General features: G+C 40.6%; 6 protein-coding genes across 10 annotated transcripts; 4 read left to right on the plus strand and 2 right to left on the minus strand.

Annotated features, from left to right (window-relative positions):
- Positions 1-4,664: 4,664 nt before the first annotated feature.
- kcnj12a (potassium inwardly rectifying channel subfamily J member 12a) lies at positions 4,665-14,575 on the plus strand. Its single transcript, XM_034214842.1, has 2 exons — positions 4,665-5,180; positions 10,139-14,575. Exon 2 carries the CDS (start codon positions 10,258-10,260, stop codon positions 11,557-11,559), a length of 1,302 nt encoding a protein of 433 aa, XP_034070733.1. The 5' UTR covers positions 4,665-5,180; positions 10,139-10,257; the 3' UTR covers positions 11,560-14,575.
- Positions 14,576-23,256: 8,681 nt separating this feature from the next.
- On the plus strand, positions 23,257-38,315 carry med24 (mediator complex subunit 24). 2 transcript variants are annotated; one of them, XM_034214836.1, is made up of 26 exons: positions 23,257-23,385; positions 23,666-23,796; positions 23,900-23,982; positions 24,082-24,120; positions 24,202-24,275; positions 24,733-24,956; positions 25,197-25,308; positions 25,418-25,568; positions 26,231-26,344; positions 26,467-26,520; positions 26,606-26,688; positions 26,810-26,896; positions 27,086-27,185; positions 27,546-27,688; positions 27,870-27,910; positions 28,008-28,090; positions 28,319-28,497; positions 29,826-29,925; positions 30,292-30,467; positions 31,081-31,345; positions 31,934-32,115; positions 32,210-32,303; positions 32,897-32,996; positions 34,562-34,642; positions 35,363-35,511; positions 37,940-38,315. In XM_034214836.1, the coding sequence occupies exons 2-26, from the start codon at positions 23,667-23,669 to the stop codon at positions 38,054-38,056; spliced, it is 2,961 nt and encodes a 986-aa protein (XP_034070727.1). In that variant the 5' UTR covers positions 23,257-23,385; position 23,666; the 3' UTR covers positions 38,057-38,315. The 2 variants fall into 2 exon arrangements, with proteins under 2 accessions (XP_034070727.1, XP_034070728.1); XM_034214837.1 differs by lacking the exon at positions 23,257-23,385 and having other exon boundaries at positions 23,667-23,796; positions 27,873-27,910; positions 37,940-38,056.
- A 1,199-nt stretch (positions 38,316-39,514) lies between these two features.
- On the minus strand, positions 39,515-44,233 carry csf3a (colony stimulating factor 3 (granulocyte) a). 3 transcript variants are annotated; one of them, XM_034214689.1, is made up of 5 exons: positions 43,864-44,233; positions 42,233-42,408; positions 41,047-41,154; positions 40,816-40,956; positions 39,515-40,166 (listed from the first exon to the last, which is right to left on the minus strand). In XM_034214689.1, exons 2-5 carry the CDS (start codon positions 42,386-42,388, stop codon positions 39,975-39,977), a joined length of 597 nt encoding a protein of 198 aa, XP_034070580.1. In that variant the 5' UTR covers positions 42,389-42,408; positions 43,864-44,233; the 3' UTR covers positions 39,515-39,974. The 3 variants fall into 3 exon arrangements, with proteins under 3 accessions (XP_034070580.1, XP_034070581.1, XP_034070579.1); XM_034214690.1 differs by lacking the exon at positions 43,864-44,233 and adding an exon at positions 42,704-43,123; XM_034214688.1 differs by lacking the exon at positions 43,864-44,233 and having other exon boundaries at positions 42,233-43,122.
- A 7,414-nt stretch (positions 44,234-51,647) lies between these two features.
- On the minus strand, positions 51,648-56,397 carry lrrc3ca (leucine rich repeat containing 3Ca). The gene is made up of 2 exons (XM_034214318.1): positions 55,900-56,397; positions 51,648-53,005 (listed from the first exon to the last, which is right to left on the minus strand). Exon 2 carries the CDS (start codon positions 52,920-52,922, stop codon positions 52,128-52,130), a length of 795 nt encoding a protein of 264 aa, XP_034070209.1. The 5' UTR covers positions 52,923-53,005; positions 55,900-56,397; the 3' UTR covers positions 51,648-52,127.
- Positions 56,398-65,088: 8,691 nt separating this feature from the next.
- top2a (DNA topoisomerase II alpha) lies at positions 65,089-91,806 on the plus strand. 2 transcript variants are annotated; one of them, XM_034214460.1, is made up of 35 exons: positions 65,089-65,271; positions 68,042-68,188; positions 68,436-68,526; positions 68,623-68,686; positions 68,811-68,956; positions 69,510-69,607; positions 69,695-69,907; positions 70,059-70,232; positions 70,925-71,026; positions 71,119-71,256; positions 71,351-71,489; positions 72,115-72,272; positions 73,035-73,160; positions 73,288-73,398; positions 73,710-73,815; positions 73,944-74,053; positions 74,611-74,703; positions 74,792-74,906; positions 74,996-75,117; positions 75,724-75,872; positions 76,136-76,367; positions 76,501-76,635; positions 77,443-77,643; positions 80,231-80,426; positions 80,556-80,647; positions 81,713-81,862; positions 81,952-82,035; positions 83,331-83,528; positions 84,659-84,788; positions 89,089-89,328; positions 89,506-89,680; positions 89,770-89,825; positions 89,911-90,024; positions 90,521-90,792; positions 91,325-91,806. In XM_034214460.1, the coding sequence occupies exons 1-35, from the start codon at positions 65,254-65,256 to the stop codon at positions 91,475-91,477; spliced, it is 4,848 nt and encodes a 1,615-aa protein (XP_034070351.1). In that variant the 5' UTR covers positions 65,089-65,253; the 3' UTR covers positions 91,478-91,806. The 2 variants fall into 2 exon arrangements, with proteins under 2 accessions (XP_034070351.1, XP_034070352.1); XM_034214461.1 differs by having other exon boundaries at positions 84,659-84,779.
- Positions 91,807-93,461: 1,655 nt separating this feature from the next.
- Positions 93,462-95,300, plus strand: LOC117544949 (gap junction delta-3 protein-like). The gene is made up of 2 exons (XM_034214493.1): positions 93,462-93,680; positions 93,989-95,300. Exon 2 carries the CDS (start codon positions 94,207-94,209, stop codon positions 95,014-95,016), a length of 810 nt encoding a protein of 269 aa, XP_034070384.1. The 5' UTR covers positions 93,462-93,680; positions 93,989-94,206; the 3' UTR covers positions 95,017-95,300.
- Positions 95,301-131,723: the final 36,423 nt, after the last annotated feature.

Below are 131,723 nucleotides of genomic sequence, written 5' to 3' on the forward strand. Positions count from 1 at the left end.
TCAAAAAGGAAATGGTCAAAAGGTTTCTATAAATGACTTTTAATTGATCGGTCAAAGCTTCCTCAGATTAGCATTAGCGCTAAGAAGCAATAACGTGGATATTAGCTAAGTGCTGGTGTCGCACCATGTATGGTCACGTAAACAAAGAACCACATACAGTGAGTTTGAAAAGGTAAATACATTATTCAAATGTGTTACATTTAGCTTTGGCATGCATTTGTTCCACAAGATATATAATATTAAGACTACAAATAGCATTGCAGCTTTTCAAGGTTGAAGGCCAGACATTTCAAAAATACAAGAGAGAATAATAAATATTAAGTAAAGCAATATTAATTTGGAAAACAATGACAATGTGTGATTTTGGCATATAATAATATAACGAAGCACTGCATACTTACCAACTATTTAGTCATTATAATATCATTTTACTTGCCAAACACCCACATTTACACCACCTTTTATAATCATTCCAGCATCAAAATTAAAAACCAAATGCACATTGAAGATTTTAATAAATAGCATCATAAGTAGGCGCGAAAAGAAATGATTGAAGTGTACTCTTCAGGACACCTTGAGTGCATTATCACACATGCGCACTTGCCAGGGAAAAAAGACAAGCTTTGTTAGAATTCATTAGTCCAAAAGTACTGCTATTTATCCTGCAGTGAACAGAAATTGAGATCTGTTGTTCAACTGTTTGCTGTTGTTTGAAGCTGTCTGATATTGCCTGATATTCGTTGGTTTTCTTATTGGATTATACAAGACTTAAGTGTAGGCAGTGGCAGGTGTAAGACAAAAGAGATGTTATTAAGGGCATAGTAATGGCAATCAGATCAAACCTCCACCATTGTCCTGGACTCAGAGTAGCTCCAGAGTGAGGTGGAGAGTAAGAGGGCTGTTAAGTGCCTCTGTAGGAGTCATTATATAAACGCATTAACGTTCTCTGTGCTCACATGTACTTGTGGCTCCTGTGATCAGAGTTGTGGAACATCTTACTATGGTGATGTTTTCTCCAACAAATCACTCTTAACAGAATAAAACCTGGATGGTAGTCAACTGTGGCTCTGGCAGACAAACTTGATTATTTTTCTGAGTGGCAGCTAGCGTTGCAGTTAGTGTGTTTTGTCCACATGCTGTCGATGGTGGGTTTCTTTGTAACCGTGTACTGGTGTAATATGTAGGAAGTCATATTGTTTTGTTAGTTTTTGGGCATTTCTTACTGATCTTAGAGCCACAAACTCCTTTATACTCCTGTTTCCCCCTTTAAATAACCAAAAACAATTTGATGTTGTACTCAGATTCTTCCACATTGCATTGAAATAAACTGCTACTGCTTTGCACACTTATAATATATATGGTATCCAATGTCGTTTTATATTTGTAGCTTGGTCTATCATAGTGCATTTTAACTGACTTTGTATCATTTATAATGCCTATTTTATAGATACTCTTTAGATATGTGTATTTCTACTATTGATATGGTATTTGTACAGTGTATTTGTTCATATGTTTAACTTGTGCAAAGGTTGCTGTTACAAAACAATGTTCCAATAAAGTATTTATAAAATATATTCCAATCAGTCCTGAGTGTATGATCATGCTGAGCAGTGAATGAAACTATAATTACAGACCATTATCCTGCATTTTTTTTTATTAAAACAAACACTAATTCTACATGATTACCTTTCAAAATGAGTCTTAAAGTCTTTCTGATGAATGCGTAATGTTTCTTTGTTAGCACAACACTGAAACTAGTTAATCACAACCAGTATGATTTTCTATTCATAACCCACTTTACACGACACTGCAGTCTTGATGTAAAAACAAAAAAGAACATTTTACAACACTAAATGAATCAGGAAAGTTTGTGTTAGATGTTATTATTTCCCTGCTCACTCCACCATGGCTGTGCTAAAAAAAACAGCCAGCTGGGCCCAAGAACAAGAAGGCCTTTTCACAACTCTTCCAGCCAGTGAGAGTACAGTAATATCACATTCCTAATCCCCGCTGACAAGAAATGAAGTCTCAAAAGAAATGAAATGAACAGGAATGGCTCAAAGCCTTAAATAGCTCCATCAGACAGGTTTCTCAGAGAGTGATGTAGCCGAAAGTTCAGAGCTCATCCTCAAAATATAAAGAAGCATTAGAGAGGGACTAAATGACTTTTCAAAATGAGGAGACTCATCTAACAGGATGTCATTTTCAAGAAAATGACAGAGGGTAGTTTCCCTGTATTCAATATTTCGATATAAGGTGTAATGAATGAGTGTGTACATTTTAAAGCCATCTACTAATCTCTCACTTTTAAAAGCCTCCCAATTCATCTTTACCTACATGTTGGAAAATATTCTTAACTCCAAGTATCACACATTACTAACACAGGACATATTTCATGTGATATGTGTTGATTATGATGGAGAGAGAGAGAGAGAGAGCTGTCAGCAGCAATAAGTCAATAGAGCTCCTGTGCAGTGTCAGCCTGAGGCGAGCGTCATTGTAAAAGATGAAATGCCACAATCACTATCAGCAGAAGGATTGTGAAAGGTTTATTCTTAGGACCCTTCTGATTAATGCAAATTACACCTTGCTGCAAGAGTCTGGCAGAAGCCGTGAGATTTCACTATCTTCAAATCCTGCTTTTATTCACTCGCTGCCATTTAAAACCTCAGCGTGACACTTCTTTCTCTCATTGTCACATCATGTCTATTCAAAAGTGTCTTCTTTGTCATTTTCATTCAGTTAAAAAAAGAATGTATAATTTATTTGTCACGTTTTTGCAAATAAATACATATTGTTCCTTGAATTGTATGGTTAATATTTCTAAAAGTCTTTCCTCATAGGCAATAAAAGGTCACAGTATTGGAGTTCTAATGCTCTAATAAGGACAGAATAGACAGAAAAAATGTGCCCACTTGAGCAAACTAGATTTTAAGATATTTTTTTGTATTCCTATTTCATCTCTTAAACTGCTTATCATCTCCATTCTTTATTTTCTCAAAATGTCTCTGATGAGTCATGTCAACAAAGTCTAGTATTGATATAATTTGTACTTGACCAGCAGCCTCCATTTGTCTTCTCCTTGTCCATCTGTCTTTGTTTCATTTCTACCGGTTCTTATTGGTCTGAAAATAGTGAAAACATGTTCTACCTGTAGCCATGGAAGCGGCAGCAAACTCCACTTAGCCATCTCCCTGGGAGGCAGAACTCTCTCATTTAGACACACGCATGCAGAGGGTCTGTGAGCTGCCACCTGTGATTATGGTGCAGTTACATAACGAGGTTTACAGTCTGGATGTGTGAACCTTGTGATCTGCTGTTCCCCGGGCTTGCAGCATCACGCCGTCAAAGCGTTACATTATGCAGGGACGGGTACAGTACCTGTTGCCGACACAGAGAGAGAGGCGCTTTCAAAAGGACGCTTTGAGCTCCATTAGTTGACGTCCTCGGGCCAAACACAATAGCCTGGTGATGATCACACACGGGCTATTGCAAATCACCGTCAGAAGTCTGAAATCAGAGGCTGCCAGGGAGAAAGAATAGGAGCGCAGAGAGAGAAAAAGAGAGAGGGTTCCTGCACTGATGAGTTATCAGTGATTAAGCTGGGGCCGAGCCAGTGTGGCTGTATTTAGAAACGTCACACTCTTTCACCCCACACTCATGTTCATCTCTTTTAGCGTTTGACTGATGACTGGCTCTCTGAAAAGACGTGAGAAAAGGGGGAAGCAAGCACTCTGAGGATCATGTCACACCTGGAAGCTGTCAAGGGTAACGGTAATGTACTCAAGAGTGGTGGCGATGAAGACAAATCTGCAGCTTCCTCCCAACAACAACAAGAAGGCAACAGGCAGGGACACTGAGCGACACATCAAGACAATAGCGCTGTGTACCTTTGCAGTTTTCCCCAAAGATTTCAAATGTAGACCAGTGTTACGAATTACCTTTAATTAGAGGGCTGACTAATAGTGATTGGCATACTTCAGCTTCAATTCCTCTGACGCAGGACTCCTGGTGTGGCGAGGCGGCCATATTGTCAAACACTGAAGCACGAGAGCACCATATTCCTCCTCGGGTCAAATGTTATTGATAAGTCTTTGATGACAAGGGTGAAAAGCATCACTCTGCACCGGGACACAGCACCCAGCAGCATTATATATTCATACACACTGCACTGACGATAACAAGGTAAATAGATACATGACGATACGCCCCACTCATATCATAAACATTCTCACCTGTTGCTGTATGTTGCTTTTTTTCTAACGTATTTATTGAGCTGTAATCTTTGAAGTTAAATGTTGGGATAACAGAATTCATCTTAGAGTAAAAGTAGAGCAGAAGGGCTTGAAAGAGAGGTTTAAATTGTATGTGGGAAGCCATTGTAAAAGCCTTTTCTTGTTCGTCATGCTGCTTCCATTTACTTCTGATTAACATCTGATCAAATACAATGGTGGATTGTCTGCTTGTGTTTTCTGAATGATACGTCTGAGCATCAAGTGGCTGTCAACTGGTAGTGCCATGATGTGGGAGGGAGGGAGAGAGACAGCGAGAGAGAGAGAAAGAGAAAAAGAGAGGGAGGGAGGGAGGCTGCAAATGGCAGCGTCTGTGACACCGCTGGAGGGAGGGAGGGAGCGAAGAAATAGTCCGAGGGAGAAAGAGAGAGAGGGAGAGAGCAGTCCAACTAGATCAGATTGCAAAAGATTGATAGAGAGCTGTTCAGTTCATAACCAGTGAGAGAGTATTGTACAGTTTTATGGCAAATGTGAAGGACAGGACTTGATGTTGAAGGATGAGCAGAAGACTAGCTGAAGAAACTGCCTCAGAAGATGGAGATACAAAAACCTGTCATCATTTCAGTGGGATAATCCTCGCCTAACGCTTCCTACCTGTTTCCAGAAGAGGTGTCTCGGCCCGAGGTTCTGGTGAGATTCAGCCTGCGACACCACCTGGAAAGAGGAGAGGGACAAGAGATCAGGCAAGGATGAAGAAATTCAAAGGGGGTCTGTGTCTGGTGCTGAAGATGATGGAGTGGTTTTCTCCAGCGTTAGAGTAGCGCTCAGAGAAGCAGCAGCTGCGGCGGCAGGTGCAAAGAATGCCTCAGTTTGGTTAACAGGGACAACCGGGAGAGAAGAGAGCACCTTTAATCCTGCAGCCCGAGGAGGACAGGTGGAGATAAAAAGGTAAGAGAAGGACAGAAAACTTCACTACAAGTTGCAGCCTGATGGTGACGTCATTATTGCCTGATATCATAGATGTCGTTTTTAAAAGTAGCACTGGATGGCATTATACACTCAAACATTCACTTTTCCATTCCTTTTGAAATTAGACATCTAATTATATGGATTCATAAATGCATATATTTTGTAATTGTATCAGAAATAGCGTATACAATAAAAATTAAGGATTTACAATCAAATGTAAGTTATGTTATTCCCTAGAATTGAAAGCAAATGTATGAACTGCTAGGGTTATGTATTTATTTTGAATGTAAACATCACAAATGAAAGCTGAAAGTCTTTGCTGTATAGTGTTCATTTAATATCCACTGTGATGTAATACAGAAATAAAACAGTAAAAAATGTTACTTACTTATACATAAATATATTCACTACAGTATGGAGCTTTTAATGTATACGTGAATGAACACACTATTTTAAAAATATGCAGATCTGCCCAGATTTATAAACAGGATTAATCACCTTTCCATAATTCTAAATTATGCAGATTTATCCAGAGTCTAAAGCCAGATTAATCATCTTTAAATCCTATTCTTAGATTTTGAGATGGCCAATAATCTCTCAAAGGGTAAAAAAAACAAGTGAGCCAAGAACCAGAATACGTACAAGAAAGCAGACACAACAAAACTGAAAAGCCATCAGTCAAAACAAAGATGTCAACATTAAAATTTTGAGTCGAACACAAATCTAATATATGTCGTCACCAACAACTCTAAATCGTCTTGATCCATATCAGAGCTCGACAGCTTATAAATGCAATTGTTTCTTTCTATTGTAAACTAAATAATTGGTTTATTGAGAAGTTGCAGACACAATAAGCTTTTTTAGGATACCAATTTCAAATGTAGTCATTAGATTTGATAGACTTATTTATAGTGGAAATTAAATAAAAGAATCATTGGTTTTAGTCCTGGATGATGGTGAAACACGTCAAATAACAAACAAAGTCAAGGTAAACACTCTTTTCTGGATCTTCCCAATTCAAGTTCAACAAACACTCTCTGAATAAATGAACTGGTTACATTTAGAGCACTTTTTATTTGAGAGTGTTATATCATAGCATGTCATTTAGCATAATATAACAGAGGGCAGACATGAGCAGGTAGTAATGGATCAATGTGTTGCTTCAGGTACTGCTCTATTCTATCAGTGCATAAAGAAATCACTGATGTGTGAGGACAAAAGAGACAGAGGATGAAGAGAAAAATATTATGCAACAATGACCTCATCCTGTTTTTCATCTGAGTACAGTTTTGATTCACTTGTATTATCAAAAAGGGATATTTAGCACGCAGTGGGACACACTCAAAACATCAAATACAAACACACTGACAAAAAGGGTTCATTATAATATCAAAAACATGGACTATGCATCTTCTTGTAATACTGGTTAAGTAACATCTATCCTTTTTAAAAATAAATATATCCAAGTTAGTGAGTGTTAACCAACAGGTGTTGCTTTAAATTGGAAATCATAGAGTTCAGGTGTGATATGGCTGAGTCAGCTTTTGTGAATGGGTGCAAATAATAAAAAAAACGGATGAAAAAGCTCCCATGTGGGAATGATCAATGAATGGAAACCAGGTGTTTGAAGGGTGCAAAAGCTTCAGGTGCAGCAAAAAAGTGACAGATTTGGATCTCTATGCATATGGCAGCTGAGGGTGAATCAGTCCTTTATGAACACCTCTCTCTACCACTTCTCTCAACAACCACCTGAGATGGCCAACATAATCGAGTCTAACAGCCTCCAGGTCTGCGTCTTACTTATATGTCTCTTCGTTAGCAGTGAAACCACCAAAAGACAATTATTGCATAACATTTCAACACTGGGTGCTAGTTTGTAGAAGATACAGTCAATTAGACAATATCTTTGCATGGTGCGGTGGTGTTACTTTTTATAGGAAAATACCTGAAGGTCACTTGAGACGAGACGAGTTCCGTGTGGTGAGCTATAGGAAAATACAATGACACCTGAGCCGCAGCTCTTCCTTTACAATGGCCTTGGGAGGTGGGCCGGGATGCTAGCGGTTGAGCTCAGTTTCCTGCTTGCTTGTCTTGAGATGAAGTGCCCCCCTCCCACTACACCTCATTGTTCCTCCAAATTCCCTCCATTCTTTTTAACATCCAATTATTCATTCTATTCACCGTAATCAGCTGCGAGCTTATCGTCTCCCTTAGTAGCTCCTCTATAAACTCCACGAGAACACACACAGCAGACAAGGTCACTAAAGGTTATTCATGAAATGATTGGCTGGGGTGGAAGTCACTGACCTTGTCCTGCCTTATTAATCAAAGATGCATATGTATCCTAAACAGGATTGGAATCTGCTAACCCTTTCACAAGCATTAACATGCCTCTCAATACAAAGACTATATCTGCACACATGTGACAACAGCAGTTGTCTAGTTGTTTTTGCATTAAATTAAGAGGTGCATTTAAATTGATAAAAACACCACTAAAGCAGCTGTATATGTTCCAGAAATGTTTAACTTGACTACCAGCTTCTCAATGACATATGAGCCCGACCTGTTATTACTGTTATATGGCTAAAGAAATACCAATTGCCCTTTTAACTTCTAATTCATTTAAATGAAGGTAATTCAGATTCATAGCCATTCGGCTGTCACTAGCAGTTGCTTAATCTAGTGTCGAGCGTTTTGGCACAGTTAAGACTAATGTCAAATCAAAGTCAAAGGGTTAGTGAGAAAGATTAATCTTTAAGTACCATGTCCACTCAATCCTTACATGTACAACCTCTCAATCTGATATAAGAGCTTCTCGTGTAGCTACAGCGAAGGCTTGCTTCATGTGGTGAAACTCTAAGGCACTTGTCTGATGGCTCCAAAGACGTAGGGAGGGTTTTCACTTTCATTTGACCAACTCACTGGACACCTGACACTGACGACTGCAGTAAGATATGGAGAGGCCGATCAGATCATGTGTGTACTGTAGAGAGCACGATGTATAATGTGAAATGCTAAGCCGATGATCAGGCAAAAGATTTTTCTGTAACATAGTGGGTGTGATTATGCCGTCATAGAGCAAAGACCACCTGCCGCTACACAGGTGAGCCAATGAGGAGCAAACACCTCATTAAAGTGTCTGTATAAAAGTCAGATGCTATATAGAACTCAAAAGATGAGACCATCCAGCTTGGTTAACAGATTTACACGTGTGAGATGAGTGGAAGGATTACTATTTTTAGCTGTAACAGCTGTGCTCTTTAGGGAATGCAGTGTAAAAAGGCAAAAAAAGAGCCTTTGGAAGTATAACAAAAGGATATAACATTTAGCTACAGGATGTAGTTTTGATACAGGTGTTTGTACCCCAAAGGGACAATTTTAGGATTGTGCATGATGAGGTAATCTAGTAATCGGGAGAACATTCGCGTGAAAGAGTGTGAGTAGAGGAAGGGGATAGGTGAGTGTGTGGCAGACAGCAGGGCACCCGGGATTTGGGAACGTACATGAGTGAACTGTAAATTCTTCAGGGCCCGAATCAGGCAAGCAGTCACAGAATGGATGTGGCCAGGCGATAAAAGCTGCCTGCACCCAGAGGGGCCTCAGTGCAGCCCCCAGGGGCAAAACTCCTTGACCCTGAGGCTGGATATCTAGCGCAGTGGCCAGGTTATCAGCTGTACAACCGAGACAATTATTTAACAGCATTTTGCATATTTAATATCTTCCAAACTCACAATTAAAAACATTATCTAGTATGCCGTTAGTGTAATCTTCAAAATGTATTCTATTCTTGTAAGATCAAAATCCAGTATGTAATTCCTAAAAATGTTATACAGGGCATTGCACAGGGGAGATATCTACTTGTATGGAGCACCCTGGGGAGATGCGATAAATTTACTGCATCCTCACAACATGATTAATAACACTGAACATTTTACAGAATGGGGTCAGATAAATAGTCCTTTGCTCTCCAACCCTGATCACAGCATCTGCAACTGCATGTACAGTGGCACACATACAAGTCCCAGAGGAGCGTATTGAAATACACAAACACATCCCCATCTACTTCCCTAACAAGGGTTTTTTAAAGAAAGCACAGAGTCCAGGTTGATGGATGTGTGATGATGACAAGTAGTGACTTACCTGAAGGTCAATTTTTTCATTACCTAATAATAAACATCTGTTGTAGATGACTTAGTTTGTCTCCTCTGCTAACCTTCTCCATCATTTGAGAGAGCAAAGCCCAGGAAATGCCATGTGGCAGAAGTGGATCTGCTATGAGGCCAGCTCTTCACTTATACAGCCGACATCAAAAGACACGAGGACCCTTCAGAGAGGGCCAATTGGATTTTGAGTCGTGATGTTTAAAGAGAGCAAGATGGCGAGGAGAAAGACTGTGAATGAACTGAAGTAACCACCATTATGGATAATAAACTACAACCCTGGGATAAGGGAACAAAATAATTCCCATAACAATATTGACAATACTGATGACTTTACTGTTACTGCTATCATCAACACCCTATTGTTTTTTATTATAATTTATTATGTAAGGATTAACTCATCAGAGGCTAAGCTACGTTTCAGTAATAAACAATAAATTGTAACGTTAAATAAATGGTCAAATAGTCAATCAAATCTAAATCAACTTAATTTAATGCAGATCTTTCAAGAATATCCTACATGAAAATAAAATGTTTTATTCAAATAAGTAGAAAATGTAAACAACTGTAGGTGATGATGGTGACTTGGTCATTTGGGCTCTTAAAGAGTTATTGATTGAAAAGATGAATTATATTATGTATGTTTTACAATGTTTTGCCACTCAAGCTTCAATGGTCGGTTCTTTTGTGATGTTTCATATAGAGGAATGGTTTTATTTGTCCGTTATGTCACAGGTAGACACTCACATTGTTTTGCTCTTCTGCCTTTCTCTACAGGGATTGGATCCCACCCAGCTCCCTTTCTTTGACTTACTAAAATGCAGCTCAGCCAGTAAACAATCTGCAAGGGGCCGCCTTTCTGCACGGACCCTGCATCTGGAGGCGTTGCCGATAGCATGAGTGTTGGACGGATAAACGGCTACAGCATTGTGTCATCCGAGGAAGAGGGCCTCCGCCTCTCTACCATGCATGGCATGAACGGCTTTGGCAATGGCAAGATCCACACACGGCGCAAGTGCCGCAACCGTTTTGTCAAAAAGAATGGCCAGTGCAATGTGCAGTTTGCCAATATGGAAGATAAGTCGCAGCGCTACATGGCTGACATCTTCACCACATGTGTCGATATTCGCTGGCGATGGATGCTGGTCGTCTTCACTCTTGTGTTTGTTCTCTCCTGGCTTGCCTTTGGTTTAGCCTTTTGGGTCATTGCTCTGCTACATGGAGATCTTGACAACCCCGCTGGAGATGATAACTTCACTCCATGTGTCCTACAGGTCAATGGATTTGTGGCAGCCTTTCTGTTCTCCATTGAAACACAGTCTACCATAGGGTATGGCTATCGCTGTGTCACTGAAGAGTGCCCGATGGCCGTCTTCATGGTGGTCTTCCAGTCCATAATGGGCTGCATCATTGACTGCTTCATGATTGGTGCAATCATGGCCAAGATGGCCAGGCCTAAGAAGCGAGCACAGACACTGTTGTTTAGCCACAATGCTCTCATTGCCATGCGGGATGGAAAGCTGTGCCTCATGTGGAGGGTAGGAAACCTCCGCAAAAGTCACATTGTAGAGGCCCATGTCAGGGCACAGCTGATCAAACCTCGGATCACTGATGAGGGGGAATACATTCCTCTGGACCAGATAGACATTAATGTGGGATTTGATAAAGGCCTGGATAGGATTTTCTTGGTTTCACCCATCACTATTCTCCATGAGATAGATGAGGAGAGCCCCCTATTTGGAATCAGCAAACAGGACTTGGAGACAGCGGACTTTGAAATTGTCGTCATCTTGGAGGGGATGGTTGAAGCGACGGCGATGACCACGCAAGCTCGAAGCTCCTACTTGGCCTCGGAAGTTCTTTGGGGTCACCGTTTTGAGCCTGTCTTGTTTGAGGAGAAGAACGTGTACAAGGTGGATTACTCTCACTTTCACAAAACCTACGAGGTACCGTCCACCCCCCGCTGCAGTGCCAAGGAAATGGTGGAGAACAAGTTCTTAGTCCCCAGCACAAACTCGTTCTGCTATGAAAACGAGCTTGCCTTCCTAAGCCGCGATGATGAGGAAGAGGAAGTAGGTGGTAGTAGCAGGCCGCTGGCAAACCTCAGTCCAGACAGAAACAGCCGACATGAGTTTGAACGCTTACAGGCCACCAGGGCGCTGGATCAAAGGTCATATCGAAGAGAGTCGGAAATATGACCCATACCCATTGACCTTGGCTCAACTTTAACCACGGGTAAAAATGCAGAACAATGCAAAGTGCCATAGGAAAAGCTGAATGCTGGAAAAGAAATATGGCGACACTAAAAGGTACTTAACTGGAAGAAATGGGGGAAATCAGAAGCACGCAGATAAGACAATTGTGGTAAGGAATGTCTACAATCAAGGAAAAGGCTAGGAGAAGACCTTCTTCCTGAATGGAAACTTGAATCTTTTTTCACATGGTCCCTTTGAGTTGAGCATGTTCAATGATCAAAAACTATTACGACAGAACCTAATAATCAAACCTTAGGTGTAAATAAATCGCTTAGGTAAGTTATGTTTTGTGTGCAGTATCATTGGTTCTATAAACACCTCTCAAAAGTACAAGTCATTATTTGAACTTCTTCTTGGGCATGAATAAAGGTGTAACAAGGTTTCTTTAAAGCTCTCCTCACATTGCTGTAGTTTGCTTGATGTGTGTTCAATGACACAAATAAGTGCATTGCAGCTTTTAGATGCAATGAGCCGTGATAGAAAAAACAGCGCCACTGAGAAAAACATAATTAAACACTTCATTAGTATCAGTGCGGTTCCAAAAATCGACCTATGTAGGGAGAGTGGGGCTTTATTGATTGCACTATGAAGAACATAAGAGTATGTTGGACAGAACTGACATTGTATAGAGATCAACTCTATAAATAACCTGTCAAAGCCTCATATCTTAAAAACAACAAGCCACCAACACCATGAGCGGCTGCACTGGTTTGCACAAACGCTGTCATGTACAATCATTAGTAATCAGGTCAAACTAAAGCACAAATGGTAGGACAGTCGTCTTAAATACACATTTTGTAGATCACAAAATATGTTTTTGCAAGGAAAGATTGCAAATCCAAGTTTCTGAAATGAAAAACATAATGGCGGCAATTTGTAACCCAACGAAGCAATACGCCATCAAAGGTCATTTTACTATTAAAATATGAAAATGTTGGTAGTTATTTCCAGTTTTCTTTCATTACATATGGAAATCAGACCGTAACAAACTGGCATAGATCGATTACAATGAATGGTTTTGTCCTCCTTAAAAAGGAATCTATGCATATAGTTAACAGTATCAGGGGCCAGAAATCCTTTAGGGTTTAGTGTGGAATTAAATTAAGTTATTACATTAAATCCATTTATTATGTTTATCCTGAAATTAAAAGAAGTATAAACTCTATTTCTAAGAATAGCTGTTGTGTTTATCAAAATCTATTTAAAGTCCAAACGTGTTAGCCAGCATTAGTTTGCCCTTCATTTCTATTCACTTTAAATCATCAGTGGTTGAATTTAAATGCTCTTTATATTGTTTCTATACCTGGGTTATAGATGATTGACAAAATATTATTGAAATATAATATAACAAATATATCGTATAAGGAATTAAATGAATGTGAGCGAGACTACGTTTGGCTAAAAACCTGTTATCACTGTCATTGCTTTCAAATTAGATTAACTTTAGCAACAGTTAAACACAAATATGTTACTCCTTATATTATTAATGTAATTTGGCGAGACGTTGCCAAGACGTTAATGCGATGACACTGGACCAAGGTCTGAATGGAAGCAATAACACTAAGCACAACTGTCTGAATTCATTTCATTTATTGTAATTCACTGAACATGAATGTGCATATTTCTGATTCTCAGATAACAATTTTAAGGCATGGCGTTAGGAGAATGATCCTGCATTCTTTCGTTTTTATTGTACTTGTATGCATATGATTTCTCAGATATGATACCAAAGTAAAGAGTGTAGCTTAGACTTACGTTTTGAAATGATTGTTCCCAAGGTTTTCTTCCAAAAACTGTTCAGACTGATCTTGAAAAATGGATAGTTATATATTCCAAAAAGCTCTTTGAGTGTCTATTTTAAAGCTGTTAGGAAATTCTGAAAAATATGGCATTAGTTCAAGCAAATCCCGGTTTAATTTAAAGTCAAAACCGGATCAATTAAACATTTAAGTTGTAGATATATATTCAATCATCAGCTATAACTATGTAGTTTAAGAGAAACAACTATAATGCATGACAACTTTTTTTCTTGGCATTTAAAATTGATCCCTTATTCTATATGCCAAGTCAGAAGTGTATCATTGAAACGGACAGGTTTATTAGTTTCTGTTTATCAAGTCCAGTTTATCTAATACCTCATGCCCCTGTGGAACACTTTCATTTAACTGACAAGAGATTACTAATGAGTAAAGAAGGGAATCTATAGGAAATGGTGAAAAACACAGAGGAGAACCAAACAATGGTTGTTATGTTGGTCACAATGACTAATATTTTCTTTATAGTAATTTAACCCGGTATTCTTGACTCTATGTTATATGTTGCTTTTTTTAGAAGATTGTGGGATGTAGTAAAATATATAAAGAGCATTTTTTGGCTAATAAGTGAGTGTTCTTTACCCATCCTTAAACATGTATTGTGCTCATTGCCTTCTGAGAAGGTAAGAAACACTGATGTGTGAAGACTGCACCTCCTCAGTGGTAAAAACAAAAAGCATTTTAACTGAATAATTCTTTCCAAGATTGTTTTTGCTTTGATGTTGCCCACCTGAGCCCTTAAATAAAAGAAACACACACATGTTTTAGCTAAATATAAAGGTTTATAGTGTAAAAAGCGTAGTCAAAATATAAAATGTATTAGGGAGCAGCCAGGCTGAACAAACCTGATTATTTTTATACAAAATTCTTTTTGATAGAGTACAGCAATCAATATGTATCTGTGTTTATCAGAGTACTACAATGAAATCTCTACTGAGAGACAAAAATATGATTCTTCTCTCACTTTTCAATAATTTAATTTCTGTAATGATTAAACAGGTAGGCTATTTCTCTTAAAGGGATGATTGGAACAACCTTTGACCTCTGTAGAAGTCTTCCTATGTCCAGCAAAATGTCTACTGGGCTTTTGATTTGAATTCAAAGTCATTTAAATTATTCAATTAAAAACTAACTGTGAAAAAAAAGCTGTTTTATCTTTTTTTGTTGTTGAGAGTGGTCCATCAGACATGTATCGGGCTGTATTGAAATGATTGAGCTGATGAATGAAGTGGTAATACATCACCATGGGGAGTGGGTTAAGAGAACAGATCAAGAATGAAGTCACTACAGTCGGAGGACTTCCTGGTCTTGGGCCAATTATTCAAGAAGGCTCATCAATTAATCACTGTGACTGTGACACACAAACAACAAGCGGCCAGAGGCCTTTTGGCCCCTCTGAACTGGGCAAGAGGCCAACGGTGTTTCAGGGCCGGTTCGGAGCTGGAGCTTGAAAAGCACCGGGTTTTCCTGTTCACACCGCAGCGGAGCAGCCTCTTAGCTCCGGAATCCGGTTCATTTAGAGCACCAACAAATTGTCCAGCAAAAGCACCGCATACGTCACGCTTACGTCGAGGCAGGGGCAGGGTCGGGATCAACTCCTGAACAACAACAAAAAGCCGGCGTTTTATCCAGTTTGTACACAACGATGGAGAAACTTAACAAGCAGCAGTGGACCACTGAAGAGACCAGCTACCTACTGGGAATCTGGTCTTCCGAAGAGGTGCAGAGGAAGCTGGAGCACAATCGGCCATTGTTGTTGTTGTCGGTGTGAGCTGTGAGGGGTTTCCGCGCGGTTTGGCTTCATGAAGCAGGCACGCAAACGGTTACGTCATGACGCGAACGATGACGCAATGACGCAGCACCAGTCGGACTCTGGGCAGTGTGAAAAGAGCCGGTGCTAAACCGAAGAACCGGTTCTGAACCTGAAAAGCTCTAGCACGGAGCTTGAACCGGAGTTGCGTTGGTGTGAATGAGGTATTTGTCAGATCAATGAAGTAACACAACACCTGGGAGATCATTATTATTCTACTACCTCAAAACAGAGGAAACCTTAATGTCTTTAAGTATTCTGTTTCGCTGTGGGCTTTCTCTCTGATCTTTCTCATGTTAAAGAAGGAGAACACAGGCGTAAATAATCAAATTAACGATGGCATTCAGTTTCAGGGTTACTTAATCTTAACCGCCTACTTGAATATTATTGTGTCTTAATGTTAATAGTAAAACATATGGTAAGTAAACGTGTCTTGTGTCTGTAAAAAGACCCTATTGCACATTATGGTTTTAAGTAAAAAAGACTTACACTTATTTCAATTCGGGATACGTTAGACTGAAACCAGGGACGATATTTTGACGGAAAAAAATCTAAAACAAAGATTTTTGCTCTGTAAGCATATATTTGGCTTTTCTGTACTGTTATTTTCCTGTTACCTGTAGTCCAACAAAACCTAAGCCCATATCATGGTCATTATCACTATTGATACAGTGATTTGGTCTTTAAAGGTGGGGTAGGTAAGTTTGAGAAACCGGCTCGAGATACACTTTTTGTTATATTCCATGGAATGCTCTTAACATCCCGATAGCAATGAATATCTTAAGTGCTTTGACAAAAAATCCATACAAAATGTCATCTGTGGAAGCCGTAGTACTGTAAAAAGCATGACCAATCATTTGAGCCGGCCCGGCTAAAATGATTGGATGGCCTACCTGCCTGTCAGCCTTCCATCTGTGCACATGCTGTGCACAAACTTATCTCGTGCCCTCATTGGTCATGTGCGCGTTCGTGTGTGTTGGAGGAGGGGCTCTGTAAGGAAGTAGCAGATTTCTTCCGCCTGTGTATTTTCAAATTCTAGCGCACTCGAGCTGGTTTCTCCAAAATTACCTACCCCACCTTTAAGTATAACATGTTATTAGATTTAAACATAGAAAATATCCTTAAAATACTTTTGAATGAAACATGTAGAATAGATTAAATGTACTTTTATACGAATTATCTATGATCAAATGTGTGGCATTTCTGCAACAGAGTACCTGAGCTAGCTACTACAATGGTGTCATTAGCAGCACCACAGAACAAAGGCTGACTGGTGATAAATAATCTCTTTGCACGAGACCCGTGGCCATCAGTTCTTTCTAAATAATTTAGGTTGGGGTGATTAAATCACCCACAGTGAGCGACAGATGGATTAACATGCTGGCCACTGGTATCTCAGCACACTGGGATCACAGAGGCCATGCTGGAAGATTGTTCAAGTTTGATTATCTAAGAAGGCCTGGGCAGTGTTTGTTAGGCGTTATGTGGCTTGGTGTGACAGAAATAAAGTAAGGGTGAAGATTTAAGGATTAGTGGTGGACAAATAAATGAATTTAATTGTCTCCGAATGCTGTCTAGGTCAAACTGTAGAAATGTCATAGTATAAGACGCGAATAAGTCCTAGGTAATTAAGGGCATGTCTTGAAAACTGCCCTGTAAATAGGATGGTTTCTATGGGATCGCAAAGACATGCCATTGAGATAGGATAGGTAGCCTATTAGGATATGTAGAGTCTGACTTCAGACACCTAATTATTTCTCAACAAGTGAAACCACAGATGAACCACAGGGCTGTAGATGTAAAGCTGTTTTAGGTGCTATTCGTTGCTTGATTTTGCCAATGGATCGACGGACCATCAGGTGAACTCCTCATATGTCGTCATGATATTTTGTTGAAATTACGCTACAGCAAGTTCACACCCAGGATCCGTCGGGAATTACCCCCCTGTGACTCCCTGGGAACAGTTAACTAAGCCAGCTGAGGCCTGGATTCACACATGTTCTCACATTATTGAAAATAAAAGTGATAAAGATCAGAAGAAAGAAGACTTCTGAAGCCAGTAAAAGAATGCAAAAGGATTCAATAAATGTTCCTAACTAGGCTCTTGCCAGCCAGCCAGCCAGCCCATATAGACCAGTTATAATTAACGCTGAAGAAATCCCTGTAGCCTGGACTCTTGATGACAGTAAAATGAGAGGAAATCGTGTTGAAGGGGCTATATAAAGCTCTTCAGTGTCAAGCCGCATGTGGCTCTGTGGCTAACACTTTCACCAGTAAAAGTATTCCCTGTGATAGTATCACTTAAGATGGAGCTCTGAGGTCTATGTTATCTAACTACGCATTTTTTCTGCTTAGATGATGTTAGCTTCTACAAAGCAATTAAGCCCATCGTGTTACAGAAGGGCAACATAGTACAAATATAATGGCACTCTTTCTGACACACTGTTAGTGCAAATTAAAATGTATTTTATAGGTCATTACGACATAGTCAAAGTAATCAGGTGAACTCCATTTTAATATGCATAATATATTTGTGTATTACTATAGAAGGTTTTGAAATAAGTCAAGACGAGTGCGAAAGTGTCAAGTATGAGCATTGATGTAATCTTAAACGAATGCATCACGTGAGTTAAACATAGTTGTACTTTAGAAGAACAATAATGTTACACATAAAGGGATATTAATAGAATTAAGATATACAAACTACGTGTTTTTCTAAACACTTCACAAGTGTGATGGGAATGTATCCAGTGTCTTAGACATCTTTTTTTAGTTGTTGCCAAAATGGAAGAGACACAACCAGGCCCGTACCCAGGATTTTGTAAATACAGAGGTCCAAAACATGCTAGGGGAGCTCGGGGCAGGCCCCCCTAAAAACTTGTGTGCACATAAAAGCATTTTACTCAGCAGGTGAAAAACTAAAGAGGGGCTTCCACATGTCGCAGACCAGGCGTTGGTACTGCCGGATTTGGCACCACCACTATAACTTTGTCCTAGATAGTCGTACTGTCACCAAAATCACACTGGTGTTTGCTGTTCACCTGTAGTTTGTGCACACAAAAGCATTTGACTCTGGGCTCAGAATATATACATATATTATTTTTTTTATTATTCTTTGCCTTTCAAAAAGCATTACATCATTATTTACACAACACGAAAATAACTTAATGTAAAGTATTTATTTCACCTTCCCTTATTATACATCCATGGGTACAAGTCTGGAGTGCGGCTGTTTGTTGATAAATTGATGTTGTCTTCTTCTGTTTGCTTTAATGTAGGCTACTCAGTTGTGCAGCGCCCCCACCGCCAGTAAATGGAAGTACTACAAAGAACCCTGTTAATTATGTGCAGATATTTGACAAGTTTTATTATATACACCTCGAAAGAATTACCGAGGTCCGGACCTTGGTGCCCTCAATGGTGGGTACGGCCATGGACACAACAGCCTCGTTCTAGTACCCACGCTTGTCATCTTGTGCAATAACCAAGAGCCAACTGGTGTTGTCCATTATCTGTCAAGGGTGCAAGTACACACCAAAAGACTTCAAATGGACACTGTGGCCGTTTCTCAATCTCGAGGATTCTGGCTTCCAAGCCAATATTTCAAGGATGCTACGTCATCGAGTGCCGCCGAAGGACTGTTCCAATCTCCAGCATACTTGGAATTCCACCGAGGCCGCGTCCTTGGTTTGGGGGAAATTTCGAGGCTACACATGGGTAGACTTTGCGTCCTTAAAATCCCCACAATGCTTTGCGCATGGACCAATTTAAAAAACCCTTGCGGAGAATGGCTGAACCGACGCAGCACACATTTCAATGTAAGTAGCCTATGGCCCCGTCTTAAGTCGGTTAAATGAAATCCTTGCTTCCCTCACTTGCGTCGTTTCCCTGCGTTTAGTCCCTCCCACCAGGGAAGCATGGAGGGATGCAAGGAAACCACGAGAGGCAGGGAAATGAGTTTTAAGAGCAATGGGACGTCCTTTCCTCCGGAGCATCACGTGAAGCGACGTCCGTTTGTGATGACGCCGCACAGCTGTTCGTCTGACACCAGCTCTGTCCCCGTTATTTTCACAAACACCCCCGCCACACATTTACTGACACAAACATTTGTATCGTCTGTTGTAGACCCCAATAAATAAAAATAAAATAAGAACTCATTCTCAAAAAAGATAAACGCCATTCTTAAAATGTATAAACGAACAATAGTTTGATTAATATTGATTAAAGTGCACAATAGAAATAAAATAATTGAGAGAAGAAAAAGAGATATCTTATCTATCAAAACCCAGTTAGATTAACATTCATGGGATTGCACACTTTGTTTGTTTGTGTGGATATGTAGCAAATTCACAATTTAAATAGCACTTAATGACTGACTGAATGGAAATGACGATAAATGAAAATGTAAAACGAAAAAAGCGATCATGAAAATGTTTCCAATAAATGAATAAAATGATTTTTGACCACTTTGTTGTTCAGATATATCACATATTTGTAACTAAATGATACATGAATTGAAACAAAACACAGTATAAACTGAGGAGTGACTCTCGTGAGTTTCATGTCTTTTCTTCACTCCGCTGGGAAACTGCTCTCATGTCAAGAAGCATCAGATCGGTGCATGCGCTGCATCGTCCAATCAGTGAGCGATACACAGTAAGGGGGCGGGGCGAGTGTCTGAGGATTTCATCGGAGGATGGTCTGGTGGTTCCTCGGTTATCGCTCCTCCATTATCGCTCCTCGATCCTCGATCCTCGGTCCTCCGGCAGAAATAAGAGCCATGGGACGGTACTCAAGATGGCGCAGACAAATCAACTTCCGGTGAGACCGAGGAGCGAGGAGCGAGGAAATGAAAATAGTCGACCTGAGACCTGTAACAAAGTAACATATTTACCAACACATTTTCTACGCCGCTACTACATACACTATGTAGTGGCGTAGAAAATGTGTTGGTAAATATGTTACTTTGTTACATTTGTTTGTTATCACCAAAAATGTGTTCCGTGAAAGTAAAGCAAGTTCATAATTAGATAGACATCGTGAGGTATTTATTTTCGGTACAGTTTATGTTGAAATGAAACCGTTAGTGAGAGTGGCACACTTGTTAGCCTGTTCCATTATTCTTCGTTTTCCGAAGCCGTGGCTTGGAAGTATACTTGCTTCGTTTCTGAAGGAAGTGACTTGGAAGTACGCGACTACCAAGCCAGCATCCTCGCGATTGAGAAACACCCAGTGCTTTTAAACACAGGTTGCTGACATCCTCCTATCAATCATTAAGTTCAGCACATCCGCCTTTTTTATAGAAGACATATGAGATGACAAAGAAGGAAAAGCACAGTAAATAATGACAGTGCTCAAACGACACATCAGAGGTGCAGACGACAATGTTAGCCAAATAACTAGCACCCACCCAGGCTATCTAACAAAAATACTACATATAAGCTGTCAAGCACGTCCACACAGGTGTTTTCACTTGACTAATTAGACCTCTGTACACATGATGTCACAGGGAAGTGAGAAAGATGTCAATCAAGCACAGCTGAACTTGCTAACACTGTCCTGGGAAGGGATCTAATTAGGCAAACAATTGAAAACACCTGTGTGGGTGAAAAAGTGACAGAATCTGTGCATTCCAATACCCATAATACCATTTTATTTTGTATGCCAAAAAAGATTTAGTACAACCTAACACACTGAAAAAAACACCCAGATGACTTACTGCATTCGGATGCATTTTACATTATGCTAGCCTGCATGCTTTTCTGGCTATTATGACCCACAATCCTTTTGTGCAGAAGATGTATGAGCAAGAGGATCAAACTTGAAGGTGCAATACTATGACATAGCATGTCCCAACTGTATATACACTGAATGCAACAGACATACTTTGCAAAGCCAGGTTCAGTACTTTGTTCTACTTAGGTCTACTGAAAGTAAAGAGAAAAATGATGTAATTTGGAAAACAGCCATTATGTAAGTCACACTTGTAACGTACAGTATGACAACGTCCTCGCTTGACAGTACAATTTAGAGCACTTACATAAAAAAGCATTAACATGGCAACACATGATGTACCTTGTCTTCTCTGTTACAGTAGGTGCCTCATATATCCTAATTCATGAAGCAACATGAATGGACAACCTGAGGGGAAACACAGGCTCTATCATTTCCTGGCTCCCCACCATTGGTAATTACCTGTGTTTGCCCAGAGGCCCCTCAGCGTGTTTTCGAGGAAGAGAGAAGGAAAGAGCAAGATTGAAAGAGTAGAATAGGCCTACTGTAATGTGTGTACACTTCTACAACAGCGTATAGAGGCACACGCCATGAAATATTATTTACTTCTGTTATTTCATAATGATTATCTTCTTTTGCCATGTAAATATTTTTTAATAAGATTTTAATAAGCACGCTATCAATTTCCCCTGGTGGATATATTTCATATAAACGCAATAAATACAATCCACATAGTGTGAGTGTTATAGTGCTGAGGTTCAAACATATAGAATGTGAAGTTATTGGAGCTAAGAGTTATTCTGTGGCACGCAAAGCACCTATAAAATTACATTTGAGATATTGAGGAACATCTAATCCAATATAATACTTCTATAAATCAACGTAGCAGGTTGTAAACTGCATCAACAGATGAAAGTATTCACTCTAAGGAGGTTTAGAAGGGCTTTGAGTACCACAAACTAAACTCTAGTGAACCCCATTTATTTGGTTTAAGCTACAACCAATAGTTTCAAACTTAAGCAAACCATGCACTAACTGAGAAGAAAAATAGAAGTCAGCAAAACTGAGTTTCTCTCAGCAGTGAAGTCATGAGAACAGACACAGAGCTGCGACTAAAAGTCTCTCTGGTCTCCCCAGGGGTAGAGTCAAATCTGTCAGCACCCTTGTCTAATGCAGTTCTCAATGGAAGGCAACAGGGAAAAGATACTTCTCCCCAAATACAACTTCACATACACATACACACGCACACCTCACACCCTCCATCCCCAGCCTACCTTATGCCAGGCTGCATGGATCCTCTCTTGTTGGCTGGCATCGCTCAGTCCCAGGACACAGACCTCGCTCTAGCCAGGACGACGTCTCCAGTGTCAGGCAGAATGAGGGTCTTTGTTGCCGCAGACTCAATACAGGACCTTTATCTCACAGAAGTAGTTGGGGAGGTTTGATATGGAGAACAGTATCCCTTTTAACATGATGACTGCAAAAGTGGAAAGGAGAGACTTAGAAAAGCTCTGCAGGCTGTGTTTGGGTAGATGCATTCACATTAAAAATACTTTATTTTCAATAACACGTGGCTTGTGTAGTTTCTACAGTTATGTGTGTTTTTAATCTCTCAATAATAGCACCAATATTCAAAAACGTTGAATTGGACTTGGCCTCACACATTAAAATATGTATCTGCTGTCTCTTATGTCTAAGGTCTTGAATGTTTTCTATAAATGTTTTGCTTTTCTTTCCATCTCTAAAGGTGTGACCTAACAAACAAAATAACCTGTTGAAAGGCAGTGAACTGACATAGAAAACAGATAACACTTCAGTTAACCACACAAATGAATGAAAGGGTGGTTATATAAGACAACAAAGCGTTTCACTGTACGCCATTGAATAGATACTTGTTCAAAAAGGAGTAATTTGCAATATGAAAAAGCTCACGTAATTCAACTTAACTGACAGTAAAATATACTTCTTGTCTTGCCTGAAGTCAGCTAGCTAAATAGCTGTGTTTACCTAGCTTAAATGCAAATGCTAGTTAGCTAAATTACAGTTGGGTTACACAATTGAGAGCTAGACACGTGCCAGGCCTAGCAAATACGTAATTATTTTCAATTTGGTTAGGGTTCAGTCAGTGCATGATAAACTTTTCCTTAACTTTAGTACCTCTGACTTTGTACAGGGCTTTAACTCCTAACTTTGTAAAGTGCGACCTCTTGTGAAATTGTTAAATCACTACTCTGCTGCCGTTGAGCGTTGAGCGCTCTCCAACCAATCAGCGCAAAGAACACTTGAACGTCCAAAGATCAACCAATGAACGCTCATGTCTTTTACAGCAAATATGGCGTTCTTTGTATTGTGAAGCGGAGGAGCTACAGAAAAACAAATACATTTTATGTTTTGAACAACTAAAAAAGTCAGGTAAGCATCACATTTATAAATAATTTGACTTAGTTTGGTCTCATTAACCGTGGCATACGTGGATTTTTGCACCCAGCAAAACAACTTTCTCTAAATGTATTAGTCAATGAATGGCATCGACAGCTAACAGCTAACGTCACTTAGCCAATATATGAATAACGAAGCTAAAGTAAGCTACACTGAGTGGTATGGCAAACAGAGGTTTGAAGCCAAATAGCTTTAATGGCACTCGTATTCAAAATGTTGAGTAATTTTACAATTGTTTGCTCGTTTATACCAGGATGAAAGTGGTCAATCTGAAGCAAGCCATTCTGCAGGCATGGAAGGAGCGATGGAGTGACTACCAGTGGGCCATAAACATCAAGAAAAACTTTCCAAAGGGAGCAACATGGGACTACCTAAACCTTGCAGGTAAGAGGAGAGATTCCCTAGCCCTAATGCTAATTATTTAGCTTTACACCGGTTACTTTTTGTGAGTTATATAGTGGCGTTACATGCTGTTTGTGTGTTGCAGAGGCCCTGATGGAGCAGGCGATGATTGGTCCATCTCCCAACCCCCTTATTTTGTCTTACCTTAAATATGCCATCAGTTCCCAGGTGAGCAAAAAGCAGTGTTTTTCTTATGGTGTAACTGAGCTGTGTGCAAAACCGTGTATGTTAATCGTCAAATTGTTAACATACCTTCTCTCTACTTAGATGGTGTCTTATTCCAGTGTGCTTACAGCCCTTAGCAAGGTAATTTATACTAGATGAAAATGACAGCGTTCATTTGACTATATATGAAAGGTTTTCATTAATATGTCTTTGTTTTGATAGTTTGATGACTTTTCTCGGGAGCTGTGTGTCAAATCCCTGTTGGAGATAATGGACATGTTCTGCCATCGTCTCAGGTATGTGAAATTATCCATGGCACTGTGTCTATCTCTACCATTATTTAAGATCTCCCATCCTTAATAATAAATAGGTTTGGTTTTTTTTAATGAAAGAATTATGTTTTTTTTATGTAAACATGATTAGATTACGTTTATTTATATCTTGCGTAGACATTTGTTGTTTCTATTTTTCAAAAGTATGTCAGATAACTTGCCACAACGCATTCAGAAAACGACTGAATGTGAAATGAAGTTATTGTTTCACAAGTTAACCTTTTTATTAAATTGTACTTATATATAATAACTCATAGTGAGCAGCCCAGGAAGCTTGAGCTTGCAATATGTTTTATTTAAGCCTTATGTTTACATTTTTACTGTGTGCCTACATGTTTGCTTTTTAAAAGCAATAGTACAGTTTTGAAAAGTCTTCTCATTTAAAATAACTCTGATTCAATCTCATCTCTCGACTGTAAAGCTGTCACGGCAAAGCAGAGGAATGCATTGGGCTGTGTCGGGCTCTGCTGGGCGTGGTGGTGTGGCTGCTGCAGGGCTGTGCCTGGTACTGTGAGAAGCTGAGAGAACTGGGTCCATCAGCCAGCACAGAGGCCAGTCTGAGAGCCTGCCAGGAGAGGCTGCACACCCTGATGAACAGCTCCAAGAACAGAGCACTGGTTCACATTGCTCGGCTGGAGGATCAAGGTGAGACGATTGTGTGTGTGTGCATAGAACTGAGCAAAATGCAAATGATGAAACTACATATAGTTGTCCCTAAGAGATAGATTACTCTTAGCTAAGACCTTTGGTTACCAGTGATTGTCTGGAAACATTAAGGTTGATATATTTGTGTAAGATGTCCTCAGATTTAATCCTTTAAAAACAATCTGTTTTAGTCCAATCTTATTGTTATGAGTTGGGAATCTAATATATATTTGTCCCCAGGTTCCTGGAGCAACGTGGAGCAATCAGTGCTGAGAGTAACGGAGGGCCTCAGCAGTGTAACTAACCAGACACTGAGGAATAAATTAGAGGAAAGCTTGTCACTAGTAAAAGGGTAAATATTTCCACTTTATTCCTACATTTTAAGCACACATTTCTATTGAACTCTGTTTTGATGCTACTCAGCCTGTACCTTGACAAATAACTCTTCTCTCTGTCCTCAGAATTCCCATGATGCTGTCTGAGCAGAGTGAGCCTACGTTTCATCCCTCCTTCCCATCGGTCCACGCCTTCATCATGCTGGAAGGGACCATGAATCTGACGGGGGAGACACAGCCGCTGGTGGAGCAGCTGATGATGATCAAGAGAATGCAGGTAAACATGTAATAGCATTCAAATGTAATGTTAACCCTTTCTTAAAATACTTAGTGGATTACAATAAAGGGGAAAGGAAATCTCTTCATTCTTGGAAATTCATTTAGAATCATTCCAGTAAACACTTCCCAGTGTCAGGAATTTTAAAAGGGAAGAGAGTAAGTAAGTACTTTGAAATAAGCGTTTATTTTTGCCTTTGCCTGGAAATGTTGCTGTTTTCTTCTTGCAAGAATTCAGGCATAATTCAAAGAAAATCGAGCCCTTGCCGTAACTTGGAAGAGACACACTTTTTATTTAGCTGAAAGTTCCCTAATACACGAGCTAGATATAATGTGGTATGTCATTATTCGTGTATTTTCTTTTTTACATTGCATTTAGCTGACGCTTTTATCCAAAGCGATTTACAATAAGTGCATTCGACCAAGAAGATACAACCTTGAAGAAAACAGAATCACATAAGTACATCAGGCTTCATAGAGCCAAAACATTTCAAGTGCTACTCAACTGGCTTTAGGTAAGCCATTCCTTTATTAGTATATAAGTGCTTTGTGAGTAATTATATCGCTCAAAGTGGAGTCGAAAGAGATGAGTTTTCAGTCTGCGCCGGAAGATGTGCGCTTTTCTTTTATTAAAAGTCTTCTCAAATGATCTGTCCTCCACAGCGAGTCCCTACTCCCCTTTTTGTCCTGGAGATCTGGAAGGCGTGCTTCACCGGCCTCATCGAGTCACCAGAGGGCACAGAGGAGCTCAAATGGACTGCTTTCACATTCCTCAAGGTAATCTACACTGTATATAGAGTGAGATCAGGTAAAAAGCAGTTATGAGCAAGTTACACAAGTGTTGGTGAACCTGTCGACATGCACCTTAATGAGAATACTTTCTTTTTTCTTTTTACTAGATCCCACAAGTTCTGCTCCGACTAAAGAAGTATCCTCCGAGTGACAAAGGACAGGTAAAAGAATAATTTCCCTCATGTCATGTTTTAAAAAAGCAAATCACTGATCACTTTTTTAAAAACATATTCATGTATCTTCCAGGACTTCATGGATGACGTGAATATAGCGTTTCAGTATTTACTCCAGCTCACACCATTACTGGACAAAGCTGATCAGAGATGCAAGTAAGTACCCTAAAATCTCAGAAATCTGATTTTAAAAGACATTTTAGATAAGAAAGCCAGCTTAATGCCTGGTAAGCCAGCACCATGATGCTTATCACTTTCCCCGTGCTTCTTCCCATAGTTGCGACTGCCTCGGCATGCTGCTGCAGGAGTGCAACAAGCTCGGTCTGCTGTCGGATTCAAACACAACCTGCCTCACGTCAAAACGGTACGAGGTCCCATCTCATGATGAACATGGTGTCTAGAAATAAAAGTGTTCTCTCTCAGAGGCAGTGTTGTTCACCATATTCACACAATCCACCCTATCCCCCATCCCCTCCATCCTGTCTCTGTCTCTCCTCCACTCCTCCCTTTCTTTCCATCCCCCCTTGCACATTTGATTCAGGGCCGTGGGCAGGGAGTTTTCCCCGAGGTTAAAAACGGCAGAAAATGCTAACATCCAGCCCAACCCCGGTCTCATCCTGCGAGCTGAGCCCACTGTCACCAATATTCTCAAGGTAGAGCACCATAATGTGATCTAAACTGTATTGTATAAAATGAGTTGCGTGCTGATAAAAATGTGTCGATGTATACAAGTGGCTTTCAAAAATCACATAATTAAATTGCACCCTTTGAAATTAATCACGTATACTTTTTTTTAAAGTAATTTTTCAGATACATTTTTTGTGTATTTATATTTATTTTAACAATAGTTTTAAAAATGTTTAACTGCTAATTTATTTTACTAATTCCCAACTAAATTCCTCTTACTGTGTTAATGTATACACCAAAGCATGTGTAAACCTACTTGGCAATTAACCTGATTCTGATTGTTAAAAATAACAAATTGACATAATGTATTCCTTTTCATTCCTCAGACAGTAGATGCAGACCACTCTAAGTCGCCTGAGGGTCTTCTGGGGGTCTTGGGTCACATGTTGTCTGGAAAGAGCCTAGATCTGCTCCTGGCAGCAGCAGCAGCCACTGGGAAACTCAAATCCTTCGCCCGGAAGTTCATTAAGTGAGTATAAGCGAAACAGACAAAATCCCCCTTTTAGTCAACGGAATCATGACTCAAACAAATGTGACCAGGATAATAATTCATAACTTCATGAAAGGGTGGATACGCAAGTTGACGTAAGAAGTGGGTTTTAAACGAGATGTTTCATAATGTGTGTTCTTTTTTTTTTTCCTCTTTGTTGTAGGCTTAATGAGTTTCCCAAGCACATCAGCGGCGAAGGATGTGAGTTTAAAAAAGATTGACGTGTTCCAATTTGGGAAATTCTGAGATATTTCTTATTAAATGACACACTAACATTGAGGAGTTTTCCCTCCTTCAGCCAAATCGGCGTCAGTGCGGGCCCTGCTCTTCGACATCTCCTTCCTCATGCTCTGCCATGTGGTGCAGACATACGGTTCTGAGGTTAGTTAAATAATAGCAATTCAAGCTTGTCAGAAGAAGTATTTTGTGTACCTCTTTACAGACAATCAGCCTGCCCTTTCAGTGTTTAACCACAAGATGTCCAGAGAGGGCTGTGCAGCATCACTGAACTGAGTTGTATAGATTAATCTGAACCATGACGTCTGTCCTCTTTGAACGGTTAGGCCTCAATTCAAACGGCTCATGGTTGTCCTATGCATCTTGTTTCAGGTGATCCTGTCAGACCCCAGCCCTTCAGGCGAGACCCCCTTCTTTGAAACGTGGCTGCAGACGTGTATGCCTGAAGAGGGAAAGACCCTGAACCCAGACCACCCCTGCTTCAGACCCGAGCCCGGCAAAGTGGAGAGTCTGGTCACCCTGCTGAACAACTCCTCAGAGATGAAACTAGTGTAAGAGATGTTAACCCTGTGAATGCTTTATCTGCTTTACTGTCTGTCAATTCACATACTTTATCTCATTAATGACTATTTTCATACTACAAATCTTTCTGGGTTACGTGGGGATTCATTTTTGAGGGACCTCTGAAGAACATCTTACACTGTTAGTTACAATATGACGACAAATGGCAGCCATATTTTCATTTTCATCAACGAAAAGAGACTTATTTAAATAACAACCCGGACCCATTTCTACTTTTGGGGAAATGAAGGGGAACATAATTTAGACTAAATAGACCACCTAGAACACATTTCTGACAAGAAACCCCCCCCCCTAGTTTCAAATATCTGAAATTTGACATTTATGTCACATTGGGCTTTAATGGTAAAATAACTCTTATTTTTAACTTCATTAATGAGGATGATTTTTTTGGTTTAAATTAGTTTGAACATTCTTTGAATTTAAGAATAAAGAATATATTAACTCAATATAATTGAATCAGCTAAATTAACTGAGTAGATCATAATCATATTTCTAATTGTGCATATATGTCACTCCGGGTTTACTGTGAAAGTTTAGGGTTAAAGTCCCGATGTGACACCAGTGTCACAGCGATATTTATCTCATTTGTTTCATATCAATTTAATCAAGAAATGTTTCCACAACAGGTTAAATGTAATGAAGGACATGTTATGTAAGCATTTCAATTCTTAAATGGTTTGGACATCTTGGACATGTTATGGGAACACAAAATCACATGACCTGGCCCATGACCCACCAGACTGTTCAGTGTGTGTCACTTAGGGACTTCATGAGATACAATAAAGGCTTAAGCTGTATAAGGAACTTTCCAGAACATTTAAAGTTCATGTGACACCTGTGTCACGGTGGGTCCTTATGGGTTAAAATAAATAGTTGAACCATAAACATAAATCTCACTTCTAATGGTAGCACTGTTTGCCTTTTTTCTGTATGTCACAGTTGTAGGAGCTTCTGATGTAACCTTTATGCAACAGACAGGCATTACCATGCATCCTTAATGACGGTGATAGAAATAGAGGAGCACATGACTTACACAATAGTGACACATTATATTTCTGGTTTTATTTCAGACCTCAGTGATGCTTTTGATACATTTAGGTTTGAAGTTTTACATTAATTGTGCACTGATAATTGAATCATTGAAACTATCAAAGTTTATTCTGAAAAATCATGCGCGCTAGTGACTTGCACGGTACGTTGGTGTTTCTTCGTATTACTTTCATATTCCTTGAAGTTGTTTTTAAGGAAACAATGCTCTGCATATGGAACTTCCTTTGACGTTTGTGTGTTGTGACAGTCAGGTGAAATGGCATGAAATCTGCCTCAGCACTCCAGCAGCTATCCTGGAAGTTCTGAATGCGTGGGAGAATGGAGTTCTCTCCGTGGAGGCAGTGCAGGTCTGTTCAACTTCAATCTTTATGTTGTCTTGTTATAAATAGACGTGGGCGTTTCTCACTCAGTGCTCAGTACAGGTCATTTCCACATATCAATATCTAATGTTGCAGTTCAATTCATTACTCAAGGTTTTTATGATATATTCATTGGAAACTGATGAGTAACATTTTGTTAGAACTTGCAACAGCAGTGACGTCCTGTAGATGACGATACTTCCCTTTTTTTTTCTTTACTATTCCATTCAAGTTTTTCTATCATGCAATGTAGAAGGATGCCGTTTTAGTCAGAAGCCTGTTCCCTTTGACCCTGCATTTCTCTAACCGCATCCTTCCTCTTTCCTTGCTGCTGTCCTCTGTTTGTAAGTGTAGAAAATCACTGACAACATCAAGGGGAAGGTTTGCAGCATGGCGATCTGTGCGGTGGCCTGGCTGGTGGCCCACGTCAGGATGCTGGGGAGGGACGAGAGGGAGAAGCCCCAGACGATGATCCGGCAGCTCGTGACACCGCTGTATGCGGAAAACACTCTGCAGTTTTATAATGAACGGTACAAACAACGTGAAACACACACTTAAACTTCACCACCACCGCACATTACTGGGCTGTACTGACTAGCTTTAAGTTATAAAGCTGCATTCTGTTTAAAACTGGTATTCGCACAGTTGCAAATACAAAATAGGCTACACCAAAATTATTAGTATTTTAATATTTGTAGAATTAGATTTCTGTGCCTGCTGTGTAGGATTGGTCCCATCCGTATGATCCAAAGATGTCCATTATCATCAGAGCTTTGTAAGATATTAAATCAATGTTTATGGAACAAAAGATATATGTAATTATTTCTAAAACCCAAATTTACAAAATATTCAACTTTAATCCATGTTTGTCGATACTACCACTGCAGTTCTCCCACTTTTTGCACACAAAGGAGTCACACACTGACTGGTTAAATTCATTAGAGTAGATTGAACAAAAAAAACATTTTATTATATTAAGGGTTTATTTTATATTTAGGGTTGATGACGACCTTAAATAAGACAACAGACATTGATTAAGGCTTAAAATGTCAGAAAGACAGACATTCAGTAAATCCTTATAGCTTATCCAGATCTCCAGACCATTACTTCACAGATTAACACTGGTGTCCTCTCTCTCCCCAGCGTGATCATTATGAGTTCCATCATGGAGCACATGTGTGCCGACGTCTTCCAACAGACGGCCGCCACCCTGCGCCCCCCCATGGAGGGCCAGGAGCCGATCCCCTACCGCAACCTGCTGCCGGCCAAAGACCCGATCCACATGGCCCTCAGCAAGCAGTTCCAGACGGTGCTGCGCAAAGGCTGGGTGGACAGCCGCGCCCTGCATCTGTTTGAGAGCCTACTCAACATGGGAGGGGTCTTCTGGTTCACCAACAACTTGGTCAAGGTAAGAGGAAAATAAAGTATCTTGATGATAGTTAGGAAGTGGTTTTTAATCATGTTTCAAATGTTTTTTATTTGTAGTGTCGTTTGAATCCAATGTCTGTATTGTCTAAGTTTCTATCAAATGTTTGGCATATATGTAATTATTCATTTATTCTCAAATAAGTCAAGTTTATTTATATAGCACCTTTCAACACAAGGCAATTCAAAGTGCTTTACAAAAATGACAGACATTAAGATCATTAAGAAACCTATTGTAAAATGGCATTTAAAAACACTCATTTAAAAGCAAAGCTGATAAAACATGAATAACAAAGGTACATGAATAAAAGTGACAGTGCAGTGTGAGATACACACATCTGAAATGTTTAATAAGATGTCATTTCCTTTTGCTTACTTCCTTAGATGAATCCACCCATTGAAAATGTTCCTTAATGACACTATTAGTAATCATAAACTCTTCATGATACCTTTTTTTTAGGATGATTTAGAAGGCAATCTTGTGCTGTCATAGGTCCTTGCAAAGAGAACTTGACTATATATTAACCAGATAACTTAATGTGTGTAATCGGATCTCTGTGTTGTACTTCAGGAGCTGCTGAAGGAGACTCGTCAGGAGTGGGCTGACCGGGTGGTGGAGCTGCTCTACAGCATCTTCTGCCTGGACACCCAGCAGATCACGCTCACCCTGCTGGGCACCATCCTGCCTGACCTGCTCACTGACTCCGCCCACTGGGCCAGCCTGGCAGACCCCCCGGGGAAAGCACTGGCCAAGTAAGAGAAACCTAACACTTAGATGTGATGGAGAAGTGTGTTTTATGGCGATTTGGGATCTGGTGTTAACTTGAATCTCTTGAATCCTCCTCAGGTTGTCTGTGTGGTGCGCACTCAGCTCTTTCTCCTCTCACCACAAAGGCTCGTTCTCAGCGCGCCAACGCAAAAGGCAGCGAGAAGATATCGAGGTACAAACAGACACACAAAATCATGTATCAACCATAAGACCTGCGTAATATAGATATATATATATAACCACCACGGCCCCTGGTAGACCCCCACACACACACAACAACACAGACTATAACACTCCTTGTTGTTAAATACCAATTATGTGCTATATATATATATATGCCGTTAATGACTACAATATATACCTGGCTGCTAAATCCTCAGAACTGTTACATGATGTGTTTTTTATTTTTATTATAATTTCTTGTTCTCTTTAATATTTTTGTATGCATGCTTCTACGTAACATTAAGCTGTCTTTGGCTCTTTTCTGCCGTAACAATGTACATTTCCCCTCTGCGGGACTAATAAAGGTATCCTGATTCTGATACTAATCTTCAGCGTGAGAAACAGAGATGTTGAAATGTGCAATTACTATTATCTTATCCCTCATTGTTTAAATATGTGTCTTAAACAATGTAGTCTAACTGCGTACTACAGATATGAGCTAATAGCTGTATCTGGCATGAAACACCTCTTTTTGAGATGAATGTACTTCAATGCATGGTCCTTGTTTAATGAAGACATGATACTATATTTGATTGCCCGCAGGACTACAACAGCCTCTTTCCCTTGGATGACACTCAGCCCTCTAAACTTATGCGCCTGCTCAGCAGCAATGAGGACGAGCCGGCTGCCCTTTCCAGTCCAGGTCAGTCTATTAATGTCTGGGTTTTAATACACTTCAATTATGAAGCCGGTGGCCTCTCAGTCGTTTGGCTTTTTAAGAACCTGTTACCAGCGAGTTGCTTCTTGTGAGTGCTTTTAGCTAAATCAGAAAAGCATAAATAAGCTCAGGCTGTCATTAAGCATCTGTTTTAACCGTCAGCAGGTTCAAACTTGAGCTCTGCAGTTTAATGTGGGGTGTTTTGCTTTGAATCATTCAGTACTATACAGGAGGGAGATTGCTTTTGAGAACAATAGAAGAATTGTGCTTTCAAATTGTGCTTAAACTAATTACTATTTTCTATTCGTTTCGCAATTATTTAATACGTTTTCAGGTCTTTTTAAATGTCAGTAGTGATGAAAAATGCCATGATAAAATATCTTCTTTTGGTCACAGCTGTAACATATTCTGTTAACTGTCAAAGGAGAGCAGGGAAAATACAAAGTATTCATATTCAAGAAGCTCAAAACTCAGACTTAAAGGTGGGGTAGGTCATTTTGGAGAAACCAGCTCGAGTGAGCTAGAATTTGAAAATACACAACCGGAAAAAATCTGCCACTTCCTTACAGAGCCCCTCCTCCAACACACACGAACGCGCACATGACCAATGAGGGCATGAGATAAGTTAGTGCACAGATGGAAGGCTGACAGGCAGGTAGGCCATCCAGTTACTTTAGCCAGCTCAGATGATTGGTCGTGCTTTTTACAGCGCCACGGCTTCCACTGATGACATTTTTTTATGTATTTATTGTCAAAGCATTTCATGCATTCATTGCTATCGGGATGTTAAGAGCATTCCATGGAATATAACAAAAAGTGTTTCTGAAATGAATTACATACCCCACCTTTTAGTTTCTTTTCTTTGTTAAAAAATGACTAAAATTCAACTTTTTTAAAGCTTGTTGGTGATTTATGTAATAGTTGACTTCTTATCTCCAAATCTTTAGCTCTTTCTCCAAACTGCTCTTATCAGCCTGACTGATGTAATCATCATTCAGCTTATGGAAGTTTCACTTTTTCAGTGTTTGTCACAGCTACATCAAAATAATTCTGAAAATGTTGTTAAGGATCGGTGTGTTGCATGACATAGGAAGGAATGCATGAGCTATTTTTATAAATAAGTCTGAAAACTGGGGGAGTTGTAGTGGTTTGTTTTAATCCAAAGTCTAATGAGATCATCGATTCACCTAAAAATCGAGTCATTTTAAGGCTGATCCTCCCATGAAGGAGAGTTTGATACGTTTACTTCTAAAGATAATTAAAAAGATTTTGGCATATTGTACTTTTGGTTTTGAAATGTGAAGGTTATTTAAGGAACAAACATAGATAGATTGTGAAAGAGAGTCCTGGAGGGAATCCTTTTCGACTTTCACAACCCCTAGTCCAGACATTTTGTCACTCCCGACAGAAAACTTGTGGATAATCACAACTTCACTGTTGATTTTCTGTTGTTTTGCGTTTGTTTTTTCCCCATGTGATGTGACAGAGTCAAATGGAAAGAAAACTAGGGATTTCTTCTGCTGTTTCTCACATCATGTGTTTCCTCACAGGAGACCGGTCTATGAGCAGCTCGCTGTCTGCCTCGCAGCTGCACACCGTCAACATGAGGGACCCTCTCAACAGAGTCCTGGGTGAGAACTCTCTCTGTGCTAAACATCCACACGCTTATAATTAGCCCAACATGCCCTCCTTTTACAATGGATGCCCATGCCAACGTTCAAGTTATATCACTTTCAACATCATAATAATCATTCCATAAATGTTGCTTTAAAAATATCTGTATTTTGTACATTTTAATTGAACTTTGAATGTCGAACTCATTTTATTATTTTTGTGTTTGGCTTTAAGGAGCCCTATTATTATATTCTATTGGTCTGTGTGCATGTAAATGGTCTGCAAAGGATAAAATCCAACATAGTGACTTCACTAACACTTGGGCTTCTATTTGCTATGAACCTGAAAAATAGCATAATAGGGCCCTTTAAGGATGGTTGAAAGGATGATATCTTTGTCTAAATAACTTAAATGTTAATTACATAAGATGATCTGTTGGGTTTTTTATGTTGGTTTTTGTTTATGTGGCAATGTGTGTTTGTGTGTGGACCCAGCCTTTTAAAGGGACCCAAGGCCGCTTTACATGGTGAACAGGGGCAAATAATAAAGTACAAAATTAAATAAGTAGGAGTGGAAGCAGGGGGACTGTGATGGGTTAGGGGTCAAAGGCCATGGTGAACAGGTGAGTTTTTAAGGATGACTTGAAGATGTCAGGAAAGAACAGTCAATGCTCATTCTAATGCTAATGCTAACAAAGACAGGACAATCATTCGAACCACCTTCTCTCTTCTCCTCAGCCAACCTGTTCCTCCTCATTTCCTCCATCCTGGGCTCCAAGATGGCCGGACCTCACACCCAGTTTGTGCAGAGTTTTATGGAGGAGTGTGTTGAGTGCCTGGAGCAGGGGAGCCGGGGGAGCATCCTGCAGTTCATGCCCTTCACAATGGTGAGTTACCGTCCAGCTGGGAGGGAAGAGAAACCGCGGTGGGAGCTGGAGACAGATAGAGATAAGGAGGGGAAGGTCACATCACACATTACTGGAAAGGGTTTGGTATTTCTTCATAAAAGGTGTGTTTCCAAGGGCCATGCTCCGAATTTGATAAATGTGTGTGTTTGGAACAAGTCGAACGGACACGTCACTGCTAATGTCAATATACATATTGTCTCTCCTCTCTTATTTGCATTTCTGTTTTAGTGTGAGTTGCAGACTGTTGAGATGTCGGCCGTAGAGATGTTTATTGTACTGTAAATTACCTTTGGCTTGTGGTGATGAGTGCCTGTCTTTCCAAATCATAACCAGTTACTTAAGATATTCCACAGGTCTTGTTGTGAGCAGTTTCACGTGGGAACTATTTTCCTTCTAACAACCACAAACCATATTTCCCTGCAGTAGAAAAAGCGTGTGTTTACTTACGGACAAGAGGCTGGTGCTCTTTCTTTGGTATGCGTGGGTAGAAATAAATGAGTTCCTGCTTGAAACTGCTTACAACAATGTATTTGGATCATCTTGAGTCACCGGGTCATGATTTCTAGAAAGAGAAATTGCTGACGAGTTTTTCAAATACATTTTTGTATCTCTTATCACCATGTGAATGTCATCTAGTTTTGTTTTATGCAAGAGACAGCTGATGTCACTTAACAGTATGAAACGTTCTCACTCCCCCGCAATAGAGGAATGGGTAGATGAGATATTCTTAACGGAAAAAAAACTTCTTCTCCTCGCCTGTAAATGAATAGATTTCTCAGTTAAAGAGTTATATATAGATTTATAGAGTTGACAAACGTCTAATCATCAGCTGACACCCAGTTACACTGACAACAGAAAAGGTTGCTTGGATTCCTAACCAAAATATTATAATCATTTTGTTTGAAAACTTGCTGGAATATCCATAACTATGTTAATGTACTCCATTGTTGCTTTACATACCTCTGTTAATGTATAGATGAGAGTAACACATGCGTCACTTCCGGGCAAAAAGTACGGCTCCGCCCACTTTTGAGGGAAAACAAAGCTGTCATTTGAACGGCGGTCAATACAAATTCTGAAGTTTTTGCCAATCCGATCAGTAATGTAAGAAAACAGTGGATTTTTGGATCTTCAAAGAACCCGATCACGATGGCCAGACAGGCAAACAATTATATTAAATCATTGGAAATCGAAGATCGGACTCGATATATGGTTAAATATAGCACTGGGTGATCGATGTCCATAGATGAGAGTAACATCTACGTCACTTTACGGCCCCGCCCACTTTTGGGGGAAACCAATGCTGTCATTTGAATGGCGATCAAGCCTGAAGCCACAGAGCTCTTCTGTTACTGTCCTTTTTTCTTAGAGGAAGTACAGAAACACTGAACTCTGGATTTGTTTCAATGTTTGAGGTGCAATAAACGACACAGCAGCTTGTTGGCATGATAAAACTATTATTTTCCACCTCGCTCATGAGAGTAACAGCCGGCGAAAATTACAGCCTTGCCTACTGATTTTAATTTAAGCATATATCGAGCCCGATTGTCGATTTCAAATGATTGAATGTAATTGTTTGGCCATCGTAATCGGGCTCTTTGAAGATCCAAAAATGTTCTTACATTTCTGATCGGATTGGCAAAAACTTCAGAATTTGTATTGACCGCCATTTAAATGACAGCGTTGTTTTCCCAAAAGAGTGGGCGGGGCTGTAATTTTCGCCCGGAAGTGATGTAGGTGTTACTCTCATCTAGATCATGGACATATTTTAAGATGCATATCCAAAAGATAAGAGGATAATGAGAAGGGAAGGTATTCAATTTGTTCTGCTCCTTTATTGCAGATCCCATAACTCCCAGTAACTTCTTTACTGTGTCATTGTTACTGTAGAGATGTTCTTGGCGATCTTTTAGATAAACTCTACAGAATCTAGATCAGTGTTTCTCAAACTTGTTCATACCAAGGACCACTTAACCAATAAAAAAACACTCGCGGACCACCTAACTCCACAAATATCAAAAAACACAGTTTTTCTAGAACAGATTACAAATCGCCTGAAAATGGTACAAACATGTGGCAACATGTGTGATGAAGGTGTTGCGCTGGGCTATATCATGCAATCGAAAGTTAAACTTAACCTCGCTCCATTGCGGAGATATTCCCGCGAGAGTGCGGAAAACTGAAATGTATTTATTCATTTAAAATGTGAAATGTTACCAATGTCTGCGAACCACACTTTGAGAAGCACTGATCTAGATGGATAAATAAAGCTACGCATTTAGTAAGATGGAAAATGTGTATTTTTAGGTGGTCAAAACTTGCCTTGTGCAACATTAGAGCCAGTGAAATCTTACTTCAGACACACTATAGCTTGATCAAATCTGTATATGTCTTTCTGTGCATCCAGGTTTCGGAGCTGGTGAAGCTGCAAGCTCTGGCCAAACCTAGAGTCGTGCTGGCCATCACCGACCTGACCCTGCCGCTGGGGAGGAGAGTCGCTGCCAAAGCCATCTCTGCCCTGTAAACTGTGGGTTTAAACGAACCTCAGTACCAAATCAAAGCATTGGCCTTGTAGGTGAAGTACAACCAACGGTAAAAAAACAAAAAAGACTATTTAATATTTCATCTTTTGATGCGAGTAGCTCTGGATCCTCCATTTTGAGGGATTTTTGTTGGAAAATACCTTGTTTATGTTTCTGTAAACCCCTGTCTTGCTGTTCTTTTTCACACTTAAAGAAATATGTAAATATATTTTAAAATTAAAAAAAACACTGAATATCGTCTTTCTGCTTGCCATACTCCTTTTTACATCGTTAAAGGTCACCTAATATGCAAAATCCACTTTTTCATGTCTCTTCTACATCAACATGTGTCCCCTCTGTGTAAAGAGATTCAGAAAGTTTCAAGAAAAAATATTTGGTCACTTTTTGTCCTGATCCATTTCTATAAAAACCTGTCTGAAAATGAGCTGATCAGATTTTGGCCACTTTATGATGTCATAACGATTTTTTGTCTTGTGTAACCATTAGCCAATCAGCAACCAAGGTACCCCCCCACCTTATCACCTGAATCTCCTCCTAGAGCACCATTGTGTTCTTTGTAACCAAATGTCTCTCAGAGGGGCGTGGGGAGGGGCTCCTTATTTTCATCTAAAGTAACAGACAGAGAATCAGCACTTTGGAAACAGGGCTGAAACAGAGGGGATTATGGGTAATGCTGCAATGATCTGTTTGGTGTTTGGAGCCAAACACTTCAGAGACATGTTTTGTATATATCTGAGACCTGTAATATATTGATGAAAAACAGTATAATAGGGGACCTTTAAGATCTTATTTTGTTTGTCAGATTTGGTATTAAAATACCATGAGGTGGTGTGGATGATGGTCACATGTTGGCAGAGGCTTTGACCACATGACACTACGTACAAAGGTCTGCACCACCCTCCTGAGCTCATGGTCACCAGGCAGCCATCCGCCTGTTGCAACACTTCCTCAACACGTTGGCAGAAAAAATGACCCAGAAGCCTCTATTTAACTTTTAGTTGCATTTCTCTATTACTGTCATTGGATTACATCAATGACAAAGCATGTGTCATAATGCTTGTCATTGATAAAAAGGAACAATAACAGTTTAAGGAAATGTATTTTTATTTATCAGAAATACAAACATTCAGAACCATTCTTTAAAAAAAATAAGATTTGTAAAAAAAATAGTTTTATTCAAACATATTACATGTCTCAAATCAAAGTTTTATTTATATAGCACATTTTTAAACGATTTTTGGTCGAGCCAAAGTGCTGTACATATAATAAAAATACCCTACAGTAAAGACACTTTACAGCAAATACAACAGCACAGTTTGTGCAGAATATCAGTATGACAAAACGACACCCTCTATCCTTAGACCCTCACATCGTACAAGGGGAAACATGGGAGAAACCTCAGGGAGAGCAACAGAGGAGGGATCCCTCTCCCAGGACGGACAGACGTGCAATAGATGCCGTGTGTAAGTCGAAGAGATAATACATTTTACAGCGTAGGTAGACCGAATGTTTGGAAATGCATGTGTCTATAATAAGAAGATGAATGTCTCTGCTGAGAGAAAGTAGTTATTACAAAGTAAAAAGCTGTCTGTAAATGTTCTGTTCTGCTTTATTATCATTGAACCTCGCTTTATAGTATAGTATTTGAACCATTTAAATTATTTTCAGACTAAATTAAAGAAGATTTAATTTACAGTCAATGCTACGTAATAAAACAGGACACACTTATCATAAATTAATTCCCTAAATAAATATTCCACATTCATAAATATATATAAATAGATTACAAAAATAAATATATAATCATTTAACATAAATAAATATTAACCGTGGTAAAAAATGACAGATAAAAGGTATGATTTGGACAAAAACCAAATGCAATTAGAGTAAAAATGTTAGTCAGCTCTGCATTTCCTCGTCATTGCTCCGGTCCAGACCTCTGAGGCAGCGCGTCGTGTCCTGCCCGAAGGCCTGCAGCTGGACCAGGGTCAGGTGAGCCGCCACCTGGACCTCATATTCCCCCGGGAGACGCAAGGCCACGGGGGTCGGAGAGGGCTGCACCACAGCCTCGGCGTGGGTCATTTTCAGCATCTGCAAGGCACAATAAGGAACATCATGAAAGGGGCTAAGGTAAGGGTCATTTCTAAAGAGTTATGTAGATGATAGATAGATATATATTTTATTTATCCAAAGTTGGGAAATTGTACAAGAACAAAACATATCCATCTAGTACAGTGACAGAAACATTAACACAGTGTACTATACACATTGTAAAATTGTGCACAGCAGCTTTAAATAAATAAAAAAGTAAAATATATCCTGTGACCAATACTCTGTGTATCCCTTATTGTTCTCCCCTGTCTTAATTGTTTTGTTTTTAGTTACTTACTATTCTACTCAATGTGATTTTTTTCTATTCCTGTTACCTGTGACTTTGTGATGTGAGTTATTTATTTTATTGTATTTATTATTGTATTATTATTGTTTTTTCTGTGACCATGACCTACAGTAATGGGGTAGGGGATGGGTATGTTTTCTTTAACAGACAAATTGTCCTGTGATTTATATAATGTGCTGAAAGTGCCATGTCTGCAAAAAAAAAAAAAAACAGATATATATATCCTGTGAGGTAGTGTAAGTAAACTACAATGTGTAAGTACAGTATGTGAAAATTGTTCATGATTACAGAAAGGGAGAACCTAAACAAACCATAGGGACAGTGAAATAAAAATATGACTACCTTATTGATCTGAACCACGAGGTCTCTGATGTCAGCCTGTAGCCCGATCACTCTGTCTTTCTGTTCTAGCCGAGGAGAGACGGAGCGCAGTAAGGCCCGGTGCAGCTGAAGACCCTCTGACATGCGTCTCAAACCGGTCTCCTAAAGAGAAAAAATAACAACAATCAGGTCACATTTTCTGTTTATCTAAAACATGTTATTCATTGAATTTTTCCTCTGATAGATGCTTACCAAAGAGAAGTTTTCTGACACCACTTTGAGAACAGGAGCAGCCGGGATGCCGATGGTGGATGCCATTGTCACAAAATTGGCATTTTCTGAAGAATTTAGTTTTAGTGTCTGTAAGGAGAGATATCATGGAGATGTTAGAGATAAATCCCAGCTTGGCATGCAACAGGAAGCAAGCACTACCTTGATATGCATTTGTAGATCTATTTACTTCAAGAGAAATACCCAGTAGCGACAGAAGTTCTCAGACAATTAAAAGTAGTAATACGTCAATGTAAAAATGAACCATAACAAATGTCCAAAGCACCCGTTATGTAATATGGCCCCTGTCAATGTCATGACCATTAAATACTGTATGTTGACAAATATTGGAAACTTCTAGTATTGTATTCACCTTTGAGTATTTCACATGATGTATAATAATAATTTATAAGAGCATTATAACCTTTTATGTAGTGTCAGACTTCGTTTCTAAATGTCCTTACATTTCCTATTATTTATATGATTGTTAATATTTTATTAGTATTCGTGTATCTGAATGTCAAATAAATTTAATGTTTAAGTGGCATAAAATGTTAATACTGAAGTAAAGGAATGAGGTAAATTGTGACTGCAATGTGAAAGTTTTGGCAGGCTTCGCTGAAGAAAATAGGTCCTCAGAATTAAGAGGATAATGCTAAGCCAATAATTAATCATCAAATATTTATTATTTTTATATCTTTTGAATTTAAAGCACAGTTATTACTGCATAGCAACACCTGAACTTTTGAAACAACATCCATAACATTAATCTGGCTGCAATTTAGAAATTATGTATGTAATATATCATATTCCAATCACTTAGTCTATATAGACTCTTATTACACTATTTCACTATTTTTCTTTTTGTATTTACTTGTACTATTTTTTCATTTTTTCTGTTGTATTGTGTTTCACTGTTGGTGGAGCCTGTGACCTAAGATTTTCATCTTCATAACTACACTGTAGCTATGTTCGTATGATGACCAATAAAAGCCTTGAACCATATAAACTCAATAAACAGCCTGTCAGACTAGCAGCAGGGCACAGAGCACACCTTCAAAGGCCCTTTTACAGAACGAACAGCACTGATTATTCACCAGCAGCCGAGATATCTCACTGACAATATTCAAATGAAAGCGAAACAATGGAAAACCAGTACGTATCTCACCTCGATGTGAATGCATTCTTTGTGTGTGTCGGGAATGGAGAGCAGGATCTTTTCTATCAAGCTGCGGCTCCTCAGCACGATCTCCTGGAACTGCGTTCCCTCAACAAGTGCGCCCATCTCCGGCTGCAGAGGCGCGCTGCGGGCGAGAGTGGCCATGGAGCAGTGAAGGACGAAAACTGAGAGGGGAGAAGAATCAAGAACCGTAGAGGCATCAAAAACAATCCCTTCTTACATCCACCAGCACAGTGTGTGTGCGAGTGTGTGTGGTAGAGAGAGAACAAAGCGTGTGTCTCTCCTCAGCAGCTCCTCTGTGCTACAGCACTGGGCATGCCTCCCCTCAGGCTAAATAACTGCATGAGTTCAGAATAGTCCATGTAATGTGAAACCTAAGCCAGAAGTGACTACAGCAGTTCAACATACCACAGTTAGCAGTTTGAGCAGAAGTAAAGTTATAATAAATATAATATTTACTTCTTAAAAAAGGTCCAGATGAGTTAAAATGAACTATGCAGTGCTATCAGTTAAGAGTCTCTGTGCTGTTTCTGGAGTTGATCAGCAGAGGAAGAGAAAGCAGCATTTACAAGTATTTCCTCATCACTACTCACCAATCAGGATGTTCATGGCCTCTGTTGAGGAATGTCTTTAAGTATTGACCTCAAGTGAACACTATTCATGATTAATACATTTATAGTCTTATATAGGCTGCAGGCCCAAATAGAGGGATTTCCCATAATTTGGTCATCCTATTACCATATGAGAGATTCATGAATTGCACATTTTCATTCAAAGCCATTTGATTTATTGTGTTAAATAAAGCTTACTTACCTGGGTCAAAATGGTTATTGAAAATAAGGACATTTAATTTAAGCACATTATTAGGATTTGTCTAGCAATTTTGGTCTCAACATTATAGTGAATTTGATTTGTTATAACATTTTTCTTCAACCGACTTCACATAATATACAAAAATAGGAATAAAACGAGAACTATTATACATTATATATATATATATATATATATATATATATATATATATATATATATATATATATATGAAGGATAAAATAACCGAAATTGAATTGAAATTAAGAGGGTGAAAGTATTGATGACTCTAAATGTTTGTTTTCTATTATGCAATTACATGTTCTACAAAAGCCTCCAGAGTAACACAATTCAAGAGATTTTGGGAATTCCTCCATTTCTGATATTTGACATTGATGTAACCCAGCCTATAGTTAAAGTATGAGTCCAGACTATTTCAGAGTCATACTTAAAGAGCTCTTGAGGAAACAGGCTTTTCCACTAACAGCTGTGAAGAGGGAAATGGAAATCGAAAGTGTTGAAATGCTCAAATCAAAGTGTTTATGAAATCTAGGACTTTTTGAAAGGAAACCGGCAGTGTTTTTTGGTCATTGTCATTCCTTTGTGGCTTGCATCTTGCTATTAATAGATTGGACATTTCCAACTGCTTTACATTTACGCTAAGTAGCCTACTGACACAACTGTATTTTCCTGTTTGTAAAGAACAGCCCACCACAAACAAAACGCCAAAAGAGAAATATGACATTTACAAGTGTATTTCAATTGTGGCACCTGTTGCACCAATTTCAAGGCTCTGAGATTTGACTTACCTGAAAATACTCTTGATCCACACAGGAGCCCACTGGTTCAGGCCAGGGGAAGTGAGCCCACCAGGCGTTGTGTACAGTTATAGTAAATAGGAGGTGAGGAAATAAACACACTGGCTTGACAGAGACAAGAGTGCCATCTGGTGGAATCATGAGTTTTATAAATGATACCTCAGCTGTGATGTTACACTCTGTTAAAAGCATTTCAATTAGAAATCTCTCAAAGGTCAAAGTACAGGGAAAAGCATTATTCATTCATCAAAATCGCCATCTTGTGACAAATTGTTCTTTGATACAAATATGCTTTTAGTTGATCCTTGCCTTAAGATTGGTTTGACATTTTTCCAAAAGTTAGATGGCAAAATTAATACCACTCTTGTGTCTGTAGGCCTATGCTTAATATGAAGCTACCATCAGGAGAGGATACCTTAGCTTAGCACCTGGTTAGCTCAATAGGCTTAGCATACATACTGTAGACTGGGGGGGAAAGCTAGCTTAGATGTCACTGCCACCAGCCAACACTCACTGTTTTAAAGTAAGACTGTTTATGGATTTAACAAACAACATACACATGGTAAGTGATGTAGAGAGCAATGGTTGACTGGCTTTTACATTTAGACATAGCTAGGCTAGCTGTTTCCCCCTGTTTCCAGTCGTTATGCTAAGCTAGGCTACCAAGATGCTGGCTCCAACCTACATTAGCACAGAGACATAAAAGCAGTAGGCTATAATTGTTTCATCTAACTATCTAACTAACAGTGGATAAGTGTATTTTGGAAATTTTTAAATCACTTTTTAATTTAACACATGAAATTATTAATTAAATCCTACAAAAATTGTAGAATCAAGTTATGCCATTGCGTTTGGAGGTATGTAATCACCTCATAGGTCAATGCTGTGCCTCTATTGTAACAGATCGGTTTTCTTCATGCTCTGACACGAGGCCCGTTGATCAGTCAGTGTAGATATGTTACATCTGGCTATGCTTGATAGGCTGTGAAGTGAAGATGTCAAATCTGATCCCTGAAATCCACACTGGTCCGATCTCCAATCAATCCTGCACATGAAAGAAGGGCATTATTCACTACTGAGGCCTCGCTCTGTGGCCCCTTCAATGACCCAGTTGGAAACACTATTTGGTTTTAGAGGTGCTATCTCACCTTAGGTTAGACATGGTGGAGAAGCTGCACAATCATTTTAACACTTGAAAGCACACACCCTTATGCTTCATTTAATAGGAATTTTAAAACAAGTTTCTGCAGGAATGAGCATTTTTGAAGATGGCCCTACATGCCAATCTGAAGGGATTGGGTCGGCAACAGGCGGCCCATTGTTGGCCCGCCAGCAATAATATTTGGCCCGTAATTTTGAGAATCAAAAATAAAAATAATTTTTTTTTTTTTTTTTTTTTAACAACATAGGACCGAGAGTCTTACATTAGGGTTTCCGTTAGCCGGTAATCACCGGTTTTTATCTGGTCAAATTAATTAAAACCCGGTAAATTCAAAACCTGCTGGTCAAAATGTCTGGTAATAATTAGGGATGCCCCGATCGATCGGCCGCCGGTCATTATCGGCCGATATTCACTCTTAATAGTTTGATCGGTGCTCTCTATAAAGGCCGATCAGCAGAGCTGGATCTGATCGATATGGACATAAACGCGAGTGAAGTATAACCGGACCCGAGAGAGAGATCAGATCAGCTGCTGCATAATCACCTGAAGCCCCGCCCACTGTTTAGCGCGCTGCATGAGAAACTGACCGGCTGTCGGGAGAGAGAGAGAGGGAGAGGGGAAAAGAGAGGATCCGTTTCTCCCGTGTTATTATCCAAAGTTAATGAAAACTTTTGAATAATGTACTTCATCTACTAGGCTACAAGTAGTTTGTTTGAATGTAATAATTATGTTTGTTGTTTGTGGAATCATTTATTGAAAAATGAATCTGAACTTTTCGATCTGTAACGATTATAAACTAAAGCAATATAAAAATGACTCCCATTAACTGAGTTTTAAACATCAGCATATCCTGTCATAGTCCGGTGATTACCTGCTAACGGAAACTTTGCTACACCATTCTTATTATTATTATTGAAACATGACCGGTAAGTTTCAAATGTGTCCGGTAAAATAAATTCTGTCCCGACATATCCGCTTACATTCATAATGTCAGCGGAGGGAGGGAAGAGCAGAGTGGCGAGGGAGAGCTGTCATCTTCCCTTTACAAGCTTCATCAAACATGTATTTATCGTGTGATTTTGGAAATAAAAGTTCCATATTCTGAAAGCCAAGACTTTGTTTATTTAAAATCAAACAAAACACCCGAACCCTGAAAACTAGTTTTTTACGCAAATCCACGTTTATTTTGAAATGAACCGTTGCGACTTCCGACTGATTTCGATAGAGTGGGTCACATATGGCAAATGTGTGGTTGTGGGGAACCAGGTCAATTAAAGTATTTATTTAACTATTAAATACATTGAGTTTGAGTAAAATACTTGGTTACTGATTAATTTAGGTTATAATATATTAAATTGCAAAGCAAAACATGCTGTAATTGATTTATTTTGTCCTTTGATATTTTTTAAAGGTTTTCAACCTGAAAGAATCCTAATGTGTCCTTGAAAAGTTGAAATAAAGAAAAGGAAAAATGATTCCAGTTGTCCATGCGTTGCCCCTCAAGCCTCTCAAATGTGGGCAAACACTCAAATAAATGCCAAAAACCCAGAGAACTTGACAATACTTATCAGAATAAAAGTATGTTAAATAACACTGCTACCGAGTTAATAACTCTACTTTACTCAGTGGAGGCTCGTCCATTGAGGAAAGGGAGGACCATCCCCCCTAACATTTCAGAGAAAAATTTACTTTGAAGAGAACAATAAATACATCTCAATTTAAAAGATACGTCTGTTAAAATACAGATAATAGCCCTGGCTTTGGGACTGAAATGGGGCTAGAGAGGACGAGCCTCCCTTTGGGCGGGTCTAGCCAGAGGCTCTGGATTGGGCGCCTATATCATCAGTGAACCAATCAGCGGATCTGACTGCGCATCAGAGTGTTGATGGGGAGGGTTATCAGCAATATCAGAGTTTTTTCTGAACCGGGGAATAGGGGCGCTGCGCCCTCTTACCAAAATCAATTCCTTGAATTAGGCTTTGATTATGTTCTGGCCCGCCATCTTGTGGCTGAGCAAAAAATTGGCCCATGGCCAAATTTACTTGCCTACCACTGAGTTCAAGAGGGGTTGTAATGGCAGGCAAGCAGATTAGCCGAAATGAAAGCAGAAAGGGCTTTTTTCATTGAGCCCCCAACATCTTTAATTTTTATGATAGCCTACAGATTTGTGTTCCTGCAGGAGGCCTTTGAAAGGACCTGGTTTTCTAGAGAGCACAAAGATGGCTGTAAAATTACTCGGTCTAAGAGGTTTAGAGATCATCTGGGTCCTGGGACCACTTCTAATTTTCACATAAATGTGCCAATATCACATTTCTTCTGGTTTAAGAGATACCTTGTGTTAATTTACTACGATATTTTAGCACTTAAGTCAATAACTTCTTTAAAAAATGGTATTGGCCTGAACAGAACAGAAAGATAGTTCCCTTGATGTTCAAATACCATGTATTCCCACCAATTTCTGAATGCTACAGTACAGATTATTTTCCACTCAATGGTTGATGTTGTTTTCCCCGTTTTTGCCAAATCAAATAACCTGGACTGTTTTTACATCAGATCTCAAGACAACAATGATGTGTTGATATGCTCAGACTGCCAGCAAAGATTGTGTCCAGATTCCATTTATTTGAAACCAGCTCTTGTCCAATTGTGTCGAGTGAGTAATGCTTTCCCATGAAAAAGGAGGGAGCCATGGAATTGCTAAATGTGTTTTTACAAGGAATTAAGGCAGAATTAGGTGGTTATGCTTTGTGATGACCAAAGTATGCTAGCACTCCTGTCTTCCTCAGAGTAAAGCAGTTTAAACAGGATTTCTCAGAAAATGATCTCACAACAAACATGACAATGACATGATTTATGACGCAATATAAATCGCATACAAGACACCTTTCAAACAAGCCAGTTACATATGGGCACATATTCAGATTGTGATCTATGAAACTATTAATGAGAAATTAATCATGCATTCCTTATATTAACGGTTTGCTTTTGCAGAATTCCCAAAAGATGATAAATCCCTGAGGGTATATCCAAAATAACAATCTTGACCTATATTATATAGTAAGTAGGTCACACCTCTGAATCTAGATTTATGATCCATAGAGCGATGTTCAACATACATATCCAAGTTCTGTGCCATTGTGTAATGTTAAAACCGGTCAATATTTCAGCCTTTTCATTTGTGCTTTAGCTATGTATAGTATAAGAATAATCACTCCTGAATATGTATTTAGTGCAATTGCAATATTAATTTAATGTGTAAAAGCTTTATAAGTTTTCACTTGTACATTGGGGTCAGGCACTTCCTTATAGCAGGAGATCCTGCACTTCAGCTCATTCTTTACACTGAAAGTGAAGTGAATATTGATTGAACAAGATAATGGCAGGATATAATGACACTAGTGGCTCTTAATTTAGTTCCCTGCAAGTAATGCTTCCAATATGCAATTCTGCATGCAACCTCCTTTTACAATAAAAGACATATAGATTGCATTACTTCCCTGTCAAAAGAGCATTTCACCAAGAGGTAACCCAACAAAATAGCTAGCTGTTCCCAAGTAGCAGAACAACCAGATTAATTTTAACTGTGGATACTCTAGCCAGCAAAAGAGCCCCTAACTTTATTTTAAGCATTGAGATCAGGGATTATAGTTATTTGATATAGTTGTTTATTGTTTTGGACAGTAGCGATCAACAGTACAATATAACGTTTGGAAACGCAATAGGGGGGAGAATGAAAAAGGTTTGTTTCCATTTTCACAATCTTGAGTTTAATCAAATCAAACTAATCTACAGCAACATGGAGGCTCCGTGAGGGTCAGCTGATGTCCTTTGGGCCCACCAATGGCTTAATACCATTATTGAGAAACATTAATGTTTACGGTTGTTTAAGTGAGGTCTGTAGGATGAGGGAATGTGCTGTGTGTTGTTTTTTAGGAGAAATTTATTTATTTTCTTCACATTCACAAACTCCACAACAGGGGGAGCTATGTTGCACTAACTGAAGTCAGGACCTTTTCTTCATTCATTTGGACTTGGTTTCATCCGGGCATCAGAAAAAGGACACCTTTACAAAATATTGACAAGGATGTCCTTGTCACTCTTCTCAGATGCTGCGTCTTAGGTGTCGCTTACCTTTTTTGGCTGAAGGTGGAAATCAGGTGCTGACACAGGCCCTCACTGGGAGACCCCATGTGATCTCAGAGCCTGGAAACATTTTCACTTGCAACCCAACGCCAAACAGGGCTGCGCTCTGTGGGATTGGATGTGTCACCTTATCCCCCACTTTGTGTCCCATTACCCTGCAGTTGTAATGCTCACACCAGTGTAACGTGTCTAAGGTAGCAGGCGGGGCAAACTGAGCTCGTCTGAAATTTAAATTAACCTCAGTGACATTTATGTGTGCTGGGGAACAGCGGTGTTACATTACACAAACCCTCACTGCCGCCATGCACACACACCTGTCGTACATACAGGTGAACAAAAGAACGTGTGCACCCACCTACATTAGCTGAACAGAATACAGTCAGCCATTTCTGTTGCTGGTCCTGTGTTTCAAAGCCACCGTGAGAGCCTGTAATCAGAGGAAAGACCGAAGGAGGGAGCTGTGTGTGTGTGTGTGTGTGTGTGTGAGGAAATGTCATAGAGAGAGGCTTACCATCTATTTTTCAGTACTGTTGAACCTCCTGCTCATCATGGGTGGCTGTACCTGCTTCCTTAAGATTACCTCTGTCAAGATCAATATCATTGTCAAACAAACTCAGCCTGTTAATAGAAACGATGGTGCTGTCAAGCACAAAAAGGTGAACAGATGGCAAAAACAACATGTCGAACAAACACTGTTGACAACATCTTTATTTTAGTAAAAATAAAATAACTCCTAAACGTTTCTTTCTTTGACTTTTCTTCTGTTTTTTTAAAAGAAATTGTTGAACATTCTGGAATTTTGTAAAAAGATTGATATCACTTTCATGTCTTTATGCTAAAAAAGAAGCTGAAGCTATTAGCTTGTTAGCTTAGCATAAAGACTGGAAACAGCTAACCTTTCTAGAAAGAATCTGCCTAATAGCACGTCTTAAGCGAACAAAATAAAATGTCCTAATGGTAACCAACCCCCTGCGGTTGCTAATATGCATATTTCCGAGATCTCAAACTACTCTTTTAAAAACAGAGTGCTACCTTTGGGAGAGAAGGGGATTTAAGGATGAGGTGGAGCTGACTTTGGATGCCACTGTGAGCGCTCTTGACTCTCCCTGAGCAGCCCAAGGGCATTTGGAAAGTGTTTTACCCAAGTGAGGGTATGCCAGGCAGCAGAGAGGGGGGCAGCTCATCCCCTTTGGCACTCCCTTTTTTCTCCTCAGGAACTGGGTCACACAAGATGATGGGTCAATCCCAGACTTTCTGCTCGAGTGTTTTTGTGGCCATCATAAATCATTTATCACTACTGCTCTTGCTCTAAAGGCATGCGTGTGTCTGACAGGGAAATCCTTGTTGTCAAACCATGTCCCACATCTCAAACATCACATTTCATTATTGAAGCCTACAAAGGGTTATTCTGACCTTGACCAGAAGAGAGTATAGAGCACAGTCTCATGTGGATTAAATTACACCTCAACCTAAAAACATTTCCCTTTTTGAGGTCTCAGTTTTATATCGACTACTTCGTTGGAAGAGACACAAATGTATTTTACTCTGTCTGTTTAAATAGGAGATCTGAATCCCTTAAGTCTTTTAAATGGAGCCACAGGTAGTGGCCTCATAAATGTTATTTGGGAAACCAATAGGAGGGACTGAATCAGACCACGAGGCTCCCAAAGGCATGCTTATTAAAGGCATCATAGAGAATGAAAATCGGAGCAGAAATAAAGAATTTGTCTATATAACAAGGTACGATAATGAAGGGTTCCTGTGTTACCTTAATTGCTCTGGTTAAAGGAGTGAGAGTGTTTGCTGAAGGGCTTTTTAAAACCAGAATATGATCAAATGTGTCCCAGTTACTCTCTCTCTCTCTCTCTCTCTCTTTGATGACGGCTGAACTGCAGTAACCTCAAATTCTCTGCTTCTCACATCAACCTTATCTGACAATTACATGATATTGCATGAAGGGCTATTGGCTGGTGACTAAAGATTAGCATATTATGCTGAGGAGTAATTCCAGAGCTGCTGTGTGTTTCTAATATCAGCCAACAGGACTCAAATCGAATCAGTCCTAGGTGACTGGCGTGACAGGTGATGTTTGTTACCTCCGCAAAAACCTAGTTTCTTCATACTGGCATTTGATAAATTAACTTTTGATACGCAGTGTATAGTACTGCAGTGTTTGGATAGATAATTTAGGGATGTCATTGGAGGTTATTGTGAGCTAATAGGAGTTTCCTGTCAAACACTGTTAACATACAAAGGCAGCTTGGAGGTCTGCGGTTCTCATCAGTATGGAGCTCTGGTACAGTAGCTACTGCCAAAAAGATCACATAATAACCAATGAGCCCTTCATCACACAGCAATGTGATTCATCAGCTAAGTGAGCTAAATATGCATTTGCTAAAAAGTGATTCACACTCTCAATAACTGTATGTATTTGTTCATGAGACAGTTGACTAAGTTCAGTAAGAGAAACTCAAAAAACAACAATTTAATTGGAAAACATAATTTTACTTAGAATATACTGGTGGATACCATAAGGGTTGTAATGGAAAACAGTTGTACATGAATTTCCTCATTGTAGTGTTACCTTTTCCCGTTCATGGTGCTTCATATTGTCTGTGTGTAGGCTCGGTGCATCTAGGTGTATGCACCATTGGATAAATCCCATTTGTAGCCCATATTTGGAGTTCACCAAAAACAGCCTTTGCTTTAACTCCCTTAGTGCACTCACCAGACCATCAACTCAGCCAGCAGAAACTCCTAATGGGTCACTGAATGATGAATTATTCATCTGGCTAGGTTGCATCGGCCTGTTTTTCTTGTGCAGATGCGCATGTCTTGTTGCCCACCTTGGCTCAGAGACAACAGCTGAGCAAAACCATCTGAGATTGATGAAGACCATGTAGTCGTTGCTCCATCCTGTTTAGTGGTCCCACGTGTAGTTGCATCCAACCTATACCACAGTACTAATGGTAGAAGACTCCTCTGATTTGCCCTGTATGCCTGGCAACGACTTGAGATACTCCAGGTGTCTGCGGGCGTCCTCCTGATTAGCCCTGACATAGTAGACCAGGTAGGAGATTACCATGCTGAACCAGCCAAACATGACCACCAGCATGGCCACATCTGTAGTCCTCTTCATCACCACACATAGGTCTATGGCTGGTGCCAACAGGAAGGCAAGTCCTTGAACTCCCGTTTCCTCAGGATCTGCAGTCTTGCAAACGATTCCCGCCAGCGAGGCAGGCTCCAGGTCCACACGGGGCAAGGCCATCTGCAAGTTGCAGTCACAATGCCAAGGATTGTTTGTTAGGTTGGCGCGAGACCGCAGGCCATCAAAGGCCTCTGGGTTAAAGCTCACTAACTTGTTAGAAGAAATGTCTAGGAACTGTAGTGAGGGGCCAAGTCCTCTGAATGCCCCTGGTTCTAACAGACTCAATTCGTTGTGTGATAGATCCAGTTCAACTAGGTTGGGCAAACCTGCAAAAGCATTAGTTGGGACTGTAGTGAAAAGGTTGAAGTCCAGGTAGACGCGTTGTGTGTCATTGGGGATATCCTGGGGGATCTCTATGAGCCGCATATTGCTGCAGCGGACCGTCTTGCCCCCGGTATCGCTCTCAGAGCAGTAACAGCCGTTGGAGCAACTGGTGGCAGCATTGTGGAAGCAAAAGGTCATAAGCACCAGGCTGTGCAGCAGCAAACACGTGACCACTGAGTGGCGCAGTAACCAGTCTGCAATTAGGGACATTGTGGGATACGTGCATGCTCCAGGAAGGACCACCTGGGCGCAGGAGGTGAAGTCCACATTAACCTCCCCAGAAGTTGTTGAGCCTGTTGCATAAAAACAACAAAAAGTCACATTAGCAGTTGTGGGAAGGTTAGCCTTTGAAATGAACAACAGTGCAGATTGTCCTGTCAAATAGTTTTTCCAAGCAAAACATGGGTGATCAACAATGGTTTCAGAGTCCATAGTGATATATAACACAGAATGCAGGGGGTAGTCTATTAAAATGTATCTAATTGCAGCGAGAACAGGATTGCTTTGTTTCAGCATGATGGCCAGATACAACTGAACTTCTGATATATTTCCAGTAAAGTCTAAGGATCAAACATTCCCTTCATACCAACTAAATAAACAAGCTAGAAAAACCTTTGGTGTCACTGTGCCTCATTTATAATTGCCATCCCTGCAACGCAGGGCTATTTCAGTACACAGAGATGGGCATCAACATAGTGATGTGACTCCATGAAGAACAAATGTTCCAAACAAAACATAAAACTATCCATTTTTTTCATGAAGTAAAATATCATGTATCCAGTTATTTTCACAACTACAGACGCCATTCGGATCATTTTATTATGATTATTATGGTATTATGACCATTAAAAATGTCCTAGATTATCTGTCAAGCTGTGCAGTGACTCCAGTACATGGGGTCATTTGGTCAGAAGTGCAAGTAACACAGAGGTAAAAGCTTGTCTGTGTGTACTGTAAATTACACTTTATATTTTGTATGTAAGCCTTTGAAAATAGCAGGTCTACCCACCTTAACACACTTCATGAATACCTGATCAGGGCTACCTCCTATCCTGTTACTAATCCTCTTAAGGAAAAACTCCTTAAGTCAATGTAGCATCTGTGTTGGCCACCCAATCCTTTTGTCGGGGCAAATGTTAATGCCATAAACCTCACCAGGGCCAACAAAACAGACAATGTAATGGCCTGTCTGACAAAATGATGGACCACAGAGTTCAACCGGACTTCTTAATTTCTTCAAAATGGCTGGAGACTGGACAAGATCCACTTACCAAGATTAAAAAATGAAATCGATCTCTAAGTACCTCAAAGTATCACATGACGTTGGGGGGTAGAGGACAGTGTGTAGTGGCAATGGTGGTTTGTATGTGTGTGTTAAGGGGACAGATGCCTTGTCTGAGACACAGCTAATAACACTCATTGTGTCACGCAGGTTTAAGAGATGCCTGCCAGACAAACCCAATAATGAGGGCGAGATGGAGGCTGATGCACCGGAGCAAAGCACAGAAGAAGGCTCTGCTATTTAGATGCTCTAACTGAGGTTTAGCACGAGATTCTTTTCCATCTTCATTAAGCGAAGCAACTTCCTAAAGATTACCCTCTGCGCTTTATGTCAGCAGGGTGCATTAGGAAGTAAAATACCAGCAAAGGATATAAAAGTCTTGCCTGAACTAAATGGGTATCGTTATGTTCCTGTAAAGGCTGTACTTTTCCCGTCACACAGCATGCCAGCCTGGTATTTTGCTGAGATAATGGGGGAGCAGGAGCAGAAGGCTGATGACGGAGGAGGAGAAAGCATGTGGGCACAGAGGGAAATTGGACACAGCAGCAGCACAGGGTTGTGAGAGAAAGAATGATATCAAGAGGATTTAAGGACAGGGGGTAACAGCACAATAACAACGCAGAGAACAGTGCGTGACACTAATGAGACATTGGGAAAAGGGGCAAATGTTAGTCATTCACAAGGACAGCTGATGAAGACAACTGGCAGTGAAAGAACAAAGGGTAGAGGAAGGAGAATATAGTGCATGAGATAACCACACACAGTAAATGCAATAAATTAGGTGGCCTCTAAATCTGATGAGGTCTTCATCCGTGATCCTTTATTCATTACTGATGTGATAAATAACCTTTCTTGCTTTTAATTTAAACAATAAATACAGCGCTCTCACAGCCAAAAGGTCAATATCACACTTCATAAATTCACTGCTTCCAGTGCTGCACCTCTCTGGCACCAATTATACGAGGAGCAGTCATTTGGTACACCACACATAAACTTGGGAGGAATTAAATGCAACACAAATGTACGAGGGAATATGTTTTGTGACGTAGTTTTTTTTTTCATGTATGAATCTGACCTCCGTGGAATCACATCACAGCTGCATAAATGGCAAATAAGATGGTGGTATCTAGTTATCAATGGGGGGTGTGGATGACTGAAAGGGAAACAGGGCAACGAAGAACACTTGAAATAAATTGAAATACACAATGTTATTGCAACTGCAATCATATTTCAGTGCGTTCAGCTCTTTCTACTGCCAATTCCTCACTTAATGCCAATTTGGATGCGCTTTTCTTGCTTTTCCTTACGGCACAACACTGCTTTGGCAGATTTCTACACCATAACATCCCATTTTACGACATAAAATGGTCTTACTCGGTTAATTTAGAGGGCAATAAGCATATACTTTTATTACAGCATGGCAGTTTATGTAATGGCATTTAATGTACAGTATGTTTGAGATTCATAGGGGTTTGATAGCCATTGTTAAATATTTAAATATCACAGTTTAAAATCTGAAATACTAAGCATTAGTCTTGGAGTTGTTATTACTTTACATAAATCACAACGCAATATAGGATAGGGACATTTAGGATGCTTAATTTAAGTGCAACAAGTATAATTGCATGCTAAATATACTCATTAGAAACAAGCATCTGGTGGAAAATGAACTCAAAGGACAGGAGATAAAAGGAGATGCATGAGGGAACTGATACCCTTGTTAAGTTTGTCTTTCATCCTGTTTTAGCCAGTCCCATCCAGTATTGTGTGCAGCACCAGTCACATTTGTAAACCCGTATAAAAAAAAACTGGGAAACGGATGCTATTTCATAGGTTGAGCAAATGCGTAAAGGCATGCAATATCACAAATAAAACAGATGATCGATAGTTCGAACACACACTCACGTCTTTGTTGCTTTCCCTCTCCTTTTCATGGTGTGTTCCTCAGCAAGCGTCAGGGAGTGAAATGCTCCGGCGGATCAGAGAAATCCCCGGAAGGCGGTTCGGTCAATATTTCGCTTCTCCTCCATCAGGTCCTCGTTAAACTTGTGCAGAGAGCCGCTCTTGTGGGCAGCCACCACGCGCCACTGGAAATGCTCCTACAGTTCAGGGCTCGCTCACTGAGTGCAGCCGTTTAGTTTCCACGCAACCACACAACTAGGCAACACCGAGTGCAAGGCTTTCTCACTGACTTTAAGGCTGGATGTGACCAACAAAAACATTAATGCAAAGTTTAAAATGGCAGACACATGGCGCGCAATGCATTAGGCAGAAATGCTGAGTGGCTGCATTTGGTAGCTGAGCTGCTGCTGTTGGAAATGCATTACTGCAAAAATATGTAATGGAGGGAGTGATTACATTCATTCAGATGCAGCTGCTGTGAGTGAAGTGGATCTGCCTGCACCAGCTGCCAGTAAAGGGTACACTTCCCTCGCTCTCACACGCATACACACATACACACACACACGCACACACATACACACACACACGCACACATCACATTCACAGAAGTGATCTCATACATCATGAAGAGGTAGAAGATCCTTTACTGAAGTAAAAGTCTAAATACTATGGAATTAAAATATCATAACACAAGTTAGAGTCCTGAATTCAAATGCTACTAAAGTAGATGCACAGGAGTGTTATTAGCTAAAGTAACTTAAATGATCAAAAGCAACTGATTATGCAGAATGCCTCTTCACAAGATTATGTTATAATATTATAGATACAAAATTAGAAATCCTTATTTGTCCCCCAGAGAGGTATTTACATAGTTAAACAAAAAGAAAACAGTATTGAATTAAGCGGCAAGCCCACATTAATAAAATAAAAATCCAATACACATTCAATTTAGATAAAGATAAGTAGAAGTATTGCAAAAACTAAGTAGAACATAAACAAATAGTGAAGTAGCAGCCAGGTAACAGAAGCAAATATTAAATATTAAAATGATTATATTATCTTGTTTTTATCACTACCTAATACATGTACAAGCATTTTATTGTTGTGGTTTATAAATGCGGAGACAATTTTAGAACATTTAAAAAAATACTGGATGGACTAGTGGTACAGTACGGCATCATATATCAATCAACATCATGTGTTTTTATCCAGTAAAAGTGTGGTAAATACATGTAGTTGAGTAAAAATAAGGATATTTCTCTCTTGAGTATATTAGTTACATTCTACCAATGGATTATGGTGTGGTGGGAGGGTTGTCCGCCCACACTAATCATGTTTGATCTGCAGCTTGTTGTTTCAAACATGCGGCCTGGCTGCCAGGGCGGTGGATCTTTGGCCGCCTCCGGGCCTTTTCCTGCCTGCTGCCAGCCGATAAGGAAGTCCAATCAAATCCACGATGGAGACAGGCGTATATGGGCAACTGCCGGGGAGAGCCAGCCAAGCAGCCGGTCATAAGGTATTAATGGAATTAAAATCAATGAAGTGGGATACTCCACCCAAACTCCCTCCCTGGTGTTCTGGGAGGGAACGACTATGGATGATTTACTGCAACCAGGGTCTTTCTTTCCTTCTTTCCCTAATTATTTGTGTAAATTGGAAAACACTGGATGTAAGAGCCCTGGACATCAGGTTCCCTGTTTGCTGATGTGGCAGTATAACTATTTGCAATTTTGTAACACCACCAATAAAAACTAAAGGGTCCTTGGGTTGTTCATGCATTTGTTTAGAATTTTTGTCTCTATTGTATGTAAAACAAATTCCTTGTTTGCATAAATCTATAATCACCCCAATTCCGATTCTAATGCAGAGGCCTTGTCATCTTTATATTCTTAATATTCCACTGGATGAGCCAAGAGTAAATGCTTTTGTTTTCTTAAACTAAAGGGGAATAACTAACACCAGTGTGATTTTGGTGAGGCAGCCATAACACCAGCTCTGCCAGATTTAGGAAGCCCCCTTTAAACACATTTGAGTTTAATCATTTCCACAAATAACTCAGATAAATGGTTGGTTGCTAGGGCCCAGGCAAAAAACTGGTTCAGAGTCTCAGTCTTTCATATTAGGATATTTTTTCTGCAACATTTAATGGCTTCATTTATTTAGCCCTCTATTTCTTTGCTGATTAAGATTTGGTTGAGCTGTTTCCAAGTCTGCTGAAGCTTTTATTTATTTGGACTCATTGGACTCCAGCAGAGAACTCATGTTCATTATCTCCACAGGGTGATCACGATGTTACAATAAACTGTTGATATATGAGCGAAAACTGAATATTTTGCATGCATTATGACATGCTAACACTACATATTTGTGTATAAATCCAAACACATATAACTCCTTGTTCATTGTTGCTGCTTTATAGTTCCTCCATCTATAGCCTGGAGGTTAAGACGCTGCTCTTGTCAATTAAAAGACAATCAGATACTGTAGGTGGAAGAGCATGTGACTGTGAAACAGCAGAAAATAGGATTACGTTCCTCATCGACAGAGGAGAGTGCATTGTCAGTCAGTCTTCCCCGGGCTTTATCAGATTAATGCTCTGCTTTGGTTGGCAGATATAGACGGGCGCTGTATGCATTATCAACCCAGCATTAGTCCTGATATACTACACTTTCAAGTGGATCAAAGTTCCTTTTCTCCCCTCCTTGCTTTTTTTCTTCTCCAGCTCGTCAAGTGTCTCAAAGCAGGCCATAGGACCCTCTGTGTTACACTGTTACATATCTCCAGACTGTCATTAATCCACGAAAACAATGGGAATTTGGCTGTGAAATCCAACGTGATAGTGTCAACTCAACGGGGTAGGAATGATTTGCATTCGACTTAACTGTGCTCTGAGTTTCCGTGAAACAAGAAGACCCATATTAATGAGATCTCTCCCTTTCATTCTCATGTTTTATCTTACTTTGTCCTGCCTGCTCCCACAAGAACATATATATGCACACACAAATACACTCTGTCCCTGGCTCCCAGCGTACTCCTCGTCCCTGGGTAAGATCAAAGTCCTGCCTCGTCTTTGTGAATACACCATTACCCTGCACTTTATTTATTTATTTCCTTGAAGCTTTTCATCAAAAAACTGTGAGAAAGGTGTTTTAAAACGATTTTCCTTGCTACTGCCTGTAACAGGGGGGGTCACTTCCCCTCATCTTCGCTGTGAAGATCCTGCTCTTTGAAGTCTGATATCATTGACATTAAGGGAAGAATAGAATAGCCATATGAAAGCGTTGTGGGTATGCATTGATCTTTATTGAATTCCCCCCTGACAGAGCTCTGGCCAAGTGAGTCTCTTCGAAATATTAAAACCACAGGAGTCTTTAGTCTTCAGCAAAAGCAGATCTTGAATGGTGCAATGCTCTTATGGCTTGTATTAAGCATTAAGCTCGTTATATTTTCAATTGTGTTTCCGAAAGAATAAAGGGTCACGAGAGATGGATACTTAAAAACAAGTTATCCTTGCCTTTTTTTATTTAAATAACAGTTTTTATTTGTACATCTTCAGGACTCTGACACTATTACATCTGTTTCTACAGCTATGCTCCAGCCAGGCTCTATTTAGGTTGACAAAACAGTGGTGCTTTGAGTTTAAATGCATTAGGATGCTAACACGGGAACAGTGACGATAAAAAGGTCCTGGTGTTAATCAGCAACAGAGGTTACACTGTTGACTATCTTCTTTTCATGAGCGACTGCTTGAAATTAGCATGGTGTCTAAACGCAACTGATGCATGCGGAGGTACAATTTATGAGCACACAGCCATTGACCTTTTCCAGTCAATACTATTGAACATGTGTTTTAACGTTAACAAACACTATGACTAAAAGTGTCCATCAACAATCTTTTTTTCTATGACTAAGACGAGAAAGGACAAGACGGCACAAACTACAAAGAGCTAACTGTTATGACAACATTTAATATTAGTTGACAAAAAAAAGACGAGATTAAAATGCAATTTAAAAGTAAAGAACTTTGCCAAAATGTCTATTTATGTCTGTAGTTTCGTATCTTGTGTTGCACAAATTCAACACTGGTAGCCAACAATGAGCTAAGACAGGAGGACGCGGAGTCACTTACTTAAGTCAAGTGGACAATGATGACAATAACAGTGCTTGTGGGAAAGAAACAATCATTTATATTGTCTGGACTCTATAAGAAGACTGCAATGTTAAAAACAATATGGTGACCATTAAAAGCTAAAACCTCAACGGTTTCCATTGCCGGAACTAGACCTAAAAGAATGTTTTTCTTTTATAAGATTAAATTGCCCAGAAATGTAGCTGGAATTTGACAAATAAAGGACGAGGTTGACTTAATTTAAAATAACTAACAAGGACATTTGATACTCACACTAAATATAAAAAGCTGACACAATGAACACTCCAAGGAGGTCAGAGTAATCTATAATTCACTCTGCCTGCTGATGAAGCTGGTTAATCAAATCTGCTTCCTTTCTTGAATCCATAAAAGGGTGTGACCTTGCTCAAAACCTTGACTGAAAATACTTACCCAGCAGACTTTAAAGACAACGTTTTATTTGCTGCAAATGTTGAGCTGTTGTTTCTGTGCACACCTCAGGGTTACATTTCTCACAAGTGTAATTAACAAAGTGGTGTCAGAGATTGTGATGTATGGCATCTTAAATGTTAAGTTGTTATAGTTCCCTGCTGTTTGCCTGCCAACACAGGATATAGGTGTGTAAAGCTGTTTTCCACTGCCCTTTTAAAGTAATTAATAATTTTTGACTCCTTCATTGTGCCTCTCAGACGTATTCACAATCACAGGGAGGGGGTTTTCCCTTAAAGGTCATGTTTAGACCTCTTTTGACACTTCTGCTATGATGGTGAAAAAATAGTCTGGGAGTCTTTCAGTGCTCTAAATGTTAGAAGCTACCCTCTGTAGATCGTATTTACTTTCCTCAAAACTGAAAAGGAAAGGCTTAAATATTCAAAAGTGAAAACCTTATAATTATACTTTTTTATTAGTCATCTTCTTTGCTCTTCATTTATATTTTTCCAATTAATAATAATAATAATACATTACATTTATAAAGCGCTTTTCCTGGTGCTCAAAGCGCTTACAAGCCAATAAAACCATGAAAAAAACAATGAATAAGAGCAAAATAGCACAGTAATCACAAAGCTGCAATTTCAATTCTCTATTTTCCATCACAAATGCATTCAAATTGAGTTTATTCATATCACTACACACATTACGCTCTAGATGCTCTACTTCTTGTCGATCATCTAACACCTGCAGGAAGAAATGAAACTCGTCTTTGCCAAGAAATAATTACCCAGAAACAGTGAGATGGAGTCAAGTGAAGTCACTGACTGAAACTCATAATGGAATGAACTCCGGAGAAAACCCATAACCCAACATCTGGATGAAAGTAAAAACAATTTACAAATCTAATGTTGGCAGAAGTATTACTTGACTCATGTATACACCTACACTCTGGCGTAACAATATATAATTTATCTGACGCTCATGTCCAAAGTGACTTATATACAGTGAATAAATTGATCTTTAAATGTAAATCTTTTCATGTTGTCAAATTGTCAAACTATTCCTTTAATATCAAGTAGTGACAATCACTTTATAGGCTATGATATTCCCAAAATGTGGTCCTATTTACGTGCATTTATGACAAAAGCAACAGTCAAATGCCTCAAATAGATAACGTTTTGCTGCACTATTTATAAATGTATTTTTGTGTGAGCTTTCAAAGAGCTCTAACTGTCCAATCATATATCCTTGTCTTTGAGGCTGGAGTGCCAAAATAGATAAAAAAAGAGAAAATATTGCTGTAGCCTGTCATCTGCAACACAAACAAGGTCTGACATGTCTGTCAAGTGCTCAGCTGGAGTCTGCTGTTGTTTGCCTGTCACCCTAATATCCGTGAAGCGTCTATATCCTTGTTTGACATCAAGCTGCACCAAACAGCCCTGTCCTTTAGACACATGAGGTTTCTTTCTTCCCCAATAGTCCAGCTCAGAAAACACAGGGCCATCAATAAATAAACAGGAATGCAGGTGGGACCGAGAGCACGGGTGTCCATCTACTTTGCTAATGTCTCTCAGAAACTTCAGATGGGTGTCTATTTTTGGAAGCCAAGTACTTAGTATTCCCCATTTCAAGCTGCCCACTTCTAGATAAGAGGAAGTCTGTGAGTGAGTCTGTGTGTGAGTGGGTTACAGGATTAGAATAGTAATAGTATACTTGCAAACAACAAAATATGTATCTATATTCCCTTAAATACCCTTAGAAGTGTATGTACTCTGGAGATAGGTATTTTTAAGTAGAAGGGTACTCAGAGAGCAAATACCTCTTCAAAGGATGTTCCCTCAAGTGAAAAATAATGAGTGTAACCGACCGCGCCAAAATGTAATGGGTCCTACCGATGCTTCACCCTTCCACCAGGTTTTGATGAAATCAAGGCAGTTATTTCTCCCTTATTGATGACAAATAAACAAAGTCACAAACAGAACCAAAAACGTATTCCATGTCAGCTACATGTTTGTACCATTTTACCATGAAAAGGAATAGACATTTTGGCAAATATGCTCATGTTCTCTTATGAAATACAAAGGAGTGATTCCTTTAGCTTAGCTTAGCAAACATAAAGCCTGGCTAGCTTTTTAACCTGCAAGACATCTTTATGCTAAGCTAGGCCTGGCTAGTTGTTTAACGTGCTAGCAAGGCTTTCTGTAATCTATGCTAAGATATCGAATGGTTCCAGTGACTCTAAAACTCACAAATTACATTTTTGTATCTGTATGTTGCTATTGCTTTGTTGCTTTATACTTCTCACAGCTCCTGTACACAATTCTGATTCAGTGCATATAGGCTAAAAAAGCACATTTTGGGCTTGAATTGTCTTCTCCGGGTACAGAGTATAGTCCAAAGTATTCAGTAATTATTGTGATGTACATATAAAGAAAGGATCAAAGAAGCTTCCTTTGTATTTCCTAAAGGGGCTAATTCTTTAGGACTGAAGATGCCAAGTGCAAAATAACACTATATGTGTGTCTTCACATTCAGTCAGGTGCGCAGCTGTGGGTGTACATGTGTAAATACACTCCACTACATCCGCTGGACTACAGCTCCCGCTCCTCAACCCTATTATTATCATGCCAAGGTCAGATGAGTGGGCACCATAGCAGAGGAAGACAGATAAGAACGATAGAGCGCCTAGATAAATCAGGGAACCACATTTCCATTCACTGATAGCTTCCTGGAGCTGAAATGTTATAGCTCAAGTTTGCTTAGTATCGAATCAAATCCTGTCTTTTTCTATGTAATGCTTTCTTAGATCTTGCACTTCTGATTTACTTTGCGTTTGCTGACGAGAAGGAAATCTCTGTTCGATGAGTCATTGCTGCAAAAGCACATCAGTCGAGGGCTTTCATGGAACCACAACGAAACACTTCAGGGGAGATAAACTGATTAACCATTAAATAGCTTTTAGGCAGCTATGATGTACAGTGTGATAGAGAGATAGAGGAAATAAAGGAGAGACAAGATAGGCATTGGGAGAGAATATTGATAAATTAAGCATAAAAGGGAAAGCTGCACTCCCAGAAAAGTTTTGTTTATTTGTAATGGTTTGTACCCTAAATTACTAAAAGCCAAGGTACACATAAGACGATGGAATTATCATTAAACAATACTGAGAAAATGTGGGTTCTTCTTTCCCTTTTCAGCAGCCAGAATGAAATATTTTAATTTGTACCTTTTAGTTTTGACTTAACTGGTATACATATTTATCTTGAACTGTGTCTGTGACTACTGTTGACTTTCTGATGGTGTAAAGGTGATACATTTTGAGCCCACTATTCCCTCGTTATAGTACCTCCATGCATTTGACATTTGCAGTACTTAAGGTATGCTCCTGAGTGTCAGAAGCTGCCGTCACCTGCTGCACTTTGGCTGATACAAGTACTTCCTCTGCTGATGAACACTTGACTTTTCTGAGAGGTGTTCAATTATTTTGCCAATTTTGCAGGTTTAGCTTTAAGACAAGATTAAATATGATGGAATGTGCACAGATGTTTAATATTTCAGCTTCTGTTAACTCCGTGAAGCCTGAATGTCATTATGCAGCTGTGAATATGACAGTTATTCTGATCCCTGTTAATCCTGCAGGATTACAGGCTAGCATATAAAGCTTCAAAGAAAAATGTTGAAGCTTTCAAAGTGTGATATTTCTTTAATAAAGACAGGCCTATACTTTGGTGACCATTAATACACCTTATTAGTGAACAAGCTTTTTATGATCTGTTCCATAATAAAATGGAGACTTGACGCCTTACCTGAATATATTTAACCTAAAATACTGTTGAGAAGCTCTTTAATGAAAGAGCGGTTGTTAATAATACTCAATTAAAACTTTTAAAAGACAAAAGGGTCAGTTTTGCCACAACAAATATTTGTTTAAGATATGAGGCTACATTATATGTTAAGCACATGTGTGCAGTGTGCACAACTGAAACCAGGTTTATGAGGCAATAGTGCAGACTTTCAGGTTTAATTTAAATCAATATCCAGTGAAGTGTAGCCCTTTTTACACATACCCCCCGAGGGTAGATGGGCTCTGATTCCAACACAGCTCACCCAATAATCATCCCCTAACACCTTTAAAGTTCACAGTCAGCACTCTAATATCATGGTCTATTTTTAGTGTGTTGCAGTAGCCTACAACAAAAAGAATAAATAACAAATCACTGTTCATACACTGAGTGATCATTCTTTAAATAAATATGTGCATGAATATAGACATGTCATTAAAGTGACATTTTTTTTAGTAATAAGTTAATCTTTATTATTTTTTGTAAAAGCATTCTTTAGCCCACTTTTTTTGGGTTGATGTTTCTGTTGTTATTTAATCATGATCCAGTTTTTAGATGACATTTTGTGATTGTATGATACATAAAACTTCTGCAAATGTGTTCTCAGCAAACATTCTATTCTTCTATATCTTAGGAAGCTGATTCGCCGTGACACACACGTGACACAACGAAGGCGGGCTTAAGCCTCTTCAGCTGGCGGTGATTGGTTGTTCCTTGAAAAAGAGGATTGTGCTCTTCTTATTGGAGGTGGACGTCAGGCGGCCTTCCTTTTGATTGGCTAATGTAGCGGGCGGGAAAGGTTTCCCCCAATTTTCAAACTGGAGTCTTCATTAGACGAGGATATGTGTTTGTGCTGAAGCCAGCAGGCAGTTAGTTCCAGGACTCAGCAGTTACTTATTAACAAGGTTTTAAAAGTTATTCTGCGTACGAGGGGGTATCAGTAAAAAAAGAAGAATGGCTCAACCACTGAAGGTAAATGTACTAAATTCTTTATTAGCTTTGAAACTAGTTAGCTGCTAAGCTAACGTTGGCTCAGTGAAACTTCTTTGCAACGGTTACAGTAAGCTAGCTAACCTTGTTTAGCATTATCGTCTTTGATATCATTCGACAAAAGAATAATTGTCGATGTGCCCCTGTGAGAACATAGTAACACCCTCCAAAACGCATGGCACGACATCAAATGTGATGTTGGCAAATACATTATAACATTTAGTATCCGGTCAGGTTTAATTTAGGGTAATGCTAACGCTACAATGCATCTCTTAACTATAGCTAAAACAGGCGATAAGCGATACTTTAATCAAGATGTTGACACATATGTAGAAGACCGTTAATCTGCTCGAAAGTCCCCGGGTAACGTGACGTAGAATGTGACAATATGGTTTTAAATTAAAATACATGTTGAGGGCTTCATTTTTGCTTTTGGAATAAATGAAAAGTGTATACAACCAATCATCTCTATCTGCCCTCTTTCAAAGTCAGCACATTATATAATAATATTGGGAGAGATGAAACCCTCTTTAATGGTCACACATGCAGAGCACACAGCACTCACAATGAAATTTGTTCTCTGCTTTTAACCCATCCTAGTACCAGGAGTCTAGGGCTGAAGTCGAATAGTCTATTTAGTTTGGGAACCTTCCTAACGGATTGAAATGACCCAGAAGTCTCTCAGTGGCAGCCATGATAAGTGCCGTACGAATTCTCTAAAGGAAAGGAGGTTTCAAACTTCCTTTATAACCTCCTTTAGCTTAGGAACAGCTGGACCGCCCTAACGGAGAGGAGAAAATGCTGCCCCACAATGCATTGCAGCCGCAGCATAATTTGCCGTCACACAACAGTCGGCCGTTCACGGAAACAACCGATTATGACCGGAAAGTTACGGTGCTTATTAAGCATCTTTACTGAGCTGTGTGGTGTTTGTTCAATTTTTAAAAGATGTGTGAATGGTCGGATTCTCTAAAGTACCGCAGTCTCTTCTCCCAAGTCCTTTTGTCCTATCCACTATCCCTTAACCCCGTGACGTTTCACTCAGAGGTCAAGGAATAGACAATAGGGATAGACGCTCGGAGCTGATTTTTGTATTATCCGACCGCAACCTAGTACTAGGAGCAGTGGGCAGCTATTGCACAGCCCGGGGAGCAATGGGGGAAGGGGCTTGCCCGGTGCCTTGCTCAAGGGCGGCAGGGCAGGAGGTGAACTGGGACCAGGGCTCTCGACTAACTTTTTTCCCCATCCTCCCGGAACCGTCCCGAAATACAATCTAAGCCATCCCGAAATTAATGTGGGCCGTCCCGAATTTAAAATGTTAGTTTTTCTACATTATCATTAGTTAAAATCATTCAAAGTGACCTTTAACATAAATAAAACATCATACAAATCATTAGATGATAATTCATCAACCTTTTTATTTGAGTAAATCATTCAATCACATAAACAAAGGCCAAATATATTTAAACAAACACAAACGAGAAAATTACTCTAATATTAAATCCAATCAAGTCCCATCCGATTAACAAAACAATTCAACACTGTCCTGAAGACAGAACCCAGAGTAACCACTAACCAGGATGACAGTCTGTAACACAGTCAGGAGACCTTTACGAACTGCCCGCCCCCTCGCACACAGACGGGAGAGAGAGATCTCGTCTGGATTGGAAAGCTCGAAAATACATCATAGACGCATGTTGTAGTCTTATTGCATATTAGAAACGGAGTTGGTGAAACTAAAACTGCGATATAATGTGTATGTAGCAATAATACATATAACATATATTTTTTAAATGTCTCCAGCACCGATAAAAAGTCCGATAACGTTGGAGCTTAACGTTACCACTGTCTTTAATAATTCCGGCCCGTTTAATACCGGGGCTTGGTACCCATCCCTACATGAGGAGAGGCGCAGCATATTGCTAAGGACTAAATACGATGGAGAGTTCTCATCTCAGCCTTATTACCCATAGGGGATGAAGAGGAGTAAGTAAATAAAGAGGCCGGTGCTCCAGGGTTTGGTTCTGCTGTGCGTATTTGTGATGTAACGGTAAAACATTTCAGAATTCCTCCGCGGAATGCCATTGTACATCACTCAACCCGCGAAATACACACTCAGTACATAGCTAGACCCGGCACAGCTGTAGCTACATGTGTGTATTTCGCAGGTTTCTAAATGTTTTGTGCTTGTGTGTTTATGTTGACAAGGAGGTTTAATGTGCTACACAAAACGTGCAGTCGGTGTCATTTTCATCGCCATTTGTAGTAGAGTTAGCAGGGTATTTTTATTTTAACTCGTCCCAAAATTATTTTGTATCCTCCCCGACACTATTTTTTCCGACGACGGGACGTCCTTAAGCTCGAGCCCTGACTGGGACCTCTTCAAGTAGCAGTCCACACTCCATTTTTAGGTCTGGTCGGGGACTTGAACCGGCAACCCTACGGCTCACAGTCCAATCCCCTACTGCCTGAGCCACTGCCGGACTTGGTCATTGAAATCAGACCCTAGTCTTTTCTAGGAGTTTTTGTAGACTGCACTTCCTATTTACATTTTGTCAGTAGAAAATATCTTACCAAAATTGTTTTATGTTTTCTTCTGTCTTGGAATAAACTCGATATTCAAGTGATTGGACAACTGTTTGATCAAGTGATATTGCAGATGTTCCTTATTTTTTGTAACCAACTCTTCCTGCTGTCTTTACTGCATTGCAAGAAATTCATGTAAGAGATAACTTTGTGTCTTCCCCTACAGAACTTCCTTGAAAACAAGCCGCTTAACAAGACAAAAAAAGATGATAAGCGGATGTCAGTGGAGAGGATCTATCAGAAGAAGACCCAGTTGGAGCACATTTTACTTCGACCGGACTCCTACATCGGCTCTGTGGAGCCTGTCACCCAAGTAAGAGGTCGCACAGAAATGTCCGTGTCTTTTGAAATGGGTGACTTCTCTAAATAAACCTTGTATTGATTCCGAGTCCCTGGGTAAATGTCACAGGAGCTGATGTGAGGATGTACTTTTTAAGATATGTTTTTAAGACAATTTGTGCTCACTGCAGGATGTTTTTTGGAAGGACAAAGCATTCATTGTTCACATTATACAAATGCATGCGTGATCTTTGTAGTGACTATTTGACTTCCTTCTTTAGCAATTGTGGGTGTATGATGAGGTGCTGGGACTGAACTCCCGTGATGTGACATTTGTGCCTGGGCTTTACAAGATTTTTGACGAGATCCTTGGTGAGTAAAAAGCCATTAAAGCTTTAGATGAAGTACAACGTCAATTATCATTAGCAACGCATGTATAAGCATGTTTTCCCCCAATTATCTCTCTAGTAAACGCAGCTGACAACAAGCAGAGGGACAAGAGTATGAACTGTATCAAGATCAACATTGATGTGTGAGTAATATATGATATTGAACAACCATCGTCAAATAGCACTGCTCATATCCAGCTATATTGCCTTCATTGGTGTCACTAAAGAACATGATCAAATGTTTATGTATGTTTTTCCTTTTTATAGTGAAAACAACACCATCAGTGTGTGGAATAATGGGAAGGGTATTCCTGTGGTGCAGCACAAGGTGGAGAAGGTCTTTGTGCCGGCTCTCATCTTTGGACAGCTCCTCACCTCCAGTAACTATAATGACGACGAGAAGAAAGTCACTGGTGAGATATATTCTGAAGACTTATTTGTTTTGATTCAAGTGCACAATAAAACGTTTAGTGTATTTCAAGAAAAATGCAGAGTTTGATCAACCTGCGTTTAATGTCTCTAGTTGTGGCCCCTACTTTTGTTTACAATAACATCGATCTCACCAATTAAATTGCAGAGATGTATTGTTGTTGTTGTGAACAGTTCTACATTCAACCATGCATTTGAGTCCGACAAGCAGTTATCAACACGCAGTTAAATGATAAAACATGTTTTTAACAAAACTTTAATAGTTCAACTTTTCATTTGGAACTGATAATGAAACAAAATCCCCTAAAAGACTTGTCTAATCATTAGTCTTTAAATATATATATTATTTCGACTCCATTGTAAGAGAATAGTTTGCATAACTACCGTTTTATCAAAAGTATTTCATAACAGAGGTTTGACTAAGTATGCACCTCAAACAGAAATGTAATTTTAATGCCACATGTACGGTGACATAAAATCAAGCTACATCCTTTTTTTTGTCCTAACCCACATCTTCATACAATTATATTTCTTTAGGTGGACGCAATGGATATGGTGCTAAGCTTTGCAACATCTTTAGCACCAAGTTCACTGTGGAGACTGCCTGTAAAGAGTCAAAGAAGAATTTCAAGCAGGTATGGGGCATGTTAACCAGCTTTTACAGTTGTGTAATCACTAACATGTAAAGGAAAATGTTTACATGATGGTAATGCTTCCCACAGACTTGGTATGACAACATGAGCAGGACAGGGGATTCTAACATCACACCCTTTGGGGGAGATGAGTTCACTTGCATCACCTTCACGCCAGACCTGGCCAAGTTTAAAATGAGCACCCTGGACAAAGACACGGTGGCTCTGATGACCAGGAGGGCGTACGACATCGCTGGAGCCTCCAAAGGTGTCCGTGTGGTCCTCAACGGCAAGAAGATCCCAGTAAGTTACCGTGTTACTTTGAAGCTCAATCCATAGCACAACATTTTACGTTTAATAATGAGAAAAGTACATCATACAATAACTATTTAAGTGATTATTGTATAACCCTTTAGGGAATACGTCTTGTGATAAAAACTTTCTTTGACTTCAGCTTACAGGCTTCCGTAGCTACGTGGACATGTATCTGAAGGACAAGCTGGACGAGGTCGGCAATCCCCTCACCGTGGTCCACGAAATCGTCAACGACCGCTGGGAGGTCTGCCTCACCATGAGTGAGAAAGGTTTCCAGCAAGTCAGCTTCACCAACAGCATTGCCACCACCAAGGTAACGTCACAGAATATTAGATCTTCAATTGTGTATTTATTGTACAAGTATCTATGTAACAGAGTGATTGATGAAGTGTGAGTTGTGAATCCAATATTACAATTGTTTGAAGTAGTTCAGTGATGTATTCAGATACTCTTTGAACACAAGTTAAGTATTGGAAAAGAATCCCCTGCAAATTGTTTAACCAACTTAAAAATACAATGTGGCGAAATGCCGTACGGCCTGCAATACACCTGAAGAAACCCCAAGCATTTACATTTTGAAGGATCTTAAAAAGATAGTTGTATTTCAAAATATTGATTTAATCATAAATAGTTGATAGAAAGGTTGATTTTCTTATTCTTGTTTAAATGTAATGCATAACACCCAATACATGTTTAACACTATAATGTATCCAACACATTTTTATCAGGGACGCTCAAATCACTACTTGTGATTCCCCGGGACTTGCTACATTGAAAAATCAACTTCACTTTTGATCATTTATCATCTTGATTACTTAGCCCTGATTAAATGAACATCTTGAAACAGCTATGAGGCATTTGAAGGCTGACTGAACCAGTAGACCAGGCTCTTTGGCAGCAAAGTACATGTTTGGCTTCTCTCCCAGTCCACTTTGTGTCACTAGGATTAAGATTGATGTCATTTATTCTGAAAATGGGATCTTGTGTTTGTCCTTTGGACCTCAGGGAGGGAGGCACGTCGACTATGTGGCTGACCAGGTGGTCGCCAAGCTCATTGATGTGGTGAAGAAGAAGAATAAAGCCGGGGTGGTCGTCAAGCCTTTCCAGGTAAAGTTGTTGGAGCAGTAATAAAAACAATAGAGTAGAAAATATTAGAAATATTCTCTGATACTGAATTCACCCTACTTCTCTCCATCCAGGTGAAGAACCACTTATGGCTGTTTGTCAATTGCCTGATTGAGAACCCCACCTTTGACTCTCAGACCAAAGAGAACATGACACTGCAGCAGAAGACTTTTGGATCCGTCTGTCCTCTCAGTGCACAATTCATTAAAGAGGTGCCAATGAAGAACCGCTGACATTGCATTCTTACTCAGACAAGTGTAATCATTCCAAAATCACAATTTCCTCTTCATCTTCTGTTATCCACAGGCCACATCCTGTGGGATTGTGGAGAGTATCATGAACTGGGTGAAGTTCAAGGCTCAGAATCAGCTCAACAAGAAATGCTCGAGTGTTAAACACACCAAAATCAAAGGGGTGCCTAAACTGGACGACGCCAATGACGCAGGTATTTCATAGCTCACAAATCTTTTTTCTATACAGAATAACCTCACAAGTAATAGCATGGGAGGGATGAAACCCTCTTTAATGGTCACACATGCAGAGCACTCAGCACACACAGTGAAATGTGTTCTTTGCATTTAACCCATCCTAGTACCAGGACTCTAGTACTAGGAGCAGTGGGCAGCTTTTGTACAGCGCCCGGGGAGCAATGGGAGTGGGGGGGTGTCCGGTGCCTTGCTCAAGGGCACCACGGCAGGGCAGGGGGTGAACTGGGACCTCTCCAAGTAGCAGTCCACACTCCATATTTAGGTCTGGTCGGTGACTTGAACCGGCGACCCTACGGCTCACAGTCCAAGCCCACGATATATCGTGCAGCCCTACTGTTTACTACTACCACTGGAATCTTATACAAAAAGTATAACTAATATAATATTATTGTACCCTTAACTTTACCTGAATCTGTGCAGACCAGCCTGGTTTTAACAGAATACATAGATATGCCAAGAAAAGGCTGTTCAGTATGCAAATGTTGATTTTGAATGTCCACGTTATGAATGAAGCTTTAATCTATCAGTTACTTCCTAACAACTGAGCTGCCCTCATCCTGCAGTAACCATGTTGTCTTGCAGGTGGGAAGAACTCCATCGGCTGCACGCTGATCCTCACTGAGGGAGACTCGGCCAAGACATTGGCTGTGTCCGGGCTTGGGGTTGTCGGCAGGGACCGATATGGCGTCTTCCCTCTCAGAGGAAAAATGCTCAACGTCCGGGAGGCCACGCTCAAGCAGGTACACCCACTATCATTCTGCTCATCATGCCATGTCGTTTTGAAGATGGGGCTGCACGATCTGGAGGAACAAAAATAATTGCAATTATTTTTCTTTTAAAGGATCTTTACCAACCTTTCTCCTTTTTTTGAGTCTAGAATATGATTTGAAGGCCAGGATACCTTACCTGTTGTGTCAAACTCAATTTCATCTTGGGCCACATCAGCATTATGCTTGCACTCAAAGGGCCGGTTGTAACTTTCAATCTTTATTTATCTATATTGCACATTTAAAACCACCTCAGTTGACCAAAATGCTGTGCAGGGAACAAATATAAAACAACACGATAGGAGTAAAATAATAATTAAAAACAAAATAAAGAGCACAATAACTAGAAACATATAAAAACTAGGGCTGTCAGTCAATTAAAATAGTTAATCGCAAATGTTTTATGTTCTAAATGTTCCTTAGATTTTACAGTCTTTTTGCGTATTAGAAACGGAGTTGGCGACGCTAAAACTGCAATATGATGTTTGTGTAGCAATAACACATATGACATATATTTTTGACATGTCTCCAGTACCGATAAAAAGACCGATAACGTCGGAGCTTAACGGTACCACGGTCTTTAATAATTCAGCCCCGGGGCCCCTTTAATACCGGGGCTCGGTACCCATCCCTAATTTTAACACATTAATAACGTTTTGACTATTGGTGCAGTCCTAATGAATGTTTACTGAAGGAATCTGTATGTTGTGTTTACCTTTTGGTTTTCCTCCTCAGATCATGGAGAACAATGAGATCAACAGCGTCATTAAGATCCTCGGCCTTCAGTACAAGAAGAACTACAGCGACCCAGAATCCCTCAAGACTCTGCGCTATGGCAAGATCATGATCATGACAGATCAGGTTTGTATTCATTTTTTTAATCATGTTGCTTTTCACCGTTTCAATTTAGATACAGTGCCAAGCTCAAATGGTATTTATCTTCAGCTCTACTGGTCACATTAATGACTCTACTGTGTTGCTTTGGCAGGATCAAGATGGCTCCCACATCAAGGGCCTTTTGATCAACTTCATCCACCATAACTGGCCGTCTCTGCTGCGCCACAACTTCCTGGAAGAGTTCATCACCCCCATCATCAAGGTACATAGTCTCACTCTAAAACACACTATTTAGGCGGAGTTATTTTATTTATTATGGAAACTAGCTAGAAGATTTCGGGACAAAGCATACAATGTCAAAGTAAATGTCATTTCTAGGCCCTGAGAGGTCTCTACGTTTTCTCTTGTCTCCCTGAATTTAAAACAACACCGCCATCTGGTGTCAAAACCACAGAATCTTTCATGGTCAATCCTTATTTGATTATTTCTTTGTCAAAGACATTTGACCATTTTAACGACAAGAAAAAGAACAAGAGATATGTTTGTGGATTTATTTTATTTCCCCCTTTTCAGGTGTCGCACAAGAAGGAGCACCTCTCTTTCTACAGTATCCCTGAATACAATGCATGGAAGGACACGAAGACCAACCTCAAATCTTGGAGAACAAAATACTACAAAGGTTTGTTATAAAACACCTGGTTGGTAGTTCAGAAACCAAGTAAGCAACCCTTCATACCTGGGAAATGTCTCGGATATAGCCTTGTGTTTTTTCATAATCTAACCTTTTTTTGCCTTTTGCCCCTCCAGGTTTGGGTACCAGCACATCGCAGGAAGCCAAGGAGTACTTCTCGGATATGCAGAAACATCGCATCCCGTTCAAGTACGGCGGACCTGCAGACGATGAAGCTATCACCCTTGTAAGATGCCACCCGGCAAATATAAACATATCCACAGTAGAATAGACGTATATCCACAATAATACACAATAGAAAATATTCTGGATAAATTAAGATGTTCTATAAAAGACTAACATACTGCAGCAACAGAGATATAGACCTATACTACAGTAGCAAAAAAGAGGGGTGTGTCAAGTGACTTGAATTTTTAATTGAGCCGTCCCTTATAGATACTATCTCTTTACGTATTAGTGATGGATCATTTGGCTCGGCTCACTAAGAAGAGCCGGCTCCTAAACGGCTCTTCATGTTACCACAGTTTACCACGGAGCCTCAGTAGCGCCGCTGCGAGGCTCCGGCGCTCGCAGTTCACCCGCATGCTCCACTAGCACCCCCCGCCAAGGCTCGCCGGCAGTACACTTTCCGTCACAGGAACACGCTTTGCTGGCGGCGAAAAGAATCCCACCAGACTCCTTTGCCCCTCCAACAGAGGGATGGATGCCCTTGTTCGTTATTTCAAGCGATAAAAACTCGGATCTTACGGTAATAACTGTTCTTTTCCCTTTTTTCTTTTCCAGGCCTTTAGCAAGAAAAAAATTGAGGAGAGGAAAGTGTGGCTGACCAACTTCATGTTGGACCGGCGCCAGCGCAAAGCTCACAACCTGCCTGAGGTACTGTCCCAAAATTCAGTGAACTTGATTGAAATGATCCCGTTTTTCTATCAAATTTCTACAACCTTTTTATTGTTGTTTTTCACAGGACTTCCTGTACGGTCAGAACACCAAGTCCCTCTCTTACAACGACTTTGTCAACAAGGAGCTGGTGCTTTTCTCCAACTCTGACAATGAGAGGTCCCTCCCGTGCCTGGTGGACGGTGCGTTAACCGCCATCACCGAGAACATTTTGTAAATCTTAAGACAAGCTGTGAGAGGGGTTTAATGTGTGTTTCCATTTGCGTGTCAGGTCTGAAACCCGGCCAGAGGAAGGTGCTGTTCTGCTGCTTCAAGAGGAACGACAAGCGTGAGGTGAAGGTGGCTCAGCTGGCCGGATCGGTGGCTGAGATGTCAGCCTATCACCATGGAGAGGTGAGATTAAACTACACTTGATATGTTTATTTCCCACATATGCCTACAACAATCATTTCTTCTCACTTTCCATGAAGCTTTCTCTCTTTGTCTTTCCAGTTTCTGGATTAGCCTGTTAATGTCACTCTACTGCTTTTTATTATGTTGTTAAAACAATATTTTCCCCCTTTTTTAAAAGACATAATCTTTTTTTAAATGAATTGTTCTATTGTATGTCTATTGCCTTCAAATGTCTCATTGACCATATGATGACACTTTATTGTGATATTATATTTGTTTTGCATTGCAGCAGCTCCATTTGCTCCAAATATTAAAACAAGTAAAGAGACATTTAACACAACAATTAAATCACTGAAAACAATATGTATACGACCCATTAAAGTACATTTGATCTGGGAATGAACTCTGTTTTTAAATGTATTGACTGATGCACAAAAGTGTGCTTCAGTCTAACTTAAGGCAAGACTTAACCAGATTTATGGTTGAATTAATTTGCAGTGAAATAAATGCAAAGGCACCTCCTAATAGCAAATTAATATTGTACCAACGTGAGGAGCTATGTTAAGCATTTTGCATAATATTGTTGATTTACTTTCCATTTTTCAGATCTCTCTGATGATGACCATTGTTGGGTTGGCTCAGAACTTTGTGGGAAGCAACAACTTGAACATGCTGCAGCCGATGGGTCAGTTTGGAACCAGGTTGCACGGAGGCAAGGACTCTGCCAGCCCTCGATACATCTTCACCATGCTCAGGTCAGCATCCTCGCTACAAACTACAAAATGTCTGAAGCTACACATTTGAGAATATGGAGTTTTTCAGTTTGCCTACATCTATGAATTTCTGAGATGTAGGCAAACTCAGCTTCTCAGATGTTTTGTACCGTTTATGCCATTGTTTTTGGCAACTTTTGTTTAAATATTCTTTCCGTTTGTTACAAAAAGAGCCAGCTTGTAACAATTCAATATACCGAAAAAGAAAACTCAAAGATTCCCCCCCCCCCTCTCGGTCCTTTCAGCCCTCTGGCTCGCCTCATCTTCCCAAATACGGACGACAACCTTCTCAAGTACAACATTGACGACAACCAGCGCGTAGAGCCGGATTGGTACATTCCCATCATCCCCATGGTGCTGGTGAACGGCGCAGAGGGCATCGGCACCGGTTGGGCCAGCAAGATCCCCAACTTCAACGTCCGAGAGATCCTCAACAACATCCGCCGTATGATTGCTGGAGAAGAGCCTCAGCCCATGGTGAGGAAGCACAAATGACTTCCTGAACATTACTGTCTTATATGATCAAATCCGAGGACACCAGATGTCATTTATCATCATATATTCATTGTATAAAGTTCCTGATGATGAGGGTGCTTTTTTTCTCCCATAGCTTCCAAACTACAAAGGCTTCAAAGGCACAATCGACAACGTGGTGGACAACTCGTACTTCGTCAGTGGAGAGGTGTCCATCATCGACTCCACCACCATCGAGATCTCTGAACTTCCTATCAAAACATGGACTCAGGTTAGTCCAAAAAGCTTTGTCCTTTCTGTCAGGAGTGTGTTCAGGATGTTCAATCATGTGCATTGATGCTGTTCACAGTGGTGGAAGGAAATTCAGTTCATTTGTTCAAGGGCAAATGATATTGCTCCAATTCAAAGTGACATTTTACAGATTAAGGCACTAGTTACTTTTTTCTAATTATAATTTCCGAATAAAAAACATCAACGTTTAAAATGTTAGAATGATGTTTTGTTCTATATGAGATTAACCATCAATTAATTGGCCTTTTTTATAAACCTTTAAGAGCTTTTCTAATTATTTGAATAACTTTTTTTTTAAGGATGTTTATTTAAAATAATTTAGAATGTTATGAAAGTGTTCTGCATTGGTATTACATTTAACAACATTTAGCTTATGATACTTTGTCATGAGTAACATTTTCAATTGAGGACTTTTACTGAAGTAAAGTATCTGAATACTTTTATCACCACTTGCTAGGGCTGTGCAATTAATCGTATTTTAATCTCGATTACCATTTTGGCTTGCAACGATTACGAAAACAACGTAATCGAAATAAAACAATTATTTTTAATACATTTTGTAATATATATTTTTTATTAATTTATTGTGTTTTCAGTTGAATTATACTTAGAGTTCAGATCAACTGTTAAACTGTTATATTTTTCAACAAATGGATGTTTTCAAAGTAAATCGTGATTATTATTTTTGCCATAATCGAGCAGCCCTACCACTTTCGTTTTGCAATAGAAACTCAAATGAAACTTTTTGAGACCACTTTGTGATTTCCCGGACTTCCGTGTTGTGTAGAACTACAAGGAGAACGTTCTGGAGCCCATGATGAACGCCACAGAGAAAGTCCCTCCTCTGATCACTGACTACAAGGAGTACCACACCGACACCACCGTGCGCTTTCTGGTCAAGATGACCCCCGAGAAGCTGATCGAAGCCGAGGCTGCCGGCCTCCACAAAGTCTTCAAGCTCCAGAGCAACCTCACCTGCAATTCTATGGTAAGATTTACACACACAAGGATGTATAGACTCTCTTTCTTCTACTTGCCCGGACCCCCACTGACACCTTCAGCCGCTCTATAGACTAGGGCTGTGCAATTAATCACATGTTAATCTCGATTACAATTTTGGCTTGCAACGATTATGAAATCGACGTAATCGAAATAAAAAGATTGTTTTGCTGCATTTGCTTTCGCAATGATGCTCTCAATTTGTCTTGCGTTATACATCCTGCCCGTCAACTTTCACTAACCTCGTCAAGCCGGAGCCTCCTAGTTACTTCCGGTTTCCGGATAAGGGGTTACCAAAATAAGAGTACTGCGTGTAGCAGTATAATTAAACATTACAGGTTGTGAGTGACATTAGTTATCATATTTATATATGTTTAGTAGGTTGTGGAAGTGCACTCAAATATTTGTTGATCCTCTTTATTGGTATTTATTATTTTGATATTATTTATTTAAATGTATAATTTAATTTTTGTATTGGTTTTTCAGTTGAATTATACTTATAAGAAACATACTGTTCAAATAGACTCTTTGCATTACATTAATGCACACGATGCAAACAATATCTTGTTTTTATTTATTTCATATACGTATTAACCCTCCGAATAATCTGTACACAAGCTACCTCTCCTAGTATCTGCGCAGCTTTCCACTTTTCATAACAATACTGCACATATTTTATTAGGGATGCACCGAATATTCGGCCACCGAAAATTATCGGCCGAAAATGGTTAAAAATGCCCTTTCGGCTTTTTAGCACCGAAAAAATATCACCGAATGTCAGAACAGGCTTACGTTGGTAACCTAACGTGTTGTTGTGATGACGTAATAAAGACGCGGCGACCATGCTCACGGCTGGCTCACAGGGGGGGGGGAACATTGACCTTTGTCATCGAGATTGCCCTGAGCCTTTAACAAATCGTATTAAATAATCTGATGACAGACTGTAAACAGAATAGCTGAAACTTTAACAAACTAAATAACTCAGTTTCCTCTAATCATTAACCCATGTTTGTATCATGTAGTTAACTCCGTGTGTTGCTGCTAGCATACATAACACCTGACGTGGAAACGTTACTCGTGGATGGGGCTACAGAGCTGCTAGAAAGACGGTCGAACCCGGTACATTCCTCCGTCTGCATGTGGTGCACTTTTGCTAAATGTTTAGACAAATTGCTCGTGCTTACATGCTAAACTCTTATTGCACTTATGGTAACAAGTATTCTCCACATCGAGACGGGTAAAGTTTAACCACACCTCGGAGCGCGTTCTCTCCGCCATCTCCGCAGTGTGCTCCGCTGCATGTAGCAGCTGCGTGTGTGTAAACTGCCCCGCCCCCTCGCACACAGACGGGAGAGAGATCTCGTCTGATCGAAAATACATCAGACGCATTTGTTGTCTTTGCATATTAGAAACGAGTTGGCGACACTAAGACTGCGATATCATGTTTTTTAGCAATAATACATGACATATAAATGTACTGTATGCATTAGAAAGTGCTGAATAAATGTTTTATGGACCCATAATAGTGATTATTATTTAAGTGAAGTTTTGCCATAATCATGTCTATTTCCATAATCAGGTAGCTGAACAACATTGGTAAAAAATGTATACATTATATATATATATATTTCTATTAATCATTTTCGGCATTCGGTTTTCGGCCAACTGTTTCCTATTTTCGGTATCGGTTTCGGCCAAGAATTTCCCATTCGGTGCACCCCTATATTTTATCATAGTACACTGTATGTCGTTTTTTTGTGTATATCCTGATTTCATGTAAATAATTTTCTATATCTTAACGTATAATACATTTTTATCTCTTTTAGCTGTTTTTGTGTGCACCTATCATGCTATTTGTAGCCAATGGCATAGGTCTCAGATATATAAAAAACATGTCTATGAAGTGTTTTGCTCAAAATACCAAACAGATCACCCGTTCTAGCCATGCCTCATATCCCTCTATTTCACTTCCTGTTTCAAAAGTGCTGATTTTGGGTATAAAGCTTTAAAAAAAGAAATGATTCAAATAAAAAAAAGGGGGCTGAGCTCATGCGGGACCCGGCAGCTACTGTCTAAACTAAATACTGCCGTGATGAAACGCCATATCATGGATTATCAAGGATTCTCTCTGAAACAGTTTGGAGCTCAAAGGCTTTCTCTCTTGCCGGTTATACCACAAGGTGAGTTCCTTTTTATTTCCTGCTTCTTCACACACATGCTCTCCAGTACAGGTTAGCTCCGAGTGTTAGCGATGCTAATGTAAACACCGACCATATGTTTCTGATAGCAACGTTTCTGATCGGGCCGTGGGTCCGCATTGCCGATATTACGTCATATCGGACGCAAATCTGGATCAGCTCCGTTGTTCCCCGTTTTTAGAGATTTGGGTACGGAGGAAAAGAGAGGGTTTTATTTTCCCACGCTGCGTGAGTTCCCTGACACACCGGGGACACATCTTTATGTTTAAAGACATCAAAAAGTGCATTTTGCATGATAGGTCCCCTTTTTAAGGTACATTCCTTGTATGTGTAAACCTACTTTGCAATAAAACTGTTTCCAAATGTCTTATTCTTTAGGTTCTGTTTGACCACATGGGCAGCCTGAAGAAGTACGAGTCTGTACTGGAAATCCTCCGGGACTTCTTCGAGTTGAGGATGAAGTATTATTTGCTGAGAAAGGACTGGTTGGTTGGCATGCTGGGAGCTGAAGGCGCTAAACTCAGCAACCAGGCCCGCTTCATCCTGGAGAAAATCCAGGGCACCTTGGTCATTGGTCAGTAGCTTGTGAAGTTATTTTTTGAAAGCCACTGCTGCTTTGAAATTGTAATATTCATGGAGTTTTACATGATCAGTTCAGCCAAACTTGTGCAGAAAATAATGAATACTGCTGATGTATTTACAGAGAACAAGCCAAAGAAGGAGCTGATCCGCATGCTGCAGGAGATGGGCTTCGACTCCGACCCAGTGAAGGCTTGGAAACAGGCTCAGGAGAAGGTAGGTCTGACTCATGGATGCTAGATTATATTCTGCTTCTACCAGTGTTCATTTTGGCAGCTATTTTTTTTATTTAGTCTTTAGACGAAAATGGTTATTAGTTTTAGTCATTTCTATCCTTCGTAGTTTTAGTCTAGTTTTAGTCGTCGAAAACTCAAAACGTTTTAGTCAACTTTTAGTTGATGAAAAATTTAATTTTAGTCAAATGTTTTCTCTCTTAAAACTAATTCAGTTAGGCAAATACAGGTATCTGAAATTGGAATAAAGGTGACAGTATCAAGTGTTGAAATTCGTAAAGCAACATTACACTCACTTAACACTTTACTTGTGTAATATATAGGGATGGGTATCGCTAAGGTTAACGGTACTACTACTACTTGTGGAGGAAACGTCTGTGTAGCAATGCAGTGCGAGTCACTGACTCATGAAGGAGACACAGGACGAGCAGGAGTTCTGATGTCAAACACTGAGATTTAATACAAGCATCTGCCGGAGAAATTCACATCACAAGTCACACAGTCCAAGGTTCTGACTGCACGGGTGGTTTGCCATGTCAAATCTGATCAGCCTCGCATCTTGGTAGACCTTTTAACTAGTTTACAGAGAGTCAAATCCACATATTGGGGATGGGCGTAAACACATCTGCAGACACAGGAGATGTCTCTCCCATCTCTGGAGCTTAGAAGCTAGCGTTCTCACACTCGCAAAACCTCCCTATGCCCTGTAGGTCAAGCTGTAAAACCTAGTATCAACATACGACTGCATCAACACATTCCTTACGGGAGATTAGAAGCAGGGATGGTCGTACATGTCAACACACAAAATAAGGTTAAATGTCTAGGAGTAAAGACAAAATTAATCCCTAACACTACTCTTATCGATACTTCTTATCAATCCGGTACTTTAACAGTATTCTTGTAGGTACTTTTTGTTATGTTAAGGGCAAAACAAAACAAATTGTTAACCGAATTAACATTGCTTTATTTAAATGTGAAATAAATCAAATATACATAATTATGTTATTGGCTTCTACGTGATACAATAACTTGTTTTTCATGTTGTCAGAATGTTGATGTTGTGGAGGAAGAGCCGGCCGAGGAAGGAGCGGAGGTGGTGGACGCCAGCGGGCCGGACTTCAACTACCTGCTGAGCATGCCCATGTGGTACCTGAGCAAAGAGAAGAAAGATGAGCTTTGCAAACAGAGGGACAACAAGGTGTGATATTCTGTGCTGTGTTTTGCTGATCTCTTGCACTTAAATGTGTGACCGTTGTTCATTTCTGACCCTAACTTGCTGTCTTATAGTTGACAGAGCTGAAGACCCTGGAGAAAAAGAGTCCATCAGACCTGTGGAACGAAGACCTGGCTGCTTTCTGCGAGGAACTGGAGGTAACGGCTCGTATACACTTTAAAATTATTTATTTTTTAAATAGAGAAGCAAAGTCCCTCAATTTCCGGTGACCACCATGGGACCTTATTTCGGAAACATTATGTATTGAAGCCAATGGCGAGAGAAAACGTATCTTTCGATCATGTCACGAATTACACATATGATGATTGTCAATTTTATGTAAAAAAAAAAGTCACAGTTTGTCGTGAAACTGTTGAAATATAAGACTATGAAAAATACGCAACTAGAAAGACTACAAATCCCAGAGTAAGTGATGTCATAACTGTTTTCCTCCACTAAATATAAGAGATAGCTAAGATAACTTTAACAAGATGCCTGTGTGCTTAGTACCAGGTTGTAATCATACCAGCAATGGGTTTTGCTCATTCTTACGTTTCCCGTCGGATGAAAGGACCAGGAGTGGCTGGATCAAGTTAGCTAACTAGCTAGTAGCAAGCACGTTAGTTAGCATTACAGCCTTAGCCTTGTTATTTTTATAAGTTACATGAAGTAACATTAAGTAACCCAAAATGTTAAACAGTAAGAGTAGTAGTCATAATTCGTGAACCCTTCGAAGAGTACTGTCACACCGGTGTGATCATTCTATAATGCACCGTTTAAGCCCGGATGTCCCCGGCGGAGACATGCTAACGCTACATTAGCGATCTTTTCTACTTCATGCTATCTGCACAAATGGTTAACATTGAACATTAAAAAGATCAGGCAGTTTAGGGAGAATCGAAGGAAGGAAGGCAGGCAAGCAGCTTTGCATGACATTCTTCTGGACGTGTTTCATTGTGGTGATAGTGAGGGTAGTCAATCCCTTTTTGACAAGACAGTAGTGACGGCCATCTTGGTGACGTGTGTTGTTGCGCAAGACCAGAGATGTAGTTCATTGAGCGGTTTCACAAAAAAAAGTCTTCACAGTTTCACGGCAAACATTTTTTTTTCTTTACTTGCAAAATTATCTTTTAAATTGACAAACATCATATGTGTGATTCGTGGCACAATTCAAACGGGATCGAAAGATAACTTCTCTCTCGCCATTAACTTCAATACATACTTTTTCCGAAATAAGGTCCCATGGAGCTCCCCTGGAAAGGGAGGGACTTCGCCTCTCTATACGTCCAGCGAGCACCTCCTCTGTCAAATATGGTCAAATACTTGCCTTTTTGACATATTGCCAAAACATGTTCATACATTTGCATATTAAGCATTGATTCTAGTCTCTGTCAATCATTCCCCTCCGGATTAAACCACTGATTATGTTTTTTGTTTTGTTTTTTTGGTTCAGAGGGTTGAGAAGAAGGAGAAGGAGGATGTTGAAATGCCCATTGTTAAAAAGGGGGGTGGCAGAACGAAGGTGGTGAAGGTGAAGCAGGAGACGCTGCCCACGCCAGAGGGCCGCCGCGTCGTCCCGCGCATCACCACCGCCATGAAGGCTGACGTTAACAAGAGGGCCGTTCTGAGGAAAGTGGGCAAAAAAGTCAAGGTATGTTTTTTTTTTTTTAACAATAATGAACAGACAAACAATATGAAAGCAGACAGGGTCATCCTGGGTAAAAAGGAAAGCTTACGATGTCGTAGAAAATATTATACAATACGTACTTGCACACACACATTACAATCGTATACACATTTATCTTCTTAAACCAGGGGGGTCGAACTCAAATACACAGTGGACCAAAATAAAAAAATCGTTACTAGTCGAGGGCCGGACTGGTTCAATGTTTATTGCAAAACTTATTGAAATGAACTTATTGCACATATTAAACCTGGAACTAACAAAGCTTAAACTATTGCCTATAAAAACAACATTAAACATTAAATAATCAGTTGCATTCATTTCTTATGGCTCGATCTGCAGCTTAATTTCTTATGATTACATTTTTCCACAGGCCAACAACAGCTTAAAAAAAACTTTCCCTCAAAGAAAAACCAAACATGCCCTGTTGTCTCAAGAAAGAAAGTGCAGAAGGAAACATCGATTAAACTCAGTGTGCTGCTCTGTGATAGTTCAAGCAGATACTTGGCATCTCATCTCGGGTGCAAGGTCATCAATGTTCGGGCTCAGGCTCTGAGCTGAGGAATTCAGGATGGAGTGAAGGTGTGCGTGCAATATACCGGCGGGCCAGATCTAATAGTAATTAGAAATTATCCTGCGAACCGAAATTGAATCCACCAAGGGCCTTATTTGGCCCCCGGGCCTTGAGTTTGACACATGTGCCTTAGATGCTCCAACAGTATGTGCATACGTGTATACATATTTAGGCATGTAGGGCTAACAAAGGCAGGGTTACATCACACTATCAGGGTCTTTAGGCCACTTTGTCCATGATTGACCTTTTTAAATTCTCTGTCCTGGTCTACGATTCTTCCATTTACAGATGAAGTTCGGTTTATTTGGTCTTAGTACAGGGTTAAGTAAAGCACATTTTCAAAACACAGCAAGTGGGTGATAGGACATCAGTTTTGTTTCACATAACATTTCCAGTTTCTCCAGTACTTTTCAAATGTTTTCTTTGCATTTTTCAGACACACGGTATGTATTTTTGACTTAAAAGACATCACAGGATACAAGTGTGTCTTTGAATGATGGTAGTGTTTACCTTCCCAACTCAGAGCGAAGACGTCGTGATGAAGATCGAGTTTGGAGAAGATGCAGAGAACACAGAGCCAAGCGAGGACAACGGCTCGGCTGCACCAGTGAGGAAGAGAACTAAAACCCAGCCAAAGGAAAAGGATGAGAAAGGTAACACTGATCACTTTATTTTATAATTCAGTCAGTTTGTATATTACAGGGTTCTTACGGTCATTCCAAACCTGGAAAAGTCATGGAAATTCAAAATGCTAATTCCAGGCCCTGGAAAAATTATGGAAAACAATATTTTTCCCAAGGTTTTGGAAAAGTCATGGAAATGTAACTAAAGTTGCATCAAATATAATTTATATTTGATCTAATCGCCGAAATAGTAATACTATAATGATTAGGGGTGTAACGGTATTCGTCACGGTTCGGCCGTCACGGTTCGGCACATGCAGTCACACGGCGAATACGCCTTTTTTTTACGAGTGGGAAAAAAAGTCTCATTCAGGGCAGTATCCACTTCACTATTTATAATCTAGGGGGCGGTATTGCACCTAAAAGCTGTTTGCCGGCCGCCCTTAAACAACAAATGAAGAACAAGAAGAAACGCAACAACAAAATACAAGAAGAAAAGTTAGTATGGCGATTTCAGATAACACACAGGAGCTAGAACCCACCTGCTTCTTTTAAACCAGCTGTGTGGGAACATTTCGGGTTCCCTGTGGACTACAATAACGATGGAGTGCGAGTGGTGGATCGGACGAGGACGGTGTGTTGGCGTTGTTCGATAGCGGTGCGGTATGCTAATGGTACACACGCCAAACATGCTAAATCATATCAGAAGGCATCACCCAGATTTGCCAATCACCGGAGCCCGGCAAAAGACAACAGCAGTTCAACCCATAGACTGTATATATACAGGACAGGGTCTTATACAGGGGGACAGGAAGGTTCTACCGCTTATCCCCGCTGTTTTTACGAAGCCAACAGTAGGGGTGTAACGGTTCACAAACATTTCGGTTCGGTACGTACCTCGGTTTTTTGGTCACGGTTCGGTTCGGTACGTTTTCGGTACAGCAGCATTTTTTTTCACAAAACAAAACATATATATTTTTTTTTTTATTATTATTATTAAACTGTGAATAATGTATTCACTCAAATAAATACAAAATATAATAAAATAAACATTAAGGTGCAGCATTTCGATGAACTGAAATAATCTGTATTTGAACTTTACTGTACTAGTACTCACAAAACATAAACTATTAGTTTTGGGTTTTTAATTATTATTAAACTGAATATTCACTCAAATAAATACAAAATATAATAAAATGAACATTAAGGTGCAGCATTTCGATGAACTGAAATAATCTGTATTTGAACTGTACTGTACTAGCACCTAAGCAGCCAGTTTGACATTATGACTTGCTTGTCATTGTATTTTCATGTTGTTTAAAGAAAGATGAACTTGTCCACATTGCTTGCTGAAAGGGCAGATCTGCTGGCACTAACAATGTCTCCTGCTGTGGAGAAAACCCTCGCTAGGGACAGAGGTAGCAGATACAGCCAGGTAGTGCTTTGCTACCATGGCAACATAAGGATATTTGGTGTTTGTAATAGCTTTGGTTCGGTCTGAACTCTCTGCGAGTGGTGGAGGCTTACATGCTAGCGGGAGTTGGGTTTGCACTTCAGTCTTTTTTCTTTTGGTACCGGTGATATTCACGTTCGGGTGATGCCTTTTCAAGAGTGTGCAAGTTTGGTGTATTGCCAGCCGCGTAACCAATGTTAGTTGAACAATGCCGACAAACAGCTTTGGTTCGGTCCACCTGTCTTTGTCCGTCATCCTTGTACGTAACTGCGAAACCAAAATGTTCCCAAACCGGAGACTTCAATGATGCTGGAGGATTTTCGAGCTCAACTTTATCTGCGTTCGCCATTAATTTTTGACAGTTCCTCAAATTACTGACTACATTTGAACGCATCCCTCTGACCAGCTCTCATAGTATGCCTCTCATCCAATGAAATGACTTGCTCGCTCTATGTTGAACCCAATGTGACCAAATTACTCTGAATGCTGCGACGCAGCACCTGAGATTACTTCCAAAAAGTTATTCACGTTCTCAATTGTTTACGTTTAACGTTATATTCGTTCGGTACACTTCGGTACACACCTGTACCGAACCGAAGGGCCCGTACCGAATAATTTCGGTACGGTTACGTGTACCGTTACACCCCTAGCCAACAGACATGAGAGCCGAGAGACCAAAAATAAATAACGGCATCTTTTGGCATATGTTTTTCAAAGACTTTGCGCTCTTGAAACACTTTCTTATTATTTATGATGTCATATTGTCAAGACATTGTTTTTAGTTTTACAGCTTGATGAAACCTTTTAGTTTGACATCAGCCATTATAGATAATCTGGGCATCTGAGTGGTATTGTTTGTGGTTTGTTTTTAACTGTTTAATACAGTTAATAATTCAAAATGTCAGAGTTCCTTATTTTTAAACTGAAACGTGCTACTGTTCAAAAAGAAATAACAACAAACCTGGAATTATGCATTTGGGGCTTTGTTTTGCTTTTTCTTGTTGTACTGAACCTGTACCGAACCGTGACCCCCAAACCGAGGTACGAAATGAACCGTGACTTCTGTGAACCGTTACACCCCTAATAATGATAATAAATACTGTATCGTATAGTAATGAAACGTAAAATGGCATTTAACTGTCGAGGTATTTTGCTGGTGAGAGATTTTATGGCGCATTTCCACTACAGCGCTGTTTAAGGGTGCCGTGCCCGGCCCGTTTTTGGTTGCGTTTCCACTAGGCGTAGTTCCGGCTAGCGGGTACTTTTTCACAGTTTTTCTGGCTCTCCAAAATCGAGGTTCTTTCCGGGCCAACAACCGGGCTGAGTCGGGCTGAGTCGGGCTGAGTATGCTAAACTAGTGAGAGAATTGCTGGCAACTACAACAAGATGAACATATTTGACCATGATTTAATTGTAATACACGTTTCAAAATGATGCCGAAGTAACAACATACTGATACCGGTTAGTAACAACCATGAATTAATGCTTTGACAAGTCTGCAGACAGACGGCAGGCGAAAAACCTTTTAAAATGCGTGTTTTCTGAATGGAGATCGGCTAAGCTAACGCAGTATATGCTCCAACCGTCCACACTCACAACAACAGCCTATACAGACATAAATAAACCAGCGACTGTATTCGCCATGACACAGGCAGTCTGTGGTTTGTACTTGTTTAACTTTTGTCTAGTTTCTGAACAGATATGAAGAGCTGTGAGCTCTGAGTGCTAAGAGCTAATGTTGGTTTTGTGTTTCGCATTGAAGATGACGTCTTTTGGTGAAGGTCATTGAAAATCATTGGTGAAAGTGTATGAACCCTGATATTGAAGACACAGCAGAGAAAAACAGACCGATATACCTACCAAAAGTTACTTTTCTGTCAGACAAGGTGTGGTGTAAAACTAGAATTATTTTAAACTCTTTGCAACTTGTTATAATAAACAATTGATGACCAAAACAACATTTTTAAGAATACTGTATGATGAGCTTTTTGAAGTTGTAACCGTGGCTGTTTAGTGAAACCTAAAACAGGTTCCCCTGGAGAACAGCATTTGTATTTCCACAGACCTCAAGCATTTTAGGGAAATATTTAGTTTAATGTATTTCAATCTTATCACCTGCTTGTGATTTTAGATTTACAAGCAGGTGCTGTGAAATACAGATAATCTCTATTTTACAGCAGTAATTACGTGCCATACTGCTTGAGCTAGCATAATAATATCAAGTTGCATTCTTTGCGAGACAATGACAAACGGTATTACATTTTGTAGCTTGTTTTCAATAAGTATATAAATGGTCCAAAGAGGTTGTATTCTACAGTCTGCCTGAATGTAATCATGGCGTAGGTGTGTAGTGTGATTCTGTGTAGTTTATTGATGGCATCCCGTTGGGTTTGACGTCATCTGAACAGGACATCGCACGCTCACTGCTTGATAGCGCGAAGGTCCGTTTACGCCGGTTGTTAAACAACATCGTTATGGGGAAATGCAAGTTTGCGTCCAAATGGTTGGAAGATAAGGAGGAAGGACAATCAATACTGTATATAGTCAATGTGAGGTAAAGTGTGTCGCCAAGGTAACCGGTTAAAACTCCAAGTGGCGATGAGGTCTTAAAATGTATGGGTCTTAAAAGGTTTTACATTTGACTTCAGGATTCCTGTATATACTCTGAACAGACTTCAATGCTGTATTTGAATATGTTTTCTTTTCTTTGGATAGCCCACAATCAATAGTTTAGCAAGAGGGGGGGGCTGGAATATCTGAGCATGAACAACAAAAACAATCGACAGTGAATTATTAGATTTCCCCTAAATATCTGAAACTATTTTGAAGAGTTGCATTGCAATTTATTAAAGATGAGGAAAAAACCTTTTTCTTCAGCTGCTTCAAAGACCGGCAAGCAGAGCACTCTTCAGTTCAAGGCGGTGGGGAAGAAGCCCAAGAAGAGCGTGTCGGACGAGGAGTCGGACGAGGGGTCGGAAGAGGAGTCGGACGAGGGGTCGGAAGAGGCGTCGGACGAGGAGTCGGAAGAGGCGTCGGACGACATGTTTGACAATATGTCCGACGATGAAATGGATTCAGAGGGAGATATCGCCCCCAGGGTCGGTCGCGCATCTAGAGGTGAATGTCAAATATTACTGCGATTACCCTGCACGTCACTTTTCCATCTTATTTAAATCAAAGGCATTTCCTGAGACTAATGAGCTGTTTTAGTTCAAACTGTTATGTTGTGTCTTCTAACCCAAATTCACAAAGCAGGATTGCTAAATCAAACCTTTCTGTTTTTTGTTTGTCAAGCTCCGGTGAAGTACAGCATGTCCAACAGTGAAGATGAGTTTGATGACGTGGGAAAGGAGAGTGCTCCTAAACCCAAACCCGTTATCAGTGATGATGATGAAATCTTTCTCCCGGAGCCAATGGCCGATAGTGAAGTGGACTCTCCAGTCCCTCCTCCAAAAGCTCCAGAACCTGCGTGAGTATAAACGACAAATAACTTGATGTATGACGTTTTTTTCAGTCACGATAATTTACCTTTAACTCGGATTTATCCCTTCGATGCAGGAAGAAAACGGCAAGAAGCAAACCGGCAGCTAAAGCAGCTCAGGCCAAGTCGAGCTGTGAGTATATTAACGACATGTGAGCTGGAGAACTGTCGGGCCCCAGGTCAGAGTTTTAATCATTTCTCTTTGCGATGCTCTGCAGCTCAATCAGATGATGCAGTGCCTGCTCCCAAAGCTCCAGTTCAACGTAAACCCAAAGCAGCCGCCCCGAAGAAACCTGCTGCTGCCAGGAAGCCGGCCGCAAAGAAGTCTCCAGGTATTTGGAGTCAGCCGAATTAGGACTCAGTGTGGTTTATGTCCCACAGATTTAAAGACAGGTTCATGGTGAACTTTTGAATGTTTTATCAACCTTTTCAGAATACTTCATTCGTTGAGTTTGGTGGACGGTTGCTCCATTTTGAAATAGAAAAAAATATTAAAATAAACAATTTTAAGAAAAATGTGCATTATGAGTCTACGAGAAAATAGAATCAAATATTGTAATCAAAATGTTAAAAACTGCATTAAAAGTATAAAATAAATAGAATAATAATATTTGTATTAACAAAAGTTAAGTACAAATGTGTAATAGCAATAAAATAATTATTTAATTTTTCATTAAATGGTACTAATTAGTTTTGCAACACTAGTTTTCCTCATGTGTCATATTTCTGGTTTGCACATTTGGATAGATTGGATACTTAAAGTGCATGATGCCTAAAAGAAAAATGCTTTTTAACCGATCTGCAATGTTATTTCTCCTGTTGATATAGTGCTCGATGTGAGGCAGCCATCCATCATGGATTCTCTCACCAAATCCAAACCGGTATTGACCACCGCTGCCAAGAACTTCCCGTCGTTTGACTCCAGTGACTCGGAGGCTGAGGCCAAAGCTGCAAAGGCCAAAGCTGCAAAGGCCAAAGCTGTAAAGGCGAAGCCCAAGCCCGTTGTCAAGAGGAAACAGGTCCTTAGCGATGACTCCGACGACTCCGACAGCTCCGGTGACCTCATGTCACGTCTGAAGGCTAAAAAAACTGCCAGCAAGGTCAGTGCCTACTCTGAAAGGTCATTAGGGGTTAATTGAACATAAGTCCTGATGTATCTTTATTCATTCATTAGTTCTTTTAGGTCTTTGACACTTTTCGAACTATTCATTGATTTGTTTTATTTAATAGTTAAACATTTTCTCCTTTACTTCTTCCGTAACATTGTGACATCACTATGTAATACTTTAGCTTATTTTGGCTAGTGCTCCAACACATTGTATGTGATTGGCAAAGGCGCGGGACATCTCTAACCAATCACAACAGAGCCGGCCAGCTAACCAATCAGAGCAGACTGGGCTCTGGTTTCAGACAGAGGGTGAAAAGAGGTGCTGCAGCACAGGCAGTATGAGAAAAATAAAGAGCTTGTTGAACATAAAAGCATGGAGGCATGTCCCAGTGGAGGCAATAAATACAAAGATTAACCACAACATGAGCATAATGGGGCCCTTTAATGTTAGACTGGTGGAGTTGGGATTGGGTACCCGAATGGCATATTTTAATTAAAGCTGAATATTTTCTCTTTTCTTGCAGAAAACCAAAAGGTGGGACGAGGACGAGAGCTTCAATATTTCAGACAAGGAAGCAGTGTCTCCCGATGCCACGGCAGTGCGAGAGGTGCCCGCACGTGCTCGCAAAGCTGTCGTCTACAAACTGGACTCGGACTCGGACTCAAGTCAGTTTTAGATTTTGTATTGAAGACAGGTTCTTAGTTAAACTGTTTATGCTGTGTGATTAATATGACGTTTTCTTTCACTTGAAGGATTGCTTTTGGTTTAAAAATACCTGCAGTCCCTAAAACATCTCATTTATTGTGTCATCCTGTCAAAGAAACAAAACATGCTTACTCGTTTGACTGCATTGAACTTGTATGAAAGTCTTTTTTAATGGAATTGTTGTTTAATGGACTTTTTGTAATCCAGTCCTTTGTGTGTTGTCTTGTCCTGTAAATATTTCAATGGCTGTTCTTTTTACATTTAGAAAAATAAAGTTGACTTGTTTGTGTTGATTGTTCATTTTGCTTGGTGTTGTTTCTTCTTTGCTGCTAACAGACTTATCATTTGTCTGTACAAATGAGGTATTCTGTTGGAATGTCATAAGGAAGTGAAAGGATGATAGAAGGGTTGTGGAATGGTGTTGACCCCGCAAAGTTGATAAATCAATTTAGTGAAAATGAAGGCTATTAAACGGCATTTTCCAAGGTATTACATTTTGTAGCTTGTTTTCAATAAGTATATAAACTGTCCAAAGAGGTTGTATTCTACAGTCTGCCTGAATGTAATCATTGCGTAGGTGTGCAGTGTGATTCTGTGTAGTTTATTTATGTCGTCCCGTTGGATTTGACGTCATCTGAACAGGACATCGCGCGCTCACTGCTTGATAGCGCGAAGGTCCGTTTACGCCGGTTGTTAAACAACATCGTTATGGGGAAATGCAAGTTTGCGTCCAAATGGTTGGAAGATAAGGAGGAAGGACAATCAATACTGTATATAGTCAATGTGAGGTGAAGTGTGTCGCCAAGGTAACCGGTTAAAACTCCAAGTGGCGATGAGGTCTTAAAATGTATGGAAAGGGTCTTAAAAGGTTTTACATTTGACTTCAGGATTCCTGCATATACCCTGTTAGAAAAATCTCACTTCTAACAGGCATCAGAATCAGAAACAGGTTTATTACCAGGTAGATTAACGTGTATGAGGAATTTGACTTGATGTCATGTTGCATGTACATAAAAGTAAAACCCAGATAACATTTAAAAAATATAAAAGATAATAACAATATAGCAGTATTTACATAGAAATAAAATATGTAATAAAATAAAACACATTGTGTGCATTAATGTAATGCATAGTCTGAAGTGGCTGAGCCTCAAAACGGGATACATGTATTTATTATTCTTGCAAGAATGGAAGTAGTCGACTCGTCGCACACAAAGCAAACTAGTTCCTGAACAGTGTCCTTCACATGCTGATATACAAGAGGGAGTTACACCGACACAAGATGAAGTACTGATTTAAAGCAGTATACAATGTTTTGTTCAGATTAGCTAAGGCCCACGTCACAAATAATCATGCTCGTCCTATGCCTATCTCCCTAGAGGCTGAATCGATCATCTTAATCGTTGTCTTCTAGCTTATCAAATGCCTAAAACAGTGTGTCATGCTTCTCTTCTAGGTAATCATACATCTTGCTACTGTTATACACTTGGGCCTTTGTTAGCACCTCTGTCCTTTTAAAGAGAACAGGTTTCAGGTAATTGAAATATTTGGATAGGTAGGAACCATTCTTTCCAAATCTATAGGATATAGAGGAATTAGCTTTAAAAAAAACTTCATTTACAGTTGTATTTTTTTCTTATCTAGTAAAATAAAGTCATACAAACAATAGGAAACAATAATTGTATTGAATACATTAAAGTTAAAATCTTGATCTTTAAGCTCAATATAGATTGGCATGTGTATGTACTGCTAACTGGATGAAGTACATGTAAAATGAATCAAAAGGTTGCTTTTCAAGAGTTGCATGTTGTCTAATTTGGCCGGGGAAACTGTTAGTACAGTTCTTCCTGCCATTTAGGAAGCTCTTTGAAATGCTCATCAAGACTTTTCCTTTCTTGAGTAAACATCACTCCTGTCTGGGACTCTTGATGGGTACAGATTAGGACGTAGCAGGCATTTCCTTAACTGTAACCGCCCTCTCAATTATTATACCGGCATACTCCAACAACAGGCCATTTGGGGCAAGTGAGGAATATGTGCCTGTGTTCGAGAGCATAACGCGTGTTTGGACACCAATTTTTTTTTTTTAATCCCTTTTTATCTGAGGACATATCCAAGTGAGACAAGACAATCAAGAAAAGCCGAAATAGGATTTTAAAGGATTGTCAGAAAGGGTAGGTTTCTCATATCTCTGCATTAGGTTAATGAAATCCATTAGACCTAACATGTTGTCATCCATTTGCTTTGTTCTTAATGCTTCTTCTGAGTAAAATGTTTGACTTGTCTTAACTGTTGTTGTCTTCAATGACGTCATGTGGTTTCAACTCTTTTACAATGTCTTTAAGATAAGGTGTGAAACAAAAACCGAAAGAGAAACCTAAGGAGTTTACCTCAGACCTATTTTATTGTTTTATTCCTTATAATAACTGCCTAAATTGCAGTCATTGCAAGAGGTATAATCATGTTTCTTTTATGGTTTCAGGTTATTCAACGTTGAATCCTATCAGCTTTTCGCACATAAACCCTAGACCGACCTTTGACCTTTAGATTGATTGGATTAGATTCAGAATTAGCTGTGAATTGGAGTTAATAAGATACTCTTCAGTTTCTTTCTTTAACCACACAGCTTTTACTCTGAGAAGGACTGTTGGATAAATCTCCAGACTTACAAGAAGCCATACCCAAGACAGCGCTGCAATCATGGGGGAATGGGGCTTCCTCGGTGGTCTCTTTGATAGCCTCCAGGCCCACTCGCCGATGCTTGGACGTTTCTGGCTCTTGTTGATGCTTGTTTTTAGGATTTTGATCCTGGGAACTGTAGCCAGTGACCTGTTTGACGACGAGCAAGAGGAGTTTGCCTGCAACACCCTCCAGCCGGGCTGCAAACAGGTGTGCTACGACATGGCCTTCCCCATCTCCCAGTACAGATTCTGGGTGTTTCACATCGTCCTCATCGCCACCCCTTCCCTGGTTTTCCTCATGTATGCCATGCATCACAACAACAAGAGGACCAGCCAAAATAAGACCCAAGTCTACAGAGAGGAGCTCCGTTTTAGGGGGCTTTACATGATCAACGTGGCCTTCCGCATGTTGGCAGAAATCGGCTTTTTGGTAGGCCAGTGGGTGCTGTATGGATTCAAGGTGGAGGCCCAGTTCCCATGTAGCCGCTTCCCCTGCCCCTACACTGTGGACTGCTTCACCTCCCGCCCTGCAGAGAAAACCATCTTCCTCTGCTTCTACTTTGCCGTAGGGTTGATATCAGCGATTTCCAGCTGTGCAGAACTTTTCTACGGCTCCATCAAGTGGTTCTGCTGCTCACGCCCGCCGACCCCGGAGCTCCAGAACCGTGACAACTTTGAGAAAGAAGAAAGGATCGTGTCGGAGAGCCTGCGCGGCAGCATGAGGCATAAAGGAGGAACAGTGAGGAGCAACACGAGTAGGAAAAGCTCCAGCATTGGACACAAAAGCAGGGGTGGCAGATATTTGAGCAGCAAGGCATTCATGGTGTGAGACAAACTTGATTCGTTATGTTGCAATCACTTGTTTTTACTAAATGTTATTATTATATTACTTTATGGCATTTCACATAAATGCATCTCACTGTTAATGGTAGAAGGAGACATCATAAGGAAATGTTTATGAGACAGTCATAAGAGAAGGAAATGAGCAAAGACGAGAGAGAACTGATTGAACGTTGAACACTTGATGACTTGTTTGGTCTCATGAATCATTACAGACCGTAAATACTTCAGGAGGGGAAACAACAGCATTAAACTTGATTGAGTTGTTTAACACTGATTGTCCTTTGTTTGAAAGAGAACTGATTGTACTTCCATCAGACACCCTCTTGATTGAAGTCAAAATCTGTACATGAAGGAAAATGTAAATGAAATTAGGGATGTCACAATATACCATATTGACAAGCCTGATATTTAAATACACAAATAATGTTTGATACACACACTCATTGTGTATGCTTTTGTACAGTTAGGTTTAAAAACTTTCTTTCCACCTCTCTACACTTTCGAGAAAAGAGATTTAAACGCACAATGAGTAAAGGCTAAACATGGTAGCGTTTTATATTTTCTTTGTTATTTTTTTTTACATTCTTATACACTTTTAGCCATTATTGTATCTCATGAAGTCCCTAAGTGACACACCCTGAACAGTCTGGTGGGTCAAGGTCCAGGTCATTTGATTGTGTGTTCCCAAAACAACATGTCCAAGATGTCCATGTGCCAGAATAACATATGTGACAGGACTACCTACATTTCCAAAGCTTTTTTGTTTGTTGCTAAAGGTCAAATTCAAGCCATTTAATAATTAAAATGCTTACATAACATGTCCTTTATTACATTAACCTGTTGTGGAAACATTTATTGATTAAATTGATATGAAACAAATTAGATAAACATTGCTGTGACACTGGTGTCACATCGGGACTTTAACCCTAAGCTTTCACAGTAAACTCTTGAACAATTAGAAATATTATTATGATCTGCTCAGTTAATTTAGCTGATTCAATTATATTTAGTTAATATATTCTTTATTCTTCAATTCAAAGAATGTTCAAACTAATTTAAACAAAAAATCATGCTCATTAATGAAGTTATACATAAGAGTTACCATTAAAGCCCAATGTGACATATATGTCAAATTTCAGATATTTGACACTAGGGGGGCCTACTTGTCAGAAATGTGTTCCATGTGGTCCATTTAGTCTAAATTATGTTCCCCTTCATTTTCCCAAAAGTAGAAATGGGTCCGGGTTCTTATGGGTTAAATGATCTGCTTTCTTACTGACAGTTTAAAGCGGCTCAAGGGCACTCAGTAGCCAAGTAGCTTAGCTTAGACTGAAACAGGGAAACAGCTACTTTAATTTGATCGATAGCTACCTATCAACACTTTATACAATATTGGCTATCTTTTCACTTGTGTTACCCACACAAAACTAAAAATGTGTAAAAACTCTGTTTTACGGGTTCTAGCCAATCTCTGCTATCTGCAGCTAGCTGTTAGCCCTTTCGGTTTTGTGCAAAGCTAAGCTACATTGGAGAGTCATATTAATATATCTCAAGAAGAAAACAAATTCGATTATTTCCCAAGATGTGAAACTTTCTCTTTAAGTGTGGTTAGATGGTGTGACCACATATTATATAATGAGGCATTAACATATCAGTTAAGGAATTATAAGTTTAGCAGCACTGGTTGCTCAGGTTTGACATTACCTCCATGTATCTTTAACATGACCATAATTCATGGGTTATATTTCTTGTAATGCTATACCTTATAGGCCTACACTAATTTACTTTTGCCATGGCTGGATAGTTTATTGGTACTATATGAGTACAATGCATGTGATGAAGTAGGCTATGGTGACTTTCACACAGCTTGTTTCTGATTATTATTATTATTATTATATATAAGAGACTGTTGTTGCTTCATGTCAGAAACAAGCTGAATGGCATTGTTGCTTTGTTCCTCCTGCACAACGTTAATTCCATTGCATTGTAAATGTTGTCCTACCTACGATGAAAAAGACTTCAATCAAACCTGCCTCATATTATCACGTTTCACCTGCAATGCATGAATATTAAAGTTCCCCTCCTGTCAAAAATGTGTTTTCTTATCGTTGCTTCACTTTGCTGTTTGGAAAGAGTTTCACACTGAGGTGGTTTTCACTTTCAATGGAAATGTTTCAGCCACAACATAATATTATTTTGAGAAGCTTTTGTACAAGCAGGATTCGTGTCACAATTTGTTTGCTTGTTTTGTTTTCAGAAGTTAGAATATTTGCAAAGAGGGAAAAGGAGTACATGGGCTTTTAGACATTTAACTAAAATATCTTAAACCTTTGCAGTACAACATTATGAGGAAAATCCATCTTACACTCTGATTAACCCTAACCCTAACATTTTCTTACAAAACATTTTTGTAAGAAAATGTTGAGATAACACAGTATTAAGCAAATAATCTTGCTTTAGCAGCACCCCCCATCATTCTCATCTGAGGTGCATTTTTTCTCCAGCAGGTGGCAGTGGTGGATCAGGAAATTATTTGAACTATTAGGCTTTCATTTCCAGTAAGATGACTTCATTTACAGCCAAAATATCTCACTGACAGTATTGCCAAGTTTGACTCACCAGAGGCAGATATTTTTTCTTAAGACCTCTGCATGACACCACTGTTGTTATTTAATGTACATTATCAAGCCAATTGAAATAACAATTGAAGTTCTTTGTTCTTTAATGATTAATGTAGTGAGCAAAAAGGCAATTGTTGTTTGAAGACAGATCCAAGAGGCTCATCTAAACACAAAGCTATCTAAATACTCTCCAAAGAAGCTTGTTTTTGACTCAAAAGATCCTCCCAGAAACACACACACCTCCTGCTTTGCCCTGGACGCATCATATATGCAGATTGCAAAGCGGTTCAGGCTCTTTGATGTGCATGGAACAGAATTCTAGATGTGTTTTAAATAACTACTCAAGAGGGAAAGGAAGGAAGAGGATTACCGTCAAACTTTCCCCGTTTCCTTTTGTCTGCCTGCGTCGCCACGTTTCCTTGTCAAACTGGAAGTATTCCTGTTTCTGACTTCCTATGTCATCTCCCTCAGAATCTCTTTGTGTTTCTTCCTTTTTCCATACATCACTCTGTCTCTTCTGGATCAGGGGAGGCCTCGCTGCTGGAGTGTATCTCAAAGAAAATGTAGGTCATCTGTTTTCACCGACTCCCTTCACACCAACACGGAGGAGGAGATGGAAGTGATAACATCTTTATTTGCGTCTCTCCCTCCTCCTCCTCCTACTCCTTTTTCAATGTTCCCTTCACCTTCAATGAGACACTTCAGGGGCTCCCTGTGCTCCACCTGTGTCCCCACTTTGTGCCTTTGAGGCCCTCTCTGTACACACCTAGCTGACTGACAGCTCCACAAACTCTCTACATCTCACTTTCTGCTAAGTCATGCAGGGATGATACCTGACAACCTTAGCTTTCTTGCTTCAAACATTAGCAGCTCACTCCGTTGAATTACTGTTTGATTTGCTTTACTTGCGGCACAGTGCCAGACTCTTAGCAAATAAAGCTGCTTATTTACTGGCCTGGATAATCTTGTGACTCAATAAAGACGATTCAAGATGAAGTTAGGAGCAACACAACTGACTTTCTCTTGATGTTTTCATCATTTCCAAGACAGTTTCCTGGAAATATGAATGTGTGACTCATTTCAAATAACACCATAATACCATTTCCTGTCGAAGTATACAAGGTAAGTGCAGACTCATTTGTAAAGTTAAAAAACAACAGGAAATTATACAACAACGCTAAAAGTGGTAGCTGATTTCCAGATGAATTCCCTTGAAAGATTGAATAATAATAATAATAATAGCTTCGATTTCTATAGCGCCTTTCAGGGGACCCAAGGTCGCTTCACAAGTAATAGTGCAAAGACAAACATAACAAAACAAAAGACAGACAAACAGAACAACAGATCGATTTAGGGGCCGAAAGCCTTGGCAAACAGATGGGACTTGAGGGCCCTTTTGAAGGCTTCAAGTGTGGGGATGTTGCGTATCTCCGCAGGGAGAGCGTTCCAGAGGGTGGGGGCTGCCACACTGAAGGCTCTGTCCCCATAGGTTCGCAGTTTGGTGCGGGGGGTGGTAAGCAGGCCAGAGTCTGAGGACCGCAGGTTCCGGGGTGGGGCATGTGGGTGAAGGATGTCCGATAGGTACTGGGGGGCAAGGGCATGGAGGGATACTTATTGAGAAAGGTTTTATTATTATCGGAAATATTACTCTTCTTATTTGTGGTATTGTATGCTTGCCTGAAATAACCTCTTCACCACTTTTAGCATCAACCGCCTGGAAACATTCAAATTAGATTATGCTGCAATACGGTTGCATTATTCAAGGTTCAAGGTTCAAGGCTTTTATTAGTCATAAGTACATAGCTACAGTGTAATTATGACGATAAAATCTTAGGTCACAGGCTGCTCCAATAAACACAATAAAAACAGAAAAACAGTAAAAAATTGTAAATACAAAAATAGTGAAATAGTGCAATAAGAGTCTATATACAAGTGATTGGAATATGATATATTAGATACATAATTTGTAAATTGCAGCCAGATGAATGTTATGGATGTTGTTTCAAAAGTTCAGGTGTTTTAATAGTCTTATTGTGGGATGAAACTGTCCCTGAGTCTGGTGGTTTTAGTCCGGATGCTGCGGTACCGCCTGCCAGATGACAGCAGACAGAACAGTTTGTGGCTAGGGTGATGGGGGTCTGAACACTGTATCCATTTTACCCACATAATCACAAATACGAGGTGCAGGCTCGTGTCGATCTTCCAGTTTCTCCTTATCTTATCTTAGTATGTATCTTAACCTTTAGGCACCCATCAGCTGCACCAAACAGCAGACAGTTTAATAATCTTGTGAACACAGTGAAGCTTTGAGCAGCTAAAGAGCGAGATATCTCCCTTAGATTAAGAGACCAAAAACAGAGCCAAAAGAATGACCGATGTTCATTCTCCATGTGAACAGAAACACCTAAATAAATTACAATGTTTCTGCCGGATGCGTACATAAACAACTGTTTGCTAACATGTATGCAATGAATCCATCATTTTAAAAGGTGACCATATCTATGTCAATGTTTTGTTCTGACCTTGTTTCTGCTGCATACAAAATTGTAATTGCAGTCTTTTTCATGTAGATTACTGTCCTTTCGTGGTGCATATCGCCAAAACAAATTAGCTTAATAATGGGTTACATTTAATTGGGTCAGGATCCCAGGCAAGGAACATTAAATATGAAGCTACAATCAGCTTAGCTTAACACACTATAACTCTATTGATCAGTGTTTAGTATTAGATGTGAAAGCAGGCAGATGTGTTACTTTTGGACAGAGCCAGGCCACACCAAAGTCTGCCAGCCATTTTCCATCCATCCACTAGGTGCCATCGCACTTTCCCTCCTTTTTTTCCGACTGCACCACCACCCGTGTTAACTCCATTGCTTCAAGCTAGCTGTTTCCCCAGTCTGTATGATCTATAGGCTCACAATGAAAATAAATCACGCAACAACATTGGTGTAAACAGAATACAGAATTACATTAACTTCCTGCTTTGGTGTGAATGCACTCTTATAGCGATAACATGCACCAGAATATGAATGTAAACAGAAGTGTGCTGCTGTGTGATCCAGACCCAGTTATGTAACCGTGACCTGCGTGACCCTCTGTAGTGCTGACGATGCGTTATGTGTATTTGCTGACCTCTGGCCCGCCATTAGCCGGTGGCCAAACACCGCTTACATCTCTCTCCTCGCTCAAAGCCGATGAAGCGTGCCCTCAACTTTATGGCGTCACCGAAGAGCTCGGGTCACCGCACATCACACCTCACTCTATCTCCCCCTCACCCTCCATCTATCTATGTTTACCCTCCCCCATCTCTCCCTCGTTCCCTTGCCACAGGGGGCACAGTGTGAGTGCAGCATTCTACAGTCAAATATTCTTGCTGCCTCTATTCCTTTTTCTCATCTTTCCTTATTCCGTGCCTGGGGGGGGGGGGGAGGGCGTAATATGAATGGTGTATCGTCATCTCAACTCACTTTATCTTTCCTCCCCCCTTCTTCTCTTATGTTCTCGAGGAAAATATTGTGCAAAAAGCCCCTGGGCTCGGCCCACTTAAGCATGTTGCATATAGTGATACAGAGTGGATGAGGTGACTGCTCTGCCCCCGCTGACACAATAGCTTTGTTTGATGACGATGATGCTTCTTGGCTGCTCTCCTCGCCCCAGTGTGGCGATGAGTTCGGCGGCGGTAAAGTAAATTGTTATGGTTTATTTGTAGCTCTGTGCAGTCTGGACATCTGGGTTTGAAAAGCTTCTTTCCAAAACAAGATACATCCGTTATTACTGAAGCGCAGAGCCAAGCACATCAGGTTGCAATATTTTCCCAACATGAATACACAATGTTTTGGGAATGACAGACTTCATGTGGTTCTGATTTATACTTATCCAATATATTCTTTTTCCATTTAGAGTGCAGGGAATTGCAAAAGGAAATCCATATTTGTCTGTGATGATTGTACCCACTGGTGGCTGATGGCATGCATCCAGTGCTGTAATGTTGGATAAATGGAAGAATGGTTGGAAGTAAAGTTGGGAGGTTGAGCACTCTCCCCTTGTTTCTGTCAAACCTCCACCGGTGCTCACTTGTTTTGGATGTCCTTGTGGTCCTCATGGGAGGTTACAGACAGTGTGTGTGTATGCACCCAAGTGTGAGTCCTTGTGAATTTAAACCTGTGTGTGTGTATGTGTGTGTGTTTCGCCCCGTGTGTGCAGAGCTGTCCAGAGTGGTGTGCTCAGCAGTCGTGCTCGGTTGAACACTAACGCGATGTGACAGGGTAGAAATACCAGTACCGACCGCGCTCTTGCCCACCCACCGTCACACACACCAACTCCACCCGCCACGGCTACCATCACCCCCTCCCCCAATACCCCCCCACTCCACTGCACCGCGCCCACACCCCATTGGCTGTCTACTTCCGTCACTCCACGTCTTCTGCTTGGAGACAGAACCATAAGCCTCCATGTTGTCCCTCATCTTTTTGTATGACTCCCAAAATCCTTCCCCCTGGTTGCCTGTTTACCATCAGCATTACGTTGGAGTTCTGATGTGCATCAGTGAGTGACGTGGCATCAAATGGGACAGAGTATGCAATATCCTATTACGCAACAGCACATTTTCATAGTGCATCCGCCCAGCCTCGTGAGACGAGTTCTTTCCTCCTCCACGTTGCTTTCCCGTTCTCTTCCAAAACCTTCCTACTGGTTGGTCGGCTTCCTAAACGATGAACAAAGGCGACAGTCACAGCAGGGGACCACTCATTTGACATTTGCGGTTGTCACAGTTGAACCTTGGCCTCTGTTCCTTCACAGCTGGCGAGTTCAAACTGATATGACAAGGAGACATTTAAATACCACACTCTTATTGACACTACTATCTCACATACACATAGCCAACAACCTTATTTGATATAACATCCTTTGGCTAGAATACTGTATGTTATACAAACATATTTATGATGCACCAATTGGCAATCTGTGTTTCATGAGAAAAGTTGACTATTTAAAACCATGGCCAGGTACTTTAACTTCAGTGGTGAAACTGCAATGCACCAATACTCAGATGACAAGTATGAGTAAGAAAAATAGCTCCTCCATGTTTTTGGATTGTTGTTATGGCATTGTGTGAGTGTCAGTTGTATTTGTAGTAGTTGGACAAGGTGGAGCTAATTTGAACTATATTTGGTTAGATTATTACATGCATTTTCTTATAAAAACACTAAAATGTGGATCTGTAAAGTAGCCTATACCTATACAGTTAAAACAATGGATTCAAAAGGGCAGCCCTTATGTTTGAGACATGTATGAGTTGTTAGTTCCACCATTTAAGGATTCGATACTTGATTAAACCTATGTACCCTTTTTAGTAGGATTTCAAATGCATAGCTTTTCTTATCTGGTATGTTTCCATCACTCAGGCAGAGGAGAAAGAGGAGATCAAGGCCAGTAAGGGACGATACTACTCCCCTCTTCTCGCCAATTTGACCTTTTATACCAAAAAAATCTATATTAAGACTGAACACCCTGTCTACATTCTCTTTCTGCATCACTCTCCCTCTCACCTCCCCTCCTCTCTGTAGGCTTATGTGCACTTTCTCCCCCCCTGCTCCCTCTCTCCTCCCCTCCCTCCATCATGTGTTTTTCTCTATCCTCAGGGAGGCGGCTGCATGCAGAAGCATTGTGGATCACCGAGCTTCAAGACACCGTCTCTAAAAATCACTTTTCTTTTTCTTTTCTTCCACGTTTTTCCCAAAGCACTGAGAGACCGGCGGTTTGATATGATGCTACCATTTCTGTCTTGGAAATTGTTCTGCGAGCCCATGGATCAGGCTTTGATGCATTATTGATGTCAAATGCTTTCTCTGTGTTTGGGGTCTTAAGACCATGAGATGTGAATTCCTTCCAACATCAATTTGATTAAGATATGAAGTCTGATGGATGCAAAGCTCCTCCCCATCAGATTACATTCACAACAGTGTAAGTTTCACAGTAGGCATCCATATTGGATCTCCTCCAGTCCAATGGAGACGAGGGGGGGGGGGACGACGACTGGTGGAGACTACATTCTGGCTCCCTTCCAGCCTAGTGGGCATGAAGCAGGCCTTAGACACTCCTGGGATTTTCCTGCACACCAAACCCCTGTGCCCTACATTAACCAATTAAGAGGAGAGAATTGCTTAACTGGACATATAAAAACCTGTGGGGAGCAGGAATAAATCAGGTGTAACGGGAGTCACGCAGGAGCACCGTGACACAGCAGACGACAGCAGAGGGAAGAAAGCATGTGTGCAAACCGTGGAGTGCTAAAAGACAGAAAATATCATAACGTAGCCCTCCTTCCCGCTCCATTGCATCTGATTCATCCGCCGTGCATTCCACACTGTGCTGCCGAACACACAGGCCTGTGATAGATGTTTTTGAGCTAATGTCAATTTTCTTCTGTGAAATTACTGTCAGTGGATGATGTATGCACTCAATATCACTGGTTATTCATCTCATATATTCTCTGCAACGGCTCCCAGTGCAGAACAACGTCGCGACTTCACCAATAGGTGTCGCCATTGCCCAGTTTGTCTGTCAGTGTCGGGTAACAGTGGAGAGAGTAGTCTGGCATGGAGAGCTTCCCTTTCAAAACTACTGTGGTGAAATGTGGCGTAACACTGCATTGTTGCCATAGCTCTGTCAGTAAAGTGTGACAAAGGGGAGGAATTCTTTGTGTGAGTTCTTTGCAATGAAATTCATGTCCACAGATGTATGCTTAAACAAATATGTTGTTTGCGTAGCTGGAAATGTGGTTCAGAGAGTGCACGGACACGCTGCAGATGAAAGCAGGTGACAGGTGGAGGACAATGTGTGTGCTCAGTGTCACCTTAACCTCCTGGTTCACCTTTATGTGTATATTTGTGTGTGTGTGTGCGCCTTGTCCTTGTCCTGGCCATGCTCTTGTAAGCGACCCACATCAATTCAAAAGGCCTCTGCCCTTTTCCTAGGGCTGCCTGCGAAATGTGATGTGACATGTGGGATGAGCAAGATGGAGCAAAGTGGGAGGACGAGAGGAAGGCGGGGGAGGAAGAGGGATAGGTGAGGTAGTTTATAGAGGACACATGGAATCTGAGGGATGCACAAAGTCAGGCTGTCAAACAGAGACTGCTTTCTGACAAACTCCTGCATCCCTAAACATATAGCGAGCATTTGCACTGACTGGAAACCACAACATTTGAATCCATATGCGTACTGCACAGAAAAACACAGCATTCGCCCAATACTTAAAAACCTATTTGCACCAAAATGCAAATCACCCATACAACTATTAGCATATACATACATTTGTCCATAATGGCGTGCACTTTAATAAAGATGGACTCCACTGCACTGGACTGGCTACCATTCAATTTCGCTGGATTGCTTTCAAATGCAAAACTGGAAATGGTTTTAAAGAACTATAGGCTACATTAACTCCAATTTTACAATGGTGGAAGCATATTAGGCTTATTATGTATTGGTATTAATGCTAATCAAACACAATCCTGTCCATGTAATTCATTGCAACAACGGATCCATTAACACCCATTTGCAACATTATCATGTTAATATTTTTGACTGGTAATTCAGGGTTGCCAACTTTCACGCATCTGGCGTGACCCACGCTTTCACTCTCAATCTCACGCTCTCACGCTGCCCAAACTATTCTCACGCCAAAAACAAGATGAACCGGCGATCGTTTTTGGTTGGTTATTTACAATGTTGAGTTGATTGACAGCTGCTCAATCTGTCGATCCGCCCCCACCATTCTTAACAACGTTAACAGACAGCAGAGCAGTGGGAGCTGGTTGGTCAATCCCCGACTCGTATTGCGCACGCGCAGATCTAAGATCCAGTAGAAATTATAAAGAAGTTAAAGTCTGCTGCTTATTGTTCTACTAGGCCAAAATACAGTCAACGAGTATATGAGAGTGAGAGTGTGTTAATTAATATATTTGGCAGTTTGGAGTAAGTCTGTAAATTTGTTTGTGTGAGTGTGTTTCATGTATAGGCCTCTCATGATAATTAATTTTGTTGGATACATTTTCCCGGAAATTATTGCGATAAACGATAATATTGTCGGCACCGTTGTTTAGACCACTGACATAATGATAATATATAATAATAATTCAAGTACATAAATGGCAATTTATCGAGTTCATTTTTATTTATCGTACGATAAGTCAATTAATTGACCTATGCAGTATGCACACAATAAAACAGTGGAAACAAACATGTTCGACTTTCATTAGTGAATTAAACTTTGTGCCCTTTATAGTCTGTGTCCAATATTGTGTATTTGTATATATTGTATATATATCCTATATATATAGCCTACTAAGGTCCCGCTACTGACACGATAGCAGTCATTTAGTGCGCATATGTGAAATTAAACCCATGATATCAAAATCTCACTCCAGCCAGGTAGCCTACCCAAACTTGGCAACCCTGCGGTAATTCTGTTTATCTTCAAAACTATGGCTACCACTTTGTGTTGAGTGCTGATTAGCTAGCTTACATGCCAAACTATGCTCACGAACATGGCCAACATTATAGCGTTTTCATTGTAAACATGTTAGCATGATAGAGTTAGCACTGCACAGCTATGGGAGGTTGTAGATTATTTTTGTCACATTTACTGACCACAATAGAAAGTGTGTTATAGTACATTCACTCTTTTGTACCAGAGGCAACATCCTCTCAAGAACTGTGTGCTTAGTGTAAACAAAGATCAACGTGAACATGAATGCCATTGGAATGAATGAAAAAAGCAACAGAAATGTATTTCCCTCAGAGCATTCAGCTAATGTAGCTTGTGGCGAGCCCGTGCCTGTAATGGGCAGCAGATGAGAAAAGAGGGTGAGAGAGCGAATGACAGCAAGAGAGAAAATGAGAGAAGGTGAAATCTATTAGTGTGACAGGCCTCACATAAAGCGAGAGACCTCTGGGGACACACTCCAAGTGCTTAGCGCAATAATAAGAGGGCGAGGGAGGGAGACTGGGTAAGAAGACGTACACGATGAGACGAGACTACAATTAAAGGAACGGACGGATAGATGACAGAAGGAAAATAGACATATGCAGGTTAGGAAACGACTGCCTGGTGAAGGAATCCATGACAGCCTGCTTAATGCATGTGAGATGTATAGCCCTGCATGTAACGCATGTGCATCTCTGTATTTCTATGCATGTTCCCCTCCCCCCTTTCTTTTGAATGCTACCAGGATGAGTGTGTTCCATATGTATGTCAGCTCAGATCACTCAGTGAAACCGGGGGAGGGGGGCGAGGAAAAAGAGGAAGAAGGGGAGGCGTGTGGAGACTCCCATTCATGTCAGTCTACGGGTGACTGAGCATCTCAGACCTGAGAAAAAAAAGAGTTACACTCTTTTTGGGAGGGGGTGATAGATGAGAGCTGGGGAAGGTGTTCTTTGGGGATGGAGGGTTGGATGGAAATAATATTCTTTCAGTGTTTCAGCTTCTCTGGAGAATTATTGGTTTACTGCTTACATTCGTCCCTCCCTTACTTTCTTTCCCTCCTCCCTGTATTTCTGCCATCGCCATATTTCTCTCTCTCCTATAGCTGTCAGTCTCCCTCCACACTGCCCCACCCATGTGTACTTTGACACCCAACCCCTGCTCGGCGAGGCAGAGGGCCGGCCCCAGCCTTCAGTGTCCTGGAGCTCAGTCATGTGACGCTGACCTGCTATGTTTTACAAGGCTTCAGTGCAGCGAGGGGGCCTCTGAGGAAAAGGGCTGCGTTCACCAGCGGCAGGAAACAAAGCACAGCTTGGAGGGGAGTGGGGTGTGTGTGAGGGGAAATTGTGTGGGTGGTGGTGGGGGTGGGGGGTCAGGAAGCAGTATTTCAAGAGATGGAACTCAACTATAAAAAGTTTGACATGTAGAAGCACAGGGTTTTCATGCGAGGCCGCGTTCAGACGTGCTGTGTTGTTGTCTGCTTGAGATGGAAAGTCTTTGATCAAAGCAAGTGAGCTCTGGCCTTAATCTCTTCTCTCACTCTTCATCTCCCTGTCCAGCATTAAATCTCCTGCATCTGAGCCTCATCTTCCTCTCTCCCCTCCTCTAAAACTCTGCTTTATTCCCAAATGAGTTGACCTTCGCTATCCCAAGCTCTGTCGCTCTCAGGACATAATCTATGGCCGTAGAGTCAGACGTATATATCCTGTTGCCCTCCCACACATGCACCAACGCGCACACAAAAGAGACTTATCCAGCAAAGAAAGTACATGAAGGATGACCACATATACTTATAGGCAAGTGTAGACACACACAAATCTAAACGCACTCGCTCCCACACACACATCTGAGTCATTCCTGGGAGATGTTAGCCCATTAAATGAGAGCAGCCCAGTCCAGTCTCTCAGATCGCTGCCGTTCCCCCCTCTTTGTTCCCCAAATCAGGAACAGCTGTGCTCCTCCACAGTTGTAAGTCACTCACTCAGTGGAAATTTAAAAGCCATTAACCGAGCCCCTAGCTACCCCACCCCTTTTGTGTGTAGGAGAGAGTGTGTGTGTATGTCTTGCTTATCTGTGTCTGCACACACAGAAACAGTATGCTCACTTGTGTGTACATGTTGAAAGCCAAAATACCCCCTCAGCCCTGCGCGGTACATTTGAGACGCCGTCTCTTAAAGCGGCCTCTCGTGTTGAATCACTGTTTTCAAGTAAAACATTTTGAGCAAAGCGCACACTCATCTGCGTTTGGCGCACTGCATGGCTCTGCCTCCCACACCTTCAAGACTTTGCTGTGTTCCAGCCGTGTGTAGCTGGGGAGGGGGGTCACATGAGGTCATGTTGTCTTTGAGCGTGGAACAACAAAAACAAGGCCCCGCTGAAATAGCTCGCTGCTTGTCCACTTTCTTGGCTTAGCCAGCGAATTACTGTGCCAGGAAAAAACAACAAGCCCGGAGCCTTTCATAAGGCCAGTTCTTCGAGTTCACTATATAGTCGCAGACACAGCTGCATGCACAAACACACACAGCAAGCAGATGTTCACGGAGAGGAGACAGAAAGATGGATAGACAAGGAGAGGAGGTGATATAGGAAAAGGGAGCAGGACCATGACATGAAGAGTGGACACTGGGATGTCAAAAGTCAAATCTATGGTTCTTTTCCGCTGTTATTCTTTTGTCTCCTCCTCCACCTTCCCTCCCTCCTCTATCTCCTGTGGAGATCTCTCATTTCCTGCAGGCCCAATGTTGATTTCATACTGGAGCTCAGGGCTTAGAGTGGGAGTCTGTGAGATGGGTAAGGGGGAACATGGGGAGGTGGAGTGTTGGGGTATTTGAGTTCGGGCCAAAAACAACTTTCACCTCCAGTTCTCTCAATTACTCTGTGCTGATTTAAAAAATGTGAGCATGCTAGTTGACGTGTTTTCTTTAGTCGTCCTACAATCACACACACCCCTCAACAGCTGGGAGAGGCCATAGTACAGTCTTATATCAGTCAAAGGCATGCTCCTTTATGGCAGCAAGTGTGGTATTTTGCTCAACAGCACCTCAACAATAGTTTAGAAGAGGTGAGCGCATGATTCACTCTCCCTGTGGAACATTTTCCAGAAGGGAGGCTTGTCCTCATGTCAAAAGTATGATAATGGCTCAAATTAGCCTATTTACTTCTTCATTCATTGTGAAATCAAGGGAACAAGCAACTACACATATCAATTTAGCCTTTCATGACTTGGCAAAAATAACAGCTTCTGCTCCATCATGGTCAATGGAAAACTGAAGAGTAAACTTAAGTCAAATCTATTTAGCTAAGAAATCAGTAAATATATCTTATTAAATACATTTAAAAGCTAGCTTAGTAATGTAGTAACATGTAGAAGTGAAAGTTGACCAACGATCCTTGAACATTAAGGAAAGAATACACCGTTTCTGGTGTATTTTCAGCTTCTTGCAGCTTTTTAAAAATGTGTTTTTAGTAAACGCTGCCCATGTTTTGTCTTGTTGGTTGTTGGTTACGCTCCATTGTTCCCTCACTCGAGAACAAGACCCAGAGATACTTGAACTCCTTCACTTGGGGTAAGGACTCATTCCCTACTTGGAGTGAATGTTTCGTCTAGTTGGTCAATATCTTCTAAAGGCTGGGCATGTTTTGTCAGGTTGGTGAAGAGGTTTCTTCCTTTGCATGTGTTTTGAACTGTATGTATGTTTTTACATTTGCTTCATTTTTGAAAGTGTGTTTCTCCTAGTGTTTTTGGGCCATTGTGACGCATTTCCACCTGTCTGCCACCATACAAAAATATTTGACAATAACTGAATACAGGAAAATTAATTCATTAAATTACTATGAAATGTGATTCCATTTTAATCATCAGTTTTCGAGTGCCAGTCAGTGTGACCTTATAAAATCCAAGCAAAAATTGTGGGCACAGATGACACATAGTCAAAGGAGGAAATAGTCTAGGTGAGGCTTCACAGTGCCAGTTTCGATATAATGTTACTTTGCCCTGGTTGAGGCAGCACAATTAGTCAGTGTACAAAACTAGAATGAATCACCTCTGTTTTGTAAAGGTAAATACTGAAACAGGTTCCTGTTTTTAAATGTGTTTATTGTGTTTATCTCACCAGCGGTAACCAAGGAAGTTGGGGCTGTTGTTTCTTACTGGCACAGACAACAATAATACGCACAGTTGAACTCACATGCATGGCAGATTGTTACACTCAGATAACTGCGGCACAGGGCCAATTTCTACTCTTCACTTCCTTTCTCTTATTGTTAGCATAGATGAGGCCTTCTAGACATGGACAGCTGCAGCCCTCAGCTTTCACTTCCCCTTCTATGAAACCACACATGTATCTGTTACCACAACAAGTTCCCCAAACGTGGCCTCTGATGCCAGCACATGAGCACATGTGCCTTCAGGCATGCTAGCTCACGTATAGAAACCTGCTGCCAACAGGCTTTGTGTGAGGCAGTGCAGCCGGCTAGTTTGTAGCAAGGTCGTCCATTGTTGCAAACTAATGATATTCACAGACAAGCAACGGTTACTTTTTGGAAAGCAGTTTTTTTCAGGCAGCAGATTTGTTTTTGAACATGGTAGGGCGGTGTCAGGAACTATGACTTCCTGTGTGCAATGTCAGATTTGTCACTTTGTGTGCAGAGATATGCTCACTAGCTAACACATACATCATTTGGCATATTACTGGTGCCACCCAAAAAAACCTCACAGAGCAGCATTGCGTGACTTGGACTTCACACCTCTCTTCCACTCAACGAAAGCATGAAAAATCCCTCACCCACAATAATGCGAGAGATGTGTGTGCATGTATGTGTCCATGTGGGGCACAGACTGACTATGCCCTTTTTTGGCCTCTGTCTCACTACATGGATCCACACAGACTAACCCTCCCACACACTGGCTCCAGGTTTCTTAGCATATATTTTAATCAAACTAAAATCAACACCTCACATGTTCATGATGTTTCTTTGTCTGCGACTTCCCAGCTCTGTTTACATGCAGTCTAGATCCGCGCCCACATATTGGTATTGCATTCACAAATCGCTCCAAGCTATTTGTGAATAACCTTGCTGATACAATAGCTGAGCATTCTCATTTTCTAGCATTGTTACCTTCAAAAAGGAGGTTATTTTGCAGTTGTTTTTGTCAGAAGGATTATACAATAACTTGTGGCCCAGTTTTCAAGAAACTTGGTGGAAGAAGGAAGTGGGGACACGAAATAACTAATTTATTCTGTATTGGATCTGAATCAGACAGCGGATACACACATTTCTTTCCACTTTGCTATCATTGTGAGAAGGGTTTTGCCTTGGTTGAGGACTCCAAAGCCTTCCTAGTTTTCTCTCAGGATTTAATGCCAAGGTGGTCGCTGCTGGTGGTTAAAAGCTCTTGGATGATCCCATTACTTCCACCAGCACTCCTCTCATAGAGACAGTGTATGCATGATTAGGGAAATAACAACACTATCCATTGCAAAGGAAGCTCTTCTTAAGCCTCAGTCTTGTGATGGGGAGGGCAGCGGCCAGGTGGCTAATTGAGCTGTTTCCAGGGCAGCCTGTGTCAGCGTGCCGCCATGTGCCAAGGTGTTGGGGTTTCCCAGGGCTCAGTAATAGATGATTTTTGTCGCCGTTAAGTGTGTCCAATTGCCTTGCCCCGCTGGCACAGAGTGGGCTCACAGTACAGGAGGACAGACCGGTCACATGTATCCCATGTGGATCCCAATGTAGTAACTTCTTTGGAAACCGTGTTTGGGTGAATATATCAAGATAGAGAAAAATGCATGTTTTCCTGATTAGTTAGTCTTGGCAGTTTAAGTCAGAATATTTCACTTTGATCATGAAAATGAAGAAAACATGTTTGTTTTAGCGATACTGCGCTCCAATTTCACCCGTTCTCAATCAGTTCTACACAAAACCATTGTTTGTGCTTGCTGTAGGGCAAGTATAGCTATGTCCTGTTTCATGGTTTGTATAAAGCTTGCTTGCATAGATTTGGGCTATAATAAATATTGATTTGATTTGATAAAAGAGATGAAGGTCTGCTGCACTTCCTACATAGGCGGAAGTGTCTGGCGCAAAGTAAATTTACAGAGCAACACAAGCTTTGTCTTGTTTGTGAATATTCACATACAGTACTAACTACATTTTTAACAATTTTATGTTTTTCCTTTCATTGTCAAACTAGTTTTCTAACTGCTGTAAGGCAATGTTCACAATTATTTAGCCAAGTTTGAAATGCCTCTTACATGTCAAACAGGGTTAGTATCAACTATCAGAGGTAAACGATTGTTTTCCCAAGGTTTTCTGTCTACACTGAAACAAAAGAAAATTATATTAGAATCTCTTCCCCCTTTGGTGCATTGTTGCCACTGTTTAAAAGGAGTCTGGTTGGATAATGACAACAATGGCTGTCAATCCACCACTTTGGGTCAGACTGAATTATTTCAACAACTCTTGGATAGATTGCCATGATATGAGAATGACTCCTTAAGACTTTAGTAATCCTGTGATTTATCTTCTAGCCCCCCCCCCCCCCCCCCCCATTTGGTTGCAATTTATGGTTTTGATTGAGATATCTCAACAACTTTTGGATGGTTGCCAACTTTGGGGGTCGTCTAGGGCCAAAATAGTAAAAATTGTGTACTTTTTAGCTTTTGTTAATAGTCATTTTTTACTTTTGGGGAGTAATGGTGTCGGGGCTGGAAGGGGATCCGCCGGCTGTGAGGGATCAGTTTCACAACTGTAAACATGGCAGGGACGCCCCCCCCCCCTCCACTCCCCAACAGAAAAGTGCCTCTTTTGAAATGGTTGAGCTTATGGGTGTGTGCCCCCCACCAACATCTCACCCCCCTTTTCCTCTTTGTGTTTCCTGTTGAGCTGGCTAGACTCCTTTGACAGATTTACAACTCCGGGGTCAAAGTTTTCCTACGGCAGCAGATAAATCTTACACCACCCCCCGCCCCCCCGCCCCCCCCGCCCCCCCCTGCTTCTCCTTCACCTGATAAAAAGACACACTCTCTGAACAGCCGCGCTGCAATGCCCCCACATCCTTTCATGTGTAATGTGCCCCCTTCTTTTTTTTCTCTCAGAAAGTCAGTCCGTGCACCTTTGTGTGTGAACATGTGTACGAGAATGTGTGTGTGTGTGTGTGCGCGCGCGTGCAGAAGGGCAAGTGCAGTTTTGCGGTTCGCAAAAAGAATGCAGAACATTGTTCTTAAACCTTAAAGGCTGGCTCTTCATGTTCCAGTCTTTTCTCGCAGAAGAAAGCGGGGGTCTGGTGATTCTTTTTTTTTTTTTGGTGCCCCCGGCTCCTTCTTCTATTCCCTCCATTTGATTTTGATGTTTTGGTCCCAGTGTGATACTCACTCTGCTTTCGTCTCCTCCCCTTCACCGAGATGGATAAGAGGAGCGCGAGCATGCTTCATTCCACCAGCATGCCATCATGTGTACCCCCCACCTCCCTTCTCTTTCTCTCATCCCACCCGCTGGAACCGTCATTTCTCTTTATTCACCCATCTTTTATCGCCATGTCTGTGACAAACACCTTCAGCTCTACCCAGTGGCGGTTCTAGAACATTTTACATGGGGGGGCAAAGGGGAGGCAAGAGGTCATGCCAGGGTGGCATAGGAGGGCGGACAGTACGTGGTATTTTATACTGTATATAACCTATTTATTGTTAATTCATGCCCTAACACAAGTGTTCTTAATGCACAAGAGAAACAAGGTGTTCAGACAAACAATCGGGTGCCCTTTGAGTCCCCCAAGCTTACCTCAACCATTTTAAATGAAAGGAAACTACAAAATGTATTTTAAAGCAATGAATTAATGGAATAGGTTGTTTTGCATTACAATGTAAAATTAAATATATATTTTGTTTTAGACAGACACAAAAATTGGTTGTCTTAGACAGACATATTTGCATGTCCTCACTAAGCATTATTACATATTAATTTAATATCAAACAAATCAAAATGGCCAATTATCCCAAAATGTTGCTGCTAATATAATCACATGCTTGTCAACTTTAACTGATCAAAAATCAATTCTGAAAAAATACTTGAATTATCTATGAAATTGCAATATTGTCCCTCAGTTTGTTTCAACCCCGTCACGCCATACCATTTACCCTCCTATTAAAATAATGGATCAGTCCATGTGTGATCTGCATTCAGGGAATTACATCACAAAAGTGTCAGTTTCTTCTCTTACCTATATTTCAGTTTTTGTATTTTCAGATTAAGATTTTACAAGCTCAACATTTCAACTATGTTGTATGAATTAATAATAGTAAATAATTGTTTATTGCAAAAATAAACAATAGTTTTGCAAAATATTACAATTTTGTAATGTCCTTGATTTCCATGTGGTGCCATATCTTAGCTAAACAAGGTCTCATGCCTACTTTTTGTCAAAAACGTCAACCCTGTTACATTTTTTCAAGGAAATTCCTAGTAATTATTTATATTTTGTGCCTGAGGTGGGAAAATGTAAGTAGTCCACTACCAGATGCTATGACCAAACATTTTGGTTTCATTTTTCAAAGATATAAAGACCCAAAAGGCACCCGATTCAGAGAATACTCAGAATTCCGCATACTGTAAGTACTTAAGTACACAAATGACATCACCCATCTCTTCAGAGAGCTACAGGTGACCTGTGCAGCAACACATTTCAATCAATATTTGTCAATACTAAGAGCTGCTAGATTGTGCTGCTGTAATGGAATATGTAAGGAGAATAAGAACATACCATGTGGTCCAGCTGGAGTCTCATCTGCCTCCTGATCCCTGCCTCTGGCCCTCTTTCTGATACTTCATCTTTATTCCTCACATATATTTCTTCTTCTTCACTAATGTCTTCATCTCCTCCTCTTCCTCCTGCTCTGACCCTCCTGGTCTCTTCATCTCCTCCTCTTCCTCCTGCTCTGACCCTCCTGGTCTCTTCAGTGAACTCTCTTTTCCTTTTCCTCTTTCTGTTCGTCCGGATCATTTCTCATATGTCTTTTTGTTGTTGTTGAATCACTGCTATACTCTGGCCTGCAAGAGTCTACTTGTGAAAAGCACTGGTACAAATGCTTGTATAACTGTACACGTTAGGGCCATGTAGCCTAGCTAATATGTAGCATATCATAAATATAACATCAGAAAGTATTGATCAAGCGCACACAGGCAGCTGTGTTTGGATCCAGTTTTTACGGTAAAGGATGTATCCTGGTTTCATTGATCTGGCCTCATGGCTGTGATGTGTAGTTTAAGTGAATTTAATAGTAGGCTACCGCGTAGTTTAGCAAAGTGATCGATCTCCCAGCTAACGCTGTCTGCGTAGTATTTTGTAACGTAATGCCTCAAACAGCGCCCGTCTGTTAAACGCTATTGATTCAAACTAAAGCGTTTTATTAATATTTAGTTTCAAGCTCTCGTCCTTAGTAAAAACAAAACTAGTGGAAAGGGAAATGCTCCATGGGGAAGCTGATCCATAGGTGCTGGGACAGCTCGCTCCCTCTCTGCAGCGGTGTGAGCCGCTGGCTGTGTGAACGCCGCTCCGCAGTTTAATGCAGGGCCGTAGCTGCGTTTTTAACGGGCCTAAAATGATATTTAAAATGATTCACTTTTAACTAATGTAATGCTTGTTTTGTTGCTTGAGAAGCTTGTGGAAATAGTGTAGGTTTGTTTTAGTACAGTTTTAGGGAAACAAAAGTTAGGGGGGCAGCTGGGGGGGCAAGGCTCTACAGTGGGGGGGGCAACTGCCCCCCCCTTGCCCCCCCCGTAGATCCGCCCCTGGCTCTACCTGGGCAGACTGTGGAGAAGCTGTGGAGAGGAGTATTGAAAGAGATTCTTAAAACACACACACAGTTCTGCGGGCCATGTTCCTCCCCGCTCTCTCTTTCTCCCACTCGTTTATTGCTCTATTTATCTGCTCTGATCTCTGCTCCTGGGGTGGGAGGCAAGATCATCAGTATTCACAAGCTCCAGCCAAAGCACATCAAACTAGTTTTTTTGCAGTTATTCTATGCTGTTTGTCATAAGGCATGTTGGGGATGTCTAACCGCTTTCTTTCTTCCCCTCAGAGCAGATCTCAAAATAAATAGTTGGATGACAGAGCCATTGCTTTGGGCTGAAAGAGGAATGGGAATGTAATTGAAGGACTTTTTTTATTATAAAACATGTAAACAGCCCTGCACATAGTTATCTGCAATTGTGGATGAAGCTAATCTTTTACCGCCTTGGCTGCTCAACCTTGTAAATCATCAATAATGTCCCTCTGATTTTAACGTTACAGTAATTTCATATTTGTTAGAGTTGACAAATATTTCCCAATTCACACACACACACACACACACACACACACACACACACACACACACACACACACACATACACGCACACACGCACACACACACACACACACACACACACACACACACACACACACACACACACACACACACACACACACACACACACACACACACACACACACACATTCTTCCCATGGAGATTTGATCAATGGCTGTGATTGATCTGAAGGCGCGCTGGCAGCCTCAGAGCTGATCAATGTTAGCTTGGCTGATGGCCGCAGATCGTATATCACTGTCTTTCTAAATGTGTGTCGAAATAAGTGTAACTGAGTCCTTTATCACTTTTGATCACGTTTTGATGGATAGTAGTTTGTTTCTTATTGCATCACATTATATCTGGCTGTCAGGATGCACGTTGAGCCAGAAGTAGAGGAGATTTAAATTCATAATGTTGCAAGAAGTACTCAGAACCTGGACTTGAGTAAAAGTGAAAATACTGCAGTCTTAAAATACTCCATTACAAGTAAAAGTCCTGATTTCACGAAGTATCAGCTAAATGTACTTGAAGAGAGAACATGCTGGTCATGCAAAATGGATATTATTACATCATATATTATGTATTTTTTCTATTATCCTGTTGTTATCACTCAAATGTAAGGGAATTTTAACAATAATACTGTGTATATTAACAGTACAGTACTGCATATTACCATATGTGTTGTTACTTTCACAGTAACTGTGAGTGTTATACAAAATGTAGTGAAGTAAAAGTAAAATATTTGTCTCTGAAATTTAGTTGAGTAGCAATAAATGGAAATACTCAAGTACACATATGTCCAAAAAGTACAGTACTTAAGTAAACGTACTTGGTAACTTTCCACCACTGGTTGCAGTCACCTCAAAACTGATTTCACAGTAAAGGTTATTAGCGGACACCAGTGGTGTATCAAGGCTGTCTAAAGGTCGAGGGTGCCACCAGCTGCATGTGGTGTCATACAAGTTAGTTTTCTAGCACGTAGGGCGACTATTCTGCACTGCATCATGTTTTCTACAGTAGAAGGGCACTCAGGATGGCACTTTATCACATTTCCCGCCTGGAAGGGCATCCTAGAGGGCACTTTATCATGTTTTATCTACTACAAGGGAATCCAAGAGGGCACTTTTTCTGTGTTTTTTTGCGAAAAAGGGAACAAAGGGAAAACATCGCAGCTATCAAAACTCCCCATGTTCTCACCCCTGTTATGAGATCACTGTCTTGTCTATGGTTGAGAAATATCCTCTAATCATTTGGGTTTATGTAGACTCAGAATTATGTCGTTATCAAGCTGACAGCTTCTGACAGTTTCCTTTCTGATAGGTCCTCACTCTGGAGATACAAAGATTTCTTGATTGATTTGAACAAATGAGAAATAAACCCATATGAATCAACACGGCTCTTGAGAAAGACTGTTGACGTTGGAACGGATAATCTTGAAGAGTGAAAACACTTTCATTGCTGTAGGGCACACCCTGTTCACAGGTCATCCTGTTTCGCAAACTGCACACACTTACAAGAACACACACACACACACACACACACTCACACTCACACTATCAGATTTTCAGGGAAGCGCATCAAATATTACAAAACATCACATGCCTTGTGAAACACTCCACGCGCTGCAGCGTTCACTGTCAAGCGGTGACCTTGAATGCTTAAGAGGCCCCTCGGTGGAGGTTTCTCCCCCAGTGCTCTTCACACGTCAGTGCCGTGGGAATGAGTGATATGATGGCAGGAGAGGAGAAGAGAGAGACTCGCCGCCACCGATTGACAGAGGAAGGTTAAGACAGAAAGAGGTGGGGGCGGGGGGTGATACCACCTGACTCTCTCCAGGGAAATCTTATCACAGAGTAATCTGGGGAGGTGGCTTTCCACCGGAGCAAAATATTGGGATGAACATGTTGGAAGTAGGGGGGGGCTTTAGGGGATTAACAAATGAACAAACCTGTTGTCCACTCGCTCTCTTGCCCTCCTCTGTCCCATCATCCTCTGCTGCCAACTGGACATGCTCTATATATATCCGCCTGTCCCCACGTAACCTCGCCAGAGTTTTTATGGTCAGCTTGTCTTTTCACAAGACCTGTTATTGGATTACAGTCGCTCCAGAGACTCTTTCTTTCTCTCATGTTCTGCCCCTTCTTCTCTCTATTACCGGCTACACTATTCATTTATCTTTCCCTCCGAAAAACTCTTCCACACTTCCTTTCTTTCCCCCTTTTGTTGTAAGAGTCTCTGGTTGTTCTTGTCCTGCCTACATGACATAAAGGAATGAGAGAAGAAAAAGGCAGAGAGCTAATGCAGTCGCCTGGTCTGTTTCAGGGTGGATGTTTTTGGGCTGCGCAGACCTCGTGTCACTCCACTGGTCCTATCTTGGCAATAATATCAAGCGACAGGCCCAGTTTCCACTCCAACAAGCCGGTGTCCTTAAAACAGGGTACAAGAGAGGATGTGAGAGGGATGGGATAGAGAGATGGGAAAGGAGGGGGATATGTAAAAATAATGAGATGAGTAGATGGAGGGGTGGTAGGTTAGGGGCTGAGGGAAGAGGAAGAAAAAACCTAATGATATCCAGCCTCGAAAACTGCTGCCTTCATCGGCTCACCTCCCTCCTCCTGCTGCACAGAGGTTGGCTGCTTTATGAGAGATCCAGTGACCTTTGAGAGCTAACTTTGATGTTAACGTTGCATGATTTGTTTGGCAAGAGAGACAGAACAGAAAGGGAACGAGAGCACGGACTGTATTCCAGAAACTAGGCCAGTCACTGTCTAGAAATGTGGACTCATGTTCCCGTTTCCAACCATTCCCCGGAGGAGCTGCCTGCCGCCTGACTGCCCGGACGGTTCACTGTCCGCTTTGCTGCCTTCACTGTCCTCGTCCGATATCAGTTTTTCTGCTCTTCTCTGGTGTGATATAATATGGTGCCAAAACTATTAATTGATAGATATGTAATCGATAGGAAATGTGATAATCCATGAATCGTTTAAAGGATATCCCTGGTGATATGTTGTCAAAAGAACCACAAGCATTTTCCTTCAGGAAGAGAATACTTTTTTTGATTCGCTCCCACTCCCCATCATGCTATCAAAAGTAAAGCATAAGATGTGTATTTATCCACAGCTAACAATAGTCCCCAATATATGCACCGTTTACTCCAGTCTGAGTGAGGTTTTCTTGGAAAAACTGTGCCTAGCTGGGAAAAAACATTTGATAAAAACACATTTGTGGTCCAATACAAACCAATGTATTGTTGGTTTTGGTCCTTTCACCGAATTCTTCAAGAATAGGCAGATTGAAGTGAGTAATTTACCGATCAAAAACACTTATTTGCTGGCTTCAACTTGTTTCTCACTTTTTTACATCATAAACTGAATATCTCTCGGCCAGTCAGAAAAAGGAAGCAATTTCAAGTCATTGAGGGCAATGGAAACTTAAGATGGAGACATATGTTATATGGACAAAAACATCTGTTTTGATAAGTAGCATCGATTAATACAGTTTCATCTGACAGACAATGACAAATATGATCTGAAAAATGTTCCTGGTAAACAACAGGAACAGGAAAGCGTTGCATGTGGGTTGCATTGCATTGTTTTGAGTTGAGTTACATGTTTCACTGAGTTGCAGTCTGTTATATCTTTTTTGTTTTTCCTCTGTCCAGCTCTGGGTAAAAAACAACCCAGAGAGGCTTACAAAAACAGTACATACAGTACAGTTATACACTCCAATCCAGCTCCAGTGCCTACCTGCTTCTAAAGGGCGCAGACACACTGACATGTAACACATCTAAAGTTTAGTATAAGGTAATCCAATGCAAAGTATCTGTCTGACAATAAAACATACTTTTAAAGTCAGATGAGCTAATAGACAAACTCAAAAGTTAGATAAATTCAGCCGGCACTAGCCACTATCTAAAGGTTAGGACCTTTGGGTTGTGGCCTCCTTCACGGCCCCAGCTGCTGCCACCATCATCTGTCAGAGTGGAGGAAAGTTGACTTGCAGAGGGAGCAGAGAGCGGAGAGTGGAGCTGGGCACGGAACATAAAAGCCTTGTGTCGACATCTGCCACCCTACCTTTGCCTTCACTCTGCCGGGCACTGCCAGGCCATTAGCATCATGTAGCGGGCCTGGCGCTAATTCAACCAGGACAGTGCGACCTTAATCTGTGCCCGTCACTGAGCTCCCAACACATCTGGCCACCTCTGAATGCAACGCCTGCTTCTCCTGCAGCCGTGTGCCCTGCGGTGGGCGTGATAATCCCTGACTGTTTTTACAGTCCTAACATCACTAAAGGTTAGCCCTCATTAAAATACACTCCCTAATCAGCTCTGGTATAATGAGTGGCTTGGACTTGTTGTGGATTAACATTGACACATGACATTGCTCCAACCTGATACTTTCTCTTTTTGCTCGTCTCCTCTTAGCCATGAATGGATTTGCAGAGGCAAAAATGAGCTGAGTTTGACAGAGAACCTTTGTGTAAGACCCTTTAAACACCACCTCTGGTTTATTTTTCCACCAATGTAAAACTCATTGCCATCATTCACTTTATGCCGGTAGCCTCACTGGGTAGACCACTTTTAAGTACTGTTATCTCAGCAATCAAACTATTAGGAAATGGACTGTCCGCAGGGGAAGTCTTCATTTAGAAGCTAATTTAGATTATTGCTCAGCCACAGCCCACAGCAGCGTCCCAAAAGGTCCTTCATGAAGATATGTGGGTCTGCAATAGGAAACATCATGATCTGAAGTTCCTACAGCACTCAAAACATAAGGCATCTGTGGGATTTTTGTTGTTTTTTAATAAAAAAATGTCATTTACATTTTAATTGATATGAAAACTGCAATAAGTACACCCACAATGTAGAAGCAAAGTTAAAGGGGCCTTATTATGCTAATTTTCGGATTTCATATTTGTGCCTCTACTGGGACATGTTTATATGCTCTTTTCACCCTCTGTCTGAGACCAGAGCCCACTCTGCTCGGATTGGTTAGCTGGCCTGCTCTGTTGTGATTGGTCAACAGCTTAAAGATGTCCCGACTCTTAGCCTGTCACGTCAAATGTGTTTGAGCGCTAGCCAATAGAATCACAAGTGTAACATCGTGATGTAACGATGTTACTCGAATGGTGGCTTTTAAGACAATTTACATGCACACAAAACCCAATATAACAATTGAAAGGAAAGGTAAAACTCCAAAAGGCATAATAGGGCCTCTTTAATATTCTGTGATGTAAAAAATGACCCACAAAGTTGACCATGTGCTGCACAACTGAACATGTTTTGTACTTGCTGTTATATTAAGCCAGAGACATGGCTTTGCAAGATTACCATCGTATTTCTGCGGTTCCCTTAACTTTGTTTCTCTGGTTTGTTCTTTTTCTTGCAGAGAGATCAAGGGGAAAGAGTTTTCCTTCTGCGCCTCATTTGGAACAGATCAGCAGCACCTTGAGGATCACAGGGAGACATTTGAGGATTATGGTCAGTCTCTGTGCGGCTACTTGTAGCCCTGGGAAAAGCAGCGAGAGTCACAGACGAGCAACATCTGATCCCGACTGATCATCATGTGTGGGTATCATTTCCTATTTGCGTGCCTGCATGCAATGACTCATAGTGACAGTGAGTCAGAGACCGAACGTAGTGTCTACTTGCTTTTAAATATTTGTCCTATTCATATCTTTAACACATCAATAATGATCAGTAATATAGCACCGTCAAACTGAGAGTTTTTTCTTTTTTAGAAGACTTTGTGATCTGATCAAATCTACTCAATAACACCTTTGTTTAATCTCAAAACACCATCTTACAAACTTCCCATAATAGAGACAGAGTTATTCAGTGTTGCTTATACATAGAAGAGTTCTGCTCAATTCATATATTACATATCATTTCCAAATAGTTTTTTTTTTTAACTTAAAAGCTAGTTTTTTACTTTTTTACTCCTTAAACGGTGTGTGACTGCTGACTGCTCATGCAGAAAGTCCTCAGGGGCACTTTGGTGTGATGGTGACTTTACACAGGAAACCCAAAAGAGATAGAGCAGAGGATTTGGATGGTGATAAAAGCCTAAACCTCAAACTTCCGTCGCCAAGCTCATGTTGTTTTTCTCGAGACGAACTTGTTGCCCGGATGGTGGTTGTAAACTTTTTAAACTGGAACCCCCTGTGACCCAGTGCAGGAAGCTTTATTATTAAAAAAAATTGTATTAATATCCAGCAAGTTACTTTGTGCTTGCCCCCCTCTGAGACAGTCTCCTGCTCAGCCATGCATTATGCCCCTAAATTCCCTCATCACTTCCAGGTTTTCCACCATTACTTCCCCTGTTTTTGTCACAGCATGACATAGTAATCAATAAGCAATTACAAAAGGCCTCATGGCAGAGGGCATTGCTTACTTAGCTGTTTGCAGGGAAATGGAGCAGGCAGAGATGAGACCAGAGTTTTGAGCTCACATTGTCAAAAAAAAGAAAACACAGCTATGAGATTACTTAAGCTTGAGCACATGGCTTTTATAAAAGCTAACTGTACTGCCTTTCCGCTGTCACAGATATGAGAGAGTTTCTTTGCTGTGGTATTCGTCTTGTCCTCTAACATTTAAAGAAGTTGACCGTGCAAATTCCACAAATAACATTTAAAGCACCAGCTTACGCTCAGTCTTAAAAGCAGGAGGAAGACGAGCCAGGTCAAGGTCAGACGATACTCGGCAGTAATCTTAACCAGGAAGAGATGTTGAAACCACCCATCCTGTGCGAAAGGAATCGCTGCTGCTGGTTTACGAGGAATTCACACGCAGCGGCTGCACCATGCAGTCACACTATCCACCAGCCTCTGATATTTCACTGCACCGCAGCAACCCGAGGCCTTTACGACACCATGTAACCGAATTGCACTGCCTCGCTTGACATGACCACTCATCCTAAATTACAGCGTGTTTACTGTTACTGATACATACACACGTACCCCACGAGCATATCAAGTGCATCGCCTGATGGTTTAGACGGTGCTGTCTGCGGCGAGTAAGATGTGTTTATGCAGTGGGATCTTTCTCTACCTGCATCCTGTATGTTTGTGTGTGCATGTGTGTGTTTGTGTGTGTGTGGGCTGTTTTATCACAATGCTCACACCTCTTTCTATAGTGTTTTGACCCTGATAGATACGCAACTCGGGCAGATGTCTTCCATCAGCCGTGTCGAGCGCTGCCCCCAACACCTCTGAGATGACAGACCTGCCTTCCTGCATGGCTGTTGCAAGACATGTGTGTGTGTTTGTGTGTGTCAGTGTGTGACGTTTATGCTTCCCAGCTTTAAAGTGAATAACTCCCTGTCTCCATGTGTGTGGTACAAGCATGGAAAAAGTAAAAGCATGGTATGTTTTGCATTAATGCGTGGGATGAAAAAAGAAAAAGAAGAAGAAAAAAACACCTCTGTTGAAGTGCAAGAACTTCTCCCCTTTTCATCCTCCTCTCCTCCTTTCTCTTAACACTCTCCGCTTTTTACAGACTGCCATTTCCACTAAATTAGTGCCCAGGGTTTTAATTGCAGTTTATGAAGCTCATTTATTGGTGCGGGAGTGTGTGTTTGTGTGATCTGGCATCCAGCGAGGCAGGCCAGTCCTCTCCAAGCCTCCCTGCGGTTTATGCATTTCTTTTTTTCCCAGTCTGTTGTTTTTTTTCTCTTCCCCTCCTTCTTTTCTTTAACACCAAAATGTTGCTGGGCTTAACCGTACATGCTGCTGTTTTTATAGAGAATTAGCACTTCTCTACCCAGCGCTGGCTGTGTGGCTCCACACTGGAAGTGTTGCCTTTAAATCAGCCCTCCCCTTTAAAACCGCCCGGCACGTGCCAAGAACCACACATTTAGCATACAGAAGCTAACATTTCTTACGACTTTAATCAAAGCCTTGAGAGCATTCAATAACTTCATTTTATGAATGCATGACACACAATAAATGGAGTTGGTCTTTTATGATTGTTATACATGCCGCCAGTGAAAGAGCGGACATTGTTTTCATGACCCATGAAGATCTCACTTTCTCTGAATTTCTCTTTCACTTCCCCTCTCTTCCTCTGTTCCTTCACATCATCCCCTTTGTGGCGTTCCAATGACACCCTGGATGCTAATTAAGCCTTAATTACATTTCTTGGAATTGATTTGTGATTTAGTCTTTCCTCTGTTGTTCCAGCTCATTGGCCCCCATAGAAATGTCATTAATGCGCCATTATTTTCACGGGCGGTCTAATTAAAGGGACATACTCTCTGGGTTGCCCCTGATGAGATGCTGGGAAGGGGAACATGTTGGCGACTGGCACCCCAATGATCCAAAATGGAAGACACAGTGGGAGGGAGGGGGGGTGTGACATAACATAACATGATGTGTGGGTAAAGCACTGTGCAGGACAGGGGCTGCCAGGTAGGCGAGATCATTTGGGAAGTGTTCATGTTGCGTGACATGACAGTAGCACAAGACATGTTTGTTCAGCTTACAAGGTGGGAGATGTAATTGCTCTACCAGCTTAAAAAACCCATTTTGTTCAGGAGAGTTAGTTGCGAAGATCAATACCTATCTCATGTCTGTACAGTAAAAGCAAGTGACTGTTAGCTTAGCTTAGCATAGAGACTCAAAGAAGAGCTAGCCTAGCTTTATCTCTTAAAGTTCAAATCGGCCTACTGGCACGTTTAAAGCACACTTAAACTTCGCTAAAACTATTTCTTAGCAACCAACCGCTCGCTTGGCAATGACTTTGTCTTCTGTCTGCCTTGTAATATCACAGTGACGATGGGAGTCTGAATTGGTTAATAAGTTAAATATACTGATGCAAATATGTATATTTTCACACTTAATAGCACTTATTAGCAACTTAGCAACTCTGAGCCGCCAGTTTTCATGCTAAGATAAGTTCATCAACTACCAGCTTTGGTGCATACTCAATGCGCATACATAACATTTCTATAGACATTCAAATCTGACTTTCTGAAAGACGTTTCGAAAATGTTAAACTATTTCCTGAAATGAACTCCTGACCCCAAAATCACTTCGTTTTTTGTGTACTATTTTTTGATATCCAGCACTTGGTGTTGAATGCTTTCTCATGCATATTTCTCCTTATCTATGTGATAACAATAACAGCGGATATTTGATGGGAAGAAGTGTAAATTAAAAGCACACAAATGTGACTATCGCACATTTTCGCCAAATCCCCTCTGGATGTGACCCCAGGCCTAAAAACGTGTTCTGTCTTAATGGGTGACCTGAGCTTCAGGCTGCTTGCAACACAGCACCGCCAAGGAAGCAAAGGCACGCTTGATTCCGCTTCATAAATAAAAAGCAGAATTTAGAGTTGGCAGTTGTTTGTGCTTCTTTTAAAATGCTGGTCTTTCCTTAGGGAGGCTTGTGGGAGGGAGGCAAAAAAGGGAGAGGGGGTTTTGCGGTGCATTCACATGTGGAAGCTCAAAGCAGTAACAATCTTTCCCAGCCTGCTCTGGCCTCATATGGCCTATGGTGTCCTGCTAAGTGCCTGGTAGCACAAGACTTTTCCCCGTCTCTCTTTTTCGCTGACTGCTCTTATACCTTTTTATTTGCTTACTCACCAAGTCGCTGCCAGAGTGACTGCCTGCCACTCTCCTCTGCCCTCAATTTTAGTGCGATTCTATCAGTTGTCTGCTTTCTGCCTGTTGTGATTGTGTATAATGGGACTCAGTCCAACGTGCTGGCTGGAAGGCTGACGGGCGTGTTGGACAACTGCTTCACAGTTGGCTAGGCTGGTGAGAGAGGGGGAAGAATGGAGGGAGAGAGAGAAACAGGCGGAGGCAGGGACAGAGCTGAAGATATGGAGAGAGGGAGAACAGGGAACGGGGTCACTTGAGTTTGTTGCTCATAGGATATCAAGCGGCTCACTCTCTCCACCCTGTTTGGCTCTTCTATTACCTCCCTCCCTATCTCATCAACATCGCCATCTTTGGGAGTGTTACAACAACAATGTCCTTCATAAAACGATCCAGCTTCCCCGTTTTTTTTGGTCTGGGCTTAATCGTAACTTGTAAACAATGATGATGAAGTTCAAGTGAAGCATTAAATAAGCTTAAATCTTGTTTTTCTTTTATATGGCATTGGCAAATCTCAAGAGACTTTTTAAATGCCTTGGGAGACGTTGCTTTTTGAGCAGATACACGAGAAATGTTCTGCTTTTGGTACAGGTTTAGCTTTAGCACAGGGAAAAGAAAAAGTCGGGGGAAACAGTCGGTTGAAAAACGCAGAGAGAAGTTATCCATGCCGTGAGTTTGAATTGTCCCCAAAGGTGTTTTCCTTAACTTTGTCAGGTCCCTGCGATTGCTGAGTCATCTGGAAATAGCAGCCCTCACCGCATTCTTTATTCTTGGGTAATGCAGCATACAAGGACTTCCATTTTTAGCTTTACGGCAAATTACATTAAGCCACAGTTCAGTGAGCCCTAATGCTTTGAAAGTAACAAAAATCGACGGAGAGGGATAAACGTTTTTTGATATTGCTCAGACTTTCTCCCGGCGAGGCCTCCTTTATACCTCCTCCCTGCAGCTGAGTGGGAAGAGAATGGGTTAAACCTGTCTGCGGCCCACATCTGGGAGTCATTTGAAACATTCCACTAGGCTTACCACATGTTTTCAGATGGACTAAATCCTGCGAAAGGCTCGACTGTCAGAGGTTTGAAAAATCATCTTCTTTTTTTTGCCAGAAGGGGAAAAAAGGAGAAAGAGAAAATTAAATTGTATAATGAGTTATCTCTCTTGCAGGTGAGATTAGGCATTATGGGACGCGGGTGGCTGTCCCTGTGTGTGGCGGCGCAGGTGGTGGTTGTGTGGAAATTACTGTGTCCTCTTGCATGTTGGTGGCATGTTATTTGAATGTGAGTGAAAGCTGTTTCTTAACAGCCGTTCGCAGTTCAAAGGAAGCTTTGGTGCTTGGCTAACTGTTTCCATGCGGCTGATACAATCTCATCTGCACTGGCTTTTTTCCTCACGCTCATTTCTTCTTTATTCTTCACAACCTAGCGCCTTGAAGTGAACCAATGGGGAAGCTATGTGGCTTTTCAGCACGCCTGCCCAGACAAACTTATAGACACGGGTGGCACATTTTGCTACTGGCAAGGAAGCTTTCTTTAAGCATCCAAGTGGTGTGATCTTCATTTTATGTTGATATGCTAAAAAAGACTCTTATTTAGCCCAAGCGTCTAACCTTCATCCTTGCCTTGAAGTGCTTTCTGCTGCTTTGTGGTTTCAACATTACCCTGCCTGCACTGTGGATGACAAGCTAATAAAGGGGAGTCGCAGAGTGATGAATGGTTGGCTGCTGGGAAATCCAAATAAATATGTGTTTTCAAGAAGGCAACAGCAGGCTGGACACATTAAAAGCCAAAGGACTGTGGATGGTGATTGACCAACAAGGCTTGGCACCTTCATGGTTTCTCAGATCCGAATGTATATACCAAGAAAGGCTACCAGCCCTTCTGACGTCAGCATTGAGGCTCTCATGTTGCCTCAATGCCTAAAACGCCTCACTGTAATTGTCCAATGACATTTTGGGTGCTGGAAATGTTTCTTTTGGGTGTGGGCGACACGTGGAGCCACCCTCTCTTTTTCTCTGTGAACCAGGCCATGATATGTGGTATGTCATGTGGCCCCATGCTCGAGGTGAAGGCATCGATCAGGCTGGCTAATGTTACCACCACTTTGGAAATAGCACTGGATTTTCAAGGGACAGTAAATAAGCACACAGCGTTTCGAGGCGGAAACATAGCACCTGCTAAGGGGCTCACCAGGTGCCTTGTAAAAATAAAAACATGAGAGAAACGTTAAGTCCTGTAACAATGACCTGCTGCAGAGAATGTCAGGTTTTCATAGGAGGGAATCGCAGCGTTAAGGCAGCATTCAGCATGGAGGACTTTGTCCATGTTAGGTAGTTGCAGTTTTGTTTTGATGACTTATTAAAGGAATAAAAACGTTATTTTTTAAATGGGCTTATTCACTGCCTTGCTGAAAGTAACGGTTAGCCTAGCAATAATTCAGGGAAGGGGGATAAACAGTTAGTCTGACCGCTTACAAGCTCCAGTGGAAAATACATTCAAAAATTCTCTAGGCTTTAAGACATAGTCCTGCAATAAATTAGCTTTAGAGGTACTAGTAGTTGGATTATGTCAGAGCCAAACCACCTATGTTTCCAAACTTTAAGCTATGCTAATTGGTTGTTAGCAATGGTTTAATATTTAAGCCTAACGTACAGAAATAAGAGTGATTTCAATTTTTTTCATCCAACGATTCCTTTAAAACCAAGCAGATGTACCAGTGAACCATCACCATTTTATTTTCCTTACTTTATTTGGATATTTTTCTGAGGACTAAATGGTTAAAGGTCAAATTATCATATCCATGACTATAAAAAAGCTAACTTTAAAGGATAGTCTGGAAAATAAGTAGGATTTTATGTAGTCTGTATAGTTTTGTTTGTTTTCCTATCCTCTGTTAATCAACTTGGGATTGTCTGGCCGCTTGAGGGATTCTGGCCCTCAGCTTGGGAACTAATGAAGTAATGAATGCTATCTCAAATTGAAAAGAAAGATTACTAACCAGTAAGTGTTCCACTAACCTAAATCAGAGGCCTACATTATGTATGCATACTGTACGTAATCCTTCATGTCAATGTCTGTCTAGTCTACATAGTTTAAAGGCAGCATTAACAATCTTGGATCTTCGAAGCATGCCCAAATTCAGATTTTCTGTCTCCGTACAGCCAGACACAAAACGAATGCCTTGAGCCTGTCATTCTGGAGGTTTGCTTGCATGCAGTTAGGTTATGTAAAGCATGAAATGAAACATGGCTTTTAACTATACTTGACATGTCTTCATGGCTGTACAGTACATGTCGAAATGCAGTCTGTATCTCAAAGTAGCGGGGAGCTTCACAAGGTCGGTAAGCCATTAAGATTCAACTCCAGTTACTTCCAGTGTGCTACAAGTGGAGGATGCAGCTGGGCGGAGGAGACCCCCAAGGCCCTACTATTCAACCTAAAGATATGTAGAGGAAACAAAAACGCTACAAATACAAATCCCCATGCTGCAGTTTAGTAAAAGCGGGCGAGCCCATCTGAACACATGCTACTCACGCATGCTGGGCCCCAGGTCCACCTGTCAGAATGCAGGGAAATAAGACAGTTCCTCCTCTGCAACTACACTGTTATGACAGCAGCTACTTCCACCACTACATACTTTTAGCCTTTGACAACTCTCTCAGTCCATGGTTACTCGCATGCCTGTGTGTCCCATGTCACAACCAACCACCCCCAGCACTGCATTCCTCACTTGTGTGGTGATGTGTGACAACTGACACAGCTTAGTGCCACTCACAGCTTTTGTGTAAGAGGGCCTTAAAGGCAACAGGGGAAACAAGGAGGATACTGTTGCCCGCACTTCCTCTGTAGCGGTGTCAGCGCTCCCAGGGAAAGATGAAAAGCAACTGAGAAGGTAAACGACGAGGCAAAGTATGTCACAAGCTATCTGGTGGCGTTTTGTCCGATGATATGGGACAATGGGTGTCACATCTTAACACCTGCCGCAAAACTTTGTTTTCTGGGGCGGACAGCTATTGAGTGTTGCAGTCATATCTGAGAGACAGGAGAGAACCTGAGCTCTACCTTTACTCAACTCCTTCGCACGCAAACACAGATGCACACACAGTAGGTCTACAAACTATTATATAGTATTATCAAACTATTGTTGACATTTTTGATTAACCAATTATTCTTATAGACAATACACTGGGGAAAAAAGGACAACATACACATTACCACAGCTTTAGCTGACTGGAATTGACCATTTGTCTTATCAGTGCTGTAAATATATAAAGAGGGTTTAATGTACAATATAAATAAAGATGAGAATTATTTATATTTTTTAAGCTGTTAGTGAGTAATTAGCAAAAACACAACCACTTTATAATTGATTGAGAAGAAAATATATAGCTCGATGGGTATAATTGTGCACACAAAACATGTGACTTGTTTTGTCTTAAGTAACTGATTACATATTACAGAAACTATTTTCTGTGAGCTATCTTCCTTTTTCACATGAATTTGTTTCTCATTCGCAATTACAAACATCCACAGTTAAGACATTTCTCACAAAACGAGAAATGCACAACAGTAAATCTCATTTAACATATTGCACATGAATAAAATGTAAATTATAGATTTCAACTATCACAATCAAAAAGGGTTTAGTATAAATGCAGCACATTGTTGGGTCGCTGCAAGACAAATGTATAATTTGTTTTTGAATATAAAAAGAGTTGCAGCTTCCTCTGAGTGCAGGGTTTAACAGAAGGAGCTGCCTGCCCAAATGCACTGTCACAAAGGGTACAGCACAATCTGTGATGGAAGATATTTTAGAGCCTTTAATGATGTTCTCAGCAGGGCAGGAGCTGGAATAGCCAGATCTTTTAAAATGTTATACAAATGATACATAATGAAATCTGAAAAATTCTCCAGTTTTCTGGTGTCTCACAGCGATGATAAAGAGTTGATATTTTATAAGTTGATATAAGCTTTTAAGGAATGACAAAATAGAAAAAGGTAGATAAAGGAAACATCATGATTTATGTAAGATGTCATTTTTTTGAGGCATTTAAGTTTGTATATGTAGATGTTACTCACCGTGGTTATATAATGAATGCATTGTTATTTTATTATATTCTCTGCAAAAGTAAAGTCATTTTTGATCTATGTCATGCCAAAACTCCATATCTTGAGGCTTTAGTAAAATGATTATTTTAATATCTTTGGCTTTGTTACACTCTCTGTTGCAAGCCTGAGTTTGGATGCATACTGTAGCTTTTAAAAAATCAAAAGTTACATAATCACACATTCACTGGGGAGCCCATTGACTTTGACCTTACATTAGAGGTTAAGTATAGTTATTTTACAACTCAATAAACTCTCTTTAGTCTTGGCCAGAGGTGGAAGAGGTACTCAGACGTGTTACTTAAAGTGGACCTATTATGCTATATTGGAAACATATATTATAGGGCCATACCTATACAAAACATGTCTGTGAAGTTGTTTGCTTAAAATACCAAACAGATCACCCATTGTAGCCATGCCTCTGCTCATACCCCTCTTTTGCAGCCCTGTTAGAGAAACGCGGATTTCGTGAGTTCCCCGACACACCGGGGGCACATATTTATGTATAAAAGACATGAAAAAGTGCATTTTGCATGATAGGTCCCC

This window comes from Gymnodraco acuticeps, unplaced genomic scaffold (genome assembly GCF_902827175.1).
Source record: "Gymnodraco acuticeps unplaced genomic scaffold, fGymAcu1.1, whole genome shotgun sequence".
Taxonomy (NCBI): domain Eukaryota; kingdom Metazoa; phylum Chordata; class Actinopteri; order Perciformes; family Bathydraconidae; genus Gymnodraco; species Gymnodraco acuticeps.

Bases quoted from the DNA above. Each gene is read 5' to 3' on its own strand.
- kcnj12a (XM_034214842.1), top strand. From the start codon at position 10,258: ATGAGTGTTGGACGGATAAACGGCTACAGCATTGTGTCATCCGAGGAA.
- med24 (XM_034214836.1), top strand. From the start codon at position 23,667: ATGAAAGTGGTCAATCTGAAGCAAGCCATTCTGCAGGCATGGAAGGAG. The intron at 24,276-24,732 runs GTATGTGAAATT...TCGACTGTAAAG, and splicing joins ATGTTCTGCCATCGTCTCAG to CTGTCACGGCAAAGCAGAGG. The intron at 34,643-35,362 runs GTGAGAACTCTC...TCTTCTCCTCAG, and splicing joins CCCTCTCAACAGAGTCCTGG to CCAACCTGTTCCTCCTCATT.
- csf3a (XM_034214689.1), bottom strand. From the start codon at position 42,388: ATGGCCACTCTCGCCCGCAGCGCGCCTCTGCAGCCGGAGATGGGCGCA. The intron at 40,957-41,046 runs GTAAGCATCTAT...TTTTCTCTTTAG, and splicing joins TGTCAGAAAACTTCTCTTTG to GAGACCGGTTTGAGACGCAT. The intron at 40,167-40,815 runs GTAGTCATATTT...TGTGCCTTGCAG, and splicing joins TCGTGGTTCAGATCAATAAG to ATGCTGAAAATGACCCACGC.
- lrrc3ca (XM_034214318.1), bottom strand. From the start codon at position 52,922: ATGTCCCTAATTGCAGACTGGTTACTGCGCCACTCAGTGGTCACGTGT.
- top2a (XM_034214460.1), top strand. The intron at 73,816-73,943 runs GTTTGTTATAAA...TTGCCCCTCCAG, and splicing joins GAGAACAAAATACTACAAAG to GTTTGGGTACCAGCACATCG. The intron at 77,644-80,230 runs GTAAGATTTACA...CTTATTCTTTAG, and splicing joins ACCTCACCTGCAATTCTATG to GTTCTGTTTGACCACATGGG.
- LOC117544949 (XM_034214493.1), top strand. From the start codon at position 94,207: ATGGGGGAATGGGGCTTCCTCGGTGGTCTCTTTGATAGCCTCCAGGCC.